At 56.0% G+C, this 136,367-nt stretch overlaps 8 protein-coding genes across 10 annotated transcripts in view; 1 reads left to right on the top strand and 7 right to left on the bottom strand.

The window, feature by feature from the left end:
• Positions 1-500, bottom strand: part of PMP22 (peripheral myelin protein 22) — a 17,728-nt gene extending 17,228 nt beyond the window's left edge. The window contains exon 1 of one of the 2 annotated variants that reach the window (XM_063409403.1): positions 349-500. The gene's annotated coding sequence lies outside the window, so the exon portion shown is untranslated. Of the gene's footprint in view, positions 1-185; positions 205-348 lie in introns of those variants that run through there. The other variant, XM_063409404.1, reaches the window with a different exon arrangement.
• Positions 501-6,877: 6,377 nt separating this feature from the next.
• TEKT3 (tektin 3) lies at positions 6,878-14,837 on the bottom strand. Its single transcript, XM_063409668.1, has 7 exons — positions 14,111-14,837; positions 13,504-13,587; positions 11,862-11,932; positions 11,507-11,650; positions 10,116-10,338; positions 9,000-9,154; positions 6,878-7,682 (listed from the first exon to the last, which is right to left on the bottom strand). Exons 1-7 carry the CDS (start codon positions 14,690-14,692, stop codon positions 7,451-7,453), a joined length of 1,491 nt encoding a protein of 496 aa, XP_063265738.1. The 5' UTR covers positions 14,693-14,837; the 3' UTR covers positions 6,878-7,450.
• Positions 14,838-32,892: 18,055 nt separating this feature from the next.
• On the bottom strand, positions 32,893-48,245 carry LOC134557157 (N-acetyl-beta-glucosaminyl-glycoprotein 4-beta-N-acetylgalactosaminyltransferase 1-like). Its single transcript, XM_063409861.1, has 3 exons — positions 48,203-48,245; positions 34,673-34,936; positions 32,893-34,455 (listed from the first exon to the last, which is right to left on the bottom strand). The coding sequence occupies exons 1-3, from the start codon at positions 48,243-48,245 to the stop codon at positions 33,995-33,997; spliced, it is 768 nt and encodes a 255-aa protein (XP_063265931.1). The 3' UTR covers positions 32,893-33,994.
• Positions 48,246-59,403: 11,158 nt separating this feature from the next.
• LOC134556981 (Golgi apparatus membrane protein TVP23 homolog B-like) lies at positions 59,404-64,135 on the bottom strand. The gene is made up of 7 exons (XM_063409519.1): positions 64,064-64,135; positions 63,200-63,282; positions 62,868-63,012; positions 62,326-62,415; positions 61,626-61,757; positions 61,413-61,541; positions 59,404-60,714 (listed from the first exon to the last, which is right to left on the bottom strand). The coding sequence occupies exons 1-7, from the start codon at positions 64,064-64,066 to the stop codon at positions 60,682-60,684; spliced, it is 615 nt and encodes a 204-aa protein (XP_063265589.1). The 5' UTR covers positions 64,067-64,135; the 3' UTR covers positions 59,404-60,681.
• A 596-nt stretch (positions 64,136-64,731) lies between these two features.
• Positions 64,732-75,213, bottom strand: LOC134557103 (F-box/WD repeat-containing protein 10-like). Its single transcript, XM_063409760.1, has 12 exons — positions 75,120-75,213; positions 74,902-75,029; positions 73,841-73,969; positions 73,233-73,345; positions 72,643-72,843; positions 72,268-72,389; positions 71,621-71,769; positions 70,617-70,759; positions 69,654-69,812; positions 68,710-68,797; positions 68,541-68,655; positions 64,732-67,644 (listed from the first exon to the last, which is right to left on the bottom strand). Exons 1-12 carry the CDS (start codon positions 75,211-75,213, stop codon positions 66,803-66,805), a joined length of 2,283 nt encoding a protein of 760 aa, XP_063265830.1. The 3' UTR covers positions 64,732-66,802.
• A 2,575-nt stretch (positions 75,214-77,788) lies between these two features.
• On the bottom strand, positions 77,789-82,377 carry LOC134556903 (cytochrome P450 2C5-like). The gene is made up of 10 exons (XM_063409346.1): positions 82,310-82,377; positions 81,838-82,027; positions 81,179-81,341; positions 80,687-80,836; positions 80,035-80,195; positions 79,730-79,906; positions 79,500-79,641; positions 78,917-79,104; positions 78,092-78,233; positions 77,789-77,982 (listed from the first exon to the last, which is right to left on the bottom strand). Exons 2-10 carry the CDS (start codon positions 82,018-82,020, stop codon positions 77,789-77,791), a joined length of 1,500 nt encoding a protein of 499 aa, XP_063265416.1. The 5' UTR covers positions 82,021-82,027; positions 82,310-82,377.
• A 6,327-nt stretch (positions 82,378-88,704) lies between these two features.
• Positions 88,705-111,738, top strand: ARHGAP44 (Rho GTPase activating protein 44). 2 transcript variants are annotated; one of them, XM_063408921.1, is made up of 20 exons: positions 88,705-88,922; positions 97,958-97,997; positions 98,379-98,483; positions 98,577-98,653; positions 99,709-99,820; positions 100,131-100,207; positions 100,900-101,017; positions 101,570-101,638; positions 101,711-101,792; positions 102,325-102,452; positions 102,589-102,700; positions 103,550-103,631; positions 103,948-104,028; positions 104,111-104,224; positions 104,522-104,613; positions 104,863-105,043; positions 105,964-106,185; positions 108,215-108,300; positions 108,386-108,742; positions 110,114-111,738. In XM_063408921.1, the coding sequence occupies exons 1-20, from the start codon at positions 88,870-88,872 to the stop codon at positions 110,260-110,262; spliced, it is 2,337 nt and encodes a 778-aa protein (XP_063264991.1). In that variant the 5' UTR covers positions 88,705-88,869; the 3' UTR covers positions 110,263-111,738. The 2 variants fall into 2 exon arrangements, with proteins under 2 accessions (XP_063264991.1, XP_063264992.1); XM_063408922.1 differs by lacking the exons at positions 108,215-108,300; positions 108,386-108,742 and having other exon boundaries at positions 110,114-110,224.
• Positions 111,739-111,883: 145 nt separating this feature from the next.
• USP43 (ubiquitin specific peptidase 43) lies at positions 111,884-122,888 on the bottom strand. Its single transcript, XM_063409860.1, has 16 exons — positions 122,560-122,888; positions 122,020-122,407; positions 120,944-121,084; positions 117,957-118,057; positions 116,429-116,521; positions 116,103-116,238; positions 115,914-116,037; positions 115,292-115,454; positions 115,085-115,196; positions 114,829-114,932; positions 114,406-114,483; positions 114,201-114,330; positions 113,715-114,063; positions 113,330-113,470; positions 113,011-113,121; positions 111,884-112,938 (listed from the first exon to the last, which is right to left on the bottom strand). Exons 1-16 carry the CDS (start codon positions 122,886-122,888, stop codon positions 112,490-112,492), a joined length of 2,949 nt encoding a protein of 982 aa, XP_063265930.1. The 3' UTR covers positions 111,884-112,489.
• Positions 122,889-136,367: the final 13,479 nt, after the last annotated feature.

The raw sequence follows: 136,367 nt of genomic DNA, 5'->3' as shown, positions 1-136,367 counted from the left end.
CCGTGCGAGCAGTGTGGGTCATTCTGCCGGCCCCCTCCCCAGGGGGAATTTTACTCCCAGGGGGCTCATCTGCCCCCTGCCCCTTTCAGCCCACCGGGCTACCTCGGCCCCTCTTCTCCGGCAGTGCCCTCAGCCCCTCTCCCCTCGGCTCCCCCGGCAGAGGCTCTCCTGGGGGGGAGCCTTACCCAGCCCATCTCTCCCTCGGTGAAGAGGCTGCCCTGACCCCTCTCCTTAGAGAGCCCCCAGAGCGGGGTGTTCCTCCCCTCCCTCGGGGCTGTTCCCCCGCGGTGTCTCCAGCCCGTGCCCCGCGGTGTGGCCGTTCCCCGGGGACGGGCGCTCCGTACTCACATCGCGGCGGAGCGGAGCGCGCTGGCTGCTGCGGAGCGGGAGCGGAGCGGAGCGGGCGGCGGCGCTGTCAAGTTTCCCCTTTAAGCGGGGCCACCGCCCCGTTTGCGTCTGCGGCTCGGGGAGGGCTCCGCCGCCGCCCGCCGCCCTCCTATAAACGGGGCAACGCCCGGCCCGGCCCCGGCCTCGCCGCCTCCCCCCGGGACGCGGCTCCCGAGTCGTGCTCTGCCCCGGCTGCTCCCGCCCGAGAGCGAGGCGATCTGGGGGGAGACAAGAGACGAGCACCCCGTTCTCCTGAGCCCCCACTGCCCAGGCAGCCGTGGAGGAAGGCGGGGGAGAGGTGGCGGTGCCGCGCTCTCCGAGCAGCCCCCGTGGGTGGGGGTTGTCTCGCAGCTGCAGCCCCGGGCTGTCTGAGCAGGACCGGCCGGTGCCCGCAGGGGACAGGGCTCTCCACATCGAGGTCCCCTCACCCCGGCCCAGGGGCGTTTGTGCAGCCCTGGACAGGATCCTGGCACAGGATTTGGGGAACGAGCATCTGGCTGAGCTGAAGAGATTCTAACTCTTGGAGTCGGCGTTTTCTAGCACTTGACAGGCAAATTGGGTAGAACTGAGCAATTTCTCATTTCTCAAACTCCATTTTCACTAAATGGAGGGTGCAATTTTCTACAGGTCTAGTGGACACCCAGAGAGTTAAGGCTGTTCTGCCTGGAGAAGGCTCTGGGGAGAGCTGAGAGTACCCAAAGGGGCCCCAGGAGAGCTGGAGAGGGACTTGGGACAAGGGATGGAGGGACAGGACACAGGGAATGGCTTCCCACTGCCAGAGGGCAGGGCTGGATGTGATACTGGGAAGGAATTGTTCCCTGGGAGGGTGGGCAGGCCCTGGCACAGGGTGTCCAGAGCAGCTGTGGCTGCCCCTGGATCCCTGGCAGTGCCCAAGGCCAGGTTGGACATTGGGGCTTGGAGCAGCCTGGGACAGTGGAAGGTGTCCCTGCCATGGCAGGGGTGGCACTGGGTGGGCTGTGAGGACCCTTCCAACCCAAACCATTCTGGGATTCTGTGCCTCAGGTGCTCAGGAAGGAAGGGGTGGCTGTGCTGCCGCTATCACTCATTCCTCAAGCACAACCAATCTGTTCAAACAACCCCCTCCCACACACACAGAGTCCACCAGCAGCTCCCAAATAATCCCGCCAGGAGACCTGCACACTCCTGAGCATTAACACCAATCCCCATCACCTCCCCTCTCCCCGTACCAGCTCCAGACTCGTCCCGCATTGTTGCACAAACGAGGGAATTCGGCGTGCAGCCACCGGGACCGTAAATCCTGGGAGAAGAGAGCTAGGGAAGCGTGCTTGGCTCCTCTCTCCTGGCAAGCAGAGGCGCGTTCCTGCAGCACGGGCTGCTCACACTCACGGAAGGGGTCCCGGCACGGGCATCAGCCAGCGAGGGGGAGTGAGGCTGCGAGGGGGACTCGGGGGAGAGAAGCAGTGGCTGAAACGAGATTCAAAGGATGCCATTTCCCTTCCCCTCCAAAAATCCCGCCAATTCCTCTGCTGCTGCCGTCCCTCTGCACCCTGTGACCCCTGCCAGTGCCATCCAGAGGACTGAAACATCCGTGCCACCATCAGAACGTTGCTGGCTAACGAGGCTGACCGGGGCTGCTCTGCCCCTATAGACCGGGTGCCTGAAGGAGCCCCCGCGCTCGGGGCTGACAGAGAAAGGTCTCGTCCCCAGGGCTGCGATGCAGGCTCTGGCAGAGACCGTTCTCTGATCTACATTTGCGAGTTTGGGATCTCGGCTGCTGTTTCTGGACAAAACATGCAGGCTGTTCCCTGGAGCAGAGCGGGACGCACTGTGGGGGAAGGCACTGGGAGGTGTGGGGGTCACAGACAGCTCCCGACCTCCTCCGTGAGTGTGGGACAGCAAAACCGCCCCAGCTCCGCTGCTGAAAAAAGGGCCAAAAGCAGCTTTTGAAGCGTGGGGAGAAATATCTGAAAGTCAAACCAGGGAAAAGAGCAGTCTGTGGGTAACAAAGCTAGTTCAGGCCGAGAGCCGTGGATTGAAAACGGCGGAGAAAGCCTAGAGAGAAGAGCACATCACTGCCCTGCTCCTTGGACACTTTTTGGAAAAGTGCACTGGTCAAACATCAGCTGCTACTGCGAGTGCTGTGCCAGAGCTATGGTGCCGGGGCTGGGGCACAGCTCCTCTGCATGCAGGAGATGCTGGAGGGAGCCCGTGCAGGGAGGGAGGAGGCGAGCAAGTGCCGAGGGTCACAGCGGAGCCCTCGGGGTCTTGCTGGACAGCCGAGGCAGGACGGGCTGGAGGCGCTCCCGGTGCTCGTCGGGGCTCGGTGGCAGTGCCACTCCTGCCGAAATTAAAGCAGGCGCCACCGTAAATTGGAAAAATGTTTTGTGTACAAGTAAGATTCGCCACAGGCTGTGCCGGGAATACCGGAAGATTGACGAGTTGTATAAACTCCTGGTAAAAAAAAAAAAAAGTGGATTTCTCACTTTGAATCTATTCCATGGGACTACTTTCAATATGATGCTTCGGCTTGAAATTTTAGAATTAAATGATGAGAATCTAGGAGGGAAAGTGGGGTTTCTATTACTTTTTGGGGCTCAGATGCTAATCTGACAAGGCAGGGATGGACCGAAAGGGTTCTAATGTTCATTTAACTGTGTGGCATCAACTGAACCAGCACATCAGGACTCTGCTCAAGCCTCTCCTCGGGCCAGATGAACGAAACCCCTCCTAAGAGAAACTGTTTCCAGCTACACTAAAAGGCAACATTTCCTCTGTATGACTTTGTGAGGATGAACTTGTTTAACTCCACATTTTGCTCTCTCATCACAGTTTTAGGGACCCACTTCCTGTTCCCTACCCTGGTGATTAAGACCATTAGCGAGGAGGGTTTGAAATGCAAAGGGCAGGGGCCGAAATCTGCGCTGCCATCAGCAAACCCCTCCTGCCGTTCGCTGGGGGCCGGGGAGTGAACGAGGTGGGGAAAATCCTGTTTTCAAAGGACTGTGCCACTGGGAAAAGGAGGAGAGCAAGATATGGTTTGACTGCACTTTGTGCAGGATTTATAGTGCTGCCTCAAAGAACAGATACAGATTTTTAGATATATAGAGATATATATGTAAATATATAAATATATTTACACTGATGGAATGGGCATTGGAAAAAATATTTCAACCAGAAATAAACATAAAGGGGGACTTTATATTCAATCAACTTCAATGACAAAAGGTCTAATGTATCTTGAAGGCATTGGCGCTTTTTTCCCCGATTTTTTTAATACAAATTCAAGAAGAATTTATAAAATACTTTAGTCCTGTCTGCATTTATGCAGACCACCAAACCAACTTCATCCAGCTTTTTGCTTTCCACTTCAAGCCAGTTGTCTGCACTGATAGAGCCAGGTTGAAATCACCGGAGAAAATTCCACTGACTTCAAGGAAACCAATATCGACCCCAAAACCCTCAAAAAAACAACTGAGGTCCCCAGCTGGGACTGTGAACATCCTCAGATACTTTCTGAGCTGCTGGTTCACGCTTCTCTCCTGCCAGCACGGAACAGACCCTACAGAGGACGCAGGTCTAAAGCAGCTCTGAGGCACATTTTTGCCCAAACTGTTCTACACGATTGGCTCAGTGGTGCCAGGTGAGGCCCCTTTTCAGTCCCCTCCAGGGACCCCGGAGTGGCCACTGCTGCTCGAGGGTGCGGATGCTCCGTGCCCTGCGGGTCCCTGCTGAGGGACACAGCGGATGCTGCACGAGCTCCAAGAGCAGCTTAAATAAGAGCATGTGAAACAAATTCATTGGGGGATATTAAACCCGAGGACAGCCCTGTCAGCTCAGGAAGTCCTTGGGATACTAATTGCTGGAAGCTGGGAAAGTGGACTGGGAAAATCTCACAGAGTTCTTGCTGCCTTTTGGTGCTTTTATCTCAGCATCTCCTGTTGGCTCTGGCAGGGGCTGCACCAGAGGCTGCACTTTGGTCTAAGCCAGGACAAGCATTTCTGTGATCCTACACTGCCCAAATTTTCCTTTAGCATTTTGCCAAAGTTTTCTCCCTTTTTTTCCCCATAATAGCAATTAGTTTAGGGTTAGGTTTTTTTTCTGACTGCTGATGCTGTTTGGGGAATTCTCTCTCCCTTGAGCACAATAATCTGCACTAGTTATGCAATACATTGTTAACATGGGTTTTGGCAAGCTTTGATTTCACCCAAATTCATATCAGACCCTTCCAGGACATTCAATGATGTTTGTTTTCTTAAACAACAAACGCTCCTTTCTGAAAAGTTTCTTGCTAACCCTGCCTGGAGTGTTCACCTGGATCCCGGACTGACACAAAACAACAGCATCCTGGGTTTATTATTTTATTTTCTTTTCTCCAGTCAGTAAACAATTAATTTACACACCCAGCTCTGCAGCAGTGATGCAAATGGAATGATGCAGAAGGGTGGGAATACAGTTGTAAGATGCAAAGGAATTTCCACAAAGTAACTTTCTCAGCAACTTGGCTGATAGAGGCAGCAATAAACCAGCAATAAATAGCAATAAAAGCACACACGTTGTTCTCGTGGAGAAAGGAGCCATCCCCTCAGTACAGAAAGGCAGATGATGGGCCTGGCCTGTGATTTAGAAGTGATCTCTGAAAGGAAATCATTTCATGGCAGGCAGCAAAGGCATCTCAGCCATCAGCAGGAGGAGGCAGGGCTGTTGTTTCATCCCCTGGAGCACATCAAAGGCTGTTCAAATCCCAAAGCCAGCCCTGCAGGGATTAAATCGAGCAGCTTCACTCAGCGGCAGCTCTGTCATGGAAAGCAAATCCCTCCCTGTGCAGGAGAGCCAGCCAGGAGCCACGTGTTCTTTGGAATTGCACCCAAACCTCTCCCTGGAGACTCATTTGACGGGAGTTTATGGCAGGACAGGCTCCCCTCAGGGGAAGAAGACTCACACTGAAGCACCCATAGGATGCCCCGATCAAAGTGTCTGGGGGTGATTGGGGGATATCAGCTGCCAGAAGAAGTAACATCAGTACTGTCAGCTTGTGGAAAACTGGCGTGGAGAGAATGAAACCCCAGAGGGACCTGGGAATTCTCTAACGTCTGGGAAATTGCTGCAGGAAAGTGGAAAGTATTTGTGAAAGAAATGAGAGGAGCTGAAGCTGAAATTCCTCTGGTCATGGCTCAAACAGAGGAAAGAAACTCTTTGGCAGTGCTGTGGAAAGGAGCACTGAGAGGCCAGGACAGCAAGAGAAAATGGAGTTGGGTAATTGCAGCATCACATAAGTGCTGGCAGTTAGGAGTAAGCCCTAAAGGAGCTGGGCCAGTGGGAACGATCACTGTTTGGGGAGCTCTGAAAGCAAAATTGGAGAAAAGTGGAGACTGATCCTGGTGTGCCCTCACTGTAAAATAGAGCCCAGATATTTTTGACATGACTCAAACAAAGGTGGAAGTGAAATGAAGGCAAAGCTGTCACTGGAGCCAGGACTTGGCTCTGGGTGCTCAAAGGCTGAAGCCTTTCAGGAAAAGGCTGTGGGTGCCTCTGCTGCCCCACACTCAGCTGGGGACAAACTCTTGGGGCCCAAAAGCCTGGCAGCTCTGCCTGAGAACATCTGTAGTGGGTCCGCAGACAAGCAGAGCAGCCAAAATCACCAGAGGCTGGGAAGGCTTTGGGAAAGGAGCACAGGCAGAGAACAGCATGGAGCAGCCCGAGGACTGGCAAGGGTGCTGACAAAAACTGGAGGTGAGTTCAGCTGCCAGTGGTTCCTTTGGGGGGCAGGGAAGTGGAGAAAGGGAAGGTGAGATCAGCTGGGCAGTTTCTCCTGCTCAGTTGTCTCTTTCCTTTGCAAAGGGTGGCTGCTGCCTCCGACAGACTCTGGCCCCAAGACACACACAAAGTAGAGGAAATCTATTTTTAGACTCGACAAAAGTGCTAGTAAAGAAAAAAAAAAAAAAAAAGGTTAGAAAGACAATTGCTTCCTGTTTAGGGCTGGTGCTGGGAGGGAGATCCTGCCAGGGGACGCTGAGGCCAGGCAGGAGCTGGGGCTGGGGAGGGTGGGGAGGGCACAGGGGCTGTGGGGTGAGGAGGAGTCATCTGGGCATGGGAAACAAGGAAAGAGCTCCCAGCTCCTGCGAGCCCCAGGGCTGGTGGCCCCTGCCCTGCATACCCGACTCAGGGACTCAGCCTCTGCCCCGCTGGGATTCCTGGTGCCCCCAGGCTGAGCTCAGCAGCTGAGGTTAAAAGAGCCAAGAGATGTGACAGTCTAAGGAGAGAAACTGCAAAGTGACTTTCACACTCAGCCTCAGATTGATTGAAGACTTACCCCTCTGAAAATTCCAAAACTTGGTAAAATCAGTTGGATTTACAGCAGGAGAGAAGGCTCTGTGCAGCCAGAGGGACTTAAAAACCAATTAATTTCTTTATTGTCAAAGTGCTTTGGAGCTCCCACCAACAAACTACATGTGAGAGGTAAAATTAGGAACCCAAAATTAAATCCACAACATTTTCTTCAATGAACTTTCTCCAAGTTGAATCTACTTCCTCTTTTCAAGACCCAGCATTCACATTTTTTATGGTGTTTAACATTTTTCAAAAGCAAGATGATTATCATTAGAAATCAGCTTAAAATGCACATTTTTCTATTTTAGGAACTGCACAAACTGCAACTCTTTCCGGGACAGTTTGTGTTTCTTTTGCTGCACCATTAAAAATCTATCCTGGATGTCAGCAGCTCATTATTCTAACAAGTGGCTTTACTTCCCCTTGTACCTCTTCCACATCACACACACTCAAAAGGAGGAAGATGCGACAGTTTTTCTCCTGAAAACACAGACTAGAAGGGTAGGGATGGATCCCTGTGGGTGGATTTGGTGACATACAGGATATTTTCAGCTCCTTCTTGGCACATGGTGAAAGAGAAAATATAAAGGAAAAGGAGCATCCTGGTAACCCAACAAACAAAACACTCATTTAATTTCTACCCAGAGTTTACACCAGGAAATGAAATCCTAGGAAATGTGTGAAATTGCAACAAATGTATTTGCAAAGAAGCTGAGGAAAAGTGGGGATGTGTCCCGCTGTGGACGCTGAGCGCTCAGGTGAGTCCTGCTGAGACATAGCCCAGGATCTGCACGGTGCTGGGGTAGCTCTTGCGCATCCCCATGCAGCGCTCCTGGTCGATGAACAGGGAGTTGTTCTTGATCACCAGGTCGTGCTCCAGGACGCCCTTGGAGCGCACCAGCATCTGCAGCATGTCCTCGGAGGCGCGCAGGCACTGGTGCAGGTTCCGCAGCGTCTCATTGATCTCATTGACCTCTTGGACAAGGCTGGAAAACATCAGGACCCCATCAGAACCCCCCACGGAGGAGGTGCCCACCCAGATGGGCCCTCTGGGCACAGCACTTCCCCCAGCAGCACACTCCGCTGATTCCAACACCCCATGCCCTGGTATGGGATAGCCGAGGGCAGAGCTCCTCCTGACCTCCATGGGGAGGAGTGGAGAAGTTTATTCCAAAGCTCTGGAGATGTGCAGCCACCTCTGCCAGAGCAGCTCATGCCACTGGGGACAGGGATGAGCAGCTGTGGTTTCCTGTTTCTGTTTGGCTTTGTAGGTTCAACTTCCTGGATTTCCCTGTGCAGGAGTCCTGCACAGGAGACACAGACAGCAGGACAGGACACTGGCAGAGGCTAAAGGAGAATGTGGAACAAGTGGAGGATGGAAAAACCAGCAGCGTGTGAGATGCTGAACCAATTCTGGGGCTTGGTTTAAATCACTTTGAAAAGGGAACTGTGCTCAGAGGGCTCCCAGGAGGAGCTGTGAGCTTTGGGTGCCTCCCAGGGCTGCTGCTGGGCACTCCCTGGGGCGCAATCCCCAAGTCCTTGAAAGGATCCCCAGTGTGGCCAGCGAGGGGAGGACAGCTCCACACCTTCATTGGAGTTACCCAAAAGGAAGGGGCTCAGTGCTCTCAATCTCAGCCTGTCGGAGAGTAGGATCATGGAATCATAGACCAGAATCCCAGAGTGGTTTGGGCTGGAAAGCACCTTAAAGCCCATCCAGTGCCACCCCTGCCATGGCAGGGACACCTTCCACTGTCCCAGGCTGCTCCAAGCCCTGTCCAGCCTGGCCTTGGGCACTTCCAGGGACCCAGAGGCAGCCACAGCTGCTCTGGGCATCCTTTGCCAGGGGCTCCCCTGTCACAGAGAAGAATTCCTCCCCAATATCCCATCTGCCCGGCCACCTCTGAGTTTAAAGCCACTGCCCCTTGCCCTGTCACTCTCTGCCTGTGTAAAAGCTCTCTGTCCTTTTTCTAAGCCCTCTTAGGGTGCTGGAGAGCCACAGGAGGGAGATTAAGAGGCTTATCCTTCAAAACTGAGCACACACAGCCATGTGAATGAGGCAGGAGAGAAGATGAGGTTTACCCAAGTGGGAAAATTCCAGGCCCTCATGGGGTGGCATCAGCCTGGACCCAGCCATGGTGCCCAGCCTCCGTCACTGGTGCAGAGATCTCCTAGCACCCAAGGGCTGGGACCTCTTCTCAGTGCTTTAGATTCGATCAGGGCAGTTGTGGAAGGAATATTTAGGGGGAAAAAGCCATTTTGTCATGCAGAGATGCTCCTGAGCGAGCCCTGCAGCCCGGCCTCACCGGAGCTGGGCAGCATCCCGGCACAACTCCACGTTCGGTCTCCTGGTGCGCTCATCCAGCCGGGTCTGGGCCACCTTCAGCTGAACCTCCTTGTCCCTTATGGTCTTCTGGATGACTTGGATCTTTGTCTCGATCTGGAAGATTTCCTGCCGTGTCTAGGGTGAAACAAACACAGGTATCAAGGAAAAAATATCTTCTCAAGTGATCACATAATTTCCTTTTCTCCTGCACATGCAGAAAAAAAGCCCGAGTTCAATAAAGAGCCCCTCGGCTCAGGCCACTGTTGCTCTACCACATCAAGGCACAGATCCAGCAGTTTTCAGGGAAAATCTCTTTGCTCTTGCTGCCACATCAGAGGAGAGTTAGGAGCAGAGGAGATTTAGGAGTGGTGATGGATCTATTGAATTACCAGCTTCCCAAAATTGCTGCTTGCAAGAATGGATCATTCATCAGCTAATACAGAGAAAGGTTTTAATGGCTCCTCATTTCAGGATGCGGCATCAGCCCCTAGTGCTGCAAACTTAGCCAGTCTGAGCCCTTCCCAGGAAGCTTCCCATGAGTCCCACTGGTCCAAGCCAGGTCCCATCACTGATCTCCCCCCTGTGCCCCGCAGAGCAGGGCAGGGAGCCCACGGATAAATGGCTGTCCCTTGGGAGGACGTGCAGGAGTGACCTCAGCACTCTCTACAATTCCCTAAAAGGTGGCTGTAGCCAGGTGGGGTCAGTCTCTTTCTCCAGGCAGCACTGACAGAATGAGAGGACACAGTCTCAAGCTGCACCAAGGGAAAGACAGGTTGGATATTAGGAAAAAGTTTTTCATGGAAGAGGTGATAATGTACTGGACTGGTCTGCCCGGGGAGGTGGTGGAGTCACCTTCCCTGGATGTGTTTAAATAAAGATTGGATGTGGCACTCGGTGCCATGGTTTAGTTCAGGTGTTAGGGCCAGGTTGGACTTGATGATCTTGGAGGTCTCTTCCAACCTGGTGGTTGTGTGATTGTGTGATGCTGTGATGCTGTGATGCTGTGATGCTGTGATTGTGTGATTCTGTGTGATTGTATGATTGTGTGATCCTGTGATCCTGTGATCCTGTGGGTGCAGCAGCGAGGGCGGGGTACCTTGGCCAGGTGTGTCTGGATCTTGCTCTTGGCGTTGGCGATCTCGGTGATGCGGCTGGTGAAGGCGTCGTTGACCTTGCTGAACTGGCGCCACATCTCGTCGGCCGTGCCCATGAGGAGGCTCTCGGTGCTGGCGCGCAGCTTGGCCGAGGCGGCGCGCGCACTCTGCGAGCGGAAGATGTTGTTGTCTGTGAACCTGGCCCACGTCTCCGGCACCGAGACCCTGCAGGGGGAGAGCACAGCCCTTGGCAAAGGCGCGCTGCTGAGCCTGGGTGCAGGCTGATGCAAAGGAAATCCATGCTCCTAATTAAATTACATGGATGTGAAACATCTGGACTCTGTTTAATGGCATTTATCAAATGAGGGCATGCTCACAAAGACAGCTTGTGAAAGCTCAGACAAACAAAGGATTCTCCCATAAAAAATAGAGATTCCAATTTGATCTCAAATGTACACCTTCGAGGCATTAAGTGCCAAGGAATTCCCAGCTCCACAAGGATACACAGATCACAATTCAGTCAATTCCTTTTGCTCACAGCCCATCTCAGTCTCCCACTACACTGAATGAGCTGTAGATCCCACTCCATTCCCTGTCTGTGCATTTGGGATGAAGTTCCTGCATGTGCAGTAGTCCAGAACAAGGTCAACAAAAGACTTAAACACCACATAAGCTCCATTTCAAACCTGCTGATTCTCGGCACATTTTACCCCCCTCTGAATTTCAGCCTCAATCCTTTGCAATCCATTTGCTTGTCTAAATATGTCTGAGCTCTACTGTGAATAATTATTCAAACTACTAGAAAAAGTATCTCAATCTGTGCCTCTCCATAAACTTCATGGGTGTGTGTGAGCAGATTTATTCTCTCATCCCTTTGCCACTTGGGCATCTCTCTGTGATGCTGGGCAAGGTCACTGTTCATTTACTGCAGAACCAAAGCTGAATTCCTGGCACCCAAAAGCAGTTGAACCCTGTCCCAGCACCACGCTGTCATTTCTTGATTTTCTGGGTCATTTCAGCTTCCTGCCAAGTCCTCTCTGTACAGGAGTGAGCCCCCAGACTTTCCATCAATGAGGAGCACTCAGGCAAGCACTGACACATCTTTGAAAATATGCTTGAACTTAATGAGCTGTGCAGAGGTGCTGGACTGAATTCGTTTGCAGGCTGAGCTCTGAGCCCTGATCTAATGTTTAATTAGGTCGGGCTCGCTTTTGCCCTCTGGGTGTTCGGTACCAGCTGAAAGCAAAGGGTTCTTCTTGCCCTGGAGAGCCCAGAGGGAAATGACCCCTCGGAGGTGGGTGTCTCCAGGAGGGATGGATGTGCTTCAGAGAGGGCTGGGAAATGCCAGCTCCCTGCCAGGCAGGCTCTGTGCCTGCCAGGGCCCAGTGCTCACGTGGCATCAATCCTCTCCACGCCCTTGAAGAAGTGGAGGCCTCTGGAGGTGTCCTTCATCTGGTAGCACTTGCTGTCGATGTGGTGGCCCAACTGCTTGTCAGCCAGGTCCTTCTCCAGCTCCTGCCGGGCCTCCTTGTTGCACCTGGCACACACCAAGAGCAGCCTCAGCAGGATGGAGGCGTGGGATGGTTTTCTGCCCACCCCGCTGCCCTCTGCCCCTTGGCACCCCTGGAGCACCCTGCCTGCCTCCCATGCAGCCTGCAGGTTTTTAACCTGCACGGAGAGGAGCAGCAGGCTCTGCTGGGGGGCACAGCACAGCTGCAAATGCACATCAGCCCTGCAGCCCTCCTTACATGAGCTGGGCATTCACTGTGTCCAGGCACTGCTGTAACCTCTCCCGGCAGGACCTGATGATCTTGATTTCCTGGGCAAAGGGAGAGCAAACCCATCAGCATCAGTGCTCAGACATCCCGGGCACTCCTCCCTCAGGCCTCTCCAGCCTCACACACAGCAGGAACTTCCCCTTCCCCCAGAGCATACACAGAGTGCAGGAAGGGACCCCAGCCCCAATGCACCCACCTGTGCAGCTCAGCCATGGCCAGGAACCAGGAGGGGACAGGAGGGGGCTGTGGTCACAGCCAGGAACAGGGAGGGTACAGGAGGGGGCTGTGGTCACAGCCAGGAACAGGGAGGGTACAGGAGGGGGCTGTGGCCACGGCCAGGGACCAGGGAGGAGACAGGAGGGGGCTGTGGCCATGGCCAGGGCCTCAGAAATCACTTTCAGGGTGGGTTCCCAAGTTTTTTCATCTTGACATCAATGGCCAGGGCTGCTCTCCATTACAAGGAGACAGGGCTGGATCCTGACTTAAATGGGCACAGTGGTACCCTGGGTCAGCAGTGCCACACATCCCCAGCCCCAATCCCAGGGCCTTTTTCTCCTCACAAGAAATCCCATCCATAAGGGACAAGAGGACTTTGGTGTAAAGCCCCAGTCAGTTCTAGGCAGGGTTCAGCTCCCCTGGGGGAAGGCTCATGCTGCTCTTGGCTCCCTTGACTCCAGCACAAGCCTATTGCACCCATGAAGGTTTCCAGAGACAGGTGAGCCGTGCTCCAAACCCAGGGGTTTTCAATTCCTCCTGTCTGCAGGAGCCAGCTGAAAGCACAGTCTAAATGAATCCCAAACATTAAAAAACCCAAATGGCATTATGAAGATACCAGCTCTGATAATTTTCCTAAACCCTCATGACCTTTAAACTAATCTTTTAATTTTTCAGGGCCTGACTCATAATGAAAAATCTTCTGAAAGAGCAGTGGCTCCACAGACCCAGGGGCTGCAATTTCCTTTCCAGTTTTGTGAGGCTTTTGCAGTGATTATATTTTGCTGCACCCTGCATTAGGATCCCATTTGCTGTGCCATGTTTGCTTTTAATTCATGATTTAAAGCAGCCTAGATAAAGGCAGGCAGGAGTGCAGGTTTTTATGATTTCTATCAAATCCATTGCCTGAGCACACCATGACAGCCCTGCTGTAGCCACTCTGCCCTGAGCAAAGCAGAGCTGGGGGAAGTGTAATTAATATCTTTTATTAGCCCAACTAATATAGCTGGGGAAAGCAGACAAGCCATCAGGCACACCCTGCCCTCTCCATCTGCGTGCATGTGTAATATATAGAATGTGCCACAGATACAGACACAGACCATATAAATAAAGAGAGATCTGTGTGGGCAGGACTCTGGAAGGCAGCACCATTTCACAGGCTCCTCAGAGAGGGTCAGAGAACCCTGATGTGCCACACAAACCCCGCTCGTTTCCAGCTCCTCCTTCCGCTCCCATGGACATGCTGCTGGGTGGGAACAGCAGCCCTGCCCCAGCAGGTTTGGGGGGTTGAGCACTTCAGCAGTGCTGAAGAGCCAGTGAGGGAACAGGGCTGCCAAACTTGTTCAGGGGAGTTCAGGTAAAAATAACTTTGCCACAGGATGTGTATTGCCAGACTCACTTCTATGAGCTGTTTCTCCACGTCGTCACTGACCAGGTCGATGCCCATCCTCTTCTCCCGATAGAGCAAACACTTGTGAGCGACCTGGTGGGGACATGTTGTGACATCAGCACTGCCTGCAGGGACAGGGCTCCCTGCAGGGACAGTGTCCATGTCAGGGAATGCAGGAAAAGAAAAGATAGGTGGGCACAGGACGGCAGCCTGGAAAAAGCTACCTGGGGCAGCTGGGTTAGCTGACAACAGCAGCCGAGTGCAACATCAGCAGTGAACCAATGGGAGGAAGCCCATGTGTCCCCAGGCCACCACAGCTGAATGCAGGGACCCACGTCAGGCTCAGTGTTGACCTCTCCAGAGCCCCATAGTAATACATGGGCTTTTGTGTCCCAAGCCAGGGTTTTGGATATAGAAATATTTGGTTAAACAAACACTGCACTGATGTGCTCAGCATGTGCTGGAGGAGGATGCAGCAGATGCAGGGGATTTGTTTATCACTGACTCGACTAATGGGCTCTTCATGAAAACTTTCCAGCGTTACAGAGCTGGGACGAGCTTTATGAGAGGTCTGAGTGGCTGCAGATGTTTGGGCTCGGGGTTGCAGGGTCCCTACCTGGAAGGGGCCCTCAGTGTCGGCCAAGGCTCTCTCCAGCCGTTTCTGCATGTCTGCCAAGGAATTGGTCTCCCTGATCATGGCATCCAGCTCGACGCAGAGCTCGGACTTCCAGTACTCGATGTCGTTGATGCGCTCTCCCAGGTTCTGGGTGCTCTCCCCTTGGCTCCTCTTGGCCTGCTGGTACACGTCCTTGATGGCGCGGTTCAGGTCGGCCCGCAGGCGCTCTGCGTTGTGCCGTGTGGTCTCCGACTCCTTGTAGTTGGTCATGTTGAACCTGTGCCAGTCATCCAGCGTGTGCCGGCTGAAGACACCGTTGGGTCTCTCAGAAAGGAAAGGAACTATCTTGGTGGGGGGAAGCCCTGGGAAGCTTTCGGTGAGGGGAGACAAGGTGGGGTTGAGGGCAGCTGCTTTGTAGTAGGAGTTGGGCATCCATGGCATGCTGAAGCTCTCAGGATGATAGGGAGTGCGGTTCTTGTTCAGACAGGTGGCAGACATGGTGCTGGTGGTGGGCAGGACCTTGGGAGGTGGCGGCCGTGGCTGGTTAAACTTGGCTTTTAAGGGATAGCCGTAGAGTTCCATCCTGCAATGTTGCTGGTGCGGGTCCTGCACAAAGGGGGCAGAGGAGAACCTCTCTCAGAAAGTTCCTATGGTACCTCTTACACCAACACCCAGCTTGTGATGGGACCAGCCCTGCCCAGGGCACCCACACAGCCCCTGAATCTCCTGAATGTGAATCCCCTCTGACAGCATTGCAAGTCTTTGGATAGGGAGAGATTTGATACCAACTTTGCTGTTGATATCTTGTGTCAGGTATTGAAATGAGGAGAGAAACAAATCATGGCTGCTCAGGAGGGTGACAGATGTTATACCTTTGTTTTCCTTATTTCTTAATCCCTTATTTCCTATTATTCCTTCATTTTCCCTGAGGGTGGTGAGGCCCTGGCACAGGTCCCCAGAGCAGCTGTAGCTGCCCCTGGATCCCTGACAGTGTCCAAAGCAGGCTGGAAGTGGGGCATGGAGCAGCCTGGGACAGTGAAATGGTTGGCCCTTCCAACCCAGGCCAGTGAGTCTCACCCCAGGATCCAGCCTGGCCAAAGGCTTTGGGATGGGCAGTGGGAAACTCACACCCTCAAATTCAGCACAAAACCTTTCACAGGTGTGACTGGCTCAGAGTCACTTTGGCAGAACCGAGGATGAGATGTCTGTGCTCAGCTCCACCAAAGCCCCTGCGTGTGCTGTTCCAACAAAGCAGTCATTCCAGCCCTATTGTCCCTGCTGGGGACAGGCCACTGCCATTCCCTATCTCCATGCCACTTATTTATCTGGGGAACAGCACTGGGAGAGTGGAGAATGGCTCCCACCCTGCAAATAAATCCTTCCTCTTTAGTCAGGGACAGACAGACTTTCTGTTTAGGGCAGAAAAAACTCTGGGAATGGACTGGATTACTTTTCCACACATTTCCAGCTGAAATAAACACCCTTGCATCCTCCTTGGGACAAGCCACACCAGGACGAGAGTTACCAGCCGCCCTGGACACGGGCACACCCCGGGAGATGCCCATCCAGCTGGGGATGTGTGGGGGCTGGAGGAGCTTTGGGGCTGAGGACAATACCGGCTATGCTGCTCCTCCCTCCTGGTGAAGCACAGCTCCCCCCAGCTGAGTGTGGGGTGAGCTCAGGGCTGGGGGCGCCTGGGGGTGCTGCTGCTCATCGCTGGGTGCTGTGGTGGTGCTGGCACTGCCCGGCTCTGCAGGGCTCCGTTGCTAGGGACGGGGGTTCCGTGGCCAGGGACTGCGTTCCGGGGGGTTCTGTGACACTGGCTGGACTCTGTGACCCATCCTGGCCATTGACCCACCCTGGAAAGGCCACAGCAATGGCTGTAGAGCAACACAGGCTGCTGGGTGGGCAACCTGGGCCAGTAAACACCTCCCACCATCCCAGTTCCTGCCCTGAACCTCCTGCCCTGCTGGGCAGCTTTGGTGTTGAGTGGCTGGATAATGCTCATGGCCACCTGATTTAGGTGAAGGATGTCCTGCAAGGAGCAGGATCCTTACGGGTTTCTTCCAGCCCGGGATATTTTATGATCCTATGAGCTCAGTACCCTGAGTGGACAACCCACTGCCACCGCAGTGTCCAAGGCCAGGCTGGCCAGGGCTCTGAGCACCCTGGTCTGGTGGGAGGTGTCCCTGACCAAGGCAGAGGTTGGATAGATGAGCTTGAAGGTCCTCTCCAACCCAAAGCTTTCCAGTCAGGAACTCACTGCAGACTCTCTGTAACCCAGTGCCACCCCTGGGCAACCCCCAGTGCCATCAGTGGGCAACTCAGTACAGCCCTTTGTGCATCCCAGAGCCACTCCTGGGAAACCAGGGACTCACTGGGCAACCCAGTGTCCTCACTGGTGCTCCTGGGCCAGCCAGAGCCTCACTGGGTGCCCAAGCATGGGGGTGAGATGTCCCCAGAGCCCCTCCCAGCACCAAGTGACAAGCACCAGTCACCCAGTGACACTGGGAATATTTCTGGGAATGCTTTTCCGGTTATCTCTGGCTTTAGCCTGGGAGCAGGCAGACAGGAGGGGCTGGGGAGGGATGTTAGGGGTGCCCAAGCACCCCAGCTCATCCAAGGGGGTCTCTCCTCAGCTGCTGGGAACACTATCCAGCTCTGCTGTGGCAGCTTCCATGTCTCACTTTATCCAGAGAGATATTTTCATTTTCTTCATTTCCCAGCTGCGCCCAAGGCTCATCGAGTACCCAGGCTAGTGTTTCTGCCCTCTCACAGCCACCTCTGTTTCTCTTCATTCTCCCAACTCCTGCAGCTGCAGACTGGGACAGCACTGAGAGGTTTCCCAGGTCCTGGTGACCCCTGGGCACCCCTCCTGAGTAGGGCTCCCCAGGGCAGCTCTGCCTCCTGCCAACGAGCGACAGAAAACGGAACCCAAAGTGCTTGGTGTACACAAAGTGCAGCACATCTTCATTTCCCTTCAAACACAGGTCCTGCTTCAGCCGAGGGAGGAACCAGCCTCATCAACCTGAAACAAAACATTTAGCACGTGGGTTGGTTTTTCTACAGCCAAAGCAGATAAATAAAGGCAGTTAAAGCCTGCCAAGTTCTGTCCCCCAGCAGGACACCCACCCCACGAGCAGCCCAGCTCTCTGCTCCTTGCACGCTCCCAGCTCCAGCTGGGCTCTCACGCCCTGCCCGTGGCTAATTCTGTTCAGATGAATCACTGCCCAGCCAGGGACACCACTAATTGTGGGAGGCAACCCCAGGCCTTTTGAAGGATTTGCTAAATTAGGCAATAAAAAGTCGATAATGTTGTAAATGGCTCAGGGGTGCTCTGTGAAGCCCAGGCAGGACCTTCCGGGGCAGCAGCACGAGCTGAGGGACAGAGGGGACATCACAGTAGGCCAAGCTTTGGTCCCACCAGGATCACAGAATGTCCTGAGCTGGAGGGGACCCACAAGGATCATCAACCCCTGGCCCTGCCCAGACCCCCCCAACAACCCCACCCTGGGCATCCCTGGCAGCGCTGTCCAAAGGCTCCTGGAGCTCTGGGGCTGTGCCCATTCCCTGGGGAGCCTGGGAAGTGCCAGCACCCTCTGGAACAAGAACCTTTTCCTGAAATCCAACCTAGACCTCCTCTCACACATCCTAAAAGCTGCAAAGATGAGAAGAATTGGCACACGTAACACAAATACAAGTGACTCTCAAGTAGCTGCCAAGTGCACAGAGTGTGATCCCCAAACCCCAGATCTCTGAGTACCCCAGTGAATTAAATAGGCTGTTGACACCACCACCACCATTTATTCGAGTAATTAAACCTGGTTCCTTAATTCTGACTACAACTCCAACAGCTGCAACATCACTAAAATTACAAACTGACCCCACCCAGTTGTGCTGGGGCACATCCAGTTTGGATGGACACGTGAGGACACAGCTTGTGCTGAAGCCTCAACCAGTTTAGCTCAGAATGAAAGAACAAAAGCAGGCTGAACCCGGGAAGCTGAGGTGCCAGTTCTCAGCACGGCAACCCAGGCTGGCCAAACTGGAATTTCAAGGGATACATTTAGATACCTGAGTACAAAATCTACTGCCAAGAGCTGTCAATCTTTGTGTCACAGCTCTACATTCTGCTGTCTATTAATACAGCATTACACTGGGTCAGAAGCTGCCCTGCTGAGAATACCCAGATACAGATCCTTTCCAGCACCCCCTGCGAGCCTGCACGTACCCAGAACAGCCCAGTCACAGTTCTACTCACGTTTGAATATTCCTCTGTCTCCCATAAATGTTGCACCTGCCTGAAAGGGATCAATAGTTCATTCACAGAACCACAGAATCCCAGAGTGGGCTGGGTTGGAAGGGAGGTTGGAGCAACCTGGGACAGTGGAAGGTCTCATTCCACCATGGCAGAGGGTAGGATGAGACAGGCTTTAAGTTTCCTCCCAACCCAAACCATTCCATGGGTCTCTGAGATGATTTTCACTTCTGAACATGAGGCTCTTAGAGAGAAAGCAATAAAGAGATCAAAGGTAAACCAAAAGTAGACCAAAAGTAGGCTGGCAGCTGAATTATTCAGTCTAACCAGAGCAGCATTTGACTGAGTTTTCCAAACAATAAATGTGGCATGAATAAATCATCACAAATCCCTCCCTGAGCTCTCGTGATGAGTCACAACCACCAAACCACAGATGCTCAGGGCAGGCTCTGCTCATCCCCAAGGTTAAGCCTGGGATCACTCCTGTAATTACAGTGATGACCTCAGAAAACATCATCGTTTATGGCACTGCTCTCAGCAGTGCCCAGGAGCCATCAGAAATAGAAAACTGAGTTCAGGGAGAGCCTCCCTGCAGCCACTTCAGTCCCTCCTGGGCTGGGGGACCTCTGGGCTTTGCTCCCTGCACTGGGGCACTGCAGAGTCCAGGGCAGTGGGGACGGTGCTCTGAACTGCATCCAGCAAGCCAAGGGGCTCTCACACCTCAAAATCCCCCAGCTGCACAAACCCACAGGCATGGGAGCAGGAAGAGTTCTGTGCACCCCTTGAGCCACATGAAAGGTGAGCATGAGCCCCGAGCAGGGGGTGCAGAGCATCCACCACAGCTCTGCCCCCCGGGTCTGACAGGAGCCCCGGGGCAGTTTGCACCTTCCAGCCAAGCTCACACAAGGTCACAGGTTGGGGTCACCTCCCTGGCACACAGAAAAGGCCTCATGAAACCAGCCCCAGTTTTTTCCTTTGTATGTCCCACCTTGCCGAGCCCTTGATTATCAAACCTTCCACCCACCCTGGGGCTGACTTCTTCCCAAGAAGGGCAGGCAAAAACTGCTCCAATAACTGATGGAGGGAGAAAAAGGGGAAATGAACCCAGTCTCTCTATATTTACCTTGAAATATCCCACCTGTGAAAGCGTTTAGCCATGTGCTGTTTATTAACATCAGCCCCATTATTTCTGGGCAGTTTAAACACAAAATTTAAAAGTGAGCCCCAGCATCTGAGGTCTCTGAATAGAAGTGGATGACTCTGGTGATTGATGCTCCACACACGCTTTAGTGCTCAGCTGCAGTGAGTTATTGGTGGCCTCTCCTTGCCTTACACACTCCTCATTTCAGAGCCAGATGTGAAATCAATTAACACACTGAGAGGACTCTCTTTAAGTCTGTGGGGCTTTTTATAGGTTACTGTTTATTTCTGAACCTCCTTTCTTGAGGTGAATTTTGGCAGACAGCTCCAGGGCTGGTTTATGTCATGACTGGCCATTGTTTAAAGTTTTTTATTGCTTTGGCAAAGGGCTTGCATTGGACAAGGGAGGCAGAGTTGCCGTATTTTCTTTTCCCTGTCATCGTACTCAGGCTGTGACTCCACAGACAGCAAAAGGGTCAAAACATCTGCAGAGCTGATAGGAACAGCCTCAGCTCCTGCCCCTCAGGAAATAGTGAGGGATGAAAATGATCCTGGTGTGGAAGGGCCCAGAAAGCTCATCTGGAAAAAAACAAAACCAGCATTCATGGAAATTGCATTAAAAAAAAATAAATTACAGAATGGTTTGAGTTGGAAGGGATCTTAAAGATCCTCTAGTCCCAATCCCCCAAATCTCTCTCCTCACTTTGCAGCTCCCCTTGGCTACTGCCAAGGTGCTCCCTCCCTGGTCATCCCAGCACCCTTCCCCTGCACCATGCCCTGGCACAAGCTGGGCATGTTCTACTTCCTTTTGGTGCCACTCAGGATGTGACCAGAGAGGAGCCTTTGCTGCAGAAGTGCCCCTGACTCCTGGCCTGTAGGATCACTGAATATAGGAACTGCAATAATCCCATAATAATCCCAGCAGCCCTGGCTACCCCTGTGACCGCTGCAGCTCCCAAAGGGAATGGTCCCTGCAGCCCTCCCCACTGCTGGATGCTCCATGGAGAAGGGGCTGGCTCTGGTTCCCAGCCCAGCCTGGGCTCCAGCCCTGGGCAGCAACGCTCTCTCGCTCTCTCTCTCTCTCGCTCTCACTCTCTCTCTCTCTCCCTCCGAGGAGCACTGGAGGATGTTTTTCCTCCAAAACAAAGGGAAACCATTCCCATGTCGAGCTGTAAAATAATTAAGACAGCTGCGATCAGATCAGGTCCCGCAAATGACTTGGGGTCGTTTGTCAGGGGTTTTTTGCTAGAAAGGGCAGATCGGATTTCCCAATAAAGGCCCTTTTCCTACCCCTGCCAGTGCATCTGTCCCTCCCCGGGACACTGCAGCTAGAGGAGAGGCTCCTCTCTGCCCTGCCCTGCCACAGACCTTCAGAGGGATCATTAACATTTCATTACATAAATATTTTGCTGATACTTTCTCTCATATTACATGACATTTTTATCCCTGGAGCCCTGTGTCCGCTCAGCCAGATGGAGCACGCAGTGCCTGCCCATGGAAATGGAAAACAGGGTTGAAGCCATGGGCTTCTTTCCCTGGAAGTGACAAATATTTTCGAGGAGTTTAAGCAAATGGTGTTTTCTGTTTGTATCCTGAGCTGCTTGCAGGAAGGGGTTAATTCTGGCATGTTTTGGAGTGATGGATATCATTCAGACTAACCGGAAAGGATGCAAATCATTGAAGGAGGGCTCTCCTCCATAAAGGTTTGCTCCAATTTCGAGATTTGAGCTGGGATTTTCACCTGCATCCCCAAAAGCCAGCCTCTCAGTTTTCCTCTAAATCCCATGGTTTCTTCTTAAGTTTTGCCTTAGAGAATCATAATCCAAGGCACAGACCCTTTGCACCAGGCCTGTGACACGGAGTGGGGTGAGGAGCAGCAGGCTGGGCTCTCCCAGTGTCCTCCACAGGCCTGGAAAGGAGTGTCTTGTACCCAGAAATTCATCACACAACGGAGCCTAGGGGTGGGCAGGGGCCCTGGAACGTGATCCACCTTCAGCCATCAGCTGGACAGAGCAAAACAAACCACCCTGACTGCACCTTGGAACAATGAGAACAGATAACACCAGATAAAGACAGCAAAGCAAATAATGGCCAGAAGACATTGCAATATATCACAAAAGCAGGAAAAGCACACCAGGAAATCTGCATTTTCCCACACTTTTTGGAGAAATTATTTCGTGATCTGCTTGCCCTGATCATCTGAAATCATCAACAATTCTGGAATCACGCACTGGCTCAGTTTGGGAGGGACCTCAACGCCCACCCAGTGCCACTCCTGCCATGGCAGGGACACCTCCCACTGTCCCAGGCTGCTCCAAGCCCCAGTGTCCAGCCTGGCCTTGGGCACTGCCAGGGATCCAGGGGCAGCCACAGCTGCTCTGGGAATTCCATTCCAGAGCCAAGAATTCCTTCCCAATATCCCATCCATCCCTGCCCTCAGAGTGGGAAACCATTCCCTGTGTCCTGGCCCCCATCCCTTGCCCCCAGTCCCTCTCCAGATCTCCTGGAGCCCCTTTAGGTCCTGGAAGGACTCAGCACACAGCGTGGGCTCACAGAGGTGTGTTTGATCTCCTTACCCCATGGAAATGTTTTTCCTCTTGTCTCTGTGGAGGGTTTATCCCTCGGAAAGTGCAAGAGGCAGGAAGGAGCCAACTGGGCTGGCCCAGCCCTTCCCACCCTGGAGTTCTGCCCTGAGCTCCCTCCTTGGCTTGGTTTGCCACAAACAAGCACCAAAAGCTTTCAGGTTTGCAGCCTGGTGGAGCTCACATTTTTCCACCTGATTATTTTCCCCTCTTTCTGGAGTGTGAGATTCAGCTCCTGGGGGCTCCTCAGGGGTTGGGTGAGGCATCTTTCAGATCTGGGGGTTTGTGGTTTCATTACACCCACCTGGAGTTTTATTTGAGAGGGGCCCAAAGAACCAAGTGAATAATTGGCCAAACCCAGTGAGTTTTGCATGGGTTTAGACCAACATTTCTCAACCCACCTGATATATAAATCATCTCAGTTGTAAAGCTGGGCTATAAAACAGCCAGTTCATTCACTTGCTTATACATTTAATATCATCACGGCAGAGGGCGATTCTGCCCCAAAATTTCCTCTTTCTGCCCCCTGAGAGCTGAGGGAATCATCACAACCAGCTCCCATGGGGACACTTTCCCTATGGACACCAACTGGGACAAATGCCATCCTCCGCCAGGCACATGCAGCCGTCAACATGCTGTTTTCAAACTAAAGATGCAGTTTGGTAAAGCCTAAATCAGGATATTTGAGGTCTGGCACATGCTCCTGAAAACCTTGGGATGATGTTATTTACTGCTGAGCATCACCAGAGTCCAGTGAGAGATCTGTGGGGAAAGCTCAATCCAAATGTGACACTGAAGTTGCACAGAAAAGGCTCCCAAAACTCTGGGAGGGATGTACCAGGAACATCCCTGAAGGAGCTGGGAAGGTGCAGCTGGAACCTCCAGGAGATGTTCAGCTCTCAGCTTCTGAGGGTGTTTATAACTTAGGAAATTAAAATTGCCCTGCCAGCCCCTACAGGAAGGAAATGGGGCGGAAGGAGCTGCCTGTGCTGTCAGGTTTAATTGTTTCATTGCGACTTCCATGGAAATTCGGGATTTTCTTAAAGCCACAACTCGAGGGTCATGAAGCTGTTTGAGAAATTAATCTCTCATGCCAAGATTCCTCTCTGAAGTTCCCATTTGCACAGAAAAGGTGACCCCAAAAGGGGAATATCCAAGTCAAAACTGTTCAAATGATGCAAAACTGTACTTTGTAGGGAATTCAGATTCCATACCTCCAATCTCTTGTTGGACTCCATGGAGCCTGGGGTACTCCAGCACTGTGCTTTTCAAACTGGAGGAGATGGGAATAGGAGTCTTCCCTACCCAGAGAAATCCCTCCATCCCCGGATCCAGGGCAACTCCCCCCTGGAAGAGAGAGCAGGCTGCCCAGCCTCCCCATTCCCAGGGGACACCTTTCCTTCTCTGGACACGGAGCCTGGCTGCAGCATCCCCTCCCTGCCTGGAGCACGGCCCCGCTGGCAGGGCTGGCCCAGGGAAGGACAGCAGTGACCTGCACTGCAGGGGCCAGCAGGGCCTGGGGAACAGCTCCCTCACCCCAGGAGCCCCTGGCTGCTCCAGCCCAGCCCAGGGGCAGCTCCGTGGGGCTGGGTGTGCCAGGGCCCATCACCCACAGCCACAGCTAAACCCCACCACTTCCCAGTGCCAGCTGTTCGGGGAAAACTCTCCTTGTTTCCCCCAACCCCTTTTCCTCTTGGCAGCATCCTGCCCTGCCATGGGGAAGGGCTATTCTTAGGGATGTCTATTTTGGGCTGGAATGCTGGAATTAAGATCCTTCCTTCCTTTAGAGAAAATATGCCTGATGATATTTAAAAGCCTCACCCCAGTTTGAAGGCTCAGCTCTGGCTGCTGAGTGAAGCAGATTTATTTGTTAGTTTAACATTTACTGGAGGTTGGGATGATCCCAGCTCCACCAGGACCACCCAAACACCCTCCAGAGGCTCTGGGAAGTCTGGGACATTCCCTTTAATGTGCCGAGGAGCAGCTTCACAGGCTTCACTCGTTCCCTCTTTCTTGGTACAGCTTTGAATCAGTTGCAAACAGATTTAGTAAAATATTTTCTATCAAAACCCTTTCTGACAGAAAATGGCATTTGGGCGCAATGGAAACTTGTATGGAGAAGAAAAATGAAAATACAGCCTGCTCAGCTGATGCTGGAGGCCCTTATTAGAAACAGAAAGTTGTTTTCCTCCTTGAGAGGTTTTTGGGAAGATGGTGCTGCTGCTTTTTCCAGATGAACACAAGTTTGTCATGGAATAGTCAGAAAAGTTCTCATGCCATTGTCATGCCTCCTGGAGCAGGGATCACATCCTAGTCCTGGGAGGAGCCCAGGAACCCTCCCCAGGATCTGAGCATCCCCTGCCCTGTTCCCAGCCAGCCAGGGGTGTGAATGGCTGAAAGCAGGGGTTTTGCTTCCCTCCAGGTTATCTCCTGCTACATCTGACTCCAGGGAACAATTAACACAGACAACATCCTGGCTGGGAGCTGCAATTTCCATTGCCTGGGAAATCCTGACATGAAGGGAGAGATTGATTCTGATTCTGCACAAAAAGCTGGAATCCTTGTGTTTGCCAAGGAACAACATTTCCTCCCAGGCAGTTTAATGTAATGACAGAACAGAAACATTCTGCTTCTGCTGGATTTTCTATACTGTCCAAACAAAATATTTCCTTTTTTTTTTTTTTTTTTTTTTTTTGCTGCTGGAAAATGTTGTTGGAATCAGCACATTTCTACTGCATGGCTCAGGTTCAATTAACCTGCTGGTTCATAGGGAAAAATATCCTGAGAATAATTTTATAGTGGCTTTAATATCTGAGATACTCCCATCCTACTCATCCCCAGAACATTCCCGCCCATCTTTTATCTGCTGCAGTTAAAATGCTGTGCCACAGGTAAGCAGCAAAGACAGAAACTGAGACTGTGTTTTTCCAACTTCATATTCCTGAAAGTTGGCACAAAAAGTGGTTCAGAGCAATTCCACCCCCCTTTGCTTCTCCATGGGCTCCTCAGGATTAAATAACCAACTTCTGCTGGTCTGATGGGCAAAATCACTGTTTCTCTATAGCAACAGAAGATGGATTTGGCTTTTTGTGTGGCCTGACCATGCTGGATGCAGCAGGATGGGAAATGGGAATGTATGGCTGTGGAGATAGACACCTCGATCTCTTTGGAATATTTGAATTTCACAAGGGCATGAGGAAAAGGGAGTGCAGAAAGGCAGTGAGGGGGATTTATCCTGAGGCTGCCACAGAAGACAGAACCACTTCTGCTCGGAGCAGGACTGAGGAGGTGCAGTGACACAAATGCCACCTCTGGTCACTCTCCAGCCCTGGGCTCAGGGCTCTCACTGCCTCCAGAGGGGTTCCAGTAGCAAACGAAGATTTATTGGGATCATCCCACGGACAGAAGGGAAGGAGAAAGCTTTGAGGGCACCAGGAGGTCTCTCAGTGTCTCCTTTGGGGCCCTGGCGCTCATTTCTGAGGGCAGAGCAGCCCACCCTGCCCCTGACCCTGTCCCCTCCCATGAGGGCCCTGCCACCCTCCTGACCTGTATGTCCCACACCATTTTCCAACAACAAAAATGCTCTTTTTTTCCCAGCAGTGATGCCCTGAGCAGGAGTGCTGGGAGATCCTAACAGGCTGCTCCGTGGGGAAATCCTGGCTGTGGGATGCCTGAGGCATTCCTTGGGGACCCACAGCTGTCCCTGTGACCGATCCCCACAGGGCCACAGAGCAGAGGGAGAGGCACAGGGACCTACCCAAATGTGCTGGCACTGAGATAAGGGGGTCAGGCTGCCTCAGCAAAAATCCCAGATGAAAAAAAGGAAGAGCAGGAATGCTGCTGAGTCACCAGGCACAGGGAGCCCGGCAAACAGAGCTGGGGAGTGTGGGGAGCTGGGCTCAGGAAAACCTCCTGGAATTCCAGTGCCATCACTCAAGGTAGACCTGAGCTCTGTGCTTGGACAGAGAAGAAGGAAGAGGAAGAGAAGAAAATGCTTTTTCGAGGAGAGCTCTGGGCATTCCCAAAGGTGCCTTTTGAGGAAATATAGATGTGAGCCCTTGGCAAACCTGCAAGAGCTGTGCAGGGCACAGGGCAGGACTTGGGAGCATCCCAGGGCCAGGGAGGGTCAGCCCCTGTGCTCAGCAGCACACAGAAACTTCTGTTCCAGCAGCAATCAGTGCATTCCTGACCAGCCCCAGGGACGAGCCCCAGCCTCCAGCCAGGACAGCCAGGCCAGAGGGCGATGATGGATGGCTCCAGGAATATCAGTGAGCATCAGTCTGGGTCTCACGGAGGGCAGAAGGCTCCAGCAGGAGTGGCAGTGGCACTCTGCAGGGAGCTGTCCCACACTGGGCTTGGTGGCTCTGTCCCTGTCACTCCGGGCACCCCGGGCTGGTGGGAGCATCTCGCTATGGTGTCTGTAGTTCATTAACTCAAACCACGGTCCTGAGGCGTTGGCAGCTTTATCCACGGCTCTGAGTCACCTCGGGGAGCTGCCCAGCACGTCCTTAGGGATCCCTGCTGCTGCCCCAGGCTGAGATGTCCCTGTCATCCCCAGCCCTGCTGCTGCAGGGACATCACGGAATTCCAGAATGGGTTGGGATTGAGAGGGACCTCAAAGGCCACCCAGTGCCACCCCTTCCACTGTCCCAGGCTGCTCCCAGCCCCAGTGTCCAACCTGGCCTTGGGCACTGTCAGGGATCCAGGGGCAGCCACAACTGCTCTGGGCACCCAGGGCCTGTCACACACGGTCCCTGCAGTGCCATACACATTCCTCTCCTGGTGCTCCGCTGTGTTTGGACAGGAACAGGAACAGGAACACCCCGCCGGCAGAGCCGGGAGCTGCGCTGTGGTTTGAGTTTCACTACAGGCTTTTTATAGCTTGCAGGGACACAAAGCTCTGTAACGCGAGAAGGTCGGGGTGAGGCTGCCAGGGCCTCAGCAAATGCTGCCCCAGAGCAGCCGAGCACAGAAACACCGCCCTGCCACCAGCAGCCAGGGTGACACGGGCCCCTGCAGCCGCGGGGACACAGAGCCCCAGCAAAGGACGCTTGTTCCCCTTATTCCTCATTGCTGTTCCAGGGGTCACCCTCACACATGTGCGCAGTCACGAGGAGCCCCAGGCCAGTTCTGGTGCCCAGCAGTGTCAGGTCTGGCACTGCAATGGCTGCTCCCAAGTGCCAGGGCAGGACTCGGGGGCTGCTCCTTCATTTCACACCACAAAGCTCTTGGAAAGAGCCGCTGGCTCCGTGGCTCTTTACCTTGGACTGCAGAGAGCATATTTGTGCTTGAGTCAATATGAAACTGATTGTTTGGGCAAGGAAGGAATTCAGACCCCAGATTCTGTTCCCCTCTATGTGAGGAAACTTTGGGGAGAAAAAGCTTGGAAAAAAATATCCAAGTAGGTTGGAATCTGCAAGAAGAATGTGGAGGCTCAAGAGCAAAACCCAAAGTGAGAAATAAACTGGATGGATTCTCTGAACTGTCTGGGAGCAGCTGGGAATGGGACCGGTGAGGGGCTGCCATGGGGGGATCCAGGGCTGTGTGTGCAGCCATCCCGGCCCTCCCTCCTTTCCAAAGTGCTCATTCCCAAATCCTGCCCAAACTGCACCAAGTGCTCTGGGAAGCCTCAAAGGGAAACAGGAAAAGCAGCAAGGGCTGAGTGGAGCTGCAATCCGACAGCACCTCCCACCCGTCACTCACCCTCTGGGATGTTTCCAGGGTCCCAGGGAATCCTGAATATCCCAGGGGGCTTCACTGGTTCTGGAACGGCTGCGCCACAGCAGAGCCTCATTCATCACATGCTGCTGATGAGCTTTCCACGGAGCAAACACAGGGATGCAATTCCAGGGACAGCTCCTGGGACGCAGCCTGCGTGTGGATCCACTGGCCAGAATTGAGGCCTGTGTTTCAGATCAGATTTAATAAAGAAAAACAAACAAACAAAAACCCACTGAAAGACAATATTCAAGTGAGACATTCAGCCCCTGCCCCAGCTTCCTCCCAAAGGCAAGGCACTCTTCCCTGTCTCAGAGCAAGGGCACCTGCTCTCCCTCTCTCCAGAGCCACCCAAGCCTTGGGGACAGCCAAGGGAAAGAAAGAGAAGCCACCCCAGCAGTGATAGAACAACCCCAGATCCTTCTTCAAAAGGGGTTTAGGAACCAAGGGGTCTTTTCTTCAGTTTTAGACACTTTTTTCTTTCAGATGAATCCAAAGTGGGAGAGCAAAGTGTTGGGTGCAGAAATCTCTTCAGCAAAGCAGGACTCAGTCAGGGCAAGGACAGAGGAGACACTTGGTGAGTCTGTGCCATTGCTCCCTTTTCCTCCTGTGCTCAGAACCCACTCCCAGATCAATCCCTGCCATTTGCCAGGGCACAGCAGGAAAACCAATGCCCCATGTTTCAGAGGGAGATCACATTTCAGTGAGGAAACCTCTTGCATTTGGCCCCGGGACTCTGTGGGGGATGAACAGGGAGGGCTGGGTTCTGACAGAGCCCTGGCCAGGCCAGGGAGAGGGATGGATCCACCCCCAGCCCTGTCCATGGACAGGGATGGATAGATGGATGGATGGATGGATGGATGGATGGATGGATGGATGGATGGATGGATGGATGGATGGACGGATCCACTCCCAGCCTGTGTCCCATGGACAGGGATGGATGCACACCCAGCTGTGCAGGAGTTGTTTCTCTTGCTGCTCTTGAGGCACCCACAGCCTCAATGACATCATCAGGACACCCTGGTTTGTCCCAAAGGAAAGGAGCAGGTGACACAACCCTGTGTAAGGTGACCTCAGACAAATTATGAGAGAAACTGCACTAGATGACCCCAGCTTGTCACCAGCCACAGGACCAGAGGGACAACCCCACCCAGAGAACAGTGTGGAGCTGGCAGAGGGTCCCACAGCCCCTAGGAGATCTATCCCCCAAAAGCTGTGTCAGCACTGCAGGGATGGGGAAGGGATGGAGGGGAGGTGGCTCATCTGGAATTCAGGCAATGTGGCCCTTAGAACTGCAGAACTGTGCTACTCCAGGGAGGGGGAAGGAAGAGTTTTCCAGGGCAAAAGTGCTTATTCATCACCAGAACTCTTCTGGAAATTATCCAAAATGTGTCTGTTTGAAGAAGTGAAACCTCTCCTCAGCACGTCCCTCCAGTGACATAACTCTGGGAAAGATTTCTCCTCCTTGCAGGAGGTGGGAGCAGGGCAGAGGCTCACCCTGGGAATGTTCCTCCCAGGCAGGGCTCACTCTTGGCTCTGCTTCTTCATCAGAAAACTTGTACCAGTCCCAGGCTGTCTAGCTACAGGAAAAGAAGCTGAGTTGTTGGGAAAAATCTCTTCCTACAGTCCCTGTCCAGGGTGCAGAGCTGGGGGAACACAGCACAGCACAAGGACAGCTCAGAACTGTCACCAAGCTGCTCCCAGGGTGCCCCCAGCACCTGAAGCACTCCAGGAACACATGCACAAACGTGGGCAAGGCTCAGGGGTGGGCTGGAGGGATCTGCATAAAAACAACTAGTGGGATGCCTTTTATCCCAGAGGGAGTTTGTGTGGAGTACATCAGCTGGAATGTTTTGCAGCAAACTGAGAGGCTGGAACAAAGCCAGGGCAGCCATGAAAGTAATTTCCACTTTCTGTTTCACAGTAATTGATCTGCCTCATTTGCAGTGCTGGAAGCAAAGGGCCTGGACAAAATTTGCAGAGAAATTCACTTCTGTGTGAAGTCTCACACTGCCTCCTTCAAAATCTCACGTCTCAGTCTCGGTCTGGAGGAACAGCTCAGCCCGGGCCACACCCTACAGGGAGCAGAGCAGGGGCTGGATCTGACCATGGTGGGTCCTCAGACTTGGGAAATGGAGCATTTTAAGGTTAAAGTCAGCACAAAGGCAAGTGAGACCTGGAGCTGCTCTTTGTGGCCAAGCTGAGCCTGACCACACCGGGGATGTCACCAGAAGAGTCCCCACACAGGCAGTGTGTGGGGAAGAATGTCCCATTGAACTTTGGCTTTAACTCAGCTGATCTATTTCTCCCCCACAAAACAGGTATTTAAGTAAAAAGTGGCACCCTGTTGGGTCTTCTGCCCTTGTTCCACTCCAAATTCCTGAGAAATGAGGAGGAATGGAAAAGCACACCCAGGCTGGAACTGAGGCCTTGGGGTGCCAGAGGCTTCCCCAGCCTGAGGAGCTCCCCATGTGTGACTGCTCAGCCAGCACAGAGTGGCACAGGGACAGCCCAGCGCCCACCACAGAGGCGGGCCACGGAACTGACTGTAGCAGGCCAGGAACAGGCACCTTCCTAAGCCAACTGCTTTTACCCCAGAACATCTTTCTCAGGTAGAAAGCATTTTTAAGAGTCAGGTAAGGGCTTCACCTGCCCTATTGCATTGCTGCAGGGACAGTGGGGTTGGCACAGCTGGAAGCACCATGCGCTCTGAAATCCCCCTGATCCCAGTGACCAGAAGCTCTCAGGGATCCACTCAGACCAGCTTGTTCCAGCAGGATGTGTATTCCCAAGCCAAGGCCCACAGAAAACCATCCTACTGTGGATTCTCTAAGCCTTCCTTCCCCTGCCTTTCCCTTCCAGGGGTGGTGCAGAGCACCACTACAGCTCTCACCTGGCTCCAAGGTCACAGTGAGGTCACACAAGGCTGCTGCAGCTCCTGCCCCACCCGGTTTTACAGCCTCAGCCCGTCATTTCCCCACCCTCAGGCTCTGGATCCTGCAGGGAGGAGAGCTCCCGCTGGAAGTGCTGACTCGCGTCTGCAGAGCCACAGCCGCGGCCCTGCCCAGCAGCGCCGTTCCCTGCACTGCCCGGGCACAGAGCATGGGCACAGCATCCCTGCTGATCCATCGGGGAGTGAATCAGCAGCTCTGGAGCCGGCTGGCTGGGATCAGCTCCCATTGCAAAGGATCTGTGTTCTTGGGGCTGGATTTTGCCATTAATCCAGCCCAAGGAGCCTGGCCAGCAGCCCAGAGCAACCCTGGCAGCCACAGAGAGGTTCTGTTCCCCCTGCAGGTTCTCATCTCCCCCCGAGAGCTCCCCACAGCCTCGGCCCTCAGCACATCCACTTCCAGCTCCCAGCGATCGATGCTGATTTAATTGCTGCAGCTCTTCCAGGAAACGTGCTGCTGCATCCATGTGTGGGTAGAGAGAAAGCAGAGTGACCTGGTGGGCACCAGAGCAGGGCTGGCCTCCACTGCCATCCAGCTGTGAAACCCCCAGATCCAGGCACAAGCTCTGGGAGGAGAAACAAGAGCACCCAGGAGATTGAGGAGGGGATTGTGCTCCTGTGCCCCTGTGCTCAGGTGAGAGCCCACTTGCAGAGCTGCCCCAAAGCAGCACGGGCAGGACCTGGAGCTGCTGCAGAGAGCCCAGAGGAGGCTCCAGGATGATCAGGGGGAGGGAGAAGCTCTGGTGGGAGGAAAGGCTGGGAGAGCTGGGATTGTTCACCTGGAGAGGAGAAGCTTTGGGGTGACCTCACTGTGATCTTCCAGGACCTGAAGGAGCTATAGGAAACACAGAGAGGGACTATTGAAAAGGGATGCGGGACAGGACCCAGGGAATGCTTCAGACTGACACAGCGCAGGGCTGGATGGGATACTGGGCAGGAATTGTTCCCTGTGAGGTGGACAGGCCCTGGCACAGGGTGCCCAGAGCAGCTGTGGCTGCCCCTGGATCCCTGGCAGTGTCCAAGGCCAGGTTGGACATTGGGGCTTGGAGCAGCCTGGGACAGTGGAAGGTGTCCCTGCCATGGCAGGGGCTGGAATTGATGTTCCCAAAAGTCCTTTCCAACCCAACCCCTTCTGTGATTCTGTGACTCTTTGATCTGCATTTTCTAGAGGAGGATTTACTGGTTTTCAGTGCCATTGTTCCTAAACTCGACCTTTGTGGATGCTGCCAGTGCAGGGGAGGAATCCAAATGCCACTGCTGAGGCAGCAGAGGCTGCTGGAGCCAGGCAGGGATGTAGAGCAGGGAGGGCTCAGAGCCTGCAGCCAGCGTGGCACAAAGCTGGGCTCTGTGCAGCTGGAGCACTGTCCCACTCCAGCAGCATGGAGAACATGCCAGAGGTCAGCCCAAGGCTTGAGGAAAAGCATTTTGAGGTGAGATGGAGATTTCTGGCCATGTTTTGGAGGCTCCCCCTCAGAGCCACAGGGCACAGTGAGCCAGGCTTTAACCTACTGCTGACCAGGATTATTTTTCCTGCCTTTAAGGTGCGAGAGTTGAATCCCCCCTGATCCCAGAAGAGTGACCCTGCAAGGCCCTGAATCCACCTGCAGAGCCTCGCAGGCATTATCAGCACCACCTTCCTGCCCACAAAGCTTTTGCCCATTACAAAGGTCTGGGTGTTTTGCCCCCACACGAGTCTGGGTTACAGCTACATTAGCTGCTCTCCAAAGTGTCTCAGAATCCCCAAATCCAAGTTTCCAAACCAGCCCCTCTGAGCAGCACCATGGAGCAAAGCCCTGCAAGGGCATCAGCCCAGGGCAGAGCGCTGCCAGACCCAGCCAGCACCTCTGGCCAGGGGCAGCAGCACAACCTGATGGAAAGTGCAGCTCCCACAGCTCTCCCATGGGCTTTGGAGGGGCAGCCCTGACCTTTGGAACCTCCTCACCTGCCACCCACACCCAATCTCCCCTTCCTGCTGAGGCAGGGAGAGAACAGGACCTAGAGAGCTTGAACTTGTGAGAACTGCCCCGAAGCTCCTTACAAGCAGGATCAGACCTTGAGAGGTGGTTCAGATGAAACACCCTGAGCAAGTATCAAAGCACTTCAGAACTGTGTGGTGAAGCCCTTTATCCAAATTCCACAGATGGGGAAACAGAGGTAAAGTGAAATGCAATGATTTGGACCTTCCACATCCAGCAATGAGTGACCTGAGGACACCTCCCTCATCACCATCCTCGTTATGCTCCAGAGTCAATCATGAAATGCAGGCTCAGACTCCAGTGGGCTGCAGTCCTGCCCTAGAGATGAGCCAGGGCAGTCTGGAGCCAGGGATGCAGCCCCAGAGCACCCCGAGATCCCTGTGGGTGCTTCATGTCTGCACTGGGAACACTTCAGCACATACAGGGACACAGAAGCTCCCACTGCCAGGGGCTCAAAGCTGCCTGCACACATCCCGAGGGTCCAGTGGGGATGTGCTGTGTTGCAATTGGAAGCAGATTCACAAAGAGAGCCTGTGTTCAGGCACCGAGCTATAAATATTCCTTTTTGAAAATGCATAACTGGAAAAATGTCTAAATGTCTATTTTTGCCTCCTCTGCTTCACCCACTCGAAACATTGACATCATACCAAGCTCCTACTGAGGCAGAGTCACTGCGAGAGCTGGAGCAGCACAACTGCTCTGAGCACAAGTGCTGGGACAGGAAAACAGCAACTTTGTGTCCTGGAGGATGGAGCAGTGCTTGGGGAGGGGAATTCTTGCACGGAAATGGCAGCTTTTGCACTGCTCTGTGATCCTGATAGAAATGAGTCAGCAAAGCCCAGGTCAGGCTGGCACAGCTTTGCCCTGGCTCATCTGAGGGCCGGGACTCCTCCAAGAGGCTTCCAGCAACCCAGCCTGCCTAAGCAGCCAGACAAAAGTGTTCTTCTCAGGTTCCCCACCTGCAGGGACACTGTCACAGGGGTGCTGGGACACTTGTCCACGGAGCCCCAGCACAGGAGCAAACACTCTCCACCATCGCAAGTTAAATATTTTATTTCAAATGTGGAGGCTGTGGCTTGCTCCAGACCTGAGAGCAGAGACCAGGATGCACACCACCCCCCCCGCCCTTCTGCTTTCATTCCAACCAGCCTTTTAGGAAAAGGCTCCAAGAGTTAAATGCTGCTTGCAGGGAAAGTTTAATGAACCTGGAAAACACTCAGGAGCATCTTCTTCCTTTCCTTTGCTTCAGCTGCAGCCAGGTCATTCCCTCCGGCTGGAACACGCCAGGTCACTCCCGGGCAGAACAGTCGAGGGAGGTTTTCTTGCAAAAACAATCCTGTGGCAAATACTTGGCGGTGCCAAGGCGGGAGCCGCGGGAATCCCCGTGGAGCCCTCCCGGCTGCCGGCGGTGCCGCTGCCCGCGCCGCTCTCGGGGCTGGGCTCGGTGCGGGGCCGGGGCTCGGTGCGGAGCTCGGTGCGGGGCCGGGGCTCGGTGCGGAGCTCGGTGCGGGGCCGGGGCTCGGTGCGGAGCTCGGTGCGGGGCCGGGGCTCAGTGCGGGGCCCGGGCGGTGCGGGGCCGGCGCGGGCAGCCCTGCCCTGCCCCTCCTGCGCCAGCAGCAGCCGTACCAGGGGCCCCCTGTGGGTCACGTAGGCGGGCCCGGGGGGCTCCCGGGGGATCAGGGCGCCGGGCAGCCCCACGTTGGGCGAGGGCAGCACATCCCCTGGAACACGGAAACGCAGTGTGAGAGCACGGCCGGGCTCTCCCGCCAGCTCCCCTGCCCGGGAAGCGTCACCAAGGAGTCCCTTGGTGGCACCAGGGACGCTTTTGGGAGCCAGGGAGCCCGCGGGGATAGGCTAGGGCTTTGCTGTGGCCATGGGGGCAGCACCGAGGGACAGCAGTGCCTGTGGCTACTCTGCACCTAGACCCAAATAACCCACCGAGGAAACGGGTGCTAGTCTCAATCCCAGCCTTTGTGCCTCTGTTTTCTGGAGCACAGGGTGTGAGTCTGTGCCCAGGGCACGGGGCTCTGCTCGCCTCCCCGGTGCTCCCTGCACGCAGGGATCGCTCCTCCCTCAAAAAACAGGGCTCCTTCCTCCCTCTCTGCACGCAGGGATCCCTCCTCCCTGCAGAGACAGCCCCGGGAGCAGCCCCCTCAGCCCGGGCCCTTCCCGGAGTTACAAACAGGAGCAGCTTCACGCGTTCTCAGGAGGGGAAAAAAAAAAAAGAAAAAAAAAAAAAGAAGAAAAAAAAAAAAGAAGAAGAAAAAAAAAACGGCGGGGGGAAGCTTCCATACCAAAAGAAGTTGGCATTTGGCATTAATGCTTTGGCATTAACTCCGTACCTGTGCTGAGCACACGGAGCTCCCCCAGCCAGAAAACCCAAACAAAAAACGCTCGGAGTTAAATTCTCAGCTCTCAGACTGTGGCACACTCTGTGCTTCACCAGCGTTTGTTTCGGCAGGCTGGGATGGCCCTGACCCCGGAATGCCTGTCCTAGCTCTCAGTGGGAGCATTTAACCCTTGTTTAACACTGAGCTTGCTGGGCTGATGTTGAGAAAATCCACTACAAAGGGGTTAAATAATGAACCTTTTATAGGTTCATTAAGAGGTTTTTACAGGTTTTATAGGAGAATTCAATTATTTTCCAAGTGTTCCTGATGACTGGGGAGCTCTGGCTCAGCCCATCTGCCAGAGAGCAAGGACAGACAGTGGGACACCCCCAGCAGAAGGATTTGGGATCCTGGCAGCTGCTCTGAACAGACCCATTGGTCTGATGGTGACACATGCACACGTGCACACGTGGAAACCAGCAGCATCAGGCACAAAGCAACACAATGGGGCACAAAAAGAGCTGATGTGGAGCCTTTCCCCCATGTTTATGAGCTGCAGGTGATATCTTTGTAAATGGATAAACACAGGCTGAGTTGTGGGGTTCACTGAGTTGCAGGGAAAGAGCTCCAAACACCCCAAAGGAGCAGCAAAACCTCCCAGGTGCTGCCAGCCAGGCCCAAAGGGGTGCCAGGGAGTGTGACAGCAAGGGCCACAGCCAAACCAGCTCCCGCAGCTCCTCAACTCCCAAACAGAGCCAAACGTGGGGCAGGACCACACTGAAAGGAGCTGGAGAGCAGCTTCTGCTCATCTCCACCAAACAAAGCCACCCCCACGTTTTGCAGAGCAAAGATCCAGCTCAGTCCCTCACCCAAACCACCAACGGTGTGCTGGAAAGGCAAGGAATGAGCACATGAGGGGGTGGAACAGGGAAGGACAGGGCTTATGGCACTGGCACGTGGGGCCAGCCCACACCTCCCACTGGGGTTTTCCTGGGAACTTTCACCTTTCACCCTGCACCAAGGCAGATGTTCCCAGCTCCATGGGTGAAGAGGCTGGCTGAGCTCACATGTCCAGCACAGCAGGACACGTGCATGCAGCAGGAATGGCTCCTGTGTTATTTAGTCCTGGATAAATACTGCCACTCACAGTGGCATATTCCTGGGGTTTCTAAAGGGCCTTGGGCTCAGCTGCAGTGCCCAGCTGCCACAGTATCATCTCACAGGGCAATAAAGGGGTTTTACACTTTCTTACATTGTGAGAGGAAAAAAGCCTTGAGATGGAGAACATCCCCAGTTTAGATTTTTGATGGTGTGGGAACTTTTGGCATCAGGAGAAAGTTTGGATACCACCAGCTGAGTTTTCCTATGTGGTTGGGGGTGCTTGGGTGCAAAGAACCCCAGATAAGGCCACAAGATCTGCCAAATTTTCCATGCTGGAGAGCTGAGACAGAGGCTGATGCAAATCCCAGACATTTCTCCTCTGACCTTCTCTCTAACCCTTCCCAAAGCAGAAATGATAAAGAAGCCACAGGAAAGGACACACAAACATTCCCTGCCTGCAGAGCCTGGATCCAGCAGCTTTCCCTGCATTACAGCCCAGGGGAGGCCCCCACAGAAGCGGCTCCTTCACACCAAGAGCATGACAGGAGTGCCCTGGGGGCTGAGCAGGGGAATGCAAAGCACTGGAGAGAGGATGCCAAGGGGAAGCCCAGAGCTGACAACTTCTCGGAGCAGAACGAGCTGGGATCAGCAGCCACACTTTGTTATTTACAGCTGGTGCTTGGCTACTGGCCTGGAAGTGATTCCTGAGGCGAGGGAGGAAGGGCTCCACAATATCCCTGGGAATGCTCTGAGCACGAGCTCCTCTCCCTGCAGCACCTGCCAGCAAGAGCTGTCCCAGCTTTCCCTGGGATAATGGGAAAGGCTGTGCAGGCAGAGCTGCCTGGCTCCTCTCCTGCTGCAGGCACAGATCCCTGCTGCCCCTGCCCTGCCCGGGGTTCCTCTGGAACTGTCCATGCCGAGGGACCAGGACCTGCTCCAGAGGGAAATGCTCCCACACACTCCTGTCCCAGCCCGACGCCACCTCGGGGGTCTGGCTGAGGCACTGGGGGCACTGGGATGTTCCTTCCAGGCTGTGGCACTTGAGATGAGCCAGGCCCCCACAGCATGCAGACATTCCAAGAATTCCCTTTGGCAGTTTTCATCCTTGGGCACAAGCTGCTCCAGAGGCTCTGGAGGACACTGTGCAGTGGGTTCCCTCTGGGAATTCCCTCTGGATTCTATATCTTGAAGGATATAGAAATAGCTGCAGCCGTGATCCTACAGGACTGTGGGGGCTCCCACCCTGAGCTGGCAGCACAAGACTCAGGGAGAGGATGGGGCTCAGAGCCTGCCCACAGCCAGCCAAAGCAGCCCAGCCAGCAGCACAGAGCAGCCCTGGGGCAGCCCAGCCTCTGCAAACACACTGGGTTACTTTGGTGCCCTTTCCTCCAAGGCCGGGTGGGACAGAGCTTGGAGCACCCTGGTCTATGGAAGTGTCCCTGCCATGGCAGGGGTGGGACAAGGTGAGCTTAAAGGTCCCTTCCAACCCAAACCAGTCTGAGATTCTCTGCTCCAGTCCAAAAATCGAATCAAAAAGCCTCCTTTGTGCACCACAAGCTGCCCCCTGCATCCAGCTGTGGCTCAGCAGCTGCCAGAGCAGAGCCAGGACTCCCTGAGGCTGCTCCCCCTAGTCTGGCAGCAGCAGCCCCAGGCTCAGCCCAGCCAGGCTGTAAATCAGGCTCAGGGTGTTGGGGCTGCACAGGAGCCCCCATTGGAGAACAGAGTGTAAAAGACCCCTTGCTCAAACAATGACCCTTTTGTGATGCTGAAAATGGGCAAACCCAGAATTCTTTAGTTCATTATAGAATTACGATTTCTGAGAGAGTGGGGAGACACATCCCCCTTTAAATCCAAATTAATGCTGCTGAGCTTCAAGACTCTGACAGGTCCACATTTTTTTAACACCATCCAATAAAGCACCACCAAAGAACAGACAGATCCACAGAAGTATCATCACACAGAAAACACAGCTTCTCCTTATAGGCCAGAGCTTAGAGCACGTGCTGAGATCTGCTCAGGCTTTCCCCAACTATCAGGCAAAATTAATCTGTGCTGTATTGCTGCCACTGTGTGAGGCTTCATTTGGCTCATTTTCTTTTCCTTTTCATGATGAGAATAAAACAAAACCTGAGACCAAGCCATGGTGCTAAACGCTTGCTCACTATGCCTGGTGGTGCTGAGCCCTGCAGTGCCAGCACACAGAGCTGAGCAGGGCAGCAAACAGCCCTGCCTGCCCTGCTTCCATTATCCAGCTGCAGGACCAGAGATTCGGGGTAATACAAGGAAAAACCCTCCCCAGGGGAAGGAGGGAGGGAGGGTGGCTTTTCTGAGCCATTTGAGTCGTAAAGCACCCAGCACTCTGCCTCATGCTGCAACTCATGAGTTTAATTCTCAGAGCTGCTGGCAGTGGGACAGGTTTCACACTCTTATATTTAGAGAGCCTCGCCTGACAAACAGCCAAAGCTGTCGCCTGTAAATCAGGGGGTTCTGACAGGGCCCAGAGCAGGCAGTGAAAGCAAATGGGGGAAATGAAATTACAGGCTGCAGAGGGACCTCTGCAAAAGAATAAGCTTTTATTTTCTGTTTCTAAAGTTCACAATCATTAGAAATATTTCTCCCTCTGTTCTTTCATTTGTTTTTAAGCCAGTCCCTGCTGTCAGGCCCTGGGCCCCCTCAGCTTCCCATTCCCTTGGCTTTGGCCACGTAGTTCCCACATTCCTGGCTGGGGTGCCCTAGCCTGCAGGAGCTGACGGAGCCCAGGAGATCCCACTCATGGCTCCTGTGGCCCTGGGAGGCAGGAGCAGCCCAGGGCTCCAGGCATAAGGACAGGGCCCTGCCTGGGATGGAGAGCACAGCATGCAGCATCGGGGCCTTGGGGGGAAGGGGGTAGTGTGAGATCCATGGCTGAACTCAGCCCTAAAGGCCTTTTCCAACATTAATGGCTCTACAATCTCCCACTGACACAGAATTTTCATTCACACTGAAATATCTCCTTCTTCTGCAACCAAGGAGAAGCACAGAAAACTCCTGGACTGCCCTGGGGAGCAGCATCAGCTAATCCCCCCTGCCCCAAAGCCTGGAGAAGCACCATTGGGAACATTTTAATGCTACATTTTACTTGCTTAGCCTGCATGGCTGGGGATCCTTGGGACAGAGACCTCCTGCCTCCAAGGCTCCCATCCAAGGGTTTTCCAACCTCTCAGCAGAAGCAAAAGGAGGAGAACCAAACAGAAGCAAAATTCAGCCCTTCCTTGTTCTGTACAACTCCACAGCACTTTGCTCCCATCTCCAGCAGGATTTTAATTTGACCCTCAGCACAAAGATGGAACAACAATTGCAAAATCAACTGCTGGGAACTAAATCAAGCTGATGAAAGGATAAGAGCAACAAAAATCCCCTTTATTCATTCATCTGATTCTACTGTTTGAAGTTCTCCACGAGCAGCTCCCAAGCCAAGCTCCTCCCTGTGTGTGTGAACTGAGAGCTGTGTGATGAAGATGGAAAGAGAGGATCACAGGCTCTGAAAGGGGAGGAGCAGGAACAGATCAACAGAAGAGGCAGCACGGCAGATTTGGGAAGTCAGGATCCTGTGACAGATTCCAGGGAAGGTGAAAAACCTAGTCTAGGTGCTAGGGCTACAGTGAAAAGCCAACAGAAGGAACAAATAGCTCAACAAGTATTCCTGTTTATTCCAGGACAGGCTTGATCCAGCATCAGGTGGAGGGGACAAGTGCCCATCCACTGCCTTCAGGGGGCTTTGGATCCACTGGGAATGGTGCCAGGGCTAACTGAGGGGGCTGCTTAGCCAAGGTCCCACCCCAGGCCAGGGGGTTCCACACTCCCAAATACTTCCAAAGAGGTGCTGAGGTGGGAATGAATCCCTGTGGATCAAATCCCCCTCACCAAGCCCAGGAGCCAGGGTCAGTTGCTGGGAACACCCCTTCCCCCCCCACCCCCCCCCCCAGACAGCCCCAAGGCTGGAAAGGGCTGGTGGAGGAGGAGGAAAGAGTATGGGAGTTCCCCCAGAGCAGGAAGACGCAGGCAGTGCATGCCCAGGCTTCCTGGGACACTGCTGACAGAGCTCCTGGGAACACACAGGAGCCAGGGCACAGGAGGGAGCCCTGAGCAATAACCACAGGAATGCTGCTGCCTCTGGCTTCCAGTCCAGCCCTGTTCTCTGCACACACATCATTGCTCCTTTCTGCACTTCTGGTTTTTAGTTTCTCTAAAGGGGAAGAGAACACACACACAAAGAAAGGGAAGGTGGGCTCAGGATAGAAATCGTTGGTGCTACACCCGAGACGCACCAGTGCCCATGCAAAAAAGCCCCAGAATAGCAGGGGCAGTTACTCAGCTGCTGCTGCTCGTTTGACAGGCACCTAAGGCAGGGGGATGCCTGACCCCAGAGCAGGACAGGGATGCCTCAGCAGGGGCAGAGGCAGGTACTGGGCCAGGCTGGTGTGAAGTGGGGGATTCACCAAGCTGCTGCTGCTTCAGCCAGCTCAGATCTATAAGCAAGAGCTCATCCGTGCTGTCAGATAAGCAGCAGAGTCTTGAATTAAACCCTGCTCAAGCTGCTCACTTCTCCCCAAGTCCAGCTTTAGTCACTTTTCCTGTACTCCCCGTGCCCTGTGTCCCCTCAGCCACCCCAGCACAGGCACCACCCTGGCTGGGAGATGGACAGCCAGGATGTGTCCATCCCACAGGAGCCACCAAACAGGGAACACGGAGCTGGGGGAGCCACCAGGGCACAAATTCAGGAGAAAGTGCTTGTTTATGTGAAAGCACAAGGAGGCAAATAGTTGACATTAAGCTTTTGGGGAGGCTGTGGGACTGGGCTGCTCCTTTCAGCCCTCACACAAAGGGCCCCTTTTTGTCTCGCTGTAAAACAGAAACCATATTGAAGGGTCTGTGGAATTTCTGGGCATTTTTTACCCTGGGAGACACAGTGCCCTGCACTCCAATGCAGATGAAGCAGGATGCAAAGGGCAAGATGTTCAGAAGTGGCTCCACATCCGCCTCCTGCCCTGCTGCTGCCACAGCCCCCCCAAAATCCTGCCCCCCAAAAACCTCAGTGCTTCCAGCATGCCCAGGGGCAGAGGCCAGAGGTGCCCCAGGGCTCCCAGCAGTTCTCACCCCTGGAGATGATGCGGGGAGCCAGTGGTGAACCCACCCCCCTTTGGAAAGGGGACAGCAGCTCCCAGCCCAGCCCTGCTGAGCTGCAGTCTGCACCAGACCCAGCGGATGCCCCACACTGCCTCGGGCGCATCGTGCCACAAGAGTCTCCAGCTGTCCCCAGGAGTGACACCAAGGCCACCCACAGCAGCTTCCAGGCCTGCCCAGCCCCCTGTCCCAGCAAGGACGAGGATGCTGCTCTCCAGCAGAGCTGAGGACACCTCCCTGTCTAACTTGTGGAAGTTACACACCACGCTTTAACCTCCAAAGCTTCCTGCCCCACAGGGTTTGGACCAGCCCAGAAACAACAGCCAAGCCCAGCAGCTGTGGACAGGCACCTCTGGAGCACACAGCACTTCCTGCAGCTCCTTGTGGCAAAAGCAGGGATTTCTCCAAGCCCACAATGCTCCTCAGATGTACCTGGGTGACCCTACAGGAACTCTTGCCATCTCAAAGGCTAAACTGGGCACAGACCCCACCCCACGGCTCAGCCTGACGCTTCTCACATCCCTGAGGCACTTTCTGCCCATGTGTGGTGGAAGAGCTCGTCCTCTGCAGGCTTTGCCCCAGGAGTGCAGCTGGGACAGGAATGAGGGCTCACATCCAGTGTGGGCAAGGCTGGGATGTCCCTGTGGAGCAAAGTGAGCGAAGCCCAACCCTGGCACAGCAGCCAGAGCTTCACAGAACCCCAGGACAGTCTGGGTTGGAAGGATCCTCCAATCCCACCCTGTGCCACCCCTGCCATGGCAGGGACACCTTCCACTGTCCCAGGCTGCTCCAAGCCCCAGTGTCCAACCTGGCCTTGGGCACTGCCAGAGATCCAGGGGCAGCCACAGCTGCTCTGGGCACCCTGTGCCAGGGCCTGCCCACCCTCCCAGGGAACAACTCCTTATTAAAGACGTTTATAGGATCAAAGTCCCATTAACACCAGGGTTGCAAGTGCTGCTGTTTGCAGACATTTCCCCTCCTCACCCCTCAGCACCAAGGGGATGAACAGCATCTCCCCTTCCCGACCGTGCCCAGCACATGGCCAGAGCAGGGAGGTCGTGTCAGGACAGCTCCGGTCCAAAGGCTGCTGACACGGGACACAAAGCCCCCATTGTCCCTCCCTGTGACCCCCGGTGACAGCAGGAGCGTGTCCTCCCACCAGGCAGGGCGGGGACCAGCCCAGCTCTGTGTGAGGGGGCAGCGGCTCCTCCCTGGCAGCGCAGGGGAGCTGCCACAGGAACATCCTCCCAGTTCACCGTGAGACTCCGAGGAAGGAAAGAAAAACGCAGAGAGCACATCCACAGCTCCATCTGATGGAAGCCTTTTGGAGAACAGCCTCGCCCACACAGCCACCCGCAACACGTGTTCCACTGGAAATCACAGTCAGGGAATGTCCCGAGCTGGAAGGGACCCCCCAGGATCACCCAGTGCAGCTCCTGCCCTGCACAGACCCCCTCAAAACCCCACCTGGGCATCCCTGGCAGCTCTGTCCAAACACTACTGGAACTCTGGCAGCCTCGGGGCTGTGACCATTCCCAGAGGAGCCTGGGCAGTGCCAGCAGGTTTTTAATAACAGAATGGAGACTCTTCTACTTTGTTTTTTTCTGCTCTCTAAATGAGAGCAGATCCTGCTCTCTAATATGAGAAAAGGATTTCTGCGTGAAGGTGCTCAGATGAGGAGACATCCAACCCCAACAGCTAAAATGAGTTGAGCTGGCTGAAAGGGAGTTGGTAAGAAAAAGCTCCATCCTGAAAGTATTTTGCTGGAATCAATCTGCTTTTCAGAGCTGTTGACTTTTTGACAAGATGGGAAACCGGAAAACTTCCACTTTGCATCAAAAACGTGTTCCAGCAAGAGAACAGAAAATCTCACTTTTCAGTGAAAACAATCCCTCCAAATGGAAAACTTGCACTGTTTGTTTTCATTCTGCCATGAAATTCTCCTTAGCACAGGGAAACATTCCCAGCCAGTCCCATCAGCACGTGGGCTGAGAGAAGTCACAGGACAAGTGACACCGTGGCCCAGGCACACATTCCAGGCACAGGGCTCAGCTGTTCCTGCTCATCTCTGCTCCTGCTGGAGTCTCACATGCTCCCAGACTGGCCTTGCTGAACTGAGCCCCCCTCCAGCTGCAGACCCACTGTCTGGAGATGTCACTGCCCAAACATCCCCTGAGCTCCGGGCCAGCAGGATTGCTCCAGCACAGAATTCCCTGCTCCAGGCAGCTCCACGCTTTTGGCTTTGCTGCACTCAGTGTTTCAAACCCCAGCCCTGCCTGAGCAACCTGACCCTTTGAAATCACAGATTCATGGAATTGTTTAGGTTAGAAAAGCCCTCCAAGATCACCAAGTACAGCCATTCCCTCAGCACTGCCAAGGCCACCACTAAACCCTGTCCCCAAGTGTCGCACACACAGCTTTTAAATCCCAAGGGATGGGGATACCACTCCAGCCTGGCCAGGCTGTGCATGGAGCAGGAGAGGATGGAAAAGGTCCTGTCACCCCCATGACAGCCCAGCACACATCCCTGAGCCGCCCCACATTCCCGGGAGGGGCCTTTGGACACAAACTGTCCTGGACACTGTGTGCAGCAGGAGCAGGGCTGGGCCAGCAGCTGTTTTTAGCAGGAAGATGCTGCAGGGCTGTGACACCTCCCTGCCACGCCAGAAATGTGAGACAGGAACATTCAGTGTCTGACCAGATCCATCTCAGTTTGTACAATTCACTTCCATGGGGAGAGAACCTCCCCCTGCCCATCCCCAGGACACCCAGGATGGGCTCCCCAACCCCTCATTCCTGCACAGCAAACACGAACAAACACAAGGGCAGAAAAGGAAACACTGCCCACCACCAAATATAGCCCAGGCAGGGCCGAGCACACAAGCAGCAAGACCTGTCCTGCACATGGATTATCCCTGTGGCTGTCACATTTATTGTTTCATTAAATTACTTTCTGGAGCACTTCAGCTGCAGCAGTCGCTCCTTTCTGTTGTGTGTTCCCCCAGCCCCTGGGGTCTCCAGGGCTTCTGCTGGAGCAGCAGCTGCACACGAGGATAAAAATAAAATTAACACATCCAGGGAAGAAATGCCCTCCAGGAGTTGTGGTTGCTGAGTTCTGGTGGGGGCTGTGTGTTTTTGGAGCCTCCTGGAATGACCTGAGTGATCTGAGGTCACTTGAAGCAATGTCTGGATGACTTCACTTTCCTGCTCATGAGCAGGCCCCTGGGGGGTGTCACACACCACAGACACATTTATCTCCAAGAGGAAAAGACAGGCCTGGATTCCATGGGGGACGTCACAAACCCTACAGGAGCACTCTCCCAAGGGAGCTGGGCTCTGTGCCTGAGCAGCCCTTCCCTGACCAAACCTCTCCCCCATGATCCAGAGCTGGGAATTCACTTCTGACAACTGAAGTGTGAACAGCTTTGTCATCAAGGGAACACTCAGAGCACTCATGTCACCACTCATGTCACCCTTTCTGAATCTGCCATCAGTGGCAGCTTTCTGTCAGCCTGCAGCCTCACTCAGCACAGGAAATTCTCCCCACTTTCAGACCACACCTCACCAGAAGGGAAAACAGCTTTCCCAGAGTCCTGCAGCACATCCAGAATGACCTGAGGAGCTTTGTGGTGATTTCTGGAGGAGTTGTTCATCCTTTTTTTCAAAGGAGATGCTGTGCACAGGCTGCTCCATCAGCAGGGCTCAGCCCTGGACACACCAGGGGTGACCGAGGCTACCAGGAGCTGCTCGGGGGACAGAGGGGCAGGCAGGACACCTGATGGCACATTGAAACCTCAGATCAGCCACCCACAGTGAAACCTGCTCTCTGCTTTTCTGCAACTGTCCCCAAAGGCTTTGCTTGCCCTTTCCTGCACCTCTCACACATCCCTGCACAGAATCTTTGAATGTATTTCCACAAGACAGCAGCACCAAAGGAGCCTGGGCACCAGGAGCACAGGTCTCCCCAAAACAGGAGTATCCACCACAGGATTAATCTCTTGCAGCATTGTCTTTCCTGAGCCGTGCTCAAGAAAAGCTTCCAGTGAATTCCTGCCTGGAGAACAGCTCAGTTCTCCTCTCCCCAGCTCAGCCCTCCAGCACCCTCTGCCTCCTCTCCATTCAGGGGACATGGTGGTGGAAATCAGAACCATCTTCCCATGGGTGCAAGGAAGGCAAAAGCCAAGAACAGTCCCAGTGAGTGCCCCCCTCCCCACCTCGCCCTTTCCCCGGTAGGAAAAGGATGTCTCGGATTTACACTCCATAAAGGGCTCAAATCCTAAAAACAGAGGCACCCTCAAATGAAAGCACAGACCACTGTGTCCAAGAGCATCCAGAGGTTTTTCTTGCCAACAGTGACACACCCTTGGCTGCAGTTTCTTCAGCAAAAGGTTAATCCCCTCCAAAGTTCTGCTTTTCTTTTCCAGAGAAGAGTCCTGGTCCAAGCCCTCAGCCACATCCAGGCCCTCACCTGTGGGACTCAGCCCTACAAAGAGTTTAACACCTCACATCACCCATTGGGTCTCAGATACTCCACAGCCAGAGGAGCCAGACCAGAGAATTTGGATCCAATTATCTTCCCTAATCTGCCCCAAAAGTCAGCCAGGGCTGGGGCTGCTCCAGCTGCACACATGGCCTGGAGCAGGAAAGGCACAAGTCCCTCAGAACATCCTCTCCAGCGTGGAGTTCCCAATAGTGCTGCTCCTCACTCCAAGAGCAAAATCACTCCACTCAAGTTTTCCTGCTCAGCAAAATTGATCCCATATCCCCATAGCAACCTTTCTCCAGCCCTGCACCATCAAACCCTTTGGAAATGTGCAAGCAGAGCCTATGAGCCAGACAGTATAAAATTCTTGGCTTTTTTTTCCTGTTTAGAGTAAAGAAACCCCAAGCTGCAGAAAAGCTTCCAGCTCCCCCAGACACCTCCGGTGCTGCAGGAACTGCTCCTCTGCCACATCTCAGCTGCAGGAGCCAGGGCTGGCAGGAATGGGAATGTCTGTAGAGATTTGAATTAGGATCCTTCTTCATGGTCCAGATACATCCCCTACTGCCCAGCCCCCATATCTGGTGAGCAAGCATGAGGTGACACAGCAAAGGACAAGAGAGAAGTGAGAGAATTCCCATTCCTCAGCTTGTGGAGCCCAGCTGGGTGGGATCTCATCCATCGGGGTCTTTCTTTGGGAGGTTCAAAGGGATGTGAGGATCTGACCCAAAGCCATGAGGAGAAGGACCCAGGGCACCAATGCTGGCCCTGAAGAACCAGCAGGGCTGGGGCTGGGCAGGGCAGGCCAAGCAGGACCCACACCCAACTGCCTGCAGTGCTCACCCCAGGGTGACTCAGAGCAGCTCCAGGCTTCCCTAGGAACAGGGAGAAGCAGCAGGAACACCTCAATTTCCGATCATGCCTCGGCTCCTCTGTAACGTGACTTGTGGCTGGTTTTGCATTCTGCAAGCGCCACAGGAGCAGACATTCCGTTCAGCCAGAGCAGCCAGGGCTGCACTGATCCCTGCAGAGCTCCTGACTCCAGCCCTGACCACAGAGGCACGGGAGGAAGCGAGAACAGGGCTTCTCCAGCAGGTCCCAATCCAACATCTGCTTTCCATGTTCCCCTGGCAGTGCTCCAGGCACACACAGCACACTTCTGTCTGTCTGTCCACAGCAGGGCCCTCTGTCTGCTCCAGCTCCGCTGGTCACGGGTCCCGGCAAACCTGGGGGGCACAGAGCAGCTCCCCGAGGAACACCCCGCATCCCCTGGGATGTGAGGTGACAGAACAGAGCTGCAGTGGAGCAGGAGGGATCCCTGCCCCATAACGGGGTTGGAAATGAGCTCAGCCGCGACAGTAGAGCCCAGCAGAGCCCCCCAGAGCATCTTAGCAGCACGCAGGGGGGACACGGCCCTTCCCCTGAGTATGGACGGGGCTGGGGGAATCCAGGGCTCCTCGGGGAGCCAGTCCCACACTTCGGGGTGTCCGGGGCAGGACTGCACCCTGGCAGGGCGGTGGAGGGGCTCCTCCACCTGCCCCCGGGGTGGCCGCAGAGCTGGGCCAAGGCACATCCGCACAGTCACAAAGCAAAGATGCACCAGCAAATACACAACTGCCAGAAGGTGGAAACACGCAGGGGCATTCAGACTACCCAGAATCAAATTACAGACGCCATAATCACTTCATTATGCCGCAGACTCCACCCCCACACACGAGAGAAGGCACTGCACACCCACAGGCCGGCTCCGATATCTCTGCAGAGACATATTTTGTGTTTTCACACACAAAATTCAATGTTCGCTCTGCACGAAGCACGCCCAAATACCCAGAAAATCATTTCGGTGTCACCTGGTGCAAACAAACTCCCTACCCGAGCAGCCGAGGCAATCGAGGCGCTAATGGCTGCAATTAGCCACTAATTAGCATCAATTACTGGCAGTCAGGGAGGGGGAAGTTACACCTGGGGCAGCGAACTGCTACAAGAACTTAAAAGTGAGGCTCACTTTTCTGCCGTACTGCCTGAAACAAAATCCGAGTGTTTCTTGATATTTCAGGGAACGCGTCCCACATTTTCCAAAGAGTAAATCCTCACTCCCCTGGGAGCTGCAGAAATCCCGACGGACCGAAAGCTTCCCGCAGTGCTGGAGGACACGAACAGCAGCACAAACAAGGGAAAACAGAACATTGACCCTTCACCCTGGCACAGCAGAGCCCCGAGGTCCAGCACAAACCGTCTCCACCTGCAGCTCCTGCAACCACGGGTTGAATTCCAGCCCAGGGGAGATTTGGATAATTTGGGATTATCAGTAAAATGTCCCAAGGTTTTGCAGGAAAGCAGCGTGAGGGAAATGTGAGGATCCTCTGCTGTAACCCTGCCCATCACTGCCCTCACCTGGGCTCAGGCCTTCGGAGATGTTGATGCAAGGTTTTTCCATCTTTCAAGTGGTCAGGCGCATCCTGCTCTGTTAGCTCCAGGATTTTCTTTTAAAAACTCTCCATCTGCCTCATCGAATCTAGAGTGGGGTACAAAACAGACGAGTTAGTGTTTGGCTACGTGGCCACGAGGTTTTTGGTGGGGTTTTGTGTGTGTTTTTTTGTTGTTTTTTTTTTTTTTTCCCCTTTGTTCTCCCTCAGGGACAGGTTAGGAGCGTGTGAAAAGTCATGCTATGAAAGGCCAATGTCCATAAAGGAGACAGAGGAGTCCTCAGCGTTATTGGAATAAAGGGGGAATCTATCGGGTCATACCCCCTGAGGTCTCTCCCGAGGTTTTGGAGGTGCAGCCTCCTTTTACCCAAACTCCCGGCAGCGTGTTGCTCTCTTCCTTTCCCCCTCGGCTGAGGCACCGGGAAGGTGCGCCCTTGGACACGTGTGGGCATTTCCCCCGAAAGCTGGGAAGTTCAGGCTGCCTGGGCTCTGCACGGACACGATTGTCCATTCCCCGAAAGTTCAGGAGATCAAACTCGCCGGGTCTGTAACCAATGCAGGCGGCGTGAGGCTGGTAGAGACAGCAGGACCCATTCCAGAGACATTAACACCCATTTCCGAGACACCGGGGCCCATTTCTGCTAAAGACCTTCGAGAGGTTTGTAAGGAATGCACGGCCGCGTACCCCAGCAGGAGCAGCCTGGAGGGAGCTGCGCTCCGCTCGCAGAGCTCCTGCAGAGATGTTCCAGCCCTTGCCTGCCTGGCTCGGGAGCACAGGTGAGCCTGACAGAAAGTCTTGGAACCTGGCTTGGAGTACTGGATGCTGCACACGGAGCTCACGGCTTTGGAAAGCACAGGCAGGTGGCAAAGTCACTTACTCTAAAGAAAAGGCAGGCTTTGAGCTGGTGACGGACATTTCAGCCCATCCTCCCACACTGCGTGCTCCTTAAACCCGGGTTTGGAACATTTCCTGTCTGTCCTGTCAGGAGCCGTCCCGGGAGTCACGCTCCCAGCCCGGACTGCCTGCACCGTGGAGCGCAGTGCTGCTTGGCGCTGGGACAGCTGGCCTGGCTAGGAGCTGGGCAGAGGATACAGGCTGGGGCTGCAGACACGCCCTGCTGATCCCTTCCCGTGCCCTCTCTCGCTGTTTGTTCCCCAAGCTCAGCTCCCAGCTCCAGTCTCCGGGTCCCAGCCTCACCCATCCCTGTTTGCCCCCCGCAGTACCTGGGTGCAGCAGCCAAGCACGGAGCAGGGCAGCAGCTGCTGGAATTCAAGCCCGGGACACACCCAGGAACGCAGCCACTGCTGGGTGCCTGTGACAGCATAAAGCACCCCCAACCCACGTTAGAGGGAGAGGTGAGACCCGGCCTAGCTGCTTTTATCCCCCAGAGCCGCCTCCTCAGCCAGTGCCACCAGCTGAGCACCACCCCAGCCAGCCCGGCACACCCCTACAAGGGGTTTTTAAGGTCTTGGGGAATTCCCCCTTTGCTGGCTTCCAGCTGGGTCAGCCGGTGCTTTGAGGGCTCCCAGGGCAGGGGCACTCGGTGCTCCAGAAGTCATTTCTGTAGGAAACCAGCTGAAAATCAGCTTGTGTGTCTCCAGTTGTTCCTGTTGTCCTGTGCATGGCCCTTGTGCAGTCCCCTGGTTACCTCTCCACAAGGATGTGCCTTTTCCTGGGCAGCTGACACAAATCCTACAGGAATGCCCACTTGGGGCCATGCAGGTATCATGTCCTGGCTTCTCTAAAAGCTGGTTCGTGGTCTGAACCACGAAATAACAGTTCAGGTGCTGCTGTCTTGTTTTTGAGCCCCCTACCCTGGGCAGGGCTGGGGTCACTGCAGAGGGTGCAGGGCGGCACTGGCACAGCCACGGGGCATTGCCGTGGATCAGAGCTGTTTGTGTCACCTCACAGACCCTTCTAAAGAGTCTGCTTTAATCTCCACGTAGTTTAAAAATCTCCAGCCCAGCCCCAGGAGCTGCTGGAGCAGAGGTTGGATTCAGGGCAGATTCTGCCCTACAAAGAAGATCCACTGAGGGAAAGGTTTTGCAAGAGCAGGAATGGGGTGACCTCATGGGGTCTTTCTGCACAAAGCTTTGGGGAGTTTGTGCTCCCTCCCAGAGCTTCCAGTTTGCTCCTTAAGACAAGTGGCAGGAGAAGCGGAGTCAGTGGGAGGAGCGCAGTCACCAGGGGATTCCGGGGATTTCATCCTGTCCCCGATGCTCCTTCCCTGCGGCAGTGCAGGGCTGAGTGCTCTGCCCGGAGCTGCTGTGCGTGCCCTCCTGGTCCCTGTGCGGGGACAGGAGGGGACGAAAGGGGAAGGGAAGGGATCAATTCTCCCTGCAGACCCCCCTCTGTGCCGCTCCCTGCAGGCACAGAACAGAGGTTTTCCAGCTGGAATGCGGAGCCCTCGTGGCCAGCGCTGATTTTCACCTGCAGCAGGCGGGCGAGGGCTCCGTGCGGGGCCCGGGCTGCGCTCGGGATGGGATCGGGACTCGCTGTGCTGCATTGAGTAACGTCTCTGGCAGCAAGCAGCGAGTTTGGGAAGTGTGTAATGGAGCCTGTCGTGCCACGAGAGCCTCGGGGGATGCCTGAGGGAAGGGAGGGACAGCTGGACCACCCAGGCTCTGCCCGCTGCCCTGCGAGCCTGGGGCACAGAGCTGACAGTGCCTGCAGCCCGCAGGGTCACCCACAGGCTGTGACAGGGTGCGACCCCAGCGTGTCCCCAGAGCTGGGGGAGGGACAGCACATATTTATCGTATTTTTGGGAAGATTTTCATAATCGCAATCCTGAGCAGTGCAGTCAGAGAGCAGGAGGGGGATGGCAGGGGCAGAGGGTGGGAGCTGGAATTGGCTGAGGTGGGACAGCATGGGAGGATGCTCTCAAAAAGACAGCAGGAGAAACCAACAAATCCAAGTGAGCCGAGGAACTCCACCCAAAACAACCCTGGGAGCAGGGCTGGTCTGCGCCCCGGGCAGCTCCTCTCACAGGTGGGCAGAGTTGGGGCATCACACAGGCTGTCACCATCCCATCCCTGCCAGCTCCTGGGCATGGCCTGGCACCTCCATCCCTCTGTCCAGAGAGCCGGGGGCTGCTGCAGCCGAGCCCCTTTGCGGTGACAGTTCGCACAGAGCACTGTAAATAAAACAGCCTTTGGCCCACTCCCAGGGCCGTCCTGCCGGGCCAGGAGTTTCAGCGCTGAGCTCACTCCTGTCCCGGCCCCAGCGCGTCCCCGCCCGGCGCTGCAGCAGCAGCGGTGCAGGCAGTGAGGGCTGGAGGGTGCACAAAGCTCAGGGAGAAGAGCAGAAAGGAAGAAAAGGGATCAGAGCTGATAATGAGGTAATTCCACCAGAAAAACTGCAGGTTTGCTGCTCAGGGAATGCTAGTGGCCTGTCCCAGAGGGATGAGAGCAGTGAGGGGGCTGAAGGGAACAGCTCCCAAAAGTCCCAAAGGAGCCCTCCAAGGCCGTGCTAACCAGAGCAGGGGATGCAGGTTCAGAACAAGAAAAAAGAGGGTTTCTTCTGTTTGTAGTTACTCTATAACAGGCTGGGGCACAGGTCCTGTGCTTGTCCCACTGTACAGGCTGGAGGGAGTTCAGCGAAGAGGTTTCCATCAGGATGAGTTTATCTGCATTCATGGAAACACCCCTGGCTCCAACCGTTCCTGCCCTGGGAGAGCCCAGCCCTGCTCAGGAGGTGTTAGCGCCCCCTGCCCACTCTGGCAGGCTCTGTGGTGCTCCAGGGATCATCCTACAGCTGCCCAGGCAGTCTGGGGGACACCAGGAGCCGATGGCACAGGGGTCCCCAGCCCCAATGGACAAAGCAATCCATTGCTAAGGAAACACATCCAGCACTGAGGAGGATTCCAGGAGATCCCACTGGTTCAAACATTCCTAGAAATGAATAATCCCTTCCTCTGGGAGCCCCCTGCCTTGTGAAGAGCCTTGCTCTGGAAAAAGCAGCATGAGGACAACCTAAGCCAGCACAGCTCCAGGCTGGGCTCTGGCAGGACAGGGAGTCAAGGCCACTCCTGGTGTGACACGAATCCGGCTGGGCCGGGCCAGACTGCATCACTTCCACCAAATCCCTGTCCCTGCAGAGCTGGACACTCGGCATGGCCTGCACCATCCTCCTCCCTGGCGCTGGGCTGCTTTCCAGATGCCTTTGGGATGTGCAGGGTGAGTGGAACAATTTCCAGGATTTATTGATTACAGCCAGAGGTGCTCATTCTTTGAGGGATACACAGGGAAATGTCTGTGGAGCCACCTCCAAGTCATTCCTTCCCCAGGATCACATCCAGGAGGTCTCACCACAGTCCCAAAAAATCCCTTTCTATCCAGCATGACACACATTCCTCCTCCTCTGCCTGGTTAAGAGACCCTCAGGGCTGGGCTGAGCCTCTGGAGGGGTTTCCCGGGATTCTTGAGCAGGATTGCTCAGCCATGCCCAGCTCCAGTGGCCTTTCCTTGCAGGAGAAGCTGAGCTGGGGGCACACAGCTGCCCTGGCCCCCCAGCCCTCCCTGGGCTGTCCCAGCTCCCGGAGCGTGTGGGATGCACAGGAAAGCCCAGCACACGGGGGAAGGGCAGAGGGCAGCTCTTGCAGGGGATGCTGCTATAAGAACATCTCAGGGAAATCTGAGTCACCCTGGTGTTCCGCAGGGTGCCCAGTGAGTGCTTGGACAGCCCCAGACTCTGCCGACCCAGCAAACAGCCTCAGCACTGCCAGGGCAGGGGGAAGGCAGGGAGCGCTTTTCCTGCCAGGGAGCAGCAGGAGCTCAGCACAGCCAGGGCCTCCCCTCCTCCTTGTGTTGCTGTGCCTCTCTCATTCCCTGGAGGAACTCATCCCTGCATTCCTGTGCCAGCCCCCATCCCCATTCCCAGCTTGGACCTTTTCCTGGGGGAGGGAAGCACCGCTTTGGGACTCCCCACACCATCTCAGCAGTGCCAGCTCCAGAGGATGGGTGGGGAGAGGTTTGGGGGCTCAGACAAGGCCCTGGCACCCTCTGGCAAGGGCAGGGAGCTTTGTCACCCACGGCACGTGGCATGGCCCCACTGCCCCCCCCCACCGTGGTGACATTGGCCTCATCTCCCCCGTGTGTGAGGACAGAGCCTGGCCTTTCACCCCGCTTTTGGGAAGCACCAGGATGATGCTCCCACTCCACAGCTTTGGTGTTGGTCTGACAGCAAACCCACAGTGCCTTCCCCAGGTGGAGCTGCACAGCCAGCCCGGTGTTCCCCAAGGATCCCACCCAGGGAGCAGATGCAGAACCTCTCCTGGGAAGTCACTTTATTTGTGGTTTGTCTGCACAGCCCCGGCACACGTTTGTGTTAATGGGAAGGAGAGGGGCAGTGAGGAGACACCAAGCTCCAACTCCAGTAATTAAATATTAAAAGTAATTTCTATTCTATTCAGAGAGAAACAGGCTCTTTGGGGGTAGGTTGTCACACATGGAGCTGGACACACCAAACCCACCTACTGAGAGCTCCTGGGACACTGTGATTCCTTGGATTTGGGGGTGTCCTGAGGGCTGCCCCATGGGCTTAAAATGTGGTGGATTTGACTTCACCTGAATGGGGTTGGTTTGAACAAATTACTAAAAGTTAAATCAGTCAATTAGAACCTTCTCTGGTTGTGGGTGACTGACACTGTTCAGCTACCAGCAAATACAGGTCATGAATGGCAATAAATTGCAATAAATTCCACATCTTGCAGTGTGCAGGCAGCGCTTCCACAGCTTGGATCCATGTCCATGCTTTAAATTCCCTCCAGACAGTGAGATCGTCACCATTTCCCCTCACAGCTGCTGAGTCCTGTGGACTTCCAAGGTTTCAGCCCTTGAGCTATGCTCATTTTTTATTCCTTTCCTTGAAGGCCCTGACACATCCCCAGGATCTGGCGGCTCCCGGCTGGACGCACTTGGGCGTTGCTAAATCACATTTAAGGAGAACAGCTCAGAGTGTCCCACACACGGACCCAGCGCCTGCCAGGGCTGCAAGCAGCAGCCAGATTTGGGCTTTTTATTTGGAATGACACAGGAAAGATGGAATGTCTCCCCTCCGACCCCGGGAAGGGTCACACAGATGGCTTCCAGGCCCAGCAGAGCTTCAGGACACGGGATAATTCTCATGCACATGAGCTCTGCTGCTTCCTCTTGTGTAACTACAAGATTTTTACAGCTGGAAGTCAGAGGTCCTGTGGCTCAAACCACGAGAGCAGAGCCAAAAGTTTTGCCAAGAGGGGCCAGGGCTGGAATTTCCTCCTGGTATGTATTTAGAGCCGGAGAGACCTGAGCTGTGGGTTCACTTCTGGGGCTGTGGATGCTCCTGGCTGGAGGAGGATGCTCAGGAAGCAGAGCTGGGATTTATTCCCTGAGGGAATTGCAAGGCTCCTGCTGCTTCCACACCTTTGGGTGGTTTTGAGCCCAAGTTAAGCAGGCACTGAAGTTCAAAAATCCATGTAATCTATCCCAAATCCGTGGGCAATCCCACCGGCCCTGCCACACGCCTTCCTCTCCCACCTGGCAAAGGCCATCCCAGAACAGGGAAATCTGGATTTCCAGAGAAACCTGCCTTCCCTCACCCAGATTGCACAAGTGAAGGTGAAGCCAGGCAGTGACAGCCAAACTCTGCAGGATCCTCAAGCTCATGTGTGGATCAGCCAGGGATCAGCCGAAGGGCTCAGCCCAGGGATCATCCAGGGATGTCCCATGGATCAGCCAGGGATATCCCATGGATCAGCTAGGGATGTCCCATGGATTAGCCCAGGATGTCCCATGGATCAGCCAGGGATGTCCCATGGATCAGCCCAGGGATCTCTCATGGATCAGCCTGTTCCCACCTGCTCCCATTCATCATTCCCTGCCTGGACTTTCTCTTTTTTTGCAGAAATCCTTGCAGGATGACAGCTCTTCCTACAAATGCCTGTATTTGCTTGCAGCCTTGGATGCAGATGGAAAATCCTGCTGTGGCCATTTGGACTCTGATTTTCAATGGCCTTTTCCACCTGAGGCCCTGGGCTGGATCCTTTTGTAGGGAGCATTTATTAAATCACAGCTTATTCCCCCAAACTGGGGCGGGCCTGAGGGCTGTTTGAAGAGCCAGCCCAGGCAGCCGGTCCCACACACACATAGCTGGCAGCAAATTCACTTTTTACTGCCTTTTTCCAGCTGCAGCGGTTGCTCACACCCCCTGTAACACCAGAGCAGTGAATCATGTTCCCGTTATATCCCCTCACATCCCTCTCTGTCCCTGCCCGGCCCCAGCGCTCCCTTGGGCGGCTGTGCCCCCCTTTGTCCCTCCTTTGCGAGGCCCGGGAGGACGGGCAGCGTGTCCGGGTGGCACCGGGGAGGTGACACCCTGCTCCCCGCAGTGCCACGCCGCGGGTGGCTCTGGCGCTCCTCAGGGCGCAGGACTGATCAGTTTCTCTGCTCCGTTTTTAAAGTATTATTTATTTAATTGTTCTTTAAACAGAAGCGTAAGGGCTCCCTCTGCTGCCGTGCCGTCTGGAGAGGAGAGGCACGGGGTGGGAGAGGATGGATCAGAGTCCGAGCAGAGGCTGGAGGGACCCGGGGCAGGGTCGGCCCAGCTGTGCGGCTCCAGATGTGCTGCAGGGCTTTGGGCATGAGGAGGTTTTGTCCAGGGGCTCGATGGGCTTAGGGTCTGATATGCCCTAAAGGCTGCCCAGTCTGGTCACACCCCAGGGGATGCTGCCCTCCCCATCCTGCTGCAGACAGAGAGGAAAATCCCACCGGGATGTTGCTGATCCTGCGTTTTTCTCCCGTTGTGCTGAGGATTGGGGGTGTCCCGTGTGCAGCAGCTGCCAAAGAGCTCGGGGAGCTCAGTCTGATCCCCACATGTGGCTGGGGGTGCCTGATGAAGGCTCCACATCTCAGAACTCCATTTGCATCCAGCCCTGGCCCCTTTCCTGCCCCAGCTCCCAGCTGAGCCCCAACAAGGATCTGCTCTGGGAGCCAGAGATGGAGCAGGATCCAAGCAAAGTCCCTGTCCCCATCTCCATCCAGGCCAGTCCTAATTAACCTAAACTTTTGGGCACAACCCTGCAAATTAAAACATGAGAAATCAAGGGCTCACAAAAGGTGAGGGAATACTTTTTTTCTTACCCAAAGAGATTTTCGGTGAGGGTTTGGGTTGGGGCCTCTGCCCACAGGTGGCACCTCCAGTGGGCTCTCAGGTGCTGGGAAGGAGGTGTGGAAGTTCCCAAGACCAGAGGTGATACAAATTCCTTCTACAACAGAGTCTGGATGTGAGGGAGGGCTCCAATAAGAAAACTCAGTGCCTCACTCCAGGCACTGAGGTGAGTTTAAACCTCAGAGGAGAGGGGACAGGTGACAAGTACAGAAGTACAGAAGATCCCACTGGGGCAGAATATCCCCTTGAGGGGCAGAAGTGACACAAACCATAAAACAGGGCCAGCCCCAAGAGAGGTGCCCTGAGGAGGAAAGGGTGAGTACCAGCTGAGCCCTCCCCTGCCCTGGAATCACAGCAGCAGCAGCAGGAAGCTGCTGTGTCCGTGGCAGAAAAGCTGAATGACTCATGGGCTCCAGCCGTTACTATGGAGTTGTTTACACAGTGCTTTGGGATTGAAAAAAAAAAAAAAAAAAAAGGAGGAAAAACCACTACAGAGCTCACCCAAAATGAGCTAAATGGAAGGAGGTTGGTGACACAGAGAGGGGTAACTCAGAACAATGACACCACAGGCCCATGAAGTTTCCAGGAGGAGTCTGGAGGGCTCAGGGATGAACTCAGGGAGCAATTAATCCCCAGATTGATGCTCCTCCCGGTGCCGGATGGGTGGGACGTGGCAAGTGTGATCTTGGTGGTTTTTAAGGATTCTTGGAGGAATGTGAGGAACAACAGAGCACAAAGTCCAACTCCATGTGGAGCAAACTGTCGGGACTTCTACAGACAGAAGAATCAGCTGAAGAACCTCAGCGTGGCTTTGGCAAATATTCTGGGAAATATTAAAGCTCCTGGAAATGTGCAGCAACGGGGGATGGGCTGACCTGGCATTAACAGCCATCAATTGGGTAATTTACAAATTAATAGTTGAGGAGAGGAAATCGATAAAAAGGATTGGAATGAAACAAAAGCATGGGAGTTCCTGTCCCCGGGGAAAGTCATCAGAGGGAGTTCCCCAGGAACACAGAGTATACATGTGGAATTCATTGCCACAGGAGGGTTTCCATGCTGAGCCAGCTCCAGCTGTGTCAGAACTGGAGGTGCAGACGCAGCCTTTGGCTCCTGCTCACAGCTCCCACAGGCTGCAGGTGCCACAGGGGCACCGTGATTTTCCATCAGCAATTCCTCAGCAGAAGCATAAAGCAGGCTCAGAAAGGGGAGTTTGAGTTAGGGGCACCTTTGGCATGATCACAGGGGCCATTTCCACAGGAGCAAACTCAGCTGTTGGAAGTGGATTTTGTTTGTCTGGACAATAATGAATTCCGTACCTGACACAACCTCAGGAGGCTGCAGCTCCATGGGTTTGCTTCCTGGGCTTTAAATCCTGTCTCCTCCTTCTCCTCTTGAAATATCCCGCAGGAAAGCAGGATGCCTCCCTTCCCAGGCTGCATGAGAGGCAGACCTAGCCATCCTCCCTCCCCCAGCTCTGGATTTCAGCTGTGCCCACTGCACTCCCCCAGGGTGCAGAGCGCAGCCAGCAGGGAGCTCCTGCAGGCTCCCAGTGCCCAGACCTGGCTGCCCAGCACCCTCAGCATCCTGGACAGCACCGGGGAAGGGAATGGGAAAAAATGTGCCTGGGGAGGCCTTTGGGTTTGGAATGTCCCAATGCATCCCAGGAATGTGTGAAAGCACAGGGCCAGAGAAAGCACTACCTCTGTGCCTAAATCCAGCACCTTCCTGGGGGATCCAGCACCTGCACAGGGGGAGGGAGGGGACGGGTTCCCACTGTCACCAAACAGGGACAGCAGGGCTTGGTGTGAGCACCCCAGGCAGCCGGAGTGCCCCAGGCTCTGTCACTCCTGCTCCTCCCTTGCTGGCCCAAATTTGAAGGACCCCAAACAGGGCTCTGCCTGTGAAATGAGGATAATCCCAAGCCCACCTTTCAGCTGTGCTTGCACCATCCCAGCTGTATTTCGCTATTTCAGAGCAAAGAGTATTCCATTATTTTTTATTATTATTGTGGTTGTTGTTCCTGGAGTATTTCTGCTCTGTAAACCCTCCAAGTTCAGCCCCACCCAGGTCCAAGGTGGGGCCAGCATTACCCAGCTGATGCTCAAGAAGCTGGCTCAGCGTGGAGTCCTGGGGCTTGCAGAAAAAAGCACATTCACAGAATTTCTCTGCTCTGAGGCAACTCCCACTTCCTGCTCCCCAGGAAACCCCAGCACACAGCGAGTGAGAATCAAACCAGACTCTCACCCAACTGCAGCAGAGATAAGAAATTTGGTTCTGATCCATGACAGAAATGCAATAAACTGCCAGTTTCTCAGAAGCCAAAAGCCTGAATGTTTGCCAAGAGCTAAAAATAACTAAAGAAGGCTCTATTTAAAGGCACCTACTACGAAATGCCTGTTCTTGGTTAAATAAACTGCAACTTCCAGAAAAGCCTTGTTTTCCAGGAGTCTGGGGGGAGCTTTGGCAGCAGGTGAATAAACATTAAGTGCAAACCTTTTAACACATTTTAGAAGCAGCAGCTCGTGGCTGGAGCTGTGCCAGTCCCTCAGCCCAGCAGAGAACAGGGGCTGGCTAGGCTGCAGCAGGAAGGATTCCCACTCCCTGCAGGACCTGCCCGTCCCCATGTGGCTGTTGAAGGGTCTTTACTGCAGGGTTTGACTGCATTTGGCCTCTTTACATTGATCCCCTAGAAATAACTGATCCCTTCCATGTAAGAGGGGATTAGAGTTCCTCTGGTGGGGACACTGAGCAGGGTCTGGGCAGGGGGCCACCTCTGAGTGCACTCAAAAGGAGAGGAGCCTTGGAGAGACAACAAGTTCAGCTCTGCACGGTGACAACTCCAGCAGCCTGGGCAGTGTTTGCCCCGGGAAAACTCTGCAGAGCCCTGCAGGACATGAACTGTGCCAGAGCTGGAGGAACAGCACTGTTGAAATGGACAATAAACTCCTGCTAAAGGTGCCTGACAAGGACATGGGGCAGAAATGAAGCTGAGCCATGAACCATAGAAGGGATGTCTGGGCTGGTTAAATAAAGCAGTATTTTAATTTCAAGATTTTATAAATATGCATTTACAAAAGGGAGGTATCAATCCAAGGAGTTAAACAAATGTACAGCTGCCAGTACTGCAGAGCACAGGGACAGGAACCAGGTTAATGGAACCCCACAATTCACAGCACCCAGGAGTCAAAAAGAAACCACATTCTTCATTTACAACTCCACCCAGAATGTTCAGCACCTGCTGTGGAAGCACAAGCTCCAGTGACAGAACCCCAGGAGAGGGAACTGGTCCCTGTGCAGAGATGAGCTCAGAACACAGGACTGCCATCCCACTGAGCACTACCAGCCAGGATCCCACACAGGGCTCTCCCCAGCTGACTCCCTGGGGAGCTTTGGGACAGCACAGAGCATGGACTGCAGGAGGGTGACTCCCTGCCAGTCCCACCCCTGTGCCAGGGAACTGCTGGTCACATCCCCTCACCCTCCTGGCCTGAGGAACAGCCCCATGGCCCAGTGACCCCCTCCAGGTCAACTCATGGCCTCAGTGTGACAGGCCAGGCAGACAAGGGCTGCTCTCCCAAGCCCTGGCTGCAACGGGCTGAGCCTTCCCTGGAAACTGGTTCTGCTCCTGCCACTCTCTCCAGACAGGCCCAGGCTTGCAGGGATTCCCACAGATCCAGGGCTTTAGGATGTTCCCCAGGTCTATGAATGCTTCAGAACACTAGGGCCTGCTCACAGGTCACTTCCTGCAGCTGCCATGAGACTGCAGGGATCTTCCCAGAAGCTCCATTTCCTTCAGATGCCCCTCACTGCAACCACTCAGCGCCATTCCAGTCACATAATGATGGATGCAGGGCCAAAAAAATCACTCCCTGAACTGCAACAGAAGCAGCAACAACCTCCAAGAGCAAAACCTGTCCACAACTGAAAGTCCCCAGGCACCAAGAGCAGAAGGAGCAGGGTAGTTCTCAAGGCTCAGCTTGTACATGGCTTTTCTGAAGAATCTCCAGCAATTTTCTCTTAACTCATCCAGTAGATCTAAACCTGTATGAAACCCACTCAATCTTTTAATTTAAAGTTTAAGCAAATTATTCTCATTAATCAAACTAAAGAGAGGACTTAAACACAAACTGCTACTGGAAAATGGAATATAAGTTGCCAGGAGCGTTAACCCCGAGTCTTGCACAATTTATTTACTTCTTTTAATTCACACCTTGTTGTGCAGCCCCCAAAATGGTCAGAGCAGCCTTCTCTGTTGGTCACTGCTGGGAATGCAGCCTGGCTGGAGGCTCCCATCACACTCAGGATGCTGCTTGGTCCTCTGTAGCCATGGTCTGCAGGAGGCAAGATCAAAGATGGCAGAACTTTGTGAGTCACTGCTGGGATTTGGGGGCGAAACAGAGCCAGAGACTAGCCTGGGCATCTGGGTAAGCCTGCCAGGGTACAAAAACTCAGGAGCAAACCAAGAAGGGGATGGGCCCAGCACAGAGTGCCAAGAAAGGTCCATCAGTGTTTCAGCTTCTGATCACACTAACAGCAGTAATTCCAACAAATATTTGTGAACCTGTGGCAGCCAAAACACCTCTGCCAGAGTTGTCCACACAGCCAGAAAAAGCAGTCCAGTGGCAGTGAAGTGGCAATGGGGTGGTTGTTCCTGCTGGAACATTTGTTCCCTTTCCTGGAAAGAGGAAGCCCAGAGCTGGGGGAGAACAGGAGCTGCTGGGAAGACCTGGGTGGAAGTGGGAGAGAACACAAAGTGCAGTGGCAGTCCTTTTAGCCAGCAGTGTCACTTCCACCTCACCAGTCGTATTCCAGTAATTCCCATGGCATTTATCCATGGCACCAGCCAATATCATAGCGCTGCATATGGGGCTGGGTGGCAGCAATTAGCAGTGCTCTGTGCCTTAATTAACGGGGCTCAGGTTCCCAGGGCAGCAGTGTGGGAAGGGTCCCACTGCACAGCTCAAAACACCAACATTTTTCCGTAGCTACTCTTGTTTTTCCCAGGGATCCCAAAGCCCTGGGCACTCACCTGCCGCAGGAACTGCTTCCCCAGGTAGCTGGTTGCCATGCTGGTCAGGTTCTTCCTGCTGCCAACTTTACACCTGATGTAGCCATACAGGTTGGCTCCCTGCAGCACCACCCCCATCACCACCACTGCCTGTGACAGGGAGAAAACATCAGCAGCTGTCCCCCCGTCCTCAGACAGGGCCAGCTCCACGGCAGCGCTCAGGAGGGCACTCACCAACCACTTCACTTTGAAAGAGAAGAGAGCGCTGAAGGCAAAGATCACCCAGACCATGGGGCAGGTGATCAGGCCTAGCCAGAAAATTCGGGACTCTGCTTCGGATGAGGTTTTACCCCCTTGTGCTGACACCTAGAAACAGAAAGGAAATGGAAGTGATCAGGCTGCTCCACCCTACAGACCCCATGTCCTTAAAACCAGGGCAGAATCCCCCCACTCCCTGGGGTCTCCCTCCACACAACAGCACTGGGTGTTTCCAAGACTCCGTTCTACATCACACAAAGACATCTCTGCAACAGAAAGTCTCATTTAAGGGAATCTTTTCAATTTTCCTTTAGAATCACTGGTGGTAGCAGCATCAAAGCCTCTTGGAATGCTTGCGGCTAGAAGGGTAAGTTTGGGAAAAATGACATTTCCTGATGGTTCAGTTATAAAGCTTAGAAACAGCCAAAAGAGTAGTTTCCTACCTCCAAAAACACAGACTTACATTACTTATATGAAGCCACATCAATACATCGTGAGATTTTTTTAATAACTCAGCAATCAAAAAGCTAATCCAGTAGCCATCCCAAAACAAGGTCACAGACCTGTGGCTGCAAGTAATCGTTCCCTGTGCAATCCCTCCTCACAAGCAGAACCACCAGTTATCAGGAGGTTCATGAAGCAGACACAAGTACAAGATCAGAACAAAATCATTTACCTTCCTGGCTTCAAACACCCAGTGACTTCTGCCGTCATCATCCACCTGGTTCCACCAGCGCAGGCCAACCATGAGCCGCCCTGTGACATTCTGGGAGAGAGGAGAAGCCATGAACTCTGTGTCTTCTGCTGAAGAAACCTTCTGCCAAGGCTCACTGCCTGAGCTGCTGCTTTCCACAGTGCCCGTCTGCCCCACATTTGGGAGAACAAGACTCTCAACAATCCATTTTCTCAGAGATCCAGCACAAGGAGCAGATTTGTGATGATTCTGAGCTGACAATAAAGCCTGTGCTGCCTCAAAAGGGAGCCTAATAAATATTCTCCACTTGACTTTCAAAAGGAACCGAATACACAGAGATGTCAGAGTTTACTTCATAACTTCATGTGCACTTCATGTGCAATCCACCACAGTACCTGAGGGTGTTTGGGGTTATCATTCTGAGGGAGAGGCACAAACAAATGACTTTTTGGAGAGATGACTATCACTGTGAGTTATTTTTACACTGCAAGGCAAAGATAACAGAAAGCACAAGGGGAACTCACCTTTACAGCCCAGAAGTCACAGGACAGCAGGAGGATGATGGTCACCATGCAGGCAATGAAGCTGCTGGTTAAGAGCTCACAGAGCACGTAAACAACGATGGCACTGACTCGGAAGAATAAGTGGAAAAATGATGCCACTGGGTGCCTGGAATGAAGGACGGGACAGTCACAGCTCCTGCAGACAGGTGACATTGCCAAGGGATCTCCCAGCAATGCACAGGATAAGGGTCAGCATCGTAACATGAACCCAGTGTTCTGGAAAAATGGGAAATAACTGCCTGAAAGCTGACACAGGAAGAGACATTCCAGAAACACCCTCAGTCACCACTGACCTTATTTTTGACTTTTTGGATCTCCTGGATACATCATCATCTGCATCAAAGAGAGACACATCTTCAATGTCATCACCGCTGTCCTGAGGTGGGGAGCAGAGGCAGAGTTACAGAAGGAAAATGAAACCATTTTCTACTTCAACTTGGGACAGTGTTCTTTGCCCTGAAAACTGCAGAGGTACCTCAGGATCAGAATGAATTTGGGAAGAACGTGAAGATTTAACCACACACAAGCCTACATTGTGATCTGAGAAATGTGATCTGAGAAATTATCATTAGGTGTGGTGAGCTGCACCTGGCTCTAACACACAGCCTCCGACGCGTTCTTTAGGCTCAATAACAGTCCAGGTGGGGCAAGATTTTGTTCCTGAGCCTTCCAGGAGAGTCACTGCCCGGGACTGTGGCCAGGGTGGAAACTGCTGAGAGAAGCCAGTCTCTCGCGAGCCCCTCTGTTCGCAGCGGTGCAAAGTGAGCCCAGGAGCTGCCGGTGCCCAGGAGCTGCCGGTTCCCAGGAGCTGCCGGTGCCCAGGAGCTGCCGGTTCCCAGGAGCCGGGTCCGTGTCCAACAGCGCTGGCACCGGCTGTGGGTACGGACGGGCCCGTGGCGGCAGAAGCGCCTCTGTGCCCCGTTCGCCCGGGGCCTGTGGGAAGGGGCTCCCGCTCCGGTTCCCAGTCCCGATCCTATAATCCATGCCTAGGCCCCTGCTCCGGCCCCAGTCCCGGTCCCGGGATCCCTGTCCTATGACCCATGCCCAAATCCCTGATCCCAGTCCGAGTCCGAACGCCGCTCCTGATCCCGGTCCTATATCCCATGTCCAAGCGCCCGGTCCCGATCCCGGTCCCGATCCCGGTCCCGGTCCCGTACCATGGTCGGAGCCGCCACTTCCGCCCCGCCGCCGCGTCATGGCCGCAGACCAATGGCGACGCGCTCCGCTCCATCTTCCCGCCCACTCCCTTGTGCATCACGGGCGCGGACCAATCACGGCGCGCCCCGTGACCCCGCTCGGCCGTGACGTGGCCGGGGCTGCGCGGCGCTACTGCCAACGGCCCTGAGGGGAGCCGGGGGACCTGGCGGGACCCGGAGGAACCCAGGGAACCGGCACCGCCTGAGGGGAGCGGGGGGATCCGGGAACCGGCACCGCTTGAGGGGAGCGGGGGGATCCGGGAACCGGCACCGCTTGAGGGGAGCGGGGGGATCCGGGAACCGGCACCGCCTGAGGGGAGCGGGGGGATCCGGGAAACCGGCACTCCCTGAGCGGCCGCCACCGAGCCGCTCCTGACCCTGATCCCCGACTGCCTCCATGAAATTAACTCAGCCATTTCACAGGCCATCGCAGGCTGTTGCTGATAAATACAGCGCTACATAAAAACTTAAATTACTTTTTAATAAAGAGAAGTATTTATAAAAGTGGTTATTGCCACTTTTTAATCTGTTCGTCGTGTGAAACATCCAGGCTTTCTGCTGGAATAGCGACATTGAGCTGTCCCTGGATAAAGCCCATTCTGCTCTGGTGAGCTGCGCAGACAGAGCTGTGACACAGCACGGTGTCGGCACAGCAGGGTAATGTCTGCACCTCGGGGAGCACCAGGACAGCCCGAGCGACACCTGTTTACACCAAAACTACCAAAATGCTGCTACTGCCGCTCTGCCAGGCCATGTCTGCTTGGGGGCCATCGCATACTGCACCGCCCAGTTTGTCACAGGCTGCCAAAGTGCAGCTGCACAGAACAGGTCAGTTTAGTTCAGATAACTGAGGCACTAACGCTGACAGGAATAGATGGGTTATTGGGCAGGAATTGTCCCCTGTGAGGGTGGAGAGCCCCTGGCACAGGGAGCCCCTGGCACAGGGTGCCCAGAGCAGCTGGGGCTGCCCCTGGATCCCTGGCAGTGCCCAAGGCCAGGCTGGACACTGGGGCTTGGAGCAGCCTGGGACACTGGGAGGTGTCCATGCCATGGCAGGGGTGGCACTGGGTGGGCTTTGATCCCTTCCAACCCAAACCTTTCCGGGATTCTATGAAAAACAGCCTCCCCTCAGTTAACTCTGTGACTTCACAGGCTCGACCTCTTGCCCCAGCCTAATTCCCTTCCAGGCCATCTCCAACACCCTCTCCCAGCTTTCCGTCTCTTCCTCACTTCGTCATGGCCAAAAAGGAATTAGCCTTTCCATGATGTTTTTCTATCAGGCTTTCTAAAGAGACGTTTTCCCAGGGGTTGTGGCACAGGTTCCTTGGGTTGAGATTAGCAGGGTGGGCTAATCCTTGGCAGAAGCTGCCATCCTGTGGCAGAATGTGACATCCCTGCTCCCTAGTGCCAGGCACAGCCACCTGTGACAGTCCCTGTGCCATGGCACAGATGTGCCAGTCGCTCCAGCTGCCAGCCTCCCTGCAGTTATTTTTCACTGGCTTCATCCCAGGGTTTGCAAGTCAGAGATGGCATTGAATTAAACAAACCAACACTAACCACAACCCCACTGTGCAGAGAGTTTTAGAGACTTTAATTTCAAACCAGAACTGCTGCTGAAAGTGCCTTGACATGACCATGGGCAGAACTGGCCTCTCTCAAACCTCTTGTGCAACAGTTTTTTGGTACACCAGCCCAGATACTCAAAGCTAGATAAATAGGTGTGTTTTTTTGTTTAGTTTTTGGGTTTTTTGGGGTTTTTGTTTGTTTGTTTTTTTTGTTTTGTTTGTTTTGTTTTGTTTTAAATACTAGAAAGGTTTTTGTCCTCCTGTTAAGTCCTCAGCATTAGTGGAAACTACAAAATCACAGAATGGTTGGGGTTGTAAGAAACCTTAAAGACCGTCCAGTTCCATCCCCCTGGCATGGACAGGAAACTCTCCCCAGTCAAGTACATGTAGGTATTTATCCAGAAAAATGGGGAAATTGAACCCCTTACCCTATTTCGCATTTCACAGAAATGAAGTTTAAGCTGCTTTCCACAGGTCCTGGGGCTGGACTGTTCCTCCCCAGGGCAGCACTGGAGCTTCCCCTGCTGAACTTCCCCAAGGTTCTCTCAGCTCTGCGTCCAGCCTGGCCGGGTCCCTCTGGGTGGCAGCACCTCCCTGGGGCTAGTGGCACCTCAGGACACCCTGTCATGGTCCAGGTCATTGATTAATGATGATGTGAAACAAAATCAGAACCAGGATCAACCCCCAGTTACTGGCCTCCGAGCAGTCTTTGTGCCACTGATCCAGCAGCTTTCAGTTCACACATCTTCAGATTCCACAGCCTAATCAATCCACAGAAGCTCTGCTCAGATGTTTTTTATTATTATTCTCACCGAGTTAGCCCATCCTGAGCTGTATTGGTGTCAGACAGTGCCATGTCAGTAAGGACAGCAGGTTTTGGGAGTAAATCCAGGAGAGGGCTCAGTCCATTCACTGCCTTGAGAAATAGATGCATATACCAATAGTATTTCTTAGGAAAACTTACAGTGGAGATGTGTTTTGCACTTAAAACCACAGGGAGTATACTTCAATATACTAAATATACTTAAATGTATATAAATGAATATATCTGTATTTTATACTTAAAGCCACATGGCAGACTCAGCTGGACACCCAAATCCCAGGTTGTGGCTGTTGGTTGGACTCAGGGATCACCTCAGATAAATGTATTATGCCCAAGTTCTGGAGCAGGTGTTTTCCTCTCCCCAGTAAAAGAATCCACAGGTAGACCTCTCATTTTCCTCAGCCAGGCTTTCCTTCTGGCTCTTTCTTTATCTTCTGTGCGCTTTGCCTGCTGTGCCTGCTGCTGAACTGCCACAGCTGCCTCACGCACCTCCTGCTCTGCTGTCAGGAGCCTGAACCCACTGTCCCTGCGGGAACTGGAGGGACAGAAGGGCTTTATTCTCCTGGCTTTATTCTCTTCATTCCTCATCTGTGCAGCCGTGCCAGGTGTTGGCTGGACCAGCTCTGAAGAAGCTGCGCAGAGATCGATGAGCTGACCCCCATCTTTGGGGCCAGGAGTGTCTTTCCCATGGCCACTGGGAGTTTTCCTTTCTGCCAGCGAGCCACAAAACTTGGGACGTACAACACAGGGAGCAGGGATGGAGGATTTCACAGCGGGGCTGTGCAAGGAGCTCTTCAGCCTGAGCCGCAGCATTTTGGTTTCAAAGGGAGTTGAGACTTTAGTCATGGTCAGAGAATGGCTGTGCAGCCTGGCACGCTGGAGCTGGGCTGCCTGCTCCTCCTGGTGCTGCAGGGGCATTTTGGACATCAGATCCTTCCCAGGGCACTGCTGCTGTGCTTCCCTGGCTTCTGCACAGAGCTCAGGGCTGAGGCTGGCTGGGGCTGGCTGGCAGGAGCTCTGCAGGGTGCTGATTGTTAAGAGGAACTTGTCAGGGGACATTGGATGGCTCGGTTCTCTCTGGGGCAGCTCATATTCCAAAGTGTCCTCTGCCTCCTCAGGTGCAGGGGGAGCAGGGCCCTGTTTGGCTTCATCACCTGTAGTCAAAAACAAAGCAACACATTTGGGGTTGAGAGGTTTTCCCAAACGCTGCAGAGCATAGAATCAGAGAATCACAGTATAAGCTGAGTAGGGAGGAAGCTAGAGGGATCACCCAGTGCAGCTCCTGTCCCTGCACAGAACCCCCTCAAAAACCCCACCCTGGGCACCCCTGGCAGCACTGTCCAAAGGCTCCTGCAGCTCTGGGGCTGTGTCCATTCCCTGGAGACCCTGGGCAGTGCCAGCACCCTCTGGGGAAAGAACCTATCCCTGAAATCCAGCCTGACTCTCTCCCTGGCCCAGCTCTAGCTGCTCCCTAGCTCATGTCTTTTGCCAAGCAGAGCATAAGTTGGCATCTGCTGGCCTGAAAAGGAGGAACCTTTTCCTAGCCCATCAGTTTATCTGCAATATTCAGTTTGTAGAGCTGGGGGATTTGTCATCACACTGTATTGAATAGCGCTGACTAAAACCAAAATAACATCACCGTGTTACAATTGAAAAGGTCCCTGTTTCTGTGCAGTTGCCTTTCCCAGTGATGGCAGATCCTGAATGTAGGTGTTCTCTCACTTTCTCGGGTGTTTGCAATGAATAATTCAAGCCCTGAATCAGCAGCATGTTTCCAAGCCCACCAGCTGTGTGAATATGAATACTACTACTGATTTCTGTCTTACTCAGTTGGAAAATGACAGTGTCTGTCTTGAAAAATGTGTTGAATTTACACCAAACACTTGTAAAAAGGCAGAAAGGTTTCAGAGAAGCCTAGAAAATGACAGAACCATTGAAATGGTTCAACAGCACATCTGCTCTTGACAACAGCAGAGAGTCTGAAGGCAGTGGCTGCTTGGTTTGTAACTCAGTTTAAAAAAGCCAGGAAAGCAGAGGCTCAGCGTGATACTTTTGGGTCTTCCACCGCTCTTTGGTGGCTGGTGAGATCTTTGGGACTTGTCCTGAACTCGCTGCTGCTCTGCACTGGCACCCTTCCCCTCCTGGGGCTTCTTCTCCTTTTTCTCCTTTTTCTCCTTCTTCTCCTTCTTCTCCTTCTTCTCCTTCTTCTCCTTCCTCACCACCTCTCTGTCAGCGGGTAGGGAGTAGTCCCACACCACAGCCTCGAACTGGAGCAGCAGCAGTCTGCTGGGGGAGTTGGTCACCACCCTGGAGCAGGAAAGGAAGAGCCATAAAAGCACAGGAGGAATCACAGACATGGCAGGTCCTGCCTGAGGGCTTCCTGTGCAGCACAAACCCCAGGGCCTCAAACAGATCCAAGATCATCTCTCCTCGAAGGAGCAGCAACAATTAACCCCATCAATCACACACATCTTAATTCATGCTCTCTGTGAATCTCTGGGGCTCTTTTCATTCAGTTCCACAGCAAAATTAATTTAAAAATAATTAGGATGAAAATTTCCAGCAGTGGACAGAGCTAGATCAGAGTAGTGCTAAAGGCTGGAAGTACCTAACTACAAATACCATACTGTCAGGAACATCTGTGTGGACTGAAGGGCTGTGCTGGTCTGGTTGGGATGGAGTTAATTTCTTCATAGCTGCCCACTTATTGCCATGTTTTAGAGTGTGGCCAGCCCAGCCGTGAAACCACAGCAATGTTTTACCCATTGCTTCCACAGAAGCTTTTAGTTAGAGTGCAACAGTGAAGGAACCTGGAAGGATTTCTCAGTATTGGCCTTTATAAAGAAGCTGTAGGTCAGGGAACAGGTGAAGACTGTCAGGTAGTAGCTTGATTCTCCAACCTCCTAAAAATTTCTGAATTCAGCTTTACAGTTGGGGCTGTATCTTCAGCTGTAGAGAAACAGGAAATTGTACATTTCTGAAGAGACCAAGGAAATCTCTTTAGCTGTGAACTAAATTGTGAACTAAACCAGAGTCCTGAAGCAGTTAATAAATAGTGGAACCCTTTAAAAGTTATTTGTGAGATGCAAAAACACAGTTCCTTAAATTTCAGTGTAATCTACCAAATTTGGGTCAGAGCCTGCTGGTAGCTGCTGTCACCCACCTGTTTCCTGCAACATAGAGAGCAGACACAGGGTCCCTGCTGCTGTTGGGCTCCAGCACCCTGAGGCAGGTTCCAGTCAGGAAGTTGAATATCCGAATGTGTCCATCAGCACAGCCACTGATGACTCTGAGGTACAGGAACTCCAGGGATAGGACTTCCCTGAAAACACACCAGGTGAGGGTTGGCACTTCCATGGAGCTTGCACAAGGAGAAATGGTCAGTGAGCTCTTTTGGCCTGGAGGAGAAGCAGAGCCCTGGCTGCAGGAACAGCCTGCACTGAGGAGCTGATCGGGCATTGCAAAGGTCTGACAGAGAAGTCTCAGATCACTCCACAGCCAAACCAACAGCCCAGTGCATCCTTTCACTGGAAGGTGTCCCTGCCCTTGGCAGGGGGTTGGAATGAGGTGATCTTTAAGGTCCCTTCTAACCCAAACCATTCTGGGATTCTGTGATTCCATGCTCCCCATAGCAACCATATGGTCATGGCCATCTGCTGTGTTTGAAATTTCAGTTTTTTGTCCAGGAAGATCAATGAAAACCATACGATTTTCCAGTTTTCACAGTTTTAGATACAATTAAAGTTTGATAGAATGGCATAACATGCAGTTGGTCAGCATGAAACTGGGCCACCTCTATTCCTGCCCAGGTGATGTGCCACCCTGTGGAACACAGCAGGGGATCCTTGGAGTATTGGATTGTGCTCTGTCTGTCTTTAGTCATCCCTGGTTGTGATAAAATGTTGTGAGTTTGCAATTCAAGTTGTTCCAAGTCTTAACTGAAAATGCTGCTCGTGACCATTGGTGCCTGACAGAGCCTTTGAAATAAAGATTGGTAGAAGTGCAGATATTTCAAATCCTCAGACTGGCAATTAAGGCAAATTAATTTTCTGGTCCTGTAAGGGCACATTTTCTTTACAGATCCAGTCTGCTGTTGAATATAACTTGAAATACATCTGATTCTTACTTGGGATGGAAGAAAGCTATCAGGCATCTCCTAAATTTTCCCAACATACTCCATCCCAGGGCATATCCATCACTGCTCCCTGTGACGAGGTGCCACTGGTCAAAGGACAAGCAGAGAACTGGGCCTTGGTGCCTCTCTAATGTCTGCAAAGTAAAAGGAGAAGGTGCAGCACTATCAGTGATCTGGATGTAAATCTGTCTGAGGTGTCCCATGGCTTTCAGGACACCAGCCCGATATAGTTTTATAGGGTGATATTGTACCAGTGCACCCTACAGTTAACTGTGTTTGTTTTGTAGTCACTGAAGTGTTCTGGGCTTGGTGCTGCTGCTGAGCTCCCAGCATGGAATAACATCCCTTTCCCATCTTATTACATGTGATAAAGAGGTGTTACTCCACCGAGACCTTTGTGGTCTCTGGAATGTTGGCCCAGGAGGGAAGAGGGGGCTGTCCTGGCTGTGGGGAAAGGGGCTCATCTGGAGCTGGGATATCTGAGATGTCTGGGCTATGCCTCCATTTCTCCACAGGTAAAGACCTTCTCTCCTCCACCAGGTATGGACTGTCAGTGATCCTGGACACCTGATCAGGGAATTCACAGACTCAGTGTTCTCACAGCTGCCCAGCTGCTTCAGCTCCAGGACCTGCTTCTGAGGGCAAGGTTCCCATCTTGGGCTGACCCCTGGTGCCTCCAGCCCCAGGTTACTGAAGCTCTCCCATCATCTCCCCAGGTTCAGAAGGTTTCTGTGGGAGCAGAGGTGAACAAATCTACAGAGAGCGAGCAGTGAAGGGGTTGAAGCAAATCACACCCTGACTTAAAATCAGCAGCTGGTTCCAAGTCAGGTTTTTATTTATCTGCAATTTCCTTGATTGGTTTAGACTGCTTTAGGGGTTGTTGGGGGGATTATTTTATTTTCTAAAAAGTCTTCGGCAAATGCAAAAAACTGTGATGAGGTAGCAGAGAATTTTGACCATTTAGCACAGAATTATCCAGCCAAGAGGAAACTCACCTTGATCAGAGCCCCTGTCTCAGCACTCCAGACCTTCACCAGCCCTCGGTGACCCCCACTGACCACATGGGTCCCGTCCATCCTCACTGCCCACACGGGGCTATTGTGCATCAGAGTCCTCAGACATTTCCCACTCTTCAAGCTCCACACTGCTGGGGCAAAAGGGAGGAGAATTAAAAATACATCTGCCCCAATTATGAGTTTTGGGAGTACAATATGCATTAAAAAATACTACTGGGTTACAGTCACACCTTGTACCTGCAGCTCTGTGAGGAGCTTAGAAAGCATAATTGCATGGCAAGAAATTTATATGTGAAGTCCAGAAAAAGCACATCTTTTTCACCTTTATTCTATAAGGAAACATCTGGCAAAGCTGAAAGTTGATACCACATGCCCAAGAGTTGAGATGGCATTACAGCCACAAAGCCATTAATTCTGAATAAAAGCAGAAATAATGAGAATGTAGTCCCCAACACAATCAGAAACTGTGTGTGCATGTGTCCCTAGCTTAGGCTGTTGTGGAAACACCCTCTGAGTCACAGCCTTCCTTCCACCCTCATCCCCGTGTCCCACTCCCCCTGCTCCCTGCCCTCTGCCCATCTCCTCCAGAGATTCCCTCCAGCTGGGAGCTGCCAGGGCTGCCTCACCTTTCACCATGCCATCCCCAGCTCCTGATACAAAGTGCTCCTGGTGGGAATGCAGGCAGGTGATACTGGTGTAGTGCCCTGAGAAAGTTCTCACGCAGGCACCACTGTGGATATTCCAGCACCTACAGAGCACCAACCCAAGAGAGGAGAAACCCGGTGAACTTTAGGATTCCTTCCATGTGATTCCATTACTATTTCCTATTTAGTGGGCTCAGCTCTGCTCCCACACACCAAGTTAGAATCAGGAATTGTTCCACTAAGGTGTCAGAGAAATTGTAGTGATCAAGTCAGGCTTAGCATTGATGTTTTACCCCGGTGCTTCCCTTTCCCCTGGTTTTGCCGGGGGTTGGGTGTCCCAGCACAGCCGCAGCTCACCTGATGCTGAGGTCGGCGCTGGTGCTGCCGAGCAGGAGCCCCATGTCCTCGCAGAGGTACAGAGCTCTGCAGAGCCCGGTGTGGCCGTGCAGCACCAGGGGCACGTCCTGCCCTGCTGGCACGTGCAGTAGCTTCACTCTCCTGTGGGCAGCAGCCACCCAGTCCCCACCGCTGTAATGGGCTCTCCTTCTCCCGTCGAACCTGCACAGAAGCAGTGCCTGGGGTCAGTTCAGCCAGCTGCAAGGCCTGGCTCAGCATTTCCCTGGCTTCAGCTGAGCAGGGGGGGGCAGCACTTCAGTGGGGAATCCTTTGCAGGGCACTACCACAGTCCCTAAATCTGCACAGCCCCCTTTGTATCAGGGTGAGCAGAGGGGCAAGGGCTCCTCCCAGCCCCATATCCCGTGGGATACACCATGGATCACTAATCCTTATTCCTTTAAAAACAGCTTATCTTGATATCTTTATTTTAAAAATGGAGATTTCTTAATGCTGACACTGAGGGACCCTTCTCCAGCGTCCAGGAGGATCACAGGGAATGAAACAGCTTTCCTAAAGCTGCTCTTTGCCCCACAGCTGGGCACTCCACTCACTGCTCCAAGAGGACACGGGTCTTGTAGGGGCCACAGAAGACATTCCTCTCTTCCAGCTCGATCTTGTGAGTTTTCAGTTCCTGATAGGCTTCGTGCAGACTGAAATCATCTGTCTGATGGCAAGAGAAACAAGGAAAAGTAACTCAGGGAGGCAGGAGTGCAGCATTATTCCATAGTATTGAGCATATCAGCCCTAGGGATGAGCCCAGCACAGACCCAGAGTGTTGGTAAGGAAAACCAGAGTGCAGCAAAACCCTGCTTAGTCCAGGGCTGTTTCCAGACTGTGGTCTGTGGCATAAATGTAAGCCCTGAGAGCTGCACCCTTTATTATGTGGGAAGAAGGCCACTGGCCCCAGGATTGTGCCATGACTGGGGACACATGGGGACAAGGCAGAATTTGGGAATGCCTCCCAAGCTCCCTCCCATGTGGGAAGGTGCTGAGCAAGCCCTGATCCCTACGAACTCCTCACAATGGGGCAATCCAAAAGCAGGAGTGGGAAAGAACGGAGCAATTCCAAATTCCCTGTGCTGTCTGCCAGGAGCTGTCCTCTCTCCTCCCCAAACACTGGCATGCAGCATCCGTGGAAGGCAAACAGCCCCCAACAAACCTTCGATTTACGTCTCTTCTTCTGCTCCTTGTCATTCACTTCAATGACCTCACCCTCATCATTTAACTGGGGAATTTGCACATCGACTCTTTTAGCGTAGTTTGGGATGGGTTTTCTAGGACACAGCTCCTGGAATATACCAATAGAGGCAACAGTTAGGGCAGGGCCCAGGCATGCAGGGGAGCTGCTCATCTCTTCAGGATGCTGAGGCTCCTGCAAAGCTGAGCTGCACACACCGGCTTCTTCTTGAGACCTGGCTTGCATTTAGCACTTTATCTGCCTAAGGTTTAACTTCTGGTGAAAAAGAATTGCTTTTTATTATTTTTTCCAAACTTTAGTCTTAAGCTTTTAATAAGCAGCAAGATTTTTGAGCTCATCTCATTTTTGGCAGGCATTCAGTTGATTCAGTTGATTCAGAATCCAAACTCACTGAGATGAGAGCCTCTCAAAACACCTTGATCAACACTCAAAATTCATTTTTAGCTTGTGAAACCTTCTCTGAAACCTTTTTTGAAGGCCAGCACAGAGCTGATTTCTGTGCTCCCTTCACAACCCAAAGCAGCAGAGGCTCCAGACTGTCTCTTGGGGGATGGTCCTTCACACCTCACAGGTTCTGCTGGCCAGGCCAGGCCTTTCCCAGGAGTTCTGCATTCCCGTGTTCCAACCACCACCTCCAGCTCCTCACAAAGACACCTTGCATTTCCCCTGCCCTGTGTAGAGCCAGTGAAGCTCATTCCTGAGCTGCCTTGGGAGCTGTTTTAGCTCTGCCCAACCTCCACAATTGCTGGAAATTTTCACTGTGACCAAACTCTGCTTTCTTGAAGCATTTTGGATCCATTTTTAGAGTCACAGGCTCTCTAAAGGAGAGTAAAAGCCGTTCTCTGGTGCTTCCATGTGAGTGTGAAATGTCACCTGGCTTCGCTCTGCAGCTGGAGGTGGAAGGGCCCCAGCAGAGGTGGAGGGCAGCCTCTAGTGAAGGAATTTCCATTTAACAGCTTGGACAGCTGCAAAACCTCCTCTTTTTAAGGTGCATAATAATGGCAGGAGCCCAGGTATCCTACCTTCAACCACAGGAGGTTCTTCTGTACTGTGCTCCGACACCCCTGGTCCTCCTGGAGCCGCCTGACCAGGAATTCCCAGTGGCCATTCACAGCAGAACACGCAGCCAGGGATTTTTGGTCCAAAAATCCTGGGTAGTTAAAGGGACAGGTTGGCCAATCCCCACTGGACACCATTCCTTACCCTTAGGGGAAACCACTGGAAATCAGAGCAGCCTTACCCAGGATGGACATGGAGAGCTGGAACGGCAGGATGCGAGTAAAGTCCTTGGCTTGGCTGTCATTGGAGTGTGACTGCAGAGACACAGGAACCATGGTGGCATCTGCATCGGCTAAGGACAAAGGGGAGCTGTCCCCGGCACCCGGACCCCCCTGGCAGGATACTCAGTGTTTTGGGGCCAGCACCTTCTGGTGCTTGGTCACCTGGAAAACAGGGAATTTACAGTCCCGGAAGTGCTCGAGTTTGGGTGCCATGGGCAATCCTTGTTAGCACTGCCCCGGAAGAGCTGGGTGGTCTTCAACTCATCCCTTTGGCACTGTGCAAATCACAGGAAAATGCTGGGAACACTCCTGGTCTGCAGGACAGCTCACACAAGTGGGAGCTGAGGGACAGGGTGACATCTCTTCCCCCTCACCCCTGCTCTGGGTAGGGGCGGGGGCTCATCCCTTACGGAAACATCAGGGGATCAGAGGGCCACGGGCTTGGTGGGGACCCAGTGCAGCAGTTTGCTCTGTGCTTTGCACCCTCCGGCTCCAGCAGTCGCCAGCACGGGAAGGTGACAGCCCCAGGCTCCGAGGGGACACAGCGGGGCCACTCATGCCAAGGACATCGCACCGCTTTTCTGAGAATAGGGGGAAACCTTCTCTGCCTTTAGCCCCTCGATGGTCATCAGTAGGAATGTGTGTGGAGCGGTGACACTGCAGAAGGAAAGGACCGGGAGCCGCTCACCTGCCCGGGGCTCCCCTCCACCGCCACCGCCACCGCCAGCGACAGTTACCGTAATTCCAACCGCCGCCGTAATGCTGCTAAGAGCCGCGCAGCCCCGGGCACAGACCCTCAGCCGGCGCCAGGGGACGGCCGGGGGATGTCGAGGGGATGGGGGATGTTGGGGGTGTCGGGATGCAGGGGGATGTCGCTTTAATGGCGGCAATATTGGGGTGCCGGGGGATGTCGGGGTGATGGCAGGTGCCAGGGGATAGTGGGGTGCCAGGGGATGCCGGCGGATGTTGGGGTGCCAGAGGATGCCAGCAGCCCCTCTGGGATGGTGACCTGCAGTCAGCCCCGAGCACAGCGGGGCTGGGAAATGACACAAATGGGCACAGAACACCCCGGCGTTCTTTGTCCAAACAGGCACGGGCGGTCTTTGGACACCAGTGTTTGGTTTTAGATGCAGAAGCCCAGAGGTCACCCAGGTCACAGGCACAGTGCTGACACAGGGCTTCAGGTAGAGACTGAGCAAAGGCTGCAGTCACACACGTTTTTGACAGGTGGCTCTGCCTGCCTGAGCTTCCCCAGATTAAGAAAAGAGCTGATTTAGTAATCTCAAAGTCACAAATGCACTTGGAATCAGAGTAAAGGCTGCTTTATGCATCATTTGGGACAAGGCAGGAGGATTAACCGGGTCCCTGATCTCACCTCCCTCCAGCAGCGCACCTCCCCCAGGGCAGAGTCCCTGCTGTGACCCTCTCTGTGTTTGCAGGATCACCCCAGGAGGACAAACCCCACCAAAACCAGCTCCAAGACCCCTGCAGAACCCCAGTTTTCCCCATGCCCTGAAGTCCCAGGGTTCAGAGGGCTCCCAAGCCCCACTGCTGACACAACACCCTCTGCAGCACCCTCACCCCCAGGCAGGGGAACGGGAGGGCTGGGAGGGCTGGATCCCACCCTGCCAGCTCCCCTCCGGACCCCCAGAACGACTCCAGCAGCTGCACACGGAGCTGAACTGGCACCTGAGGGCACTTTCTGGAGTTAAATATTGATGTGAAAGAATCAGGGAAGCACAGCCCAGCACTGAGATAGCAAGTGTATGTTTTTGGAAGGTGAGAGAATTGGAATCATTCAGCTTGGAGAAGAGACTCCAGGGAGACCTTAGAGCCCTTTCCAGTACCTGAAGGGGCTCCAAGAGAGCTGAGAAGGACTTGGGACAAGGAACTGAAGTGACAGGTCAAAGGGGAGTGACTTCAAACCGCTGCAGGGCAGGGCTGGATGGGATATTGGGAAGAAATTCCTCTCTGTGAAGATGGCCAGGGTGCCCAGAGCAGCTGTGGCTGCCCCTGGATCCCTGGCAGTGCCCAAGGCCAGGTTGGAAATGGGGCATGGAGCAGCCTGGGACAGTGGAAGGTGTCCCTGCCATGGCAGGAGGTGGCACTGGATTGATGCCTGGGTGATTTCCTGGCTCCAGCTGTTCTGGGAAAGGTGAAGACACCCCAGGAAGAGACATGGAGCTGAAATCCTGTGTCTGGGAGGTTTGCACTGGAAAGAAGGGTATGCAAGAGGCCACAAGTGTTCTTATAAACAGAACAGCAGCTTCTGGTTCTGATGGTTATTTTTATTGCAGAGCTCTCTGAATCCTTCATCAAACTGAGGGAGACCCCGCCCTGCCCATGAGCCCCAGGCAGCCCTGCCATGAGGAGCTCAAACAGCAGGGAAGGGGAGGGTGGAGGAAGAGCAATGCCGGCTTCCTCCTGTTCCTGGGAGGGGGAGGGAAGGGCTGGGAGCAGGCTGCTCATGGAGCTGGTGGCAAAGGGGCCGACAGTTCTCAGAGGAGAAACTCCAAGCCCAAACTGTCCGTCTTGTGGTGGCTGTGGCTGTGTCCTCATGGCCACAGGGCTCACTCTGGGGCAGGGTGGAGGCACCTGGAAGAGCCTTTCCTTGTCCTGCTCTCCCAGCTTAGGAGGACAGAGAGCGTGGGATAGCAAAGAACTTGGCTGAGATCGCCTTCCTCTCAATCTCGAGCCATAGGGAGAATAAATCCAGCTCCCTGTGCTCTGTGGCCAGCTGGAAGGTGAAGCTCTGCAGCAGCGTGGTGAGGAACAGGAAGAGCTCCATGCGGGCCAGCGCCTCCCCCGGGCACATCCGCTTCCCTGGGCACGGAGAGAGGGGTGACCCCAGTGGGGAGCGAAGGGAGGAGGGGGGGCAGGCAGCCTGAGGGGCCACTGGGTGTCTGTGCTGGCAGGGTGGGGGAGCACTGACCTGCTGAGAATGCCATGAAGGCCTCGCGCTTCCTGAACTCGCCCTTCTCATCCAAGAAATGTGTGGGGTCCACGTTTTTAGGGTTCTCCCACTGGGTTGGATCCGAATGCACAGAGGAAAGTACCGGAATAACAGGAGTGCCCTGCAGGAGAGTGATGGGGTAGGGATTTGAGGAGGGACATCAGCACCACACCGTGGGCTCTGCTGAGGTGGATTAATCAGGGGAGCATCCAGGGGAGGTGAGGCTGTGTGTGCACCACAGTACCCAAGCCGATTCCTATGGGGATGCAGCCTCAAATGGTGGCTCTTTGACACTGGGACAACTGATGGGGAACTCTGCTGTCCCCATGGCCCTGCCAGTCTCTGTGCAGCTCATGAGACAGAAATTACTGCATTATTCCCATGGATTTCTGTTAAAGCCCTTCTCACTGCCCCAAATCCAAAGGCAGGAGATGTTCCCTCAGGGTGGGTTTTACACACAAAAAAACCAGGTGGTCAAACCAGGAGGGGTGGCTGTCCCCAGATCTGTCTGGCCTGGCCCCACCCCAGGGTGGGCTCCTGCTCCAGCCCCTGCAGCCCTGCACGGCTCTGTGGTGGGAAGAGCTGTCATCCAGGATGGGCAAGGAAGGGACACGGGGTGTGTGCAGGACAGGCAGTGACATTCACCTGCCTCTGCTCCCCTCTGAAATGTCATTGCTACCGAGGATTGGGAAAGACTCGGGACCTTCAGATGTGTGCAAACAGTCCAGGGACAAAAGCAAATGTCACTCAAACCCTGCTCCCACCTCTCCCTTGGGGCAGAGGCTCCGGGGCCACCCTGTTTACCTTGGGGATGGTGTAGCCCCTGAACAGGACGTCCTGCGTTGTCATGCGTGGGAAGTTCTCGATGCGGGTCTTCTGGAAGCGCTGCAGCTCGTGGATCACGGCGTTGGTGTAGGGCATCCGCAGCCTGTCCTCTGTGCTGGGGGCACGGCCAGTGCCCACCACGGCATCGATCTCCTCCTGCACCTTGGCTGGGGACAGCAGTGGGGCTGGGTGCCTGCTGTGCAACCTCCCCAGAGTTTCTTACCAACCTCCAAGGGCACTTACTCTAAACCCAGGGATGGGCTAGAGGGGGAGCAACCCTTGTAGAGCCCAGAAACAGAATCTCTGCCCTCATCCCTCCCTGCATGAGGCAAGCTCAGAGCATTTCCCACAGGCCAGTCCCGGGCCATCTCCCTGGGCAGGGGTGGAGCTCAGGGAGAAGCACCCAGATCCTCTGGCCTGTGGGGTCTGTGTCTAATGGCTCCCCCCTTGAGTGACCCCTCAGGATGATTTGGGTCTGCCCCCAAACAGGACCCACCAGGGCTGGCACCCTGTGCCCTGTGAGCACGACAGGCACAGGAGCAGCAGTGTTTTGCTGCCGTACCTTGGATATGGGGGTGCTTTGCCAGCATCAGCAGGAAGAACACCAGGGTGTTGCCAGTTGTCACTGTCCCGGCGCCAAAGAGCTTGAACACTGACATGATCAGGTCATCGTGGCTGTACATGGTGTCTGGGCTGTCCTTCTCCTGCAAGAAGGTGTGGTGGGGTGGGATTCAGAGTTGTCCGACTGATAGTCCAGGCTGGAGCCAGGCTGGAGGGCAGCCCTCTGTCTACCTTCTCTGCTCTCATCAGGAAACAGTCAATGTAGTCCCGAGGGCAGCTGGAGTCCAGAGTCAGCTGGTGGAACTGCACCTTCTCCTGGATGTGGTCCTTCAGCTTCTGGCAGTCAGCCAGCACTTTCTTGTGAGGCCCCGGGAGGCGGTGCATGATGCTGGGAAAGGTGTTGTACACCTGCGGAGGGAGGGGCACGGCAAGGCTCAGGCTTCTGGCTGGAGCCTCCCAGCCCCTCCCTCAAAGTCAGGGAGCATCCTCAGCCCCAAGGGCAGCAGAGAGAGGTGCTGAGCACACCAGGCTCCCACCTTGGCGATGGGGGACAGGAAGAAGCTAACGAAGTTGGCGATGGCGTTGAGCAGCTCCAGGAAAGATGTGTCGCTGTAGCTGTAGCGGCTCCCGAAGACCACGGAGCAGATCACATTGGCAGCCGCGTGTTTGAACACGGTCATCGGCTCAAAGGTGTTGCCTGCAGCCACAAGAGGTGAGAAAAGCATCAAAAAGTCACCAGTTATTTATCTGCTTCAAGACAGAACACACCCCTTCCCCCTAGCTCCAAGCCCCTGATTTTGAGCCCTGGCTGATCTGCTGGGCCCGACACCCACAGCAAAGAGCAAAGAGCCCTCCTGAGCTCTTGGCTCCTCCATCCACCTCTCTGCCCCTAAACCCCTCCCACAGCTTGGACTGAGGGAAGCAGAGGCATCTGCAGGAAGCCCCAGAACATGTGTTGGCACTGGCAGGAGCTGGGTACTGCTGGAGAGGAGGAAATCACCCTGATAACCTGGGTTATCACCGGGGCACCTGGCTGGGGTGGAGCTGGATCTCAGCTCATTCCTGCAGGGATCACTCACACCAGGCCCTGCAAACAGCTGTGGGGCCACACACGTCCCATGGAGCTCCTGTGTATCCTCACATGTCCTCCCTGTGCCACAGGACCATCAAGGACAGGACCCACGTCACCTTTGAGCTTTGCCAGCAGCTCCACCAGGTGCTGGGCTTCCTGCTGCACCTTGTGGGACATGGAGCTTTTCCCCATCCCGAAGTCCCGCAGGGTGCTGAGCGTGAACCTCCGCAGCTCCCGCCACTTCTTCTCATTATTGGAGAGAAATCCTGGAGGGGCACAGAAGGGATAAGCCCCTGCCCACCCTGCTACTCCCCAGGAGTGGGAACTCTGTTCTGAGCCAGGCTGAGGAGCAACAGGATGGGCAATAGGATGGGAATGATGCAGGTGTGCAGTGTCCATGAAAGGATGAGGATCTCTACAGCAACCCAGAACAAAGCTGGAACTGCCTAACTGGGATTAATACTGTCTTTGACAAGGGATGTAGGAGTTTAAGGGTCCTGCAGAGCAGGAAATGGGTGTTGGAGGTCTTGAGTTGCTGAGCCCTTCCCTAGACTTGGCCATGGCCATCTGCTCACCCAGAGAGATCCAGGAGAGATCCAGGCACCCACCGTAATCTTTGGAGAGGTGTATCAGGAGGGGGATCTCAGGTCTGCCCCCAAACTCCTCGGAGTGTCCCACCAGGGCGTCCTTCACTGCCTCATACCCGCAGAGCACCACCACCGGCTTCAGCCCCAGCCACACGGTGAAGATGGGGCCGTAGGTGCTGCTGAGCTGGGGGGGACAGGCAGCTCTGTGAATCAGGCTCCCACACCAGTTCATTCACTTCATTTCAAACTGGGACTCAAGCCCACAGCTTTGCTGAATGCCCAGCAGGGAGAGGAAGTGCCTCCCTCAAAGCTGTGGCCTTATCCTACTCTCAGTCCCGTTCCTGTCCCTGGGGGTTTTATCCCAGTGCCACTTTGGAGGGTTCAAAGCATCATCTCTGGGAAGCAGCTCTGGACAGCAGCAGTGCTGCAGCCCTTGGGGGGCATTGTCACTACACAGGTCCGTTACAGGAGAAGAAAGGCTCCAATGACAGGGTAGATTCTGCTTCCAGCAGAAGGGATTTGGGCAATTCTGGTAGAGCAAGACATGAAGGAAGGAAGAAGAGAAAAGTAAGGTAGGAAGAGTCACCTGTGGGATTCTCCTTTTCTTTTGGCATGGGACTTTCACGCTGTCTGTCCTGCTGGGGCTATGAACGGGTCCAGCAGGGCCACTTGTCCCTTACCTTCTCATAGTGCCTGTAGAGGGGCAGGACATCTTTCTGCCACAGGTTGCCGAGGATGGGCCATGGGGCTGGGCCAGGAGGCAGCCGGTTCCTCTTCGCGTCACTCCTCCAGACCAGGAACCACAGGACAGAGAGAAGGACGAGGAGGAGAGTGATGAGCAGCCCAGCCGATCCAGCATCCATCCTCACCGTGCTGCCGAGCAGGGAAAGAAACGAAGGGAGAAAACTGAGCAGGGAGCAGAGCGGAGCCCAGGGCTGCCGTGTCTGCCCTTCCCTGCTCGCTGCAGGCACCAGGAGCTCCGGGCTGCTCGGGGACAGAGAGGCGCTGCTTTGTCCCACCCGGGTGCACGCCTGTCCCCGCTGTGCTGTGACAGAGGTCTCAGAGCCGTCCTGAGCACTGGGAGCTCTGTCAGACCCCACGGAAGCACTGGGGAGATGGTGACTGTCCCCTGCTCCAGCTCCTGAGTCACCTTTGCTCGGTGCTCCCTTGTGGTGGCGCACGGCTGAGGAAGATGTCACTGTCGCTGTCCTGGCCAAGCCTTTCAAATCCCCTCCAGTCATTGCCCTGCTGGTCACTGCCCTGCTCACCAGGGCAGTGACCCAGGAGGGGATGTTCTGGTAAACAGAAACAGCTTGCAAGGGGGTCACTGTGCCTGGTCACACACCTGGGGGGTGACAGTGTTCCATCAGACTCCTTTCTGATGGAAAATGGCTCAGAAAAGAGAAAAAACACTTCTTTTCTGATATCTTTTGGGGTTCCTCTTGGGCTTTGGAGGAACACCAGCTCAGGGTGTTGTGGTTGTTGCAGGTGTGGGTTAACTCCTCCCTGGGCTCCTCCAATGTGCATTTTGCTCTGGGCACCTGCACATCTGGCTGCACATGAGCACATCTGGCATGGGCACAGCCACCCCACCTCTGGTTGAGAGTGCTCACAGCTCTCGGCTGAGCAAGCTGGGCACAGGCCAGCTCCCAGGAAAGGATGGGATTCCTCCTGGAGGAGAAGAGGTTGGAGGTTCAGGTCCATGCTAGTGTCTGCAGAGGGAGAAGGCCCTCAGCAAGGGGAATTCAGTGGTGCTGGCAGAGGGGAGCCTGCCCTGCTCCACTCCCCTGGAGCAGAGCATCTCCCAGAGCTGCCATGGGGTGAGGCTCCCCAGGCTTTGGGGAGCCCCCCCAGCCTCCCTGCCCTCCTCGTCACACCCTCCCCATCCAAACCATTTTCCAGCTGATTTCCAGGTCTCACTGTGGGCATGGAGCACAGCCACGCCCACGAGTTCCCCTGATCCCCTGCCTTGCATCAACTCAGCTCAGCAGCGACACCGACACTAAGGCAATTAATGTTATCCTAATGCCACTTTCCCATCGGTATCCTGAATCCTCCAAGGTGCTCTGCTCCTCCAGGGCCTCATCCCTGTGGAATGGAGGATGTGCAAACACCTCTGCAGCACATTCTAGGCAGTCCTCTCTCCCCTGTGCCAGCCCAGGCTGAGGCAGCCCTGGCAGCTACTGGCCATGAGGCCCAGAGCAGTTAATGACTGAGCTGGGAGTATTTTTGGTTGCTCTCAATAATGCAGCAGCACTGGCTGAGTGGAGCCTTGCTGTAATTACAGGGTCAGTGTCATTTGTCATCACTGTCACCCTGCTGGCTGCGAGGGAGCTCCACGGCAACGCCAATGCCCCTGTCACAACCCTGGGGTCATTTCTGGGGTTTGCTGTGGGGTGCCTGCAGAAAATTCAGTTGTGTGCACTGTTAACCAACCCCTGGAGTGAGGGAGAGGCACAGTGTAATTTGTCCCTGCTATAAAGCATGGTTTGCAGGATCCCAGGGCTTTCTCCTGGTGGGACAGAGGCAAAGCAGTGGCCAACAGGGCATCCTTGGTGCCAGTGAGGAGCCAGCACCCATCCAGTGGCCACCTCAGGGTGAAAAGAGACCAGTGTGACATAAACAGTGCTGTGGTGGCAGAGTGCTGGAGCCATGCTGGGTGCTGGCTAGAGATGGATCCCACTGGAGAGTTGTGTCCCAGCTCTGGTGACAGCCCTGGGCACAGAGCAGGGCTCTGGGCTTTGGTACCTGGGGTCTGACCCTGCACCCTCTGGTGCAGAAGAGCTGGGCCTTTCCTTCTTCCATCCCCACGTCCCAGCTAAACCAAGCAGACAGCCTGGCCAGGCTTTACAAGGGACGCCGATCCCATGAGCAGCACGAGGCTTTCCCCAGTGCCAGCACGTTTCTCCTGGTTCATGAAACGTCTCAGGACCCTGGGAGCCCTGTGGGACACCAGAGGTGGGACCTGCTGCGGGTGTGAGAGGCAGCCAGGTAGTTCTGTGTCTGCTTTTCCCAAGCAGGAAAGTGCAATTCAAGCAGAAAATGAAGCAATCCTCACTTGCCCTCAATAAATATCATCAAACACCTGCTCCTGGTTTTAATTGTAATGGAGCAGCAGCAGGTGATCTGTACAGGGGTGGCAAAGCAGAGCAGAGCACAGTCCTGGCACTGGGAACAGGCATGGGAAGGATAATAGTTAATCAGGGGCAGCCAGCCTTCATTTGGATCCTTCCGTGGCTGGAAAATGAGAGCCAGACGCTCTGCCCGTTAATCAGAGCCTGCACAGAAGGCAGAGGAAGGCCAGCTCTGCCTGCAGTGCCTGTGGGATCCCTCCCGCTCCAGAGCCGTGCACATCAAAGGCAGGATGCCCCGAGGTCAGTAACCCTGCTGTGAGGACAGCCAGATCCCAGAGATCCGTTAATACTTGGGAATGCGCCACTGGAGCGGGTCCTGCTCAGTGGGCTCAGCCCCTCTGCCGCCCTGCGCTCCAGACAAGCCAGAGAACCACAGACAGAAATCCTTCCCAACGCAGGGAACCATCTCTGGAGCGTGGGATGACAAACTGGGGAGATATAATTAAAGTTTCCTATAGCATTTTAATTTCCAATCCCCCCTGCTTCCCCTGCTGCCCATCTGAGGGGTGTCAGGTGTGAGGAGTGAGGGGTGGCCCTGAGAGGTTTGCAGGTGCACCAGGCACTGCCCATAGAGCCTGCAGTAATTAATTGCTTAATTAGCCATCATTCATTAATTTATTCCTCCTGTTACTCCCTGGAGAGTGAGGTTGGCTTCAGCAGGGGGCTTGTGATGGGTCTGCATTATGGGTGCAATTCCAGGAAAGGAGCCTGCAGCTCTCCCTGAATCCACACTCCTCAGGACGAGGGCCCTGCTCCCACTTCTCCATAAACAAGGCTCTATTCCTAAACAATGTCTGGAGAGGGCAAATCTTGCCCTGTGTTCATGAAAATGAGCTGAGTCTTGCCACGCTCCCTTTTCCCTGGTGGTGAGATGGATCCCAGCAGGATGTCAGGGAGCTGTTGGGAAAATCACCCAAAGGATGTGAAATACATGGGATTTCTTAGAACAGCTGTGCTGCCCTGAAACCTTCCCATCCTGCTGTTCACCTTCCTGTGATAATGATGGAGAGGAGAAAAAAATCCCCCCTTCTCCTCTGCTGCCTTGCAAACACCCCACATCCTTACCCAGGACATGGTGCTCCTTTGCTCCCCGTTTGTGTATTTATCCATAAACCTCATTAGCATGCATTCATTCCAATTAGAGGGGAAATTAGCACTGCACACAGCCGAGGGTGATGCTCACACCCTTCCGAGCAGCTCTGGAGAGCGGTGCCCGCGGCGGGAGCCAGGCTGGTGACCTGGCGCTGGCACCGTGTCCCTGCCATGGCATCGGGAGTTGCCCCGCTGGGGCTCCCGGCAGGAAGTGCAAACTCCTTCCTCCGCATTTCTGTGACCGGTACCAGCTCCGGCCTCCGGCCTCCGGGCCCTCCCCGGGAGGGCAAAGTGGGGCTCGGTGTGCCCTGAGCGTCCCTACAAACGACCCTCAGCACTTCGCACTGGGGACAAGAGGCTCTGCCCGCCTCTGCCCCTCCTCCTCATGGTCCAGGTGCCCTCTCCCGGAGGATTTAACCCCTGGGCTCCGTGCGGCAGGGAGGGGATCCCTGCGGGGCTGGGGCGGGAGCGGGAGCGGGAGCAGGAGCAGGAGCAGGAGCGGGAGCGAGCCGGAGCCCCCGCGGGAGCAGCCCCGAGCAGCAGCGTTAGCCCTATCCCGGCAGGAGCGGCAGCTCCGGTGCCATATGTCGCCCGGTGGGTGACACCGACGGGCCAGGTGACAGATGGCAGGTGGAGCAGGGCTGCTCCTCCCGGCGGCACAGCCACGTGCCAGGCTCAGCGGCCAACTCCATTCGAGAGAGGGCAGGAGAGGGATGCTGCAGGCCCCGGGCAGCGAGCCCTGCTGCCAGGGAATTCGCTCCTGCCCGGGGCAGGGTTATTGACATTGCACAGGGACTGAAGCAGGGAGTGCAGAGCCTGGTGCCTCCTGGGGCTTGGCAATGGGAGACGGGATGGGCTGAGCTGGGATGGGGTGGGACGGGATGGGATGGGCTGGAATCCTGCAGAGATTGAAGGCTCCTGCTCCAGCACAGCTCAGCCAGGACAGAGCAGGGATTTGATGGTGGTCACTTGTTCCCACCAGCCCAGGGATAAGGGGTGGGAGCAGCTCCCTGTCTGTGCCCCCTGCTCCCCTCCTCCCTTCCCTTTTTCCTGCTGCAGGAATTGCACAGACACCGCTTCCATCCCATCCTTCATTATCTCTGTCTCCTGGAGCAGCAAACAGGGAAATGCAATTAAAGCCCTCTCACATGGAATTTATCAGCCTGTGGGAAGGCCTTGAGCTCCCTTCTGCCTGGACAGCATCCCTGGTGCTGCCAGGGTGTCAGCAACACAGCGGGGCTGTGGGCCCTGCTGCCTCCATCACCAGAGGAGAGGCTGGGTGGGATGTGACACCTGCTGGGGTGCCTGGGGAGCAGGTGGGCAGGAGGGAGGGATGTGGGGGAGGAGGAACCTGTGCTGCACCTGTGGGTGGGGCCAGCGCTGGCTCCCGTCAGTGCTGCTGTCAGATGGTTTGCCACTGAAACAGGCTGCTCTGACATTAATTGGCTTTGACCCATCTGGGCCGACGCTAGCAGGCCTTGGAGGTTCAGCGGCCCCGAGATGCTGGGGTGGATGGAAGGGACAGCCCTGTCACCATGTGAAGGAGGGAGGGTTAGAGCCAGAGGCGTCGGGTGCTCACACTGACCTTACTGGCACCACTGCACTGGTGAGGGTGAGGAGGATCCGCCCTGGCAGGGTGTTTTGGAGATGCCTCTGGGCCAGGAGAAGCTGGGCACCGTTACTGTGTCCTACAGGGATTTTCTTGGTGTTTTCTGTGAGTGTCACCCTTCCTGACCCTGCGGAAGGAACATCTTGCTGGCGCCATCTCCAAGGTTCTATGGTGGGAACCCCAGCTCTGAGCTGTGCAGCTCCCTGTCCCCCTTCAGAGGAGCCAGAATTCCCTGTCTCCACTACCAGATACCACATCAAACATCTGCTATTTCCGTCCTGCAGTAATGGTGCAATTTAGAACAGAGAAACGGGGAGAGGAAGTGCTGAGGCTGCACCAGATGATGCCAGGGGAGATGCCAGGAGCTGCCTGGCTGTAAAACATTCCTGGATCCTGAGAGAGGCTGGGGGTGTGGTGCAACAACAGCACCACAGAGAGGAGAGGGCCCCTGGGTGCCATCCCAGGGCAAGAGCCCACACTGGGCGTCAGCAGAGGCTTTGGGTTCCTGCAGCAGGAGCCCAGATCCCTCACCCCCATTCCTCTGCATTCAGGTGCTGTAAAAGTCCCGGGGCACCTTCCTAGCCCATTTTTCAGCTGGAAAGACAGGACAGGGGCTGCGGGGCTGCAAGGGAGCAGAAGCCTTGCAGGATCCACCAGCGAGTGCGGCTCTCCTGACCCCGCTCTGGCAGGTGGGACATGGACAGGTGGAAAAGGGCTGGGAGCCGCAGGATGCCCGATTGGGGCTCCCAGCTGAGGGCAGGGACTGCCACTCTCAGCCCTGCTGGTGTCCCCGCGGGTCAGGTTCAGATCCAGGACAGGGAAACCAGGATGGGGAAGATGCCCCTGCCCTCAGGGAGCAGCACAGGGTGTTCTCTAAGCAGGTTTCACATCCTCAGGAGGATCAGTAGATTCTGTTTATTCCACACCAAGATGCTCCAGAGCAATTAAATCAATCGAGTGTCCTTCAAACCCGAGCAGTGCCAGAGTGGGCAGAGCTGCCCTTTGGGGCTCAGCACCCCGGACAGAGGGGGAGCATCACCCCAGCTCCTGCGCGGGCTCTGCAGAGCTTGGGTGGCACACGGCAGCCAGGCAGAGGGGTCCCCCGGCTGGGACAGGCTCCTGCTGTGCTGCCCGGGACTGCAGCCGGCTCCTGGTCCCGCTCACTCGGCTCTGTCCCACGGCTGTTCAAACCTGCCCCAGCCCCGAGTGTTCCAAATCTCAGGGGCTGGAATAGCAGAGGTGGAGGTGACGGGGTGCGAGAGGGGGATTGGAAGGGCTGCGGGAGCGGTGCTGGGGCCACGGGAGTTCGGGGCAGCTGCCAAAAGATGCCAGGAGCTCCTGGGGATGTGGGGGCCATGCCAAGGGACACCGAGGTGATGTCGGGAGGATGCCAGGGATGCTGGAGCGACGTTGGGGCCGTGTCACGAGACCCGAGGGGATGCCAGGTGACGCTGGGCGTGCCAGAGGGATGCCGGGGGGGCGCCAGGTGATGCCGAGGCCATGTCGAGGGACGCTGGGGGATGCCGGGGGGATGCCGGGGCGACGCCCAGGGATGCCAGGGGGAAGTCAGGGGATGCCGGGGGGGATGCCTGGTTCCAGGCTCACTCCAAGACCCACCCCCGGCCCTGAGAGCCCACCGGCGCGGGCGGCCCCGGACTACATTTCCCATGGCCGCCGCGGCCGGGGGCGGTGCGGGGCGGCGCGGGGGGCGCGGAGCGCAGGCGGAGGCGCGGAGAGGCGCAGGGGCGGCGGGGCCCGCTCGGCCCGGCTCGGCTCGGCTCGGCCCGGCCCGGCTCGGCGCCGGGCGGGGATGCGGGAGGGGCGGCCCGCGGCCCCCGGCCCCGCTGCCCGCCCGCACCGCCCGCACCGCCGCCACCATGAAGAAGCAATTCAACCGCATGCGCCAGCTCGCCAACCAGACTGTGGGCAGGTAGGGATGGGATGGGATGGGATGGGATGGGATGGGATGGGATGGGATGGGATGGGATGGGATGGGATGGGATGGGATGGGATGGGATGGGATGGGATGGGATGGGATGGGATGGGATGGGATGGGATGGGATGGGATGGGATGAGGGTGGGGACGGACCCTGCCCTGCCCAGCCCTGCCCCCAGCTCCCATCCCGCACCCTGCCTTCTCCCGCTCGCCCCGCCGCACCCGCACCTGCCCGTTCCCAGCTCCCTACCCGCTCCCTGCCGACCCCACCGCCCCAATCCCATGTGTCCTGCCTGGCCCACTACCCTGATTCCACTCCCTACCCGTGTCCTGCCTGCCCCACTGCCCCTGATTCTGCGCCCTCCCTGCCTGCCCCACTGCTCTTACTCCCTGCCTGCCCTCGGCAGCCTCACTGCCCTCATCCCACACTCTGCCCGCTCCCTGCCCGCTCCCTGCCCCTCCTCCCTTCCTGCCCCAGTGCCCTGATGCTGCACCTCTGCCACTGCCACTCCCTGCCCTCCCCACTGCCACTCCACAGAGGCCACTCCCTGCCTACCCCACTGCTCCTGCTCCGTGCCTGCTTCCTTGCCTGAGCCCTGCTTACCCCACTGGCCCTAATCCCACTCTGCCTGCTCCCTGCTCACCCCACAGCTTTCCCGCTCCCCATGTGCCCCTTCCCTGCTCCCTGCCTGAGCCCTGACACCCTCTGTCCTCACCGTCTCCCATTCCCTGCTCCCTGCCCCTCTCCCTGCCCCTCTCCCTGCCCCACTCGCTGTTCTCTGCCTGCCCCACTGCCCCCGTACCCACCCTTTAGGTGCTTCTTGCCCATTTCCTGCCTGCTCCCCTGCCAGTTAACCCCTGCCTGTCCCCCTACACCTGCTGTGCCCTGCTCCCTCTCCCCTTTACCCACTGCCCCCTGCCTGTCCCCTCTGTTCCAGGGCTGTGGGGACAGCCCCAATGCTGTGGGGTGCCCCACTGCCCTGCCCCCCAGCCTCCTGGGTGGCCCTGCTGGCTGTGGGGCTGGGGGCATTCTGGGGCTCTGGAGCCTGAGCTGTGCCCACGGGAATGCCCACAGGAATGCCATGTCCGCCGGTGCACGGCCAGGCCTGGGTTTGATGGTGGCTGTTGTGTAATTCCTGGAGATTTTGCAGCGGGTGGTGGTGGGGGGGGGAAGAGGATTTATTTCTTTTCCCTTCACGGCACTGGGGCACTGGCACAGCTGGAGCGGCAGCTCAGCATCCCCAGGGCTTCTGCTGGAACCCCCCATGTCCCCTATGGCACCGGGGGCGCGTCCTGCTGGCTCAGACTCCCTGGCCAGGCTGCCAGGAACGGGCACGGGCTGGGATGGCAGCGGCCTGGGCTGGGCTGCGGGAATGCTGGGCAGGAATGGGAGTGTGGGCAGGGACCGTGGCCTGGGAGCTCCAGGGGCTGCTGTGGGAACCTGGCACAGGAGTGGGGTGTGAGCACGGGGAGTGTGAGCACGGGGAGTGTGAGCACGGGGTGCGTGTGAGCACGGGGAGTGTGAGCACGGGGTGTGTGTGAGCACGGGGTGCGTGTGAGCACGGGGAGTGTGAGCACGGGGTGTGTGTGAGCACGGGGAGTGTGAGCACGGGGTGTGTGTGAGCACGGGGCGTGTGAGCACGGGGTGTGTGTGAGCACGGGGTGTGTGTGAGCACGGGGAGTGTGAGCACGGGGCGTGTGAGCACGGGGCGTGTGAGCACGGGGAGTGTGAGCACGGGGCGTGTGAGCACGGGGCGTGTGAGCACGGGGTGCGTGTGAGCACGGGGCGTGTGAGCACGGGGTGTGTGTGGTGCCAGAGCGTGGTGTGGGATTGTGGCACAGGAGCGTGGCACAGGGAATGTGTGGGAACACGGTGCAGAAGCATGCTGTGGGATCATGGCACAGGGAATGTGGCTCTGGGAATGTGGTACAGGGCAGATGGTGCCAGGAGCGTGCTGTGGGGTCATGGCACAGGGCAGGTGGTGCCAGGAGCGTGCTGTGGGAATGCGGTGCGGGAGCACCAGGAGCCTGGCAGTGCCTCCCGCGGGGGAGTGGCAGGGGGAGGCTGTTCCAGGGACAGAAGGTGGGATTCTCCTGTGGCATTTATGCCAGGCCAGGTTCCCTCTCTGGACCCTCTGAGGGGGTTGGATATGTTCCCACCCTCTGGGAATGGGGGCTGCGCGGGGGGATGTCCCCAGGTCCGTCACACGGTGTGGGCGACATGAACCAGGCACTGCTCCCGTCCCTGCTCCAAAATGTGCGTCTGACAGGGCCAGGAGCATCCTCCTTCCCACATCCCGCCCGAGCATCCCACTGTGCCCTTCTGCAGCCCTGGGAATGGGCCCAGGGGCTTGGATAAACCCCTAATAATCCTCTTCGGGGATGTGCTGGGAGCTGGGAGGCTCTGGAGGTACTCAGGATCAGCAGGGGCATGCGGTCCCTCTTCCCTGGGATGGGGCACCTGGAGCATCCTCAGGGTTTGGCTGGAGCTTCCTTGTTCTCATCCTGGCTCCACTGATCCCACCTCAATGTGTTCATCCCTCTTCCCACTGTGGAGTCTTGAGCAGTCCTCTCCAGACAGCCAGGAATCAGCAATAAGAGAGAGGATTAAGGAATAATGGATGAATATAGGGAATAATAGATGAAAACAGGGAATCACAGATGGAAATAAGGAATAATGTATAAAAATAAAGGAAAATAAGACGAAGTGGGAAGTAATACATGGAAATGTGGAATAATACATAGAAATGAGGGATGATTAACAGAACTGAGGAACAATTAATGGAAATAAGGAATAATAAATGAAAATAAGGAATAAGAGTAGAACCCTGGTGCTTTGTCTCCCTGCAAGAGGCTCCCTGAGGGACAAGCACCACAGTCCTTGGGGCTCTGAGGGGCATCCCCCCCTCCCCAGTGGGGTCCCCCTGCAGTGCCAGGACTTGAGTCTGGGAATGGGGATCACCGGGTGGTTCCTGTCCCAGGCTGAGGGCTGTGCTCACATGGGGGTTGTCTCCTGGGGGCATTGCTTCATTCCAGGACAGCAGGGACAGCAGGGACATCTGCCCAGCCACCCTCCGGGGTGTGCAGAGAGGTGTCCCAGCCCCGGGTGGCTTTTCCTGCTTAAAGTAGTGCATTTTCCATAAAAAAGGGAAGGAGAGAGGGAATTGAAGAGAAACTCTGCTCCATTGGTCAGCAGGAGCCAGAGCGGACAGCTGGGAGCAGCCAGGTGGGACAATCACACAGACAGACTGAGGGACAGGGCCAAGGTGAGCAGGAGACTCAGGGCTTGGGCCAGGATTGGGGTCAGGGTCAAGGTCAGGGTTAGGGCCAGGGCCAAGGTATGGGTCAGGGCTGGGTTGTAGTTAGGGTTAAGGTAAGGTTAAGGTAAGGCTTAGGGTCAGGCTTAGGGTTAAGGTCAAGGTTAAGGCCAGGATCAGTTCAAGATAAGGATCAGAACCAGCAAATTATTGTGTCAAGGTAGGATCAAGGTCAGGGTTAGGTCCAGGGTCAGGTGAGGAAGTGACTGTGCCCTTTCCAAATCTGGTCTGGAGCTCTGTATCCCAGGTGCCACCACCAGGACCCTCCTGGCTCCACTTGGGAGCCAGCATGGAGCTGCTGTTCCCATTGGGGAGAGCAGCAGCTCCCCCAGGAGCTGGAGAGAGAGGCTGGAACCTCTGCTGGGCCCTGAGCATGGGGTTTATTATTTTATTTCATATTTTATTTTATTTCATATTTTATTTTATTTCATATTTTATTTTTTTATTGTTGTTTTGTTTTGAATTTACTTTATTTCCTTTTTTGTTGTTTTTTTTTCTTTTTTGTTTGTTTGTTTTGTTTTTTGTTATTTCACTTGACAGAAGGAGCTGGGGATGCCCAGCCCAGCCCCACACTTGGTACCCAGCCTTGGGAAGAACTCCTGTGCCAGTCCACGAGGGGCAAGAATATTTATGTCCGTGGGGTGGAAAAGGGGAAGAGAAAGCAATGGGTGGCTGTAGAACATTCCGAGGAGGTTCCCTGCAAAGCGATTTTATCTTTCTTTGTGTCTGTCTATCCCGTCGGGTGGTCCCGCCCTGGCTCCAGGCAGCGGGACAGTGGCACCAGGGCGTCACCGCAGCTGCTCCGGCGGCCCCAGCAGCCCTGGGAATTTCCTCCAATCGGCTCCACAGGGATTTTTTTTTCCCATGGGGATTAAATCAGGCACTTGCGGCCACGTGCAGAGTGACACGTTGGGTTCCCCAGCGGCACAGCGGGAATGAAGGACACCGGGAATGGTGGCAGAAGCTCGGAGAGGTTGGATTTTTCCTCCTCGACCTTTCTGAGCATCCCACGCCGTGCCCCCCATCCCGGCGGCAGTGGTGGCAGTTGGGGCTGGATGTCACCTCGCTGGCTCGCAGGGAGATGCTTTTCCAAGCCCCAGGACAGCCGCACATCCCGACAAAGCCTTTAAACACCGAGGGTTTATTCCTGGTGCTGCAGGAACATCCGGCAAGAAAGGACATTTTCTTCTGCTTGCACGAAATAAAGGGCAGAGGGAAATAAAAGCACCGCCTGGGATTTTCCCGATGGGATTTGTGGGAGGGAACAACACCCTGGAAATAGCTGGGTTCCCCATCTGCACTTCGGGGTGACTCGCTGTCAGCAGAACCCCCTGGGATTTCGGCTCCGCAACCGGCAGATCCCGGCAGCCCCGGGGATATTTTTATCCTCCTCGCAAAGAGGCAGCGCTGACAACCTGGAATATTCATGGAGCGGGCTGAGGGGTTTGTCCCTGCTCCAGCAGCCTCAGGGCTCTGCGCTCTGCAGGGGCTTCTCCACGGTTTCTAAATCGGGATGGAAACGTGGTGGGGATGCGACCTCGGGGAGGGAAGAGGAGCAGAGGGCCCCGAGCATCCCGTGCCAAAGGGATGCCAGCACAGAGCTCGCCGCCGGGAAGGGGGCAGGAGATGAGGGCAAGAGGCTTTTCTGCCTTGCAGACTCTGTCCCCCATTTTGCTTTGCTTCGCTCGGTTTTCCCAGCTGTGGGCAGGAGGAGGGAAGCTGCTCCAGCCCTCCCTGCCTGTTCCTCCTGCTGCTCCAGCCTGGCTCGGCTGTGGCGGGCAGAGCGCCGGCCCTAGGCTCGCTGGGTGGGCACCGCTCCCCGCAGCGCGGCTGTGGCACCCGGGCTGTGGCACCGTGTCACCCGCGGGCAGGACACGCCAGGGACGTGCCGGGGCAGGCGCCGGCGGGGCCGTGTCCCCACGTGGCGCTGGATGTTGCAGTCGGAGTCATTTCCCGGGGGAGCTGAGCAGCGATTTGAGGATATCAATATCTGATGTTTTGCTTCTTGCCTGCTATGAAGGCACTGGGAAAAATCCGCGGCTCCATTGGGGCTCGGCGGGTGCCGGGTTTGAGCCGCCGGGATCGGTGTCTCCAGGGTGGCCGGGAGACCTCAGGTGGCGGCAGAAGGTGGGGACAGTGCAGTCTGGGGTCAGAATCCAACCGGGATGACGGAGCCCAGCGCTTCCAGTGCCGTGGGTGACACTGAGGGGCTTCCTCCTCCCTCTGGCAAGCGCTGGGGATGCCCAGTGCTTTACCTAGGGGCTGTGGAGGAACCTCACTCCCCAACCTCCCCTCTGGGCTTTGGGGGCTCGAGCAGCTGGAATTTTCTCCCGGGCACCAGGACCGGGATGGAGGTGGGCACTGTCCCTGGTCTGTGTGGGATGTGGGACAGCCCCACTCCAGGCAATCAGTGCTGCCGGCATGGGAAGGCCTTGGCTGGGTGTTTGTGCCTCCCTCTCCAGCACTGGAGCTATTTTTAGGCTGGAGCAAGGAGAAATTAGGGAATTGGCGTTGATAATTAAATAGTGATTAAGTATTTATGGGCAGGCTGTAGTAAGGGGTGGCTGGGGCTGGAGATGGAGGTGAGGGGCTTTTTGGGGCATGCTCTGCCTCTGGAGGTTCATCCCTGCTCCTACTGGAGGTTCATCCCTGCTCCTACTGGAGGTTCATCCCTGCTTCTGCTGTCCCCACAGCGGGTGTGATGCTTTCCCACTCAGAGATAAATTGCCATGAAATCCTTGCCGTGCTCGGAGTTTTGCTGGCTCAGGGTCAAATCCAAGGCCAGCAGCTCCCTGTCGTGGGTGGCTGGAGCACCAGAGGGGGACGGTGGCAGGGGACAGTGATGGATAGTGCAGCCAGGGAGAGGTGGCTGGCACCAGGAGATGCTCCAGGGAAGCACCGGCTCTGCTGCATTTCCCTAGGTCAAGGCTTTGGAAATGCATGTATTTATTTGGGAGTCAACATAATTTGCTTGACTGGTGTTGATTTCTGCTGGCAGCAGTGAACTTGTGCAGCAGCAAAAGCCCAAGCACGCTGTGGCTGTGTCCCCACTTGTTGGCTTTGGCTCTCCATGGTCATTGTCCCTTTTCCCAGCTGCCTGCAGGGACAGAGTCTGGCTGCTGCCTGAGCAGGGCCCGGGTTTGTGCTAGGAAAAATGGCTCGGGAAATCTGGGGGGGAAGGGGAGGAGCAGGACTTTATTTGCCAGAAGGAAAGAGGCAAAGCTGGGAATGCTGGCTGCCTCTCCAAGGGATGCTCCCTCACAATGTGTGTAACATACAGAATGAAGTTTTGGGGAATTAGGGACCAGACAGGGAAACTGAGGGGTCCCTGCACCCCTCTCTTGGGGTCATCCCTAAGTGGGATTGATTGGAGCAGCCCCTTTGCATATCCCAGTCCATAAAACGCTGCAGCCTGGTTGTTCTCCCTTTTTAAAGACAAATTCCTCTCTGGCAGGCTCCCCAGCCCACTGGAGCATCCCGAGATGTGCACGGCTGGCACAGGGGGTTGCTCTCTGGTGAAACCACGGGGCTTTCTCACACTGAGAATGTTCTTTAAAACAGATCAAGGCTAGAATTTTGTTATTCTCTTTGAAATGATATTTTCTGCTTCCCAAACACACCTCAGAGCATAGCATGGGTTGGGATGTGGCTGCTGGGACAGAGATCTGCCCATGGCACCTGGGATGTGCAAATCCCACTCACCTCCTGGCTGGGAGAGGAGAAAGCACAGGAAAAAAAATCCCTTTTTCTGTTCAAGTGAGGAAGTGATTCCTGGGGAGTGAGCAGCAAGGATGTGCCAGCAGTGCCTCACTCCCTGCCACCTCCCACTCCTTTGGAGTGCTAAAAATATCCTGAGCCGTGGCTGGACGTTGTGGCTGTGCCCGTGGATATTTGCTGCTTTTTTCCCTGTTTGTGCTAATTCTGTGTCACTTCCAATCCTGTCTAAATGAGAGTGAAGGTGATTCCCAGAGGAGAAGCTGCTCAGCTCTTGCTCCCAGGTGGGCAGTGCTCCTCAGAGAGGTTCTAATCTGTTTATTTCAATAACTAATTTCAAAAATTAAAATAAACAGGGTCTGTCTAATTTATTTTTTTTAATTTATTTTTAAACCACCCTAAATCAGGTGCTGGGACATCTTTTGTGCCCAAAGCACAAAGCATAAAGATTTTATGTAGTTAGTTTGGGGAGGCTTTGGCACAATGTACTCAGAGCAGCTGCGCTTGCCCCTGGATCCCTGGCAGTGCTCAAGGCCAGGATGGGGCTTGGAGATGTGGCACTGGATGGCACACCCCCATGGCAGGGGTGGCACTGAATGAGCTTTGAAGTCCCTTTCAACCCAAACCATTCCACGATTCTGTGATTTGCTCTTTCTGCAAGGCTTTGGATGAGATGCATTTGTGCATCAGCTGCTCCTGTGCCACGCTCGCAGTCTGGACCTTTCTCTGTGTTTGCTCCTTATTTCCACTGTTCCAACACTCCCCTCCCTCTCTCCAAGCTGAGAATCCAGCATGGATGGCAGGAAGGCACCAGGCTCAGGAAATAAAGGTGTAGTTTTCAGGATGACAGCACCTAGCTCTCGCTGTCCCCTGATGAACCTTTAGGGACCGATTGGCTGAATCACAGCTCAGCCCCAGCTCACATTGACAGAGCTCATTTTTCCAAGTGAAAGGATGCACTGAAGTTGTTAAAAACCCCGGGAAAAGAAATCAATGATCCAGATGTGATGGTTTAAATGAGCCTGAGCAGCTGTGGTGCGGGGGCCCTGGGCTCTGGATGCTGCGGGTCCACAGGCCAAGGATGGCGGGTTTGTGTCTCCTGCATCCCGGTGCTCCTCCCTCGGGAAGGCTGCCACAGGCTCTGGAGCGGTAAATCCGTCTCCAGTGAGCATCAGGAGGGGCTCTAGCGAGGCCCCGGGCAGCAGCTGCTGCCTCATCCCGTGGCTGCCCCCGTGTGAGGAGGCTCAGCCGTGCGGACACGCTGTCCATAGGATCCGGAGGGAGCACGGCACCCGGGGAGCCGCACTCGTGTGCACACACAGCCACACTCCTGTGACAGCCACACTCCTGTGCACACACAGCCACACTCCTGTGACAGCCACACTCCTGTGCACACACAGCCACACTCCTGTGACAGCCACACTCCTGTGCACACACAGCCACACTCCTGTGACAGCCGCACTCCCGTGCACACACAGCCGCACTCCTGTGACAGCCACACTCCTGTGCACACACAGCCACACTCCTGTGACAGCCGCACTCCCGTGCACACACAGCCACACTCCTGTGACAGCCACACTCCTGTGCACACACAGCCACACTCCTGTGACAGCCGCACTCCCGTGCACACACAGCCACACTCCTGTGCACGCACAGCCACACTCCTGTGCATGCACAGCCACACTCCTGTGCATGCACAGCGCCTCCCGAGCGCTGCCCGCTTCCTTCTGGGAATCCCACATCGCTGCGCTCCTGGGAATAATGGAACAACAGGGGAGAGGTGAGAAGCGGGCCCTGGATTGGTACCTGGCAGTGAGTCGTGGAGATTCTCCATCAGTTCCTTCCTTAGGAGATGAGACGATGGCTGGTGGGAGCAGAGATCCTTAAATCCCCCCTATCCCGATAGAAAAGCACATCCCAGGGTCTATAGAGTGCACAGGGCACTGGTGCATGCCCCACACCCTCCACCAATGGCTCCTCTCTTCTCTTGTCTTGCAGAGCTGAGAAGACCGAGGTGTTGAGCGAAGATCTGCTGCAGGTGAGGTTCCCTGGGAGCCACCCCAGGATGTCCGTGGGTGACTGGGCACCTCCCACGGGGACTGCATCCATCAGCAGCTCCGTGGTGGTGCCACAGAGGCCCAGAGACCCCAGGTGATGGGATCCTGAGGTGATGGGATACTCTGGTGATGGGATCCCTGGTGATGGGTGATGGGATCCCTGGTGATGGGTGATGGGATCCCCGGTGATGGGTGATAGGATCCCTGAGTTATGGGATCCCTGGGTGATGGGATCCCCGGTGATGGGTGATAGGATCCCCCATGATGGGTGATGGGATCCCCAGTGATGGGTGATGGGATCCCTGGGGGATGGGATCCCTGGGGGATGGGATTCCCAGTGAAGGACTCCTTCGCTCCTGCAGGTGGAGAAGCGGCTGGAGCTGGTGAAGCAGGTGTCTCACAGCACCCACAAGAAGCTGACAGCCTGTCTGCAGGGCCAGCAGGGCCTGGACGCCGACAAGCGCTCGGTGAGGGCAGCGGGGCCAGGGCTCTGGGATCCAGGGATCTGGGGAATCTGGGGATCCAGGATCTGGGTGGGAGCGCAGCTCCTCTCTTTGCAGAAGAAGCTGCCGCTGACGACGCTGGCGCAGTGTCTGATGGAGGGATCGGCCGTGCTGGGGGATGACTCCCTGCTGGGGTAAGGGGGGCTGCGGCTGCCCTGGGGTCCCACACTGTCGGGGCCAGGGGCTGGGAGTGTGCTGGGAATGAGCTGGGAATGTGCTGGGAGTGTGCTGGGAATGAGCTGGGAATGTGCTGGGTGTGTGCTGGGAATGTGCTGGGAATGTGCCGGAAATGCTGCTGGGAGTGTGCTGGGAATGCTGCTGGGAGTGTGCTGGGAATGCTGCTGGGAATGTGCTGGGAATGCTGCTGTGAGTGTGCTGGGAATGCTGCTGGGAATGTGCTGGGAATGCTGCTGGGAGTGTGCTAGGAATGCTGCAGGGAGTGTGCTGGGAATGTGCTGGGAATGCTGCTGTTCCTTGTCTCCAGTGCCAGATAACAGGGGATTCCCTGCTGTGTTGGAGGGGCTGGGGGGATCTTGGTTGTTAATTCTTCTCCTCCTTGTATGGGCTGGAGTCCTGTGAGCATTCAATCTGCATATATACACATTTATCTTTATTTTTTATATGAAATTTTTATATATGTTATGTATTTATATTTGAGCTATTACTATTAATATACTTATATGTGATTTATCCTTATTAATATATTTATATTTGTACATTTTATGTATTTCAATATTTTAATTTATATAGTTACTTATGTTTTATGAATATTCATGTATTTCTATGTGATTTATTATTTATATATATTTATTTTTATAAATCTGTATATTTATATAGATGTTTAAAGTCCATACAATTTCAGACTGACCTAATAATAATATATAATATAATACTAATACATAACATAATACTAATATATAACATCATAATATAGCTAATAATGTCATAATATAGTAATATAATATTTAATTATTATTATATCATTATAAGTGCAATACTTAAGGAATGAGCTTTCCTGCCACCCCGGGTGCCCACAGTCCCCTGGCTGCCGCCCTCCCTCCAACCCTCTGCCAAGGAGGGGCTGCCCTGTGCCAGTCCTGGGGCCCTGAGGGTGCTGGGTGCCCCTGTCCCTGCCCGGGTGCAGGACAGTCCCCGCTGTCCCCAGCCCCAGCCGTGCCTGTCCCTGCAGGAGGATGCTGCGGCTGTGCGGGGAGGCCGAGGACAAACTGGCACAGGAGCTCATCCACTTTGAGCTGCAGGTGGAGAGAGACGTCATCGAGCCGCTCTTCGTGCTGGCTGAGGTGAGCTGGGAGTCCCTGGGGTGTCCTGGCATCTCCAAGAGCCCTTCTCCTGCCCTCATCCAGCTCCCCAGGAAGTGTTGATCCCCCAAGGCTGCTCCTCTTGGGTTCTGGAGCTGGGGCTGTCGAGGTGTGGCACATTCCTTGTGGGACACCCGGGAGGGGTCAGTGGGGCCATCTCTCTGAGGATGTAAATTGAGGAGCTGCATCCTTACCCACCCAACGTGCCCCAGCCCAAAAGCCCAGGGTGTGACCCATCCCTGGACAACTCTCCAGGGGTGCTCACCTCCTCCTCTTCCCTGTGTTGCTGCAGGTGGAAATCCCAAATATCCAAAAGCAGAGGAAGCACTTGGCAAAGCTCGTGCTGGACATGGACTCCTCCAGGACAAGGTAGGAAGTGCCTTTAAGTGCTTCATAAGAAATAAACATCCCCAGTCCATGGGTAGCTCCCAGGAGAGCAGCTCCTGGGCCCCTGGCACTGCAGTTCCCTTGGGATAAGGAGTCCCAGCTGTGTCTCTGTGGGCCTTGAGTCAAGCTCTGCAATGAGCCGCAATTTCTGCTCCTGTCTGCAAAATCCATGGATTCCTTTTCCTTGCCTGCCCTCTGCAGCAAAAGTGTATTTTTTTTTCTGGCAGAAAGGGTTATTTTGTACTTTTTTCCCTGTCTTGGTGAGTTCTGATGCAAAGAGCTGGGTGCTCCTGCCCCTGCAGTGGCACCGACGAGAGCTGGGATGACTCGGGATTGTCCCATGGCACGGCTGATTTGTCCAAGTCCCCACTCCAGCATGTCCTGGGGGAGGTCTGAAATGTGTCCACAGTCCCCAGCATCATGTCCAGGCTCTCCCATCCCCTTCCTCTCTCTTCCCACCTGAATATGGCTCCTTATCCTGCTGACAGGAGTTCCTTTCCTGGAGCCTGGTGTGTGCAGTGCTGTGGGGATGGGGACGATTTGGGTTGGCAGTGGGTGGTAAATCCCAGCTGGACTGGGATCATCTCCGTGCTGCTCAGCCCTGGGGACCGTGGTGGCCCTGCACGGCCTCTGGGATGTGGTCACTTCTCTGACTGTCCCTGTCCCTCCCACAGGTGGCAGCAGTCGGTGAAGTCCTCGGGGCTGGCCAGCAACCTGCAGCCCTCGGGTGCCAAAGCCGACGCTCTCAGGGAGGAGATGGAGGAGGCAGCCAACAGAGTAGAGATCTGCAGGGTAATGGGGCTCCTCCTGCCTGAGGGGAGTCTGTGGGCTCCAAGACTCTGGGCAAAGCTGCAGCCTCTCCTCACCCTGCTCTGCATCTTTCCTCCCCCCCTGCGTGTGCTGACCCCTCCTCGGGCTGGTCCCCAAACGCAGTGGCTGTGGGTGATGCTCCCCAGCCAAGCAGGACATCCCCGGTTGCTGTGTCCCCATCCTCCACATCCGACATTCCCATTCCCTGGGAACCCATCCTGGCGGAGCTCAGCACTGAGTACATCCAGCCCTGGCACTGTTAGGGACATTTCTCCACCTTCTCTGTGCTGGCTTTATTTCCATCATTTTCAAGCACTGAGGGACTTTCAGCCCCTTTCCATGGGATAAGAGAAAGTCCAATGTCCCTTCTTTGTTCACTTTGGGGGAACGTGGAGCTGCTCAGGCTGCAGTGAACCTCCCCTGATGCCCTAACCTTAACTCTGCGCCACTCTGGCTCCTGCTGCTCCCTCCTGGTGGCTCGGGAAGGGCCATGGTGGCAGGTGAGGGACGGTGACAGATCCTCTGCCCCCACAGGACCAGCTCTCAGCTGACATGTACAATTTTGTGGCCAAAGAAGTCGACTATGCAAACTATTTTCAAACTGTAAGTGCCATCCAGCCCCAGCGCTGTCCCTGTCCCCGGCAGCGCGGTGACCCCGGTGCCGTGTCCCCGCAGCTGATCGAGGTGCAGGCCGAGTACCACCGCAAGTCCTTGGCACTCCTGCAGAACTTCCTGCCACAGATCAAAGCCCAGCAGGGTGAGTGCCCACAGGTCTGTCCCACTCCTGCCTGTGACACTGAGGGGCTGTGACAGGCTCTGTGACCCTGCAGGGACAGCTGAGCAGCCTCCCTTTGCTTGTGCTGCCTGTATCCTGCCTGTCCCATCCCCATCCAACTGGGCTGGGGGGGCAGGATCCATCTGCATGGAGAGAGAGAAACCTGCCCCAACGTGGTGAGGGTGGGCAGGGAGTGATTCCTATTTCATTTTTCTCTTTGTCTCACAAAATATTTCTGCCTTAAACTGATGGAGGAAGGGAACAATATCAAAAAGGTTTGCCTGTGTTTACCCCTGTGGAAAATGTTATCCAGCTCCTTTGAAATCCTGTGATGGCTGGAAAATATTCTATTTGATTAAACAAAAGCACTTCCTGCCCAGGCCAGAGGTGCAGGGTCCTGTTCTCCTAACAACACCCATACAGAGTATTTTGCTGCCAAAACTGTGACCCAAGGGCCTTTTGGAGAGGGGCTGCTGGATCTAGCACCACCCTCCCTCTCCTCTGCCCATCACAGAGGCGTGGATGGAGAAGCCCTCCTTTGGGAAGCCCCTGGAGGAGCACCTGGCTGTCAGCGGGCGGGAGATCGCCTTCCCCGTGGAGGCCTGCGTGACCATGCTGCTGGAATGTGGGATGCAGGAGGAGGTGGGCCCTGCTGGGATGGGGGATGCACGATGGAAGGGATCACGGGTGTCCCCAGGGCCAGGGTGAGGACCTGGGGGGCTCCAGGGACATCCCCAGCCCCAAGCCTTGTCCAACACTCCCCGTGTCCTCGGCCCAGGGTCTTTTCCGAGTGGCTCCCTCGGCCTCCAAGCTGAAGAAGCTCAAGGCTGCACTGGACTGCTGCGTGGTGGACGTGCAGGAGTACTCAGCTGACCCACATGCCATCGCAGGTGAGGCTCCTCCGGACAGGGTGGCCCTTCCAGGCACCCCCCAAGGGCACCCTGAGGGGGATCAGTGGCACCAAGTCCAGCTGGAGACCAGGATCCAGTGGTGCAGTCCAGGGATTGTTGCTGGGTCTGATTTTATTCAATTAATTTTGTCATTAATTAATGGCCTGGCTGATGGGGCAGGGTGCCCCCTCAGTGAATGGGCAGGTGACACAGCCTCTGTCACCACAGTGACAGTGGCAGTTCCAGAGAGGTGCTGCCATCCAGAGGGCCCTGGCCAGGCTGGAGGTGAAGAAAACAGGGATACAACCATCATCCAGTCACACTAATGAGGGTGACACTGATTAGGGAATCTCTGCAGGAGCAGGAGGTCAGGAAGAGTCATGTTAACATCAAACTTCCCATCTTCTCTCACCTCCTCTGGGGAGAATTCCCTCCCCTAGTACAGAACCCTTGGGGCTACTCCAGAGCATTGGCTGGCTCTCCATGGCACCCCTGCTCCCCTCTGGGAATGGGGCTCTGGCAGGCCCAGGATTGAAGCCTGGCTTCCCAATGGGAACCCAGCACAGGGAGCTGGGAATGTCTCAAGCAAAAACGAGTGATGGAGACCTGGGAAAACAACCTGGGGGAGAGAACTGGGAAGGTGCAAGGAGAGGCTAGGGGGCGACAAGGTGGGCACTGGGGGCTGGGGGTGCCACAGGCTGCCCCAAGTCGGGGAGCCCAGCAGGTGCTCTGGGGTGTGGTGGGAAGGCTGGGGGAATGGGAGTCCAAGTGCCCTGGAGCAAAAGCACTTGGTGCCCAACAGCCAGTGTCACCCACAGTGCCAATCCCTGTGTCTCCTGTGTGCCACAGGCGCCCTCAAGTCCTACCTGCGGGAGCTGCCCGAGCCCCTCATGACGTTCGAGCTGTACGAGGAGTGGATCCAGGCCTCCAAGTGAGTCTGGACATGCCCCCATGGCCCCATGGCACGGGCGGGACAGCCTGGGTCCCTATGGATGGTTTGGGTTTTTTCTGACACAGTTCACAGCATTTGGGATGTTTCCCCCGGGCTCTGAGAGCCATGCAGTGGTGAGAGGTCCAGCATCCAAAGGGTTCCTTTCTCCTTGGGACAGATTTTGGGGCTTAATTTACTTACATAATGTTGGTGACAGCCTGAGGGTCTTGCAGGGTCCCCAAGGGTGGGGCTGGGGGGTCCACAGCCCCAGGGCAGGGTGGGAATGGGGGTAATGCCCTCCCCCACCTCCCTGCAGCATCCCAGAACAGGAGAAACGGCTTCAGGCTCTCTGGAACGCCTGCGAGAAGCTGCCCAAAGCCAACTATAACAACATCAGGTGAGCCTGGGGCCAGCAGGACATGGGAGGGGACATGGAGGATGTGACCCAAGCACTGACCCTGCTGAGATCTGCTCTCCAGGTATGTGATTAAATTCCTGGCCAAGCTGACCGAGTACCAGGACATGAACAAAATGACCCCGAGCAACGTGGCCATCGTGCTGGGACCCAACCTGCTGTGGCCACAGGCCGAGGGGTGAGTGCTGGGTGAGGGGCAGATCCTGCTGAGAATCCTGGGATCCTGCTGGGAATCCTGGGATCCTGCTGGGATCCTGCTGGGATCCTGCTGGGATCCTGCTGGGAATTCTGCTGGGAATCCTGGGATCCTGCTGGAAATCCTGGGAATCCTGCTGGGATCCTGCTGCGAACCCTGCTGGGAATCCTGCTGGGATCCTGCTGGGAATCTTGCTGGAATCCTGCTGGGAAGGTTGGGATCCTGCTGGGAATCCTGCTGGGAGCCCTGCTGGCATGCTGAGCTGCCGTCCCCCTGCAGGAACATGACAGAGATGATGACGACACTGTCGCTGCAGATCGTGGGCATCATCGAGCCGCTCATCCAGCACGCAGACTGGTTCTTCCCGGGAGGTAGGGAGTGCCCGCGGCCCGGGGACAGCTGGGCTTTCTGGCACCTCCTGGGGATGCGGCTCAGCTCCCACGTTTGGTTTTGCCACTCCCCTCTGCCTGCTGGAGTTGAGGCAGGGCTCTGGCCAGACTCAGCACAGCACTGAGCCCAGTCCAGATTCTCCAGCACCCCCTGAGCATCCCTGCAGTGCCAACACCCCCAATCCCTCCCCTCCCTGAGGACACTGCTCCCAACATCCTCTGTCCCTCCAGACATCGAGTTCAACGTGACGGGGAACTACGGCAGCCCCCTGCACGTGAACCACAACGCCAACTACAGCTCCATGCCCTCGCCAGACATGGAGCACGGCGAGCGCCGGCAGCACGACCAGGCCCGGCGGCCCCTCAGCGTGGCCACCGACAACATGATGCTGGAGTTCTACAAGAAGGACGGGTAGGACACTGCCGGGTCTGCGGAGAGGGAGGGCTGGCTTTGACACCATCCCAGGGGCAGCAGGAGAGGATGCTCAGCATCACCTTGGGGTGGGTGGCACTGAGCTGGTGGAGGTTGGGTGGTCTTAGGGTGGAGGGACCCCCTGCTTTCCATGCCAGGCACTTGGGGGTGCTCAGGTGAACCCTGGGCTCCATGCCTGCCCCCAGCACCCTGCAGATGGGAGTGCGGTGGCCCATGGGGTGACAGTGGGGCTGTACCATGCCAGAGACAGGTGTCCTGGTGTCCTCAAGGTCTGCAGGATTTGCTCCAGGGGAAAGCTCTCCATTCCCAGCCTGTGCATGTTCGCCCTCCTTGACACCTCACAGGGATCTCAAACAGTCGAGTGGGCTCCAGGAAACACCCCAGGACTCTGCCCATCCCAAAAACATCCCTATTTCCAGAAGATATCCCAAGCTGTCCCACCACTGGCATATCCTGGTCCCTGCTCAGGCCCCCTGCCCCCACTCTCGAAGACCCTCAGCCTCACAGCTCCTTTGCCCAGCAGTGACCTCTCTCCCTGTGCAGCAGTTTTAGGGGTTTTCACATTAATAATTGCTTGTTTCTGCCCATGCAGCCTTAGGAAAATCCAAAGGTACCGTATCTTCTGCAGGCTGCTGGGAGGCTGCTGGGAGGGTTCTGGGAGGGTGCTGGGTGAGTGCTGGGTGGGTGCTGGTGCCTGCTGGTTCCTAGGGAAGGGACAGGTGGCTGGTGGGTGACACAAACCCATCCTACACTGCCACCCTGCCCTGTTGCCCTGTAGTTTCGTTCCCAGCAGTTTCCCGGTGGAAGAGGCACTTTTAGGGACCCCAAAGGAGTGGTGAGGGGGTGCTGGCAGTGCCCTCCCACCGGGCGGGTGCTGACCTCCGTCTCTGTGTCCCCAGCATGGGTGTCAGGGTGATGGACACCTCGTGGGTGGCTCGCCGAGGCACCTCAGCGGGGCGCAAGGCCACCTCGGCCCCCCCGGCCGCGCAGCCCCCGGCGCCGCCCGCAGAGCTCCCCACCACGCCCCACTCGCCCATTCCCGAGCAATCGCCGGAGATTTCAGCAACGCCCTCCCTGCCTCCCACCAGCTTCGGCTTCCCCCCGGCAGCCGAGCGGACAAGGTAAGGCCCCCGGCACTCCGTGTCCCCAAGCCAGGCATCCTCCCCGCGGCTGAGGCCGCCAGGAAACAACCTCACCATGCGGGAGAGGATGCTCAGCATTCCCGGGAGAGGAGCAGCACCTTTAGGGCGGCAGGAGAGGATGCTCTGCATCCCCCCAGGCACCACCACATCCCCTTCGTGCCATTCCCATGAGAACCGTGCTGCCTTCAGGGATTTTCCTGAGAGCCCCTTGCCCGGGTGTCATAGGACTGTTGTGGAATTTGGGCTGAAGGTACTGCAGGAAAGGTGCAGAGAAAACCCTCAGGGAGCCCAGCACCCTCTGAGACCTTCATCTGCCCAGGGTCTGAGTCCGACTTTAGTTTGCTCATGTGGGAGAAAGCGCCTAAATCCCACTTTTCTGCCCCAAAAGGGAAGCAGAGCCAGGCCGGGGTGCTCCCACTTGGGGAAGGGCAGCCCCGGGAGGGTCGTGCCGTGGGACGAGCCGGGGGGTTCGGCACCACCAGGGCTCCCGCACTGCTGCCCCGCGCCCGCCAATGCTTCTGCTCTTTTATGAATTTCCCCTCGCTTTCGCGTCACTTCTTCCGGTGTTGATGGTGCTTCTGTACCTTTGCAGCAGGCCTGACCCGGCAGCTGCCTGGCGCAGCGGCGGCCCCAGCGCCCCCCACCCCGGGGACCCCCCGAGCCCCCGGCGCCGCTGCCCGCTCTGGGCGCAGCCGCTGTGGCCGGGCTGCAGCCACAGCCTCCCCGCGCCCGCCCCGCTGCCCGCCTGCCCCTGCTCCCCGCGCTGCCCCCCGCTGGCCCCGTGGCACTGTCCCTCCCTGTCCCCGTGGCTCTGCCTCCCCCCCGCGCCCCCCCTGCCCCGGGGCAGCCGCCCGCCCGCCCTCGCCGCAGGACTCGGCCCCCCGAGGTAACCGCGGGGCCCCGGGGGGGCTGGGGGTGTCAGCGCCGGCCGGGGGACCCTGGGCCCGGGGGGGCGGCCACAAGCGGTGGGGGCTGAGGAACCCCGGGGCGGGCGGGAGGGGAACAGTGGGTGCGGAGCACTGGGTGCGGGAAGGAGCTCACGACTCTCCCTCTTCTTCTTCTGCTGTTTATTTTCAATTTTCTTTTTTTTTTTTTTAATTGTTATGGCTCATCTTTAACGTTTTCTCCTTTTTTTATTATTTTTATTTTTAATAATATTTTTCATGTTTTTTGGGTTTTCTTTACTTTGTTAATTTTCTATGTCCTTTTATTATTTAATTATCTTGTAATTTTTGGTTATAATTTTATTTCTAATTATTTGAATGTTTAATCCTTGATTTTCATTATTTTATTTCTATTTTTAATTTTTAAAATTTAATTTCATTTTAAATTTTACCTTTATTTTTTATTCTTTGCCTTTTTATGCTTGAAATTTTTTCTTTCCCTTTTGTGTTTTTCCTTTCCTTTCCTTTCCTTTCCTTTCCTTTCCTTTCCTTTCCTTTCCTTTCCTTTCCTTTCCTTTCCTTTCCTTTCCTTTCCTTTCCTTTCCTTTCCTTTCCTTTCCTTTCCTTTCCTTTCCTTTCCTTTCCTTTCCTTTCCTTTCCTTTCCTTTCCTTTCCTTTCCTTTCCTTTCCTTTCCTTTCCTTTCCTTTCCTTTCCTTTCCTTTCCTTTCCTTTCCTTTCCTTCTCTCCTCTCCTCGAATCTCCTCTCCTTTCTCCTCTCCTTTCTCCTTTCTCCTTTCTCCTTTCCTTTCTCCTTTCCTATCTCCTTTTCTTTCTCCTCTCCTTTCTCCTCTCCTTTCCTTGCCTTTCTCCTTTCCTTTCTGTTCTCTTTCTTATTCCTTATTTTGTGGGGTTTCCCCTTTATCTTCGACTTCTTTTTCCCCCTTTTATTTCCCTTTCCCCCTTCCCTTTCCCTCTTTCCTTTTTTCTTTTTTTCCCCCATTTTGCGAGATTTTTTTCTTCTTTTTTTACCCTCTTCCTTCCGTTTCCCTTTTCCCTTTCCTTCCCCTTTCCCTGTTTGCTCTCTCCTCTCCTGTGCCCGTTCCGTGCCCCGTGTCCCCCCCAGCACTTTCAAGCCCCCGGAGCTGTCCCAGGGGCCGCCCCCTGCGCCCGCCCCGGCAGCCGAGCAGAGCCCGCACTCGCTGCGCAAAGGTAGGAGGGGGCGGGCCGGGGGCTGCGGGGTCCCCGTGGGGTCCCCCGGCCCTGACGTGTCCCTATCGCTGTCTCTGTCCCGCAGGGGCCAAGAAGCTGGCGCCCATCCCGCCCCGGGCGGCGGCGGGGGAGGCAGGCGGAGGGCAGCCGTCCCCGGCCAGCCTGTCCCCAACCCCCCCCAGCACCCCGTCCCCGTACGGCCCCCCCGGGGCGCCCCCCGGAGCCCCTCCCGGAGCCTCCCCCGGAGCCGGGCCGCCCCCGCTGCCCCCGCTGCTGCCGTCCCCCGCCGCCGCCGCCCCCCGGGCCCGGGCCGCCCCCAAAGCGCGGCTGCGCCCCGCGTTGCCCCCCCCGCCGCAGCCGCCCCCGGCCGCCCCCGCGCCCCCCCAGCCCCCGGAGCTGCCCCGCCTGGACAGCGCGGGCCCCGGGGACAGCGCGCTCACAGGTAACCCCGGCGGCGAGGGGCTCCCGGGGGGGTGGCAGAGTCCCCCGGCATGGGGACCATGGCCCTGAGAAGGCAGGACTGTGCCCTGGAAGGTGGTGATGTCCCCAGGAAGGTGGCACCCTCCCCGGCGAGGTGTAACTGTCCCTTGAAAGGCGATACTGTGCCCTGGAAGGTGGCGGTGTCCCCCAGGAAGGTGGCAGTGTCCCCCAGGAAGGTGACAGTGTCCCTGCAAATGCAGATCTGGCCCTAGGAAGTTTGTGATGTCCCCAGGAAGGTGACAAGAGCCCAGGCAAGGTAGAACTGACCCCAGCAAGGCGATGCTGGCCCAGGAGGGTGCCAACATCCCCTGAGGGTGGCCATGTACTCAGGAAGGTGGTGATGCCTCTGGAAAAGTGGAGCTGTCCCCAGGACGGTGGTGATGAGCCCACGGAGGTGATAATGCATCTTTAAGATGGCTATGTCCCCTGGGATGTGGCAGTGTCACCAGGAATGTGACATCCCCGGATGCTGTGCTGCTGTCCCTGCTGCTCTATCCTCCCTGGCCCTGGTCTGTGTCGGTGCCGTGTCCCCCCGGGGTCCCTGCGCTGCTGGAGGGGGACAGCCAGGGGAATGCTTTGGAAGTGCCAGGTGGCATTGGGGACCATGGAGGACACAGAATCTTGGGGAGTGTCCCAGTGTCCCCTCCACGGGATCTGGCAGGGCACAGGGCTCTGTCCCCTGCATGCCCGTCCTGCCTGTGAGGGGTTGGACAGCGGGAGTGGCAGCGAGGGGCTGGTCATGGTGTCCCCAGGGGTTGCCACCTGCCTTAGGGTGGCACTGGCCTCGGTGTGGCTGTGGCAACACATTGCTGTGGGCCTGGCAGGGCACCCTGGTGTGGATGCAGCCCTCACGACACATCTGGCATCACCCCTGATCAGGGTGCAGCTCCCCTGTCCCACTGTGGGACAAGATCCCTGAGCCACATCCTGGGCAGCATCCCTGAGCAATATCCCTGAGTAACAGAGCTGGGCAATGTCCCTGGGCGATGCCCCTGAGCTGGGCAGGAGTGGCAAAGGTACTTTTTCCACCTGAGGGGGTTCCTTGGCTCCCAGCAAGGGACACAGTGACACTGCCTGCCTGTGGCTGTGGTTACCTTGTCACTTCACACGTGCAGCCTCACCCTGCAGGTCCCCTGGGAGAGGGAACAGCGATGTCACCTGCGCTCAGTGGGACAGAGCTTCGTGGGACATGGGCAGTGTGTGGGGACAGCTGGTGTCACCGCCCTGGCTCGGGTGGGGTCCACAGAGCAGAGGGCGGTGGTGACACTCCTGGTGGTGGCGGTGACACGGTGCCAGCCCCAGTGGGTGTCCCCATTACTGTGCCCTCCCGCAGGTCTGCTCCGTTTTGAGGTCCCCTCCCTCCACGTGTCCCCGGATGCCGCCCTGTGCCGGGACCCGCCCGAGGCAGCGCAGAGACTCTCAGGGCCGAGCCTGACCCCGCGGCAGGAGGAGGAGGAGGAATCGGAGAGCACAGCCCTATGACAGTGTCCCTGTCCCCAAGCTCATCCGTGCGGCACCGAGGGGCCAGCAGTGGCCACCGGCACCAAGGGCCACGGGCCAGTTTCAGGTGGCAAAGAGCCCGGTTTGGGGGCGGCCACTGTTCTTTAGTTCATTTTTGTTCGCCTTATCCAGACTTTGCCTTTGAACCGGGTGCCTGCCCCCCCTGCCCCCCAGCACCCACGACCCTGGGGTGATGCCACCACGTCCTCCGTGCCCCAAGGCGGGTGCCACTGGGTGCTGGCCAGGTGACAAGGAGCTCGCCGGCGCTTTGCAGTGGGATTTCCTTTCTTCGGCTTCTTCCCCCTCCGCTTGTTTGGGAGCAGGATGGGACCTGACCAGCAATAACCTGGGGATGGAGGATGTGCCCCCTGGCTCTCAGGGTGCTGGTGGGAAAGGTGCACGTCCCTCAGCACCTGCTGTCCCCAGGGGTTGGTGGCTTTGGTCGTGCATGCACAGACAAATTAACCTTTTATCCTTTCCAGAGAGAGAAGATCTATATATATATATATCGGCAGAGATATATATATTCTATATTTGTATAGAGAGAGAGAAATTATAGAGAGATTTGTTTTATTTGGAGCCATTCCCGCCCGGCCGGGGTGAGAGGGAGGATGGAATCAGCAGCGCTTCGCCCCTGCCCCGCTCGCGCTGTGCCCCCCGCCCCAGGTGGGCACCGGAGGGTACCAGCACCCCGAAGCAATCAATAAATCCAATAAATCTGTGTGCCACTCGCTGAGAACTGCCCAGAGGCACTGGCCTTTGCTTCCTGCCCCAGCTGTGAGGGGAGGATTTGGAGGTGGAGAGAGTTTGGATGATAAAATGGTGGTTTGGTGTTTTAAAGGGAATGTGATGGGTCTGGTGCCATGAGGTTAGGCAGGGTCACGCATGGCAGGTCACCACCCTCTCCCAGCTCCAGCTATGGGGTGCAGAGCAGTGGGAGGGTCCTGCCCTTGTCACTGCCACCACCCATGGGTGCTCAGGGAAACTGCCACACCCAGGGCTGCCGAGTGCCTGGGGTGACATGAGTGACAATTCCTCGTGTCCCCGCCACAAAGCAGGGCCACAGCCTTGGCAGCAGCAGCGGCACAGCAGGGGCCTTGGCCTGGAGCAGCCTCCAGCAAGTGTCAGTCTCCACATTCCTCCTCTACTTGGACCCCACTGTGTTTCCATCTCCATTGCCTCCCTCCTACTTCATCCACCCTGACCTCCTCCGCTTCACCCCAATCTCACCTCCTCCACATGCATCTGTTTCCACCCTGATCCCACTTCCATGTCTACCACCCTGGCCCTCCTTCCTCCTCCACCTCTTTGTCCATGTCCTCCATCTCCCCCCGATCTCACCATCTCCATCCCTCACTGTGACTGCACTAACTGTCCCCACACATCCCCTCATGGCTGGGTGGGCTCAGCTCCAGGATTCCGGCACTTCTGGTGCTGCCACCCTGCTCCCAGACCTGCCCCAGGCACAGCCAGCTCACGTGGCAGGATCCAGCCAGGACTGACCCCTGATCCCAGGCTGATCCCCACTGCAGGACCAGGACTACCCCCAAGGGACACAGAGCCTTTTTCCCCTCGGACACGTCCCCTGAGATGGACACTGGGCTTGTTTCACGTGTCTTTAATAGAAACTGCCGGCGGTGGGGTAGAGCCCCGTACAAAAGCTGGCTGCAGGAATCGGGGATTGCATAGACAGAGGTGTGGGCGACCCCCCACCCCCAAATAGTCGCCTTTTAGAAAACAAAAAGCGTATCTGAATAAAATTCTCCTGGTACAATAAATACTCTGGTGTGGCAGAGCTGGGGACCCTGCACGCACCTGCCCTGTTTGGGATGGCCCCACGCTGGGAGACTCCCGGGTTCAGAGCCACCACTTCGGGATGAGCCCAGATCTGAAACCCCCAGCTAGGGATGCTCCTGGTTTGGAATGCTTCTGGATCAGGATCTGGGGTGCCCCGGGTTAGGCAGGAGCCCCCATGTCAGGATTCCATTTGGGAGCCTCTGGGTCAGGATACCCTGCTTTGCTTTGTCCCTGGCTCAGAAGTCCCTGGGTTGGGAACCCCCAGCTCAGGATGCCCCCCGCCAGGATGATCCTGGTTTGGGGTCCCTTGTTCAGGCACCCTTGCAGTGGGACAGCCCCAGTTGGGGAGCTCCCCGATCCATTCAGGACCTGCAGTACAGCTGATGGGAGGCGATGCCTCCCCATCCATGGCTCAGAAGCTGGACTCGGGCACGGCCAAGGGGCGCAGGGGCACGGGGGTCTGCCGACCCCGCTGCAGGGTGGCCCCGGAGGAACCCCGGGCAGCCAGGGGAGGTCCCCCTGCGCCCCTGCCCAGCGAGGCGGATCTGCGCAGTGCCCCCTCGGGTCGGGGGGGGAGGCTGGCTGAGCTCCGCGACCGCCCCAACACCGAGGGGCCGGGGGGGCGGCGGCCCGGGGGGACACCCGCGTCCCCCTGCGGCACCGCTGCCCCGGGGCTGCCGGGGCCCGCGGGCGGCCGGCGTGGGGTCCCCTCTGCGCTGGCGGCCCGGCGGAGCCGTCGAGGGGCGCGGGGGGGGCCCGGCTCCCCCAGTCCCGGGGGTCCGGCGGGGGCAGTCCGGACGCTGAGGCTGCGACCGTGCAGCCCCTGCAGCCCCCGCACCGGGGGCCGTGCCTCGAACCCGCCTGCGGGGGAACCACGGTCAGGGTGGGCGTGGGGCGCAGGGGGGACCGGGGGCTGAGCATCCTGAGCCTCACCGTTCTCCGGGGCGGCGACAGAGCCCGAGGGGTCGGGGTCGGTGCGGGGGTCGGCGCGGGGCTCGGAGGCAGCCAGGCGGAACACCCAGTGCCCCGCGGAGGCGGCGGAGCCTGCGGGGAGCGGCGGGCGTGGGCCGGGGGTGGTTTGGGGAGTGTGCACACCCGTAGGGTTGGTGCAGAAGGTCTGTGTGCACACGTGTGCAGGGGGCAGGGGCAGGTGTGTGCACACAGGTGTGGCTCACGTGCAGGGCTGTGTGTGACCACACGGCTGTGCCCCGCGGCAGTGTCGGGGTGCGGTGGACAGGGATTCGGGGCTCACCTGTGCCAGAGCCGGCGGCGCGGCGGCGCTGGTAGAAGAGGATGTAGGCGCTGCGGGTGCTCACCTCGGCCTCGCGCACCCCCTCCACCCGGCTGTCGTCGTAGCTGTACCAGCGCCCGTCCAGGGCGTTGCAGCAGAACGCTGGGGGCGAGGGGGCACGGGGTGAGGGGGGACTGGGGCTCTGTCCCGGGATGCCCCGAGCCGCGGGGTGCAGGGGGGACCAGGAACCCTACGGTGCAGGGACACACTGGAGCAGTGGGATGGTGCTGGGGGCCACATCCTGGTGCCCTGGGGCGGCTGAAATGCCATCCTTCATGTCCCCTGCACCTCGGCTCTCATCTGCCCTGCCCCATGGCACCCCCCTGTTCCCAGTGTCCCCACTCACCAGTGTAGTGGCCGCCCTGCATGCTGCCGTGATGGTTGCAGACCGCGTACAGGTCGTACAGGTGGTCGCGGGGGCAGCCCGGGGGCAGGCGCAGAGGGTGCTGCCAGGGCGCCCAGCGCCCCAGGAGCTGTCCCCCGGGCTGGCCCCGCTGTGCCACGTGCGGGGCCATGTCCAGCCCCCTCAGCGGGAACCTCACCAGCGTGGTGAGCTTGTGCCGCTGCTCGGCCACCTGCCGGAAGCGCTTCAGGTGGATGATGAGGATGTCGGGCAGCGTCCACAGGCTGAGCTTCACTGTGCCCTGCTGGGGCACCTTGCAGTGCGGGCAGCGCCAGGCATCGTCCGGAGCCAGCTGGGGACACCACGTCATGGCCACCTCCCTCCCTGTCATCCCCTGCCACCTCCACAGCTACTCCCAGCACCGCAGGCACCAACAGCCCCTGTGCCAGGGGTGGGCAGGGCGTGGCCAGTGCCCGGGGGTGCCCGTACCTGCTCCTCCTTGGTGTAGAGCTGGAAACACTCGTCCAGGGTGCAGCTGTGCTGCTGCCCGTGCGCCTGCTGCTGCTGCTGCACACTCTCCGCATCCTGCACCACCTCCTCCTGGATGCTCCCAAACAGCCTGGGGGGGACACGTCACCAGTGAGGGTGACCCGCGTGCTGGGGTGTCCCCCCAGCCCGGGCGCGGGGCACTCACCGCTCTTTGGTGCTCATGTCCCACTCCACCGTCAGCCTCACATGGGGAGGGCCCCCGGCCCCGCTCAGCAGCAGGGCCCTGAGCGGAGAACAGAGTGAGATGTCCCCAGAACCCCTGTCCCCATGGGGACACCTCCTTGCCAGCCTGTGGTGGCAGGCAAGGACAGCCACCACCTCCCACAGTGGGAATGCTGGGCCAGGGACCCAGTACTGTGGCAGCAGAGTGACCACCACTGTGGCTACCCAAGGTGCCACCACTGGCCACCCATGGTGACACTGGCCAGACATACGAACACCTTTGGACAGCCACGGTGACAACACAGCCATACACAGGGACACTGTGCCCACTCATGGTGATGCCACTGGCTGCCCCCAGGAGTTGAGGGGACATCCTGGGGACAGTCTTGTCTCTGCAGCCCCTTACCTGTCAATGGCAGGGTGGCAGAGAGGATGGGGATCCTGAGGGGACAGGTAGGTGCAGGGGGCCATGCCCTCAGCCAGGCGGATCCGGAAAAGGGCTCCTGTGCCCTGTAAGGGGAGAGGGGACTGGGGCCTCACCAGGAGACAGCGATGCCCTGCCCAGCAGCAGCACCTGGGCAAGCCAGGCTTTGGGACACAGGGCAGAAACAGCCCCCAGAATCTGATGGCTTTGAGGGGACAGGGTTGTTCCCTGGGCTCACCTGTGGCCAGACCTCTCCCCGCAGCACCCCTCTCAGCTGGGCCAGGATGTTCTGCTGGAGCTGCTCCCAGGAGATGCCGCGCTCCTCCCGCAGCACCAGCGGCGGCCCAAACCTGGGGACAGGCAGCAGAACCACGTGGCTGGGGGTCCCACAGGTGGTGAGTGGGTAGGACAGGGCAGGGCATGGGGACAGGCAGGTGACACGTACCTGGCAAGCTGCAGCCCTGTGCCTGCCGTGTTGCAGAGCAGCAGCAGGATGCGGCCACCCGGCGCGCGGTGCAGGCAGTCGGAGGAGCGGGCGGTGCTGGGCAGCAGGCGCGGCCCCTCTGGCTGCGGTGCTGCGGGGGACGCAGGGAGGCTGCGCGGACACCCTGTGATGTGCAGGAATGAGGGGCTCTCGTTAGCGCTGGGTTAATTAGTACCATGGCCCTGACCACCACCATCCTTCCACTTATCACAGGGCAGCATGCCTGCTCCCACCAACCCCAGCCAAAGAGGTCCATTTCCCACCAATCCCAGCAAAGACTGCCTTCCCCAGTGCTGGTGGGGTGCAGCTGCCTCTGACCAATCACAGCAGACTGCCCCACCAATCCCAATGAAGGGATCCACTACACCACCAATCCCAGCAAGGGATCCACTCCCTCCCACCAATCACAGTCAAGGATCCACTCCCTCCCACCAATCACAGCAAGGGATCCACGGCCACCCGTCAATCCCAGGGCCGTTCCCGCCCTCCCGCCCAGCGCCAATCCCAGCGCAGCCCAGGCGCTCGCAGCCAATCCGCGCGGGGCGGGCCGGCAGCCGCAGCCGATCAGGGCAAGGGGCGGTACCTGCGCGGCGGGCGGGCGGCGGCTCGAAGGCGTAGACGGGCGCGGCCTCGCCGGCCGCCGCCAGCGCCTCGGGGTCGGCCAGGGAGCGCAGGAAGCCCCGCGGGGACAGCTCGGCCAGGATCACCTGCGGGACGGTCCCTCAGCACGCCGCGGGCGCGGCCCGCGCCCCGCCCGCCCGGGCCCCGTTACCTGCTCCGGCGGGACGCGGCCCTCCCGCGCCACCATCTCCCGCAGGTCGGCCACGGTGCCCAGCAGCGGCACGGCCAGGCCCACCCGCACGAAACGCCAGCGCTCGCACTGCAGCACCAGCGTGACGTTCAGAGCCCTGGGGACAGCGCGGGGACACGGCTCAGCCCCGCCACCACGGGGTCCCCGTGCCAGCTCCCGATGGCAAACGCCCGGCGGACACAGCCCCTGGGGCTGCCGCCACCTCCCGTGGCCGTGATATACCCCCGCACACGCAGATGGCTCTGCGTGGAGCTGCCGCGCTGCTGCGGGCTGCGTGTGGGGCTCACCTGGTCTGGCGCAGCGGGATGGGCAGGGAGATGCACAGGAAGGGGTCGAAGGTGTTGCTCTGCTTCAGGCAGTGAGGGCACGTCAAGGAGGACCTGGGGAATGGATGGGGAGCGTCACTGGAGCAGGCATGGCTCCCCGAGTGCCCACCTGGGGCTGCAGCACACTGGCACCGGTGCTGCAGCCCGAATCCATCACCCCAGGTAGCACATCTCGGGTACCACTCCCTAGTAACCCCTGCCAAGCATCCCTCCCCAAGGACAGGGGCACCATGTCCAGCTGGCACAGCCGGTGTCATACTCAGCTCATGGCACACTGTGGGCATCCCACAGGGCTCAGGTGGGCCCAGCATCACGCAGGATTTGCATGAGCTCCTGACAGAGTGGAGCCCCCAGACTGTTCTGCCTGCCCAAGCCAAGGTCTGTTCACTCTGAACCCAAAGAGCGCCTCCTGCAGTGCCAGGGAAGCCAGAGTGAAATGCCAGGACAGGGAATCTCCTGCTCTCATTCCTCAGTGTGGCCTCTGAGCCCTCCCAAGGGCTGGCAGAGCCTGGGCCAGCTCCCGGAGGATTTGAGGTGACCCCAGGGACAACGCCCCGGGGTGCTGGGTGGAACAGGACCATGGCTGGGCTGTGGGAGGAGCAGAGATGGACAGCAGGAGGACATCTGCCTGTGACTGACCCCAGGCTGGCCCTGGGGAGGCACTGCTGGTCCCCTGCCCACCCTGGCACCAACAGCCACCTACTGCTGATTCTTCTTAATTCTGGGGTTTTGTTTGTTTTTTTGGTTTGGTTTGGTTTTGGTTTTGGTTTTTGATTTCTTACCACACCCTGCCCCTCCCCCCCCCCTTCTGTTCAACAAAAAGAGAAAAAATAAATTAAAATCCAAACCAAAATCCTGAGTCCTCGTTATTTGTCACCTTGAAGAGCCACTGAGCTCCCTGGGAAACAGCCACACAGATTAATAAATCCTTCAGTGCACAGACGGCTCTGGCACGTGGAACAGGGATAATTAAAGTGCCTTTTTTCATATATAGGGCGAGGGATTAATTGAGAGAGGAGGAAGGGCTAGTGATGCCAGATGTGTCTCCTGCTGCCTGCAGTGCCATAGCTTGGGGACAGGGTGGCCTGAGGATCCCACAAGTCCCAGCCAGATGAATGTGTGGGGTGTCTCAAAGAGGGACACCCTCATGCTGGACTTCTAGGACAGTCCTGAGTCCTGTGACAGAAGCACAGCGTGGTTTGGGTGTGAGGGACCTTCAAAGAGCACCATGTCCAGCCCACCTGCCATGGGCAGGGACACTGCCACTGGACCAGGTCACCACAAGCCCTGTCCAGCATCGCCTTGGACACTGTCATGTGCTTATAGGGGAAGGAGCTCCCATGGCTGGGGTGGGTGGGAGGGATGGAGGGATGGATGAAGGGAGGGATGGAGATCCTTCCTGTTTCATCCCTTCCCTGGGCTCACAGTGCTCACCCAGGGCTCACAGAAGGGCAAAGCCCCCTGTGAACAGGATCTGTCCCCCACTGACCTGTACTGGGCCTGGAAGTGGCTCTGCACGAAGCTCTGCCCACGAGGGTGCTGGGTGCCTGGGGGAGACCTGCTGGCACTGCTGCTGCCATCCTTGCCAGGCTGCAGGGGCAAGAGACAAGTGGTGACTGAGGTGACAGGGTGAGTGGCACATCCTTCACAGTATCAGGGACATGTCCTAGTGAACCAAGCCCAGCTTTGGTGTCCCTATGGCACAAGGATGGGCTGAAGGTGATCCCAGAGAGACTCTGGCACCTGCCTCCCTGCACTGCTGGCCCCTCCAGGCTACCCACACACCTGCTCCAGGGGAACCTTTGGGGTACATCCCATCCCTCAGCCAGCCTGGGGCATGAAGGGTTAAGGAAGGGTCTGCATGGTGAGAACCACCCCCAGACCGGCCCAGTGTCCAGAGCTCTGGGACACTGAGGAACTGGAGCTGGGAATACGTCCAAGCCAGGAGAAATGCTCCTGGGCGGGATCCTGGGTGAGATGGCCCAGCGGCAGCACCCCGGCAGGGGAAGTTGGGGGCTATGGGGTAAGAGAGTCCCCCACGTGTCCCCCGAGAAGCCCCAGTGCCCACAGCCCTGTCTGAGGGTGGACACCCCACCCTGGCCCCCACAGTGCCAGGCAAACTTCCACTGGCACTGGGAGCTGGGGCACGGGGAGTGAGACGGTGGGACACTGCAGGCGGCATGGGGCAGTATGTCCATGTGTGTGTGTCCCTGTGTGTGTCTGTGTGTGTGTCCCTGTGTGTGTGTCCCTGTGTATGCGCATTCATGTGGGTGTCTGTGTGTCCATGTGTGTGCCTGCGTGTCTGTGCCTCCCTGTGTGTGTCCGTGCCTGTGTCCGTGTGTTCGGGAAGAGCTCCTGGAGCGGATGTGCACATTCCTGTGCGTGCCGCCGCCCCAGGGAAGCACGGCTGGGTGCGAATTCACCGCGGGCAAATCACTCGCCCCCGGGAGGCGTGAACAGCCCCGGCTGGCGCGGTGCCCTCCCGGGCAGCTGGGTGCCCAGGGCCGGCCGTGTCCCTGCGTGTTCCCCCAGCATCTGCACCGGCAGCAAGCCTGGGCATGGCTCCCGGCACAGCTCCCAGCACGGCTCCTGCCACATCGAGCCAGGCACAGCACCTGGCAAACCCTGGCAGGGCACCCAGTGTGCCAAACTCGGCACAGTGAGCCCGCCAAGGCACTCAGCCCCCTACCCTGGCCTGGCACGGTACTTCACTGACAGGTGAGATGTGCCCCAGGGACCCCAAGAGCAGCTGGGTCTCCTCCTTTGGGAACAGGGCCACTGGGGTGTGACCGTGTGACACAGCACAGCCTGCTTCAGGGACCTCTCCCTGCCTGCCTGCTGCCCTGGGACCTGCCAGGAGCCCCCATGTCCACTCTGGGGACAGGAGCTTCACCCCTGGAACCTGATGGCAGAAGAGAGGCTACAGAAAGCAGTGTCAGTAAAAAAACCTGGGCTGTTTTGGGATAAGACAGCGACTTTCTGGTGTCTCAATGAGCAAGTTTGAAAATCACTGAGGATTTTGGCCAAGAGGTGGATTTTCCTCAATGCCATCTGCTGGCACCTGGTCCTGCTGAGCCTGACGTATCCTTACAGTCTGCCTGGCACTGAGGTCCATCTGGTGTGGCTGAGAGGGGACCTGGATGGTGTCTGTGCCCTACAGAGCCCCCAGATTTCCCCAAAAATCCAATGGGGTGCCTCCTCCTCCAGCCCTCTTGGCAGCCAAGCCTTGGTCCCCACTTTGGTCCCTCCTCCTACCCAACAGCTCCCTCCAGACACTTCCCAGCCATTTATTGAGGGTCGCACCCCTGCCAAGCATCCCTCCCCAAGGACAGGGGCACATGGGTGCCACTCTGGTGGCATCACCAAAAGGGGCCAAACCTGGGGGATGACAGGCAAAACCATGGGTGCTGAGGGATGAACAAAGGGTCCCATCCCCAGGGCCAGGGATGTGCCTCAGGCATTGCCATGGTCCCGTGTCCAGCTGGCACAATCAGTGTCATGCTCAGCTCATGGCACACATGGGCACCTGACATTTAATGGGAACTGCCAGGCACTCCCAAAAAGCCTGGGCATCCAAACACCTCCCAGGAAAGGTGGCAGGGCTGAGGACAGCTCAGGAGATTGCAGGGGTGGCTGCAGGGCCCTGACCAGGCAGGGCAGCCTCTCCAGATGCTCTGGAGATGGGCACCACAGCCAAGCGCTCTCTGTGGGACAGAGCTGTGCTGGAGGTTGGGCACCCAGGCTCCCTGTGCCCAAGATGGGAGTCACCCCAAAGCAGGGACAGCACGCTGCTGGGCCGGGTATCACCCCAAAGCAGGGACAGCATGCTGCTGGGCCAGGTATCACCCCAAAGGAGGGACAGCACGCTGCTGGGCTGGGTGTCACCCCCGAGTGGGGACAGCATGCTGCTGGGATGAGCTCATGTGTCAAATGCCAACAGCTCAAATCCATCCCCTGCAACAGACAGCGCCTGGCAGGCAGCTGGAGGCAGGGAAGGAGCAGAGAAGGAGTAGGGAAGGAGCAGGCAGGAGGCAGGGAGGACCAGGGCCAGGGCCAGGGCCAGGGCAATGCCTGAGTGCAGATGGATTGAGGAAGACTTAATTACTCATTTTGCCAGCAGCAAAGCTGCCGAGCTGTAATTACAGCAGGCTTAGCTGGAGGCAGGGAGGGACGGGGGGTGCTGCGTCTCCTCCTCACAAGGACCAGGATGCCTCCAGAGCTGGGATGCTCAGATGTATGGGCTCCTGCCGACACCCCCCACTCTCCCAGCACTTCAACCCCTGCCCAGCTCCACAGCACTCGGCTCCCACCATCCTTTCACCCGTGCACCAACCAAACCACAGCATCCGCATCCCCACTGGGGCGGGGGCCAACTCCATCCCACTGTCTCCCAGCACATCCCGGTGTCCCCGGTCCCAGACCTGGCCCGAGCCTTGGCCTGAGCCATTGCGAGTGGCCACCCCCGGGGCCACCCACCTGCGTGGGGCCGCGGCTCTGCTGGGTGGGGGAGGCGGCGCCCAGGTCCTCATGCATTCGGTCCAGCAGCCAGAGCAGGAACTCGAGTGCATCGTGCTGAGCATTGCCCCGAAACTGGGAGCTGTGCTTGGAGACGATGTTCTGCAAGACACAGGCGGGGTGGGTGCTGATAAACGGGTTCTTCCTCAGCACCCACCCCCAAAACATCCCTGCTCCATCCCTGCAACAGTCTCTGCCCTCATCCTGCCTCTGCAGGGACATCCCGGCCACTCTGGGGCCAGCAGAGCAGTGGGGACACCAAGCACACACAGCTGAGACAGAGGGTCTGTGGTGTCCCAGTTCTCAGCAGCCAGGAGGAGGCCAGGAGGGGACGCAGGGAGAACCGCAATGAAGGCCAGATGGGAAGTTCAGCTATGGGGACGCGCAGGTCCCACCTGCCCCGTGCACTCCGATGGCATCAACTCAGTGTAGCCCATCTCAGGGCAGGGCTCAGCTTCCCGGATCTCCCCCAGGGACATTTCCAAGTTCAATGGTAGCAGCAATTTATTGGCAGCACCGAGGAATTGTCACTCGGGCAGGGCACATGTGTCCCTGAGCGTGGGGAGCTGTGATGCCAGGCTGGACATGTTGTGATGTCCTTGGCACCCTGTCCCTGAGCACACTGGCATGTGCCTGGCAGAGATGTGATACCCCCTTGGGGACAGTGCCTGAGGCCACTGAATTTGGCTCCCGGGACAATATCCTGCCTTACCCACGATCACAGCCGGCACCAGCTCACCCTCAGGGCTCTGTGGCATGGCCAGGGCTGGGAGCTCAGGGGACAGTAGCCAGGCCAGAGGGAGGTGACAGCAGCAGGGTTGGGGGTGTCTGGCAGGGCAAGGTCCACGGGGAGGATGAGGCAGCGGAGTAGGTGCTGTGAGCTGGGAAGGGTGTCAGTGGGTTCCGGGGGGGCCGGAGGGAGCTGTGAGCGGGGTGTGCCGGGTGGTGGGTGCTGTGAGCCGGGTGTGCCGCTGCGAGCTGGGGATGCCGCTGGGGGCCGGGGTCACCTGGGGCCGCGGGGCGGAGCCGCTCGGTACCTTGAACTCTGCGGAGAGCTGCGGGGTGTAGTCGCGGGTCCAGAGCGCGCGGACCAGGGCCGCCAGGCGGTGCGTGACCTCGCCGCGGGCGCGGTACCGGCCCAGCGCCAGGCGCTCGGCCAGCGGCGCCGTGTTGCTCAGGCACTGCACCACGGCGTTCATGAAGCAGGTGTTGCCGTGGTTCCGCAGCCCCTGCGCGCCCGGCGGCCGCTCCCCGCCGCCTGCATCGCCCCCCGCATCGCCCCCCGCAGCCGCCGCCGGGGCCGCCCCGCCGAGCCGCCGCCGCGACCCCCCCCGGAACCCGCCCTCGTCGTCCTCGGGGGCGGCGCGGCGCCCCCCGCGCCCCCCGGCCAGGCGCGCCCAGGTGCGGAGCAGCCGCCCCGCCAGGCTGCCCAGCGAGCGCAGCGCCCGCCGCCGCCGCCCGCCCCCCGCCCGCGGCCGCCCCGCCGGGCTCGCCCCGCCGCCCCCTGCCCGCCGCCGCCGCCCGGGGCCGCCGCCCGGCCCCGCCGCGCTCATGGCCGCGGGCGGCCGCCGCCCTGCCCCGGCCCCGCCGGCCCCGGCCCCGCCGCGGCGCGCATGGCCCGGGGCGGGCGCTGGGCGCCGCCGGTGCCGGTGCCGGTGCGGGGCCCGGAGGGGCCGGGCGGGAGGTTTTGTGCGCGGACGGCTCCTCCCCCGGCCGGGCTGGCTCGGGAGAGGGAGACGGGAGGAGGAGGAAGAGGGAGCGGAGGAGGAGGGGGGGGAGCGGGGAGGTGCCGCTGGCGGCACGGGCGGCCGTGCCCCGCCTGCCCCGGTGTCCCCAGCATCACCCCGGACACCGCAGCATCAGCCGGCTGCCCCAGCCCTCCACAGTACCACCAGGGGTGAGCCATCCCTCTGTCCCCGGAGTGCCCCAGCCTACCCTCGTCCTCACCCGGGCTGAGCCATCCCCGGCCCCGCGGCTTCCCCAGTAGTCCCATCCCTGCTCCACCAGTGCTGCCCTGCTGCCCTCAGCGCCACCTCAGTGTGTCACAGCGTCAATGTGAGATGCCCCAGCTCTGCCACCTCTGGGCGCTCTGGGCTGGAATAGCGGGACAATGGTCACCTCTGCACCCTCCACGCTGAACTTTGGGGACGTCATCACGGTTCCTTCGCACAGAGTCACAAAATGGGGGTTTCCAAACCCGTGCTGGCAGAGTCCAGAGCCTTTGGCCACCTCCTGCACGCCCCACACTGTTTGGCCCCACACCCCGGTGTCTGTTTGGGGTTAGGGAGATGGAGCAGGATGACACAGGAAGGGTCAGGAGCTGTTGGATGTCGCAGCCCCTCCTCCCCGCAGGGCAGGTGTCCCTGGGCTGGGGTGTGAGCTCGCAGGTGGTGACAGGACGGTGTCCCAGGGGGATGCCAGGCTGTCGACCAGCGGTGTGGCAGGCACGGATCGAGCACAGGGCTGTGTGCTGCCCCTGGAGTGTTCTCAGGCTAAATCCATCCCATGCTGCCGAAGCTGAGCAGATGGAGTGGGATCAGCTGCCCGTGGATCCCCAGGGACGGCTCCACCGCGAGTGGCCCCGGGTTTGGGAGCTGCTTATCCAGAGAGGAGAGAGGACTGAGCCCAGCCGAAGTTCTCTCCTGCTCGCAGGCAGCCCCGATTGGCATGGGATGTTCCCTGAGAGCCTGGCTGGGGTCACCCTCTGCCCCCTGCCAGCCCCCCGAGCGAGCAGCTGCCTTGTAGGGACTGCAGCTCCCACCCGGGGCCACCCCGGGCACTCAGCCTTTCCTCTTGGAGAGAGGGGAATGGCGATGGGAGCAGCCCTGCCGGGGGCGGTCCCACCCTGCTGTGCCCAGGGCGCTGCTCTGGGCTGGGGGGTGCAGTGTAGGGGCTCAGAGCAGCCCCACCAGCACCATGGGGGCTCCCAGCTCCTAGCTTGCCTGAGGAAAGCTGCTGGCACTGCCAAAGCTCTCGCTGGCCCAGGCACTCAGGGAAGTCTGGGCTGAGCTGAAATTCCAGTTACAAAGCCCCCCAAGCTCAGAGGTTTGACTCCTGAGCTGACTCTGCATCCACTGCTGAAGTTCATTTCTCGGAATCCTCCTGGCCAGAGCTGTAAAATCCATCATTACAAAGGCAATGGATAAAATGCTCCTTTGGGAATGACATCCTTAATGTCAGGCTCCCTTCTCCTGTCTGAAGGTGACAATCCATAAAGCAGAGCCCTGAGTGTTCCCTGGGATGCCTGGCAGGTTCCTGGCCCTGCTCCCAGCACCACCCACTGCAAACCCCACTGCAGACCCTGAGGAGATGGAAACTGGGATCCACCAGAGCGTTTGGTGAGGATGTGGGGCTTTTCCTCTCTGAATTCTCTAACAAGGGCAGGTTGTGCCTCATGCAGTGTGGGAAGAATGGGTTTATCTAGAGCAGCTCCCGGCTCACTGAAGAAAAAAGCACTTGTTGTTTATCTCTGGCCAGTTTTGGCTGGACACTCGTGCCCGGAGCATTCCGTGTGAGCCAGAGCTGCAGGGTGGGGGAGAGGGAACCCGGGCAGGGCTTGTGCTGAACTGAGGGGAACCAAAACTCCAAAGCAACTCCTCAAGGAAAGTGCGGAAAAGCCTGAGGAAAAGCGAGGGGAGTGGAGAGTCCAGAGGCAGGAGCTGAACTGAGAGTTGGATCAGAACCTGGCGTTTGTTAGAGGGGGGTGGATGGGAAGGGAGAGCTGGCAAACACGATCAAGGGAAATGGTCTAAAATGAGAGAGTGAAAATCAGTCATGTCAAAAACCCCAAACCTGCCAGGATTAGGAAGTACTGGGTAGTGAAAGCATTTTTCCTGAGATCCTGTCAGCCCCCCCAGCTGCCCCCTGAGATGCCAGTGCAGGAATTCTGACAGCACATGTCAGCCAATGACTGAAAACTGAATCAGTGCCTTTCCAAGCACAGGCATCCTGTGGCTGTCAGTGCATCTCACCTGGCCTGGAGCAGGCAGAGGTGCCTTTCCCACAGGTAACTCCAGTTCATTCCAATTTCAGGCAATTTGCACACTAGAGTGAGCCTCAGGAATGCACACCTTGTGAATCTGCCTTTCAGTGGCACTATATTTGTCATCTTCCCTCTTTTTCAGGTCACTCTGAATGTGATGCCTTCCTATTCAGGCTAAATCAAATATTTATCAATGCTGCAGCATCCAGCACTGCTGGATTGCGTCAGCACTTTCTCCCTAAAATGCCTTTTTTGGGATCTCCTGGCTCTCTCCAGCTCCTGCCTCTCAAGCTGCCGTTTCCTGCTTCGGCTTCAGAGCAAATGTGGGGTGGGCAAAATCTGAGTGTCAAACAGAATGAAAGGATGGAAACACTTGGTCACTATGATGGAAAATTCCTTGTTGTTATGGCATGAACTACCCAGGACACCAGACAGCCAGGATGGATATAAAAACACGGAGGGTTTGGGTTGGATTAGAGAGACACGGGGACAGGACAGCACTAGAAATGTTCCCTCTGGCTGAGCATGAGTCCCTGTGCCAGGGAGGGACTTGGATATTGGGATAAAATCCTGACTAAATCTGAGCTGAACTGACTCAGGTCCGAGAGAAATCCGTTTCTACGCTGCCAAATCATTGTGGTAATAATAACAACAGCAAAAGCCAGAGAAACCTTCCTCCCCGCTCACTGCGCTCTTCCCTGGGACAATGTTTGCTTTCTTTGAGCCTCTCCCGCTCTCTTGGCACGGGCTGGGAACATCTGTGCTGTGGAGTGGAAATGTGCTTTCAACAGCCCCGTCCTGCTCCCGGCCTGGGGGCAGCCGGGGGAGCCTGGGTGGGGCCGGGAGAGCCGGCCTGGGCTGGCACTGCCCCCTCCCTGCCCCCTCCCTGCCCTCTTCCTGCCTGCAGCAGTTTTAGAGCTCAAGGTGGGCAGAGAAATCCCCCCCATCGAAATCCTTCCCTCTTCAGCCTTTGCAGCTGGGATTAAATTATAGATAGCAGAGTGAGTTATTTCGTGCCCCATGAAAGATGCATGGGGCTTGCCTTTTTTGGGAGTCTCTTTCAGGAGGGACAACATCAAGACAGGGAGATTCTGCTTTTCCAGGGCTCTGGACTCAGGCTGATGAATAGAGCTGGCGATGCATTGTCGGTTCAGAATGGAAAACCAGGAGATAACCCCGAGCTGCAGGAGCTCCTGCACTTTGTTTGCAGCAATTTCACTCGGGTTTTAATGCATCTGCTCCATCCTTGGCTGCTTCGCTGAGCAGGTGTCTCCAGGCTCTTTGCACCCATTATCCCTGTGAGCTGAGACGATGTGATCCCGCAGCAGGAGCTGAACGCGGCTGTGGGGAGGGGGAGCTGAGCCGGGATCCACTGGGGCTGAGCAGGGCTTGTGCCTGGAAATTGCCCCAGGCTCTCCCGGGGGGCTCAGCCAGGCTGGGGGAGCTCCGGGAGCTTGGCTGGGCGCCGGCCTCGCACCTCGGGTGTCCCGGGGTGAATAAGCACCATACAGAGATGTGTGCATCCCGCTCGGGCCGGCCCCAGCAGGGAGCGGCCAGCTTTGCTGGCCTTGTCCAGAGGGATCCGGGGGTGTCTCAGCTGCTCGCAGCGCCCTGGGGTGCCCCGCAGGGACAGGGATGTGCCAGGAGGGACAGGGGTGTGCCTGCAGGGACAGGGATGTGCCAGGAGGAACAGGGATGTGCCAGGAGGGACAGGGCTGTGCCCGCAGGGACAGGGATGTGCAGGCAGGGACAGGGATATGCTGGCAGGGACAGGGATGTGCTGGCAGGGACAGGGGTGTGCCAGGAGGGACAGGGATGTGCTGGGAGGGACTCAGTGGCCAGAGGGTGACACAATCAGGGACACTCATCTCACTTTGCTGCCTCCTGAGTACAAAGAACCAGCTGGGGCAGGAGGAGAGTGCAGAGCTCTGGGAGCAGCCACACTAACACGGGACTCTGGCTCTCCAGTGGGCCCTTGGAGCCTCCCCCTCCTGCAGTGACAGTTTGGGGTGACCCATGGGGACACAGTGGCTCTGCTGGGGTAGAGCTGTGCCAGGCAGAGTCCTGATCTCCAAACTCTGCCTCTTCTGCACCTCCAAACTCTACTCCACAGGGAGCTGGTGGTGACAGAGCTCCTTGGGACCCCTGGGTGGCTCTCACAGGCTCCAGTGCCCTCCTCATTCCCCCACACAAGCACAGAGGTTTGGCCAGCCTGTCCCACATTCCAGCGGTCGGATCCTGAATCCCAAGCCCAGTGAGCATTGCTGCAGAGCCTGTGGAACCTGCTGGAGTGTTTATGGCTCAGAGCACCAGGGGCTCCAAAGGAAGAGAGGGTGGAATGACTGAATTCCTGTGCTGAAGGCTGCAGTAATGAGAGCAGGGAATTTTCAGGCAGCAGGAAGAGGATCTGTTCAGTATTTGATGAACAGCAGAGGGGCACAGTCTGAAAGGATCCACCTTTGCTGTGCTGTGAGCAAGAAACACTTTTAGTGGGACATAAGGAAAAACAAGCAATGATACCTTTAAATGCCTGTCCCCCACTGCCTACCAGAACTGTCAGTGCAGGTGTAGAGATAAATCATCTCCATTAACTAAAATATCTGAGATCCTCAGCATTAAGGGCTGCAGTGTTCTGCTGCATTTTAATTGATGACAGAATTCTCCCAGGTCTCCAATGCCTACAAGAGAAATCCTTCACTTGCATCACTTCCCAGGCTGCTGCCTGCACTGATCTTTACACAAACAATACTTGAGAGCTGTTGCTTTTAATCCTAGATGTGATACTGAGTTAGTAATAAACACTTCTTCCATGGAAATTTGGAGGCTGTTTGAAGAACCAGGCCAGTGCCCGGGAATCTGAGCGTGTCTGGCTGGAAACACCCAGACATTTTTAGCAGTGGCTACACTCTCCAGAACCAGACCCCTGAAGAGAGCTTTAAATTGGACACTGCAAAAGAAGTAGCCCCAGCATCCCTGAATTGCTTTGAGAACGTGGGGTTAAAAGCTTGGCTCCAAAGAGCTTTGCAGTAAATGCCAGGACTTGGAACTGAGGGCTTTTTCCTTAATCAGGACCAGACAAATTAAAATAAACACAGAAGACTGAATTTACACAACAAGTCATTCATTAAAGGCAGGGCAGAAGGGGGGAGGGAAGAGAGAGGAGCCTCCAAAAGGGAGCAGATCTGAGTCAGGCTGTGCCAGGAGCCTCTCGGGAAAGGTGGCAGCGACAACATGGAAGTGTTATAACAACAGGCAAGATGATTCTCAGAAGTGAGGAATCCTTCATGCCAATCTGAAAGCAATGGAAGACTCCTGGTCCCCCTGAAGGAACCAGACCCATTTTTTTCAATGCTGTGGGGGCTGTTGGGGGGATCTGGTAAATGCATGACAGGAAATATAAAAAGAGTCTCCTCTAATTGTGAAAATGCTTTGAAGTTACCTCAGCTGTAAGGAAAAGAATCACCTGAAGTGGCTGAGGAAGCAGCAGCCCCACAGCTCCTGCTCCAGCTGCTTGAGCAAGTCTGGGGAATTCCAGACTAGGCTGGCAGCACCTGGAATCTGAGAATCCCAGAATGGTTTGGGTTGGAAAGGATCTTAAAGCCCATCCAGTGCCACCCCTGCCATGGCAGGGACACCTTCCACTGTCCCAGGCTGCTCCAAGCCCCAGTGTCCAACCTGGCCTTGGACATTTACAGGGATGGAGAGTCCACACTTCTCTGTTCCAGGGCCTCATCAGCCCTGTAGTAAAACAATTCTTCCTAATTTCTAATCTAAAGCTTCCCTCTTCTGCCTAAGCCCCACAGGCAGGGGAATACTCAGACATCCTTTGATTTTGGCAGGGTGGGATAATCACTGGGGGAATTGTGACAACTTCTCCTTTTCAGCTGAAGCAGAGTCAGTGCCCAGCAGAGTCCAGGGCTTGCAGCAGAAGCTCCCAGGGAGCTGTGGCCAGAAATTGGGCCAGTAACACAAAGAGCCTTCAGAAGGCTCTTAACCAGCATCCATTCCCCGGGTTAAGCAAAAAGAACTGACAGCAAATACATGGATTTAGCCACAGGCAATGCACAGGGTCCCCCTGTGCCTGGGGAGCTCCCAGAGGAGATGTCACAGAAGTGGCAACATGAGAGCCCGGGGCTGGCTGGAGCCTGCAGCCATTCCCACTTATCCCTGGAGCCTGTTGGGATCCTGGAGGAGGGCACTTGGACACTCAAGTGCAGGAGAGCACAGCAGAGCTAAACCAGGAGCAGGGCAGGGGTAAGGCTCTGTTCCCCATGTTCCCTCTATTCCCTGTGCTCCCTCTATTCCCCGTGTTCCCTTTATCCCTTCTATTCCCTGTGCTCCCCAGGGGACACCTGACCCTTGTCTCCACCTGCACATCACACCTGCAAGGCCGAAGAGCAGCACCTGCCCCGGCTGGGTCACAGCCCTTCTCCCAGTGCTTTCACTCAGTGACTCATTCTGTTTTCCCCTTTAGCTGACCCCTTTTCAGTTCTTTCTTTCCTTTCTGCCATTCTGGGCTCACTCCTGGCTTTCCTGGGTTTGCTGTGACTTCCTCCTGTCTGGTTTTCCCCCCTCACCTGGGACTGTGTCCCCCATCTGAGGGATGTCCCTCCATCCCTGCAGGCCACTGAGCAGCCCCTGCCCCTTGCTGGCTGCAGAGCCACCCAAAAATTCCAGAGAAGAGGGAGGGCCTGCAGAGCTCAGGGATTTCAGCCCTGCCTTTCACCACATCACAAGCCCCAGACTTTGTGTTTTGGAGTTGCTGCAAACACAATTCCTGCAGTTTTGCTTTCCCTTTTGTTCGTTCCTCTGGGGTTTTTCTGGTGCCCTTCCTGGGAACACACACCTGAGCTGAAATGTGTTTTCTTGTAAAACACCTGCAAAATGCCTCTAAATCAGAACAAATCAGCAGGGCCAAACCCCAGACTCTGAGTGCCTGGATGTTTTCTGCCTGTGCTGTCCATCAGATTTCTTTTTTCACCTGGCTATTTTCAGGTGCTGGTTTCAGATCATGGTCCCATGAAGTTTTTTGAGGTCATCAGTTCTCCCACCCATCACAGCTGCTCAGTGACACTTCTGCTGTCATAGGAAGTGACATTTTCAATACAGAAGCTCTGCAGGTGCTGTTCAGCCAAACCTTCCTGGTCCTCACCACAATGCAGAAGACTTTGGATAGCTCAACAACAGTCATAAAGTCCTAGAAAATGAAGCCTAAGCTCAGGAAACCCCCTGGTCCTCCCCGTTGGACAAGCAGGATCCAATAGGAGAAAATAACTTGAGATAAATCTTTGTCTGACTTTTCTGAAACGTTTCTAGCACTGGGGGTTCTGCCCTCCTGGAGTTGATGGCTCTTTCTGGTAACTTCTCTTTCCAAATGCTCTTTCCCCCTCCTTCTCCCTGGAAGTTGTCCCAAAAAGAACACAGTGACCCAACACACACATTCCCAGCACTTTAAATCATTTGCAGTCCTCATCTGTGTCCCTCAGGAGATCCCAGATGCTGCACATTCCACCAGGGTTGTTACGGCACTCTGGGTTGTCCTTCCTCATCTGCACACAGCACACAGCAAAGGCTCCTGCAGAGCTCCCTGCAGTTTGTGGCTCTTCCCACCAACTCCCCAGACCCTCAGCTGGGAATCAGCAACAACCCCCTGCCCCTGTCCCTCCTGGTCCTGGCTGAGCTCAGCCAAGGCTGTCCCGGACTCTTCTTTCTCCTTAGAACACAAACAGCAGCTCAATCTCCAGAAGCACCTCTGTTTTCCTGGGGTTGTTCACACGTCTGCCTCACTCCACTTCTCTGAGTCCTTGAGTCCACTCCACGTGGCTCACAAATTCCTGGCCATTAACCCCAGCCCTTGTTGGGGCCGTGTTCCCACTCTGCCACGCTTCGCTTTACTCATTCCTCGATTAGGAAAAAGCCTCAGTCCATGAGACATTTCCAGTGGTGCTTTAAAGATCAAAGAGCAGAGCTGCTCAAATGGAGTATGAAGGAACTGCTGCTGTTTGTGCCACACACTATTCCAGTCAGTAAACACAAGCCAGCCTTCCAATCTCTGATGTGAGATCTGGGCCCCAAAGCACCTCTTTGCCCAGGGGTGGTAACAGCAAGAATCCTTTTGCTTTGAGGATTCGACCTTGACCTTTCATTTGCTGTCCCACTAGTGCCAGCTTCGTTCATTTTTCCACTCCAGGGAGGTCAGATCCCAGGGATGGTGGGGAAATGCAGACACTGCCACTGGAAGCAGAGGGAGCTGATCATCCTCATCTCCCAGCTGGAAGCTTTGCTATCCCAAATCCAGGATCCAGCTCCCACTGCAGGAATGATCAGAGCATCCAGGTCCTTTAAGAGCCCCTGGAAGTGGCAGCTTTGTGGGATTGGTTTGGACAGAACCACGGGTGTTTCAGAAGAGCTTTTTTGTGTTCCCAGTGAATGCTGCAAGTGCTCCCCTGCAGTTCTCATTTCTATTTAACCAACCTTTCATTGTAATTTGGTTTCAGCTGCCTTTGTCAATTCAGGGATGAAGTGAGCAGAGCCTGAGCCAGTCTCTGTGTGGGAAAGAGGATCCAGGGCCTCATCCAACATTAATCAGTCCAGGCACTTCTCTGTGCTGCTCCCAGGAAGGGCTGGAGTGGCTCATCCTCTCTCCTGCTTTGTTCCAGGAAAGGAGGCACTGCTGACACTGCCCTAGAGAGGGATGCGGGCAGAGTGACTCAGAACCATGCTCCAGTGGTTGGGACATCAGCCAGAGCTTTGGAAACCAATTCCTCACCTCTCCAGCCTTCCCGTGGCCTCTCCAGGACAGCTCTGAGCCCTTCAGCTCATGGCACACGAACAAAGCACAGGGACATAAATCACGGTTAAATCCATCACAATTCAGTGTCTGCCTCTCGCCAGAAGCAGGGAGGATGCCCAAAGCAAGGCAAGAAACTGAACAGGAGCCTTCCAAGCCAAATTATTCATTTTGAATGTAAATAACCCCCTGTGATAAAATTATTTAAACACCAGGAGAGGAGTGTCACTGCTGACTGAGAAGAGCCACTGCTCTGTGAAGCAGCCAAAGTACACAGAGTTTGTTTTGTATGGCTGGAGAAATGTGTTGAATGATGATGCCTACAAGATGGGGTTTTTTTCTAATTGTTATTTAGAATGTTTCCATATTGTGCTGGAAATAGAGTTGTTGTTATTAGAGTCTCATTAACATTGTCACCTAAGCAGGGAGTGCCATCCCAGGAAACAGAGAACTTGCCCCACAGAAAGTGCAGAGAGTTAAAATGAGCTCTGTGCTGTGAAATGAATCCAAACAGGTCGCTGTGCACAGGACAAGGACCTCTGGAACTCTGACATCTCCACTGGAGCACAGATGGAGCCTTGGAAGAGGTGACAGAAGCAGCTGGGGCAAATCCAGGGGAGAGATAAATGGGCAGTATGAACGAGGAGCAGATTCTGCACTACAAGGATTTCCCAAGGCTGAAGAAATCAGGGCATTGTTTCACATCCTGCCCTGAGGTTGGCATTTCTCTGAGCCAGGGGTTTGAGCTCAGACCTTGCTGAAGTGGAAAACAAGAATAGCTCACCCCGACTGAGCAGTCACTGACAATTCTGTGATAAGAGCACAGAGCTGCTCCAGGGTTTAAATAAAAATTTCCTGGCCTTCACCTGCGCCACTGATGATTCATTTCCAGGCACTGGGAGCAGCAATTCCTGCCACTCCCAAGCTATGGGCACTGTCAGCCACACTGGCCGTCCTTCAAGGTGTGGAATTCCCTGCCATTCCAAGCTGATGGACAGAAAGACACAGATTAGGCCAGCAGACTTTCCTCATATTGCCACCTCTTTTTCCTTTCCCAATGAAGCCTTCGTTAATTAAGTTTTTTTAATTAAGGTTTTATAAGGCTCCCCCTGGTAGGTCACCACTGTACATATGAAAACCTCTGTTCTGCAGAGGAGCCCACAGAGAGAGAGTCCCAAATAATCCATTAAGGTTTAATTCCCTTTTTATTCTGGTCAGGGAGAAACTAATCCAATGGGTTCCCCTTTCTGGAAACTGTGAATATATTTCCATACTGAATGCATTTCCATACTGGATGCATTTCCCATATCCAGTCTCCAGCCCCACTCCCGTGTTGTTGTAACAGACACAAGGTGGGTGTGGAGGTGCTGCTGCCCCGATGCAATGCCGCTGCACATCCTCACATTGTGAAAATGTCATTTTTTGTCTCTCTCCCTGCCTGGTTCCCGCTCAGCATCGCTGAGGGTGGTGGGGAGGATGGCAGGAGCCTGCTTGGAATACACTTGTTCTACTTGTTGGAATAAAAAAAGAGCTGCCACAGGGCTGATGCTTTCAGATCAGCTCCAAAGCACACAAATCCCAGGGATATGACAGAAGAGGAAATCTAGAAAGAACCTCAGGCTTTTGTTCAACATCCCCTAAATGCCACAAAGATGAACCAGGGCAGAGAAAAGTGGCACAATGAAAGGGGGGCCCCTTTCAAGCCCAGCCTGTGAGGTGCTTTGTAAAGCAGAACAGCAATTCAGCAACTCAGGTCTCCTGAAATGAGCCAGAACTGGGAAACTGGGGCTGTATTTCCCCTCCAGGGATGTGCTATGGTCAAAAGCAGCTAAGAGGTTAAAAATGAACCCTCAGTGCAATGTGGTGCTGTAGTCCTTACAATTGTCTCCAAACCAGCTCCTCCAGGGAGCTCTGGGGCAGGGATGCACCAGTCAGGGATGCTGGCATCAGATGAACCCAAAGCTGCAAAGGGTTCACCCATTCCTCTGCAGAGATGTGGATTCTCAGGCTGTGCCAAGCAGGGAGAGCCTCCTGCACTGCTGCACCATGGAGAAGTTTGAGCCTTTGTGCCATGCCAAGAAGTGATCGATAACAACATGAAATAAAATAAAAACTATAAAAGCTTTCACTGGGGACAAACTCTCCTCCAAGGCCAGGTTGGATGGGGCTCTGAGCAACCTGGTCCAGTAAGGGGGATTGGAATGGGATGATCGCTAAAGTCCCTTTGCACCCAAAACAGCTCCAGGGCTCTTTAACACAGGAATTGAATAAATGAGGATGGCAGAAAAGCTATTGAAAGAAAGTAATTCCTGATTTGTAATTTCCTTGCATGAGATTTGTTCCTTGGTCTGTCTCCAGCACTTCCATGGTCTCCTGTAATGTCAGGATTGATCCTTGTGGAAAACACACACACCCTGCAGGGATTTCCTGCCTCACTGCCACAGGCAGGGACATCTCCAGGCAGATGCTCTGAGCAACAGCGGGAGATCAAAGGAACTCCTTTAATCAGGAACATGATCCACCAAGAAGCCCTTCCTGAGAAATGTCTTAACAAATTCCTACAAGGTGTTGGCAGCATTTTGGGAGTCCTCTGTTATCAGAGCCCCATCAGCTGCTTTTGATCTGGAGTTTGCAGTTTTCCCTGGAAAAGGCTTCCCCTACCATGACCTTTGAGTTTGGCCTTGGGGCAGGTGGTGGGATCAGAAATCAAACCTTTGGCTATGGAATTTCTCTGATTAAAGCTCCCTCCTCCTGCTGATAAATCAGAGTTCTGCACTGCCAAGGCTGCTTTGATTTTTCCAAGGAATTCTCTTCACTTGAAAGGGAATAGGGGATTATTAAGGCAGAAAAAAACTCACTGTGAACTGGACAGGATTCAATGCCAGGCTCATGAAATCATTGAATCCCAGAATGAGTTGGGTTGGAAGGGACCTTAGAGCTCACTCAGTGCCACCCCTGCCATGGCAGGGACACCTTCCACTGTCCCAGGCTGCTCTAAGCCCCAGTGTCCAACCTGGCCTTGGACATTTCCAGGGATCCAGGGGCAGCCTGTGCCAGGGCCTCAGCACCTCCCAGGGAGCAATTCCTTCCCTACCTCCCATCCATCCCTGCCCTCTGGCAGTGGGAAGCCATTCCCTGTGTCCTGTCCCTCCATCCCTTGTCCCAAGTGCCTCTTGGGGCCCCTTTAGGCTCTGGAACAGGCTCTGAGGTCTCTCTGGAGCATTATTTTCTCCAAGCTGAACACCCCTACTCTCCCAGCCTGGCCCCACAGAGTTCCCAGGGTTTGATTTTCACATTAACTCCACAACTGTATTTCTGTCCTGCCCAGGCTGTGCTCTGAGTCCCCTGGAGTGAACAGAGGTCTTCACGTTGCTGTCGTTATCCTGGAAGCCAGGCAGCTCCATTAATGCCCTGGCTGCTGCCAGACCTCTCGTGGATGAAACGCAGAGTCTGTGTAGGAGGTTAAAAATATCTCCATTCATTATTTACTCCTTACGGCAAGAACCCAATGCTTTGAAGTGTGATTATAAATAAAAACACCATCAGAAACCCTGCCTGCCCACCCCTTCCCCTGCAGGAATATTTGCACTTTGTCCTGCTCTGATCTCCTGTGAACTCTTCTAGCTCATCTCCTTTAAATATATATTTTAATTTTCTTTCAGTGCAAATCAACCCTTTCTAGAAATGCATTTGCAGCAGTGCATCCCCCTTTGCCTCAGCAGCCTTGGAGCTGTTCAGCTGTGACAGGGATCAAAAAGAGTTTTGTTGTTTATCCCAGTATTTATGGAGCTCACAGAAATGCACGTACAGATAATTCCATGTAGGTGGAAAACAAGGAGCATCATCATGACCCCACTGAAGTGTTCTGCCACTCCTTCTCAAAACAGAAACAAAGGAATCTTCAGATCAGGCTGAGGGAATAAACATGTTCTCCTATATCTAAAGGCAGAACTCCTTTAAGGTTGACCTGACTTATTTTCAATAAACATCTTCCCCTCCCCAGCAGATCTAAACCCTTTCTTTAAAGATAAAATCATCCTGAGGGGCTGTGGGTTCCAGGTTTAGAGTTTCATAAGGAGCCAGGGGCTCATAATTCCCAGTGTGAGCAAGGTTTTAGGGATAAAGGGTGATGTTTGTTCACTAAAACACACCTTTGGAATGCCCTGGATCATTGGCAGTGCCCAAGGCCACGTTGGACACTGGGGCTTCAAGCACCCTGGGGCAGAGGGAGGTGTCCCTGCCATGGCAGGGTGGCACTGGGTGGACAGCTCCATTCTGGGATTGTATTTTTCAGGTAAGTTGCAACAAAGTGCTGAAAACAGTCCCCAGGGAGGGAGGGAGCAACCCACCAGGGGTGGCTGCATGGCCCAGCTCCTGGCCAGGGAGGGGAAATTTCCTCTTGGGACAGGCAGTGCCCATCCCTAAATCCCCTTTGGAGCATCCAGACCTGCTGAGCCAGAGGGGGAATTTTCCATACGAGTCCCAAGACCTGCTGCATTTCCAAGGAAAAGTCCAGGGTTGCCTTGTGGAATCACCCAGCTCTGCAGGGGGGAAATAAAATCAATAAAATCAACTCTTCTCCCAGGGATAGCAATTCCAGGGACTAAATTGTG

The sequence above is a fragment of the Prinia subflava genome, chromosome 12, assembly GCF_021018805.1.
Source record: "Prinia subflava isolate CZ2003 ecotype Zambia chromosome 12, Cam_Psub_1.2, whole genome shotgun sequence".
Taxonomy (NCBI): domain Eukaryota; kingdom Metazoa; phylum Chordata; class Aves; order Passeriformes; family Cisticolidae; genus Prinia; species Prinia subflava.
The sequence above is the reverse complement of the archived record's forward strand: the minus strand, read 5'-3'. Positions and strand labels throughout refer to the sequence as shown.

Bases quoted from the DNA above. Each gene is read 5' to 3' on its own strand.
- LOC134556981 (XM_063409519.1), bottom strand. The intron at 62,416-62,867 runs GTGAGTTCCCCT...CCTCTCTCCCAG, and splicing joins GTGACTTCTGGGCTGTAAAG to AATGTCACAGGGCGGCTCAT. The intron at 61,542-61,625 runs GTGAGTGCCCTC...TCCCTGTCACAG, and splicing joins CTTTCAAAGTGAAGTGGTTG to GCAGTGGTGGTGATGGGGGT.
- LOC134557157 (XM_063409861.1), bottom strand. From the start codon at position 48,245: ATGGAAAAACCTTGCATCAACATCTCCGAAGGCCTGAGCCCAG. The intron at 34,937-48,202 runs GTGAGGGCAGTG...TCCCCTCCTGAG, and splicing joins CTCCGAAGGCCTGAGCCCAG to AACGCGTGAAGCTGCTCCTG. The intron at 34,456-34,672 runs GTGGGTTATTTG...TCCGTGTTCCAG, and splicing joins GACTAGCACCCGTTTCCTCG to GGGATGTGCTGCCCTCGCCC.
- ARHGAP44 (XM_063408921.1), top strand. From the start codon at position 88,870: ATGAAGAAGCAATTCAACCGCATGCGCCAGCTCGCCAACCAGACTGTG. The intron at 98,654-99,708 runs GTAAGGGGGGCT...CTGTCCCTGCAG, and splicing joins GGGGATGACTCCCTGCTGGG to GAGGATGCTGCGGCTGTGCG. The intron at 101,793-102,324 runs GTGAGTGCCCAC...TGCCCATCACAG, and splicing joins ACAGATCAAAGCCCAGCAGG to AGGCGTGGATGGAGAAGCCC.
- LOC134556903 (XM_063409346.1), bottom strand. From the start codon at position 82,020: ATGGATGCTGGATCGGCTGGGCTGCTCATCACTCTCCTCCTCGTCCTT. The intron at 79,642-79,729 runs GTAGACAGAGGG...ACCTTCTTGCAG, and splicing joins TCCTGATGAGAGCAGAGAAG to GAGAAGGACAGCCCAGACAC. The intron at 78,234-78,916 runs GTAAACAGGGTG...ACTCTCCTGCAG, and splicing joins GGGGCTACACCATCCCCAAG to GGCACTCCTGTTATTCCGGT.
- TEKT3 (XM_063409668.1), bottom strand. From the start codon at position 14,692: ATGGAACTCTACGGCTATCCCTTAAAAGCCAAGTTTAACCAGCCACGG. The intron at 11,933-13,503 runs GTGAGTCTGGCA...CCCTTTGCCCAG, and splicing joins TGGAGAAACAGCTCATAGAA to GAAATCAAGATCATCAGGTC. The intron at 7,683-8,999 runs GTGAGGCCGGGC...GATGTTTTCCAG, and splicing joins CGGGATGCTGCCCAGCTCCG to CCTTGTCCAAGAGGTCAATG.
- LOC134557103 (XM_063409760.1), bottom strand. From the start codon at position 75,213: ATGGTTCCTGTGTCTCTGCAGTCACACTCCAATGACAGCCAAGCCAAG. The intron at 75,030-75,119 runs GTAAGGCTGCTC...TTAACTACCCAG, and splicing joins GCTCTCCATGTCCATCCTGG to GATTTTTGGACCAAAAATCC. The intron at 72,390-72,642 runs GTGAGCTGCGGC...GGTGCTCTGTAG, and splicing joins AGCGCCGACCTCAGCATCAG to GTGCTGGAATATCCACAGTG.
- USP43 (XM_063409860.1), bottom strand. From the start codon at position 122,888: ATGGCTCACCCCTGGTGGTACTGTGGAGGGCTGGGGCAGCCGGCTGAT. The intron at 115,455-115,913 runs GTACCGCCCCTT...TGCACATCACAG, and splicing joins GCCGCCCGCCCGCCGCGCAG to GGTGTCCGCGCAGCCTCCCT. The intron at 113,122-113,329 runs GTGAGCCCCGAA...CGCTCCCCGCAG, and splicing joins CGCCGCCGGCTCTGGCACAG to GCTCCGCCGCCTCCGCGGGG.